Source organism: Saccostrea cucullata, unplaced genomic scaffold (genome assembly GCF_032062105.1).
Source record: "Saccostrea cucullata isolate Sc308-1 unplaced genomic scaffold, CSIRO_AGI_Scuc_v1 ctg4063, whole genome shotgun sequence".
NCBI lineage: Eukaryota > Metazoa > Mollusca > Bivalvia > Ostreida > Ostreidae > Saccostrea > Saccostrea cuccullata.
The window spans coordinates 1-137,880 of record NW_026917978.1 but is presented as its reverse complement, the minus strand read 5'-3'; the positions used below and the strand labels follow the sequence as shown (position 1 = coordinate 137,880).

Genomic DNA, 137,880 nt, shown 5'->3' with positions numbered 1-137,880 from the left:
ATATTTGATCGTAAAAAAAAAAACATGAACATAAATAGTTTATACATGTATATTACTTACTCGAATTCCTCCCTCCATACGCAGTCAATCAAGATCGTCGTATCCACGTCGTCCATGGATGTGTCAGCCTCCATCGTCTCTGAGGAACAGCTGAAAGGGGAGTAAGACATGTTGAATGAACAGCTGAAAGGGGAGTAATGAATATTGATTAAACTGCTGAAAATCAGTTACAGTACGTGTTGAACTTCCATAATCCTAACCCCAATATATCTTACAGCAACATCATATCTCAAACACCAATATTTTTTTGTGGATATATATATCTTTATTGCCCAAGACATACATCTTATAGCATTATAATAGAATGTAACAAACATCAAATAATAGGTTACGTGACATGGTTTATATAAACAAATGTAGTATATTAAGGTAAATAGTAACAACCTTCAACAAGAGGCCCAGGGGCCACAGCGCTCACCTGAGCACATCAGGCTTGAATTTACTCCCCCCTCCCTCCAGGCATCATCATTTGAACAAACTAGAATCTACACTACCTGAGGATGATTCCATATAAATATCACTAATCATAGCTTTTAAGTACTTGTAAAGAAGATTTTCAAAGGTTTCCCCATATATCCCTATTTAAAACTTGGGTCGGCCATTTTGGCCCCACCCTAGCCCCGGGGGTCATGATTTGAACAAACTTAAATCTGCTCTACCGGACGATGATTCCACATGAGTTTCATCTTTCCTGGCCCAGTGGTTCTAGAGAAGAAGATTTTTAAAGATTTTTCCTATATATTCCTATGTAAAACTTGGGTCGGCCATTTTGGCCCCACCCTTGCCCCGGGGGTCATGATTTGAACAAACTTGAATCCACACTACCTGAGGATGATTCCACATGAGTTTCATCTTTCCTGGCCCAGTGGTCTGGAGAAGAAGATTTTTAAAGATTTTTCCTATATATTCCTATGTAAAACTTGGGTTGGCCATTTTGGCCCCACCCTTGCCCCGGGGGTAATGATTTGAACAAACTAGAATCTACACTACCTGAGGTTGCTTCCACATGAGTTTCATCTTTCCTGGCCCAGTGTTTCTGGAGAAGAAGATTTTTAAAGATTTTTCCTATATATTCCTATGTAAAACTTGGGTCGGCCATTTTGGCCCCACCATAGCCCCGGCGGTCATGATTATAACAAACTTAAATCTACACTACCTGAGGATGATTCCACATGAGTTTCTTCTTTCCTGTCCTAGTGGTTCTGGAGAAGAAGATTTTTAAAGATTTTTCCTATATATTCCTATGTAAAACTTGGGTCGGCCATTTTGGCCCCATCCTTGCCCCGGGGGTCATGATTTGAACAAAATTGAATCTACACTACCTGAGGATGATTCCACATGAGTTTCATCTTTCCTGGCCCAGTGGTTCTGGAGAAGAAGATTTTTAAAGATTTTTCCTATATATTCCTATGTAAAACTTGGGTCGGCCATTTTGGCCCCACCCTTGCCCCAGGGGTCATGATTTGAACAAACTTGAATCCACACTACCTGAGGATGATTCCACATGAGTTTCATCTTTCCTGGCCCAGTGGTACTGGAGAAGAAGATTTTTAAAGATTTTTCCTATATATTCCTATGTAAAACTTGGGTCGGCCATTTTGGCCCCACCCTTGCCCCAGGGGTCATGATTTGATCAAACTAGAATTTACACTACCTGAGGTTGCTTCCACATGAGTTTCATCTTTCCTGGCCCAGCGGTTCTGGAGAAGAAGATTTTTTAAAAATGCCATTAATTTTTAACAAATTCATGATTATCTCCCCTTGGAAAAGGGCGTGGCCCTTCATTTGAACAAACTTGAATCCCCTTCACCCAAGGATACTTTGTGCCAAGTTTGGTTGAAATTGGCCCAGTGGTTCTTGAGAAGAAGATGAAAATGTGAAAAGTTTACGACGACAACGACAACGCCAACAACAACGACAACGACAACGACGACAGACAACGGACAAATTTTGATCAGAAAAGCTCACTTGAGCCTTCGGCTCAGGTGAGCTAACAATATAGAGTTTATGCATATACTTTAGACAGAAAATGTTTTTGTAACAATATTATCTCATACAGAAACCAGAAGTCTCTGTTGAGACTGTAGCTCTACTGGTTTGTACTTATATCAAAGGATGAGAAAAGAAGCCATTGCCATCAGACCAAAACTGTAGGATGACTAGCGTTTTTAAGGAATTTCAAAGAAAATTCAATTTTGAGTAACCATGGCAACATCGTTCATCGAAATTAAAATCCAATGCACTATTTTATGTATTTTAGTGTAGTCGACTTGTGTGCCAAGTAATATTGAAATCAAATCAAAACTGTAAGAGGAGTAGCTTTTTCAAGAAATTTCAAAGAAAATTCTATATTTAGTAACCATGGCAACACCGTTCATCAAAATACACAAATGCACTATTTTATGTATCTTAGTGTAGTTTACTTGTGTGCCAAGTAAATATTAAAATCAAATCAAAACTGTAGGAGGAGTAGCGTTTTAAAGGAATTTCAAGGAAAATTCTATTTTTAAAAACCATGGCAACACCGTTCACCGAAATCAAAAACCGATGCACTTTTTTATGTATCTTAGTGTAGTCTACTTGTGTGCCAAGTAATATTGAAATCAGACCAAAACTGTAGGAGGAGTAGCGTTTTAAAGGAATTTCAAAGAAAATTCTATTTTTAGTAACCATGGCAACACCGTTCACCGAAATCAAAAACCGATGCACTATTTTATGTACCTTAGTGTAGTCTACTTATGTGCCAAGTAATATTGAAAATAGACCAAAACTGTAGGAGGAGTAGCGTTTTAAAGGAATTTCAAAGAAAATTCTATTTTTAGTAACCATGGCAACACCGTTCACCGAAATCAAAAATGATGTATCTTAGTGTAGTCTCCTTGTGTGCCAAGTAATATTGAAATCAAATCAAAACTGTAGGAGGAGTAGCGTTTTAAAGGAATTTCAAAGAATATTCTATTTTTAGTAACCATGGCAACACCGTTCATCGAAATCAAAAACCGATGCACTATTTTATGTATCTTAGTGTAGTCGACTTGCGTGCCAAGTAATATTGAAATCAGACCAAAACTGTAGGAGGAGTAGCGTTTTAAAGGAATTTCAAAGAAAATTCTATTTTTAGTAACCATGGCAACACCGTTCACCGAAATCAAAAACCGATGCACTATTTTATGTATCTTAGTGTAGTCTACTTGTGTGCCAAGTAATATTGAAATCAGACCAAAACTGTAGGAGGAGTAGCGTTTTGAAAAATTGTTTACAGACAGACGGACAGCTAGACAGACAGACGGACGGACGACGGACACCTTACTATCGCATAAGCTCTTCTGGTCTCTGACCAGTAGAGCTAAAAACTAATTGCACATCGAACATGGGGCTATTTATTATAAATATGTTTATATTCACCAACATCGACAACAGCATAGCACTGTTATTAGCTTTAAACTTTGAAGAAATCAACAACAAAAATAGACAAGCACAAATAGATACCTTTTTTAAATGCTTAAAATTTATTATGTAAAGCTTTTTTATTACCAGATGACTTTGATATTTATAGAAAGCTACAACATTGTACTGTAGTTCTAACTTTTATTCATGTGCAAGAAATTTCCGCGAGGTTTGCTAAAGCTCCGTCAATGCGAATATTTCTCGCCACGAACCGGTCCTTAAAGTCTATGTGCCTATTTATTAACAACAAATCCAAAATAGAATTAATTGCAAAATTAATCGTCGCGAACTAGTTTCTCCCTTATAAATCGCGAAATAAAGTCGTCGTGAATAAAAGTTGGTATACAGTATATCCCACTCTAGAATCTTAAATTAAGATAGGTTGCCTCATTAATAAAGTCATGTGGTAACTAAATCTTTATTACATGTAGAACTTTGAGTACTGAGTGTCCTTTGTTTATTATAAAAGAGGTAGTTCAGAATTGAATGCTATCACTGCATCAACTTTTTGTAAAATGAATAAACATTAAAAAAAAAGCATAATAGAATACACATGTAGCTAGATCAATCAATTCTGACTAGCTTATAAAGATAAATATTTCAATTTCCAATTTTTTTCTCTGTGATAACTCTGAAAGTTGTCGGAGTTTATTTCTTGATAATTCTGCCAAAATGTAAATTAGGCAGGTCGATAGGTCAGGGACTAAGGAGGCCTAATATGCATACAAATCTCGTTCGGTCTTTCTATGTGACTGACACTAAGGAGGCCAAATATGCAGGCAAATCTCATGGGGCTGTCTATGTGTTTGACATCAGTGGGCGAGGACTATTGAAATTGGCATGGAAGTCCTCGTGTAATTTAAGTCTTAGTCTACATTTTTAATAGGGCTGAAACGATACGCCCCCTCCACGATACGATACGTATTGCAATACTTGTGTCACAATTCAATTTTTTCAATACGATACAATTTAAGAACGAAACTATTCATAAGGTTAAAAAAAACATATTCAGATTTTTTAAAAAAAGAGTAAAAGGTGGTGATACAATAGAAATATACTACCAGGGGTATGCAATTTAAAAATTCAAGCACTAGCCCATGCAGCAATAAAGTTACTAGCCCAAATAAAGTGACAAAAATTAAAATAAACTAATGTTGAAAAAAAAAATTAATTATTGAAAAAGTCAGGGTACTAAGGTCATTCTTTTAAAAATTTAAAATTTTATTCTCACTATTGAAATTAAATCATATAAAACTAATGATTATGACAGAAAATAAAAATGAATTTAAAAAAATTATCTGAAGATCTTTCCTTTTCTGATTAATTTGCACTAGCTCATTTAGAATGAAAATATATATTCATTTTGTTTTCATATTAAATCCTTAAATACACTAGAAATATATTTCATGTGAATCACACTGATCTTTCAGTTGATTGAGTGATCGTAAATAATTTAATGAGATATCTGCATGTATTTACAATAAACGGAGGAAATTCGGATTAGGAAGAAAAAAAACGATCGTTTTTGGAAGTAAATAAATCAGAAAGTACTGCAAAGTGGAGAAAATTATGGAGATTTATTGACAGTAGGAGCATGCTGCCTGGAAAATATTCACTGGTTGGGAATTTAATAGCAAAAACTGAGTAAAATACCGGTTGTGCTTTTCATGTATTACATGCGTAGTTATAATTTTTACTAGCCCGAATTTACTAATTTGTTAATTGCACATCTCTGATACTTGTGGTTTTGTAGATTAAGAACACTTTATTCTTATAAATAATAGCAGAGGCAGCCTACTCTGAAACTTTACCGTCTCAATTTTCTCCCTCGTGTGTGTCAAACTGTTAAAATAAGGTCGAACCCGATCTATTTCAAAGAGTTAACCAAACCCGATTATAAAAAACGTATCGAACCGAAAATCGAGATGGTGAATCGAACATTGAACCGAGCACTTATATCGAACAATATCGATATTTCGGTGAATCGTTTCAGCCCTAATTTTTAATGTCTAAATCTACAATTTTATTTCTCAATGAAATGGAAATATAAGAAATCACTGTCTAGTTAGTATAGTATGCCAGGGACATCAACGATAGTGGGAAACATGGGATAATTTATGCATATGCCAGTTGATGCCCTTAAATGATTGCTTAAATGATCAGCTAAAGATAAGTAATCAGCTTATTTTGTCGCCAGCGTGGTGCAGTGGTTAGAGCGTCTGCTCTAGAGTCGCTAGGTAAAGAGGTCATCGCAAGTTCAAATCCCACTGTGGGACGTGGAGACCAGTTCTTCGGATGAGACTGTACAAATTAACTGAGGTCCCGTGTTGCAGTAGGTGTTGGCACAAAAAAAGATCCCTCCCTGCTCGTAGACCTAAGTGCCGAATAAAGGACAAAATTTGCTGTGGTGGCATCTCCATATGAGTGAAAAATTCTCGAGAGGGGCGTTAAACAATATACAATCAATCAATCTACATTTTTAAGTGGGTCCGAACTTTTTGAGGTTTGATGAAAAATACTGGTTTGTTGGGACTTGATTTTGTGGTTGGAAAATGTTTAGTAGTAATGCATATAAAATTTTACATTTCCTTGTGGTCATAAATGTGTGTATCTCTCCATACCTCGGAAACAACTAAAATTGAAAACCAACAAAAAGAAGTGCTTTCACGGTATCACATCCACTGAATACCAGTGTTTTTTCCATATTTCTTATTTATGAAGACCATTGCCAATAATCAATGCATTCAGGACTTTAAGCAAGCCACTAGGGCTGTCACAGGTACCCAGAATGACCTGGAGCCTGTTTCATCAAAAGTCGTAGATTTAAGCCTTAACTTAGGCGTACTTCCGGGGCTTACGCCAAAATTTAGTCGGGCGTAATTTGTGTTTCACCAAGTGGCGTAAGTCTAGTCGTAAAAGATACGCTTAGTCGCAGGACTAAGTCCTTGACAACGCAGCATTGCGCAGGCGCTAAAACATAAACATTGTCCACTGTGTTAAAACATAATGTACACACGAATACTGTAGCATATAGAAATAAATTTTACACATCTACTACTAATGTACACGTAAGACAATCCTTTCTAAGTCTATTAATTTTTAGTCAATTCAAATGATTCATTATAATCAGGTCCAGCACAATACCCCGATAAAGGTATATAGCTTGATAAAACTATATAGCTTTATCAAGGTATTTAAAATACCTTTAACTTTCACCATTATTTTTTAACCCAATGAGAGATAAAGATTTCATATTTGGTATGTCTACTCCACTAATTAAGTTCTTTCATATGACATCAAGGTCAATGACCTTGTGACCTTGACTGTGACCTATATGCTAAAAATAGTTTTTTCGAATATTCATCATAACTTAAAACTAGATATAATTGAGATGGTGGCCATCTCAAGGGCCCTGCATTCAACAATGAACACGAAAATGTAAAGTCGTTTAAAAGGGATTTTTTTGAAGAGGAACATTTGTGTTATACAGTAAAAGTCATTTAGTACGACTTCACGGATACTGCAAATTTACTAATATTTATCAAAGTTATCTTGTATCCCAAGTTATATAAATTTACTGGAATTAAAGGCAAAGAATTATGCACCAAACAAAGAATTTAAACAGAAAGGGTAATTCTGACCATGACCTAGAAACTTCAACCAAGGTCACTGCACATCCATTGACCAGTGGATCTCTATGAGTGAAGTAATAGCCAGATTGGGCAAACAAAAGAGAAGATATACTCCGGACTAGGATTTTTCATGTCATTCTGCTATGACCTTGACCTTTGACCTAGAAACCTGGTTCAAGGTCACTGCACTCCGGTTACCAAAAGACACTCTCTGGGTGAAGTATGAGGCAGTTTGGGCCAAGGAGAGAGAAGATATGCTCCAGACAAGGATTTTTCAAATAATTCTGCTATGACCTTGATCTTTAACCTAGATACCTGGTTCAAGGTCACTGCACACCAGTTACCCAAAGGCACTCTGTGGGTGAAGTATGAGCCAGATTGGGCCAAGGAGAGAGAAGATATGTTCCAGACAAGGATTTTTCATATAATTCAGCTATGACCTTGACATTCAACCTAGAAACCTGGTTTAAGGTCACTGCACACCGGTTACCCAAAGGCACTCTGTGGGTGAAGTATGAGCCAGATTGGGCCAAGGAGAGAGAAGATATGCTCCGGACAAGGATTTTTCATATAATTTAGCTTTGACCTTGACCTTTGACCTAGAAACCTGGTTCAAGGTCACTGCACACCGGTTACCCAAAGGCACTCTGGGGGTGAAGTATGAGCCAGATTGGGCCAAGGAGAGAGAAGATATGCTTTGGAGAAGGATTTTTCATATAATTCATTTATGACCTTGACCTTTGACATAGAAACCTGGTTCAAGGTCACTGCACACTGGTTACCCAAAGGCACTCTGGGGGTGAAATATGAGCCAGATTGGGCCAAGGAGAGAGAAGATATGCTCCGGACAAGAGATCTCGGACGGACAGACCAACATATAAACATTAGGAGTTAAAGGATTTAAGAGTTTAAAAGCTCGTAAGTATAGTCTTCAATTCAAAATTGTTCTTACATTCAAACTTTATGAGCTTCATTTTTAAATTAGCTCTTAATTAACAGATGGACCAGCATGCAATTTTAAAAGTTTCAGCTTGTTAACAGACTAGGTTCAAGTTATTATACTCACTCAGGACCATGTATTTTAACATTATTATAAAATAGGAAGATATATGACAATATATTAGGAAACAAAAATAAATCTGCTACAATTTGTTGAACGCCTGATTTTTTTGTCAATTAATTAACATCCAGACTGTTTATGGACCAGCAAATAAATAATAAGGGCTTTAAGACTTCTACAAACAAGAAATTGGATGCCTTGTATGTTATCAAGCCCTTTATTTTTCTACAAAAGTATACTGAAAAGTATTAGTCTTAACTCGTAACATGTTTTGCAAATATTAATCTTTGAACGCGTTATTAGCGTTGATTTGATTTAGCACATTTCTCAATGTTCTCATCAATATATATATGTGCAAGACATTTAGCGTTGTACTTGAGTTGTAGTGTAATTTCCTCTCCGCCAAGAGCACTAAAAAGAATACACAGCTAAATGTAATACGTTTACAGTTTTCACTAATTAATATAAACAAGATATATGTGAAACACATATTCTCCCCCCCCCCCCCCAAACTCGATATATACCCAAAGCAGAACTTGACCTAAATATTCTTATGATAAATTTGTATACCAAATTTCATTCGAGTATGTGCAGCTTCTGCAAAGAAAATGAATGGAACTGCAAATCATAAGAATTTTTTAAAGCCCAATGGCAATAACTTTGTCAAAAGTAGTCTATACATACTCAAACAGAATTTGACCCACCATATTTAATTTCAGTATGTGTAACCTAGCAGTTTCACTATATTTCACTTTTCACATATCTAGTTTTTTTTTTTTAAATATAAAAATCTAACTCCCAAAAATCTTATTTTAGGGAGTAAATATGGTAATAGTGTGTTTTATGAAACACTGACATTCCAAGATAGATGATCATCATTTCAGAAAATATTATGCATCAGCTTGAATATATATATATATATTTCAAAAATAAACATGTTAAGACGTTCTCACTTTGGTGATGGGGTGATTATCTAATGAAAATTAAATGTATCCTTTCTATTACAAGAATAATTAAAACCTGTTCTCCTTCCTCCCATGGTAATGTGATGAAATCAAATGTTTCAACAAATTATATACTTTATTTGACAGTACATGTTGCAACAAAGTAAAATTACAAATTTTCTTTTTAAAACAAACATACCAAGACTAAAATAACATAATCTTTCTTAAAACAAAATAAAATACATAATCTTTGTTATCTTAAAAACTTAAATCCAGGCCCTAAGACCATAGCTTAGAGGACTTAAGGACAGACAACATGTTCCTCAAATACATGTATATGGTATAAAATCAATAATTATTCATAATTGTCATTCTTCAGTGATTTCTAAATTGTTTTCAAAGTTTAAAAAATTTTAAGATAAGCAATTCAAGGGATTACCCATGGGGATTATATAAGGATTATTTAAGAAATACCACCCTCTGGTGTCTTGCCCATACTCCTGGTAAGGTATCCCAATTTTAGGTGATAAAATTTGTTCAAGTAACAATACTTCAATTACAAATTCTAGCGATTTTTTTTTTCTAGGAACATGTTGTTTGACCTATATATTGAAAATGATTAACTCTTCAATGTTCAACATACAAATCCAACCAAATCAGTATTTCATTTACTACAAAATGAGAGTAAATGTATTTCAAGTAGATGTACATATATTTAAAATTCGGATTTCCCAATGTTTTTTCTCTTTTTCTGATCATACCTGTATAGTGTCATACATGTCTGTTTGAAAGTTTTGGCTATATTAACAAAAGAGCAAATTGGCCATGGCACTAACCAGACAAAAATGGTCATTCTAGGTTATTTCCCAACATAAATCTTATATCAACTTCTCCCCACTCCAGGGGGTCAAAATTTGGACAAACTTTTATGCACACTTCAAAGAATAATTCAATATATATTGCTTATTATGAATTTGTTGTTGTTGAGAAAGACTTTTTAAAGATTTTTTCAAAATAAAACTTCACTAAATACAGATGCTTTGAATTATGTTTTGCTATTCCTTGAAAAGATTTTTTTTTTTTAAATTAATACGGCTAACAATAGCTTTGCTATTCTTGAGAAGAGTTTTAAGATATTTATTACTGCATTAAACTTGGCCCCTTGTTTTGCCCTAACTCAGGGGGTCATAATATGAAAAAACCTGAATCTACAATATCTGAAATTAAGAAAAAAAGTGACAGACAGATGCTGGATACTTTGTGATTAGAAAAACTTACATTAGCCTTTGGTTCATGTGACTAAAAAAATCCCAAGTTGCACTAAATTTCACTACATCATATCAAATGTTCAACAGTGTAACAAAATTTTCTCCAAACAAGTTCCATTACTAAGTCACAAAAATCAGTACATCAAATTTTCTTTTAGGCTTAAAAAATATGTTTGTTTCCTGTAACAGTCCCCAAAAAACATTCTATGACTGATTCATCCAGGTGTTATATTTATAGTGTACAACCAACATGGCTGCAAAGCGACAGAAAACAAACTTCAAAAAGATGTGGGGGAAATTTATTTTAAAGTAATGATTACTCTTTTCTTTAGGGTTAATGTTAAGTATTTTGATATATTTTATGTCTCAAGTAAAGCTACAACTAATTTCTTTTGAATAAATGGAAACAGCTGATTTGATCAGACACAGTTTTGCCATTTAGCAGGAGAAAAATCAACAAGAGGCTAATTTGAATGGGTCGGCCGGGGTACAGGAAACAAACATTTTTTTTCTTGGCCTTATGGAAAACAAAAATGAAAAAAACAAGTTGATCCTCTCTGATCTCAGTTTTTGTGTCATACAATAAAAAAAAAACACGAGGCCAATGGGCCACATCATTCACCTGAGCAACTGGCTAAACGAAAAATCAGTTCAGTTCTTATCTTGAAATATACTAGTAAAGGTGCATTCAAAGAAAAAAGGGGAGGGGGTATTTGAACTAACTTAAATCAGCCACTTCATACTTTAATCTTCACTAACATATTGGAAACTTTTTTTTTCAAGGTTTCCCATTTTCTGTTACATATTGTTCCCCCATTTTCTTTGCTTTTTTTAATAGCGTCAAGACAATGCTCCCTTGAGGGGCATTTCTTTTGAAAATGCCCCTCAAAATAACGAGAGAAGTATTTCTTTATCTCTTCTTCTTCAGCAGGAGACCATCGGACTCTTTCAGCTAAAAAGAAAGAAACATCAGAATATTTGTTTCACAACAGAATAGACATGGAGTTGCATTGTAAAATCTCACAGCTTTTATGTGTATTTCAAACTTCTGACCAAAATTATGCTTAGAAAATTTCGTTCTCCATTGTCTGAGTATTTAACCATTATAAGCATCCATCACTCCATTTTCAATGCAAAAATATATTTTTAAAAATATATGAAAAAATGAGCAAGCTCATTTACCCCACACTCCCTTAAAAGTTGACAATGCGACAATGACACTGTGCACTTTAAATATATACTATGTATGTTAAATTCAACAAGAGGCCCACGGGCCTTATAGGTCACCTGAGCATTATTTATCAACTTTCCAGTTATTGAATTTGATTCATGTTTTAATTTAAGCCAGATGAGATATGGCATTCACAATTTTGAAAGAGGCACCATTGATCATCATAACAGTACACTTAGCAGTTGCTTAGCTTGGTTACTGAATATCCATACGCAGGGTAGGGGAACAAACAAAATGCCGACATTACCGATTATTTCCCAATTTCTGGTCTTGTTGTTTTTGTTATATTGAATTTTTTACGTACGACTTGTTCCAACTAATCAGTTCCAACTAATCAGTAATATTCAGCAATAATCAGTAGTGCGCCTAACACTGTGAAATAAACCCCTTACCCTAGGTCCACACATTGCACAAATTTAATAAGACACTCTTAAAATTGCCTATCAAAAAATAAATGAATGTTTTATAAATACAAAGGAGCAGATTTCAAACAATTTATTTTCAGTAAATAAGTAGAGCCCCCCCCCCCCTGATACCACGAAAATGACCCAGGGTCCTTGAGAAAAATTGCAAATTTTGTTTACAAGTCTGCAAGATAAGGGCCCTTGCTCGTCATGACTATATAGGTAGTTAATCTTATGGCCCCAGGGTCAAGGGCATTATTTGCAAGAATTGATCGCATTAAAACTCCATGTCCAACAAATGACAATTTACACATTTAAATAATTATTTAAAAAAAATTTATGATGTAGCCACATAAAATTGTTAATATTAGCAAAGCACTTATTTCACGTTTCACGTGAGGAGGGGGGGGGGGGGGGCAATGGTTTAAAAGGAGTTGTGCTGACAAAAATACAGGACTGACTGATTGATATACAGGTCAAAAACATTATACTTCACACATCTTGTTGTATGAGGTATAATCAGGCAGAAAACGCATTTTCAAATACAAGTACTTACATTTCTTAGCCTTTTTTCTACACACTGTAAAGTCCTCTTCAATGTCAATGTCTTGAAAAAGAAAGTATATGATATAAGGAACATTAATATAAGATGCAGACTTGAAAGATGCTGTCATATAAATCAGCCTATTTTTATTGTGCAATGGTAATTTTGAAGTTTTACACACACACACATAAAACCCCAATTGTTTTGTCCATTTCGCTTGGGGCACATATATCAATAATCTAGATCCCAAAAATGCTTTAAAATAGACTTTACATTCCATGTTGTATACATGAAAATAAAGTAATGGATTCATGATGAATCACACATCAAGAAGTGTTGATTTTAATGAGGTACCAAAAACAAATCACAAATACAGTGATATGTTTACTGCAAATAATGTAAACCGTCATAGATGCTGTTCATGACAATACAATGAAAAAGTTTCTATCTAATTCCTGTCTTATTGACATTCGAGATAACCTAAGAATTAACATGTACATACCATCATCCACATTTTTCCCTTGATCAGCAGCATTTTCAGTGTCTGCAAAAAAAAAAAAAACATGAATAACTAAATAATTGAATAAACAAATTAAATTTAATGAACACTGTAAACTGAGTATTATATGCATCAATAAGATATCACTGAATTATAAACAACATATGTGCACCAATATTTATTGTCACAGACCACATGGATCAGTGCAACTTTTTTCATAACACTACTGAAAGCAATGCGTATCTTTAACTGTATAAATACTGGTATGGGGTCTAGAGGTCATAGATGTGCGTATGTTTGGATAAACGTTTGATGTAAAAAAAATTTCTGTGACATCATAAAGATTCGATGATACATTTCGGTGTATTACATACATGCCGTTGGGTTTGAATAATAATGTATTTCAAACATTAAATGTCATAATCAAAAACCATGGAGTTGGCTTATCTGTTAAATACAGGAGAGAGATAACTATCTATGCAGTCCACTTCTATTACATGAATAAAACCCAAAGTACTAACACCAAATCCCTCATCCCAAATTCAAATTTAGGGGAGAAAAAATTATCATTGCTCATCAACATTAGTGGTATGAGTTGCCAAAAAAGATGGGTACCCCAAGAACTTGCAGTTGCTATAACTGATACAATGAGGAACATACAATTGATTGTTGCTATCTAAAAATCTAGTATCTCAAATACTATGATAGATATATGAAAATGATGTTATATCCAAATTGAAGTCTCAATAAGTCTACATGATTTACCCTAATCATTAAAAAAATCTTATATATTGCGACTTTTATCATGAGGTATAATCAGGCAGAAAACGCATTCCGTTTGAGTTTGAGATACCAATGTTTGACTGGATATGATTACCTTGCTGTTCTTGATCTTGGTCTTGAATTTTTCTCTCAAGTGTTCCAAGTTCTACAACGAATGAACATTTTACAGCATATAGTATACTTTAAATGTATTTGCAAACTAACTAATCAATGCTTATCTTAATGTATTTGATAACTATGTGATTTCCTTTCAAAATTTTAACAAGAGGCCCACGGGCCTTATAGGTCACCTGTGCATCATGCAACAACTTTCAAATGATTGAATTTGTTTCATGTTTTCAGCTAGATGCTAAGGCATTCACAATTTTGGAAGAGGCACTCTTGCTCAACATAACTATATACTTAGTTAGTTTATTTAAAACCTAGGAGCAGAGAAGAAGATTTTTAAAGACTTACTGCATTTCACTATATAATCAATAGAGCCCCACCCTAACACCAGAACCCTGACCCTGGGGCCATGAATTTCACAATATTGGTAGAGGCACTCTTGCTCATCATAATTATTTATTGAATTAGTGTTTTTTCTACCTAAGAGCAGAGAAGAAGATTTTCAAAGATTTAATGCATTTTCGTTATATAATCAATATAGACCCCCGCCTAACAATAGAACCCCTGACCCTGGGGCCATAAAATTCACAATTTATGACAAGAGGCCCACGGGCCTTATAGGTCACCTAAGCATTATGCAACAACTTTCCAGTTACAGTGTATTGAATTTGATTCAATAACATGTTTTAAGCCAGATGCTATATGGCATTCACAATTTTGAAAGAGCACCATTGATCATCATAACAATAAACTTAGCAGTCGCTTAGCTTGGTTACTGAATACCCATATGCAGGGTAGGGGAACAAAAATGCACTCCAACTAATCAGTAATATTCATCAATAATCAGTAGTGCCCCTAACACTCTGACATAAACCCCTGACCCTAGGTTGCACAAATTTTTAAAAGGCACCCTTAAAATTGCCTATCAAAAAGTAAATAAATGTTTTATAAATACAAAGGACCAGATTTCAAACAATTGATTCATTTCCAGTATATAAGTAGAGCCCCCCCCCCACCCCTGACCCTGGGGCCTTGAAATTCACAATTCTGCAAGATTAGGGCCCTTTCTCATCATAACTACAGTGTGTATATAGTAGTTCATCTGCTTCATACCCAGAGACAGAGAAGAAAATTTTCAAAGATTCAATGTATTTTCACTATATAATCAATAGAGCCCCACCCTAACACCAGAACTCCTGACCCTGGGGCCATAAAATTCACAATTTTTGTAGAGGCACTCTTGCTCATCAGAACTATGCACTTAGTTAGTTTATTTAATACCTAGGAGCAGAGAAGAAGATTTTCAAAGAATTCATGTAATTTCACTATATTATCAATAGAGCCCCCCCCCCCCCCCAACCACAGAACCCTTGACCCTGGGGCCATAAAATTGACAATTTTGATAGAGGCACTCTTTCTCATCATAAATATGCACTTAGTTAGTTTATTTAATACTTAGGAGCAGAGAAGAAGATTTTCAAAGAATTCATGTAATTTCACTATATAATCAATGAGCCCCCCCCCCCCAACACCAGAACCCTTGACCCTGGGGCCATAAAATTCACAATTTTGGTAGAGGCACTCTTGCTTATCATAACTATTTACTTACTTGGTTTATTTAATACCCAGGGGCAGAGAAGAAGATTTTCAAAGAAATCATGTATTTTTACTATATAATCAATAGAGCCCCACCCTAACACCAGAACCCCCGACCCTGGGGCCATAAAATTCACAAATTTGGTAGAGGCACTCTTGCTCATCATAACTATGTACTTAGTTGGTTTATTTAATACCCAGGAGCAGAGAAGAAGATTTTCAAAGAAATAATTCATTTTCACTATATACTTATTTAGCCCCGCCCTAGCACTAAAACCCCTGACCCCAGGGCCATGAATTTCACAATTTTGGTAGAGGACTCAATGCTGATTACAATCATGCAAATAGTTTGACTGCTTGATGTCCAGGAAAAAAGAAGAAGATTTTTAAAGATTGCATTAATTTTAGTGGTTTTGGCCCCACCCCTCAGGCCCCAGGGGGGTAGGGATCATGAAATTCACAATTTTTGTTCCCCTTCACCCATAGATGCTTTGTGCCAAATTTGGTTGAAATTGGTTCAGTGGTTGCAGAGAAGAAGCTGAAAATGTTCAAATGTTAACACACGACACACGACGGACGACGACGGACGAAAACGGATAGCAATAGGTCACCTGAGTTTACTCAGGTGACCTAAAAAGCCACTCTTGCTCATCATAACTATGTGCTTAAGTAGTTTATTTAATACTCAGGAACAGAGTAGAAGATTTTCAAAGAAATAATGCATTTTCACTATATAATCAATAGAGCCCCACCCTAACACCAGAACCCCTGACCCTGGGGCCATAAAATTCACAATTTATGAAAAGCCACTCTTGCTCATCATAACTTTGAACTTAATTTGTTTATTTAATACCCAGGAGCAGAGAAGAAGATTTTTAAAGACTTACTGCATTTCACTGTATAATCAATAGAGCCCCGCCCTAACACCAGAACCCCTGACCCTGGGGCCATGAATTTCACAATTTTGGTAGAGGACTCAATGCTGATTACAATCATACCAACAGTTTGACTGCTTGATGTCCGGGAGTAAAGAAGAAGATTTTTAAAGATTGCACTATTTTTAGTGGTTTTTGCCCCACCCCCCCAGGCCCCAGGGGGTTGGGGACCACGAAATTCACAGTTTTTGTTCCCCTTTACCCATAGATGCTATATGCCAAATTTGGTTGAAATTGGTTCAGTGGTTTCAGAGAAGAAGCTGAAAATGTTTAAATGTTAACGCACGACACACAACTCACGACGGACGAAAACGGATAGCAATAGGTCACCTGAGTTTACTCAGGTGACCTAAAAATGTTTTTAAATTTTTTTTTTACCGTCAAACTGAATCTCCGACAGCTTCTTGTTTTGGTATTTGCCAACAACGTTGAATTCCTGAATTAACATAAGCTTTGCAATGTCTAATCTCTCGATCATTCCAGATGTTTGTCTGTATACAAGGTCATGGACCTTCTGTGTATGGCCAAGGTGATTGCAGATATATTTCATCTCGGTGTCATTCAGATTAAGGGCCTAAACAGAAATTCAGAATTTTTATTTGAACTAATCGAACTTTAAAATCCATCTTTTGCCAGGAAGAAAAAAGTAAACTACATAAACTCAATTTTCTGGTTCTGGGGCATCTTCTTCTAAAACAGATGTGAGTAGGGGGCATTTTCTAAAATCAATTATCGGCTCTAAATTATATGGAAGGTATTTTTTAATACCCAAATTTTCTATATACAAAAATGAGACCAATTCTTTGTTCAAGATATTCTTTCCATGTCAAAATCCCATTATCCATTAATTGCTTCAATATCATTATGTAAAACTTGTAGGCATGATCTTCAAATGTATTTTTTTTCATGAATTAACCAAGTCCCTTTGCAAGTGGCTACCAGAAGCAATGTTTGACTACTAAACTAAGAAAGAGTGAGGGTGGAATTTTTTTTTTCAAGATTGGTTTCCACATTACCAAGTTTTCATTTTATCAAAAATACAATAAAATTTGGATTGAGGCTACCTCAACAGATGTGCAAAGGCTTGAGAACTATAATGCCAATTTTTTTCAGCTTTAATACTGTAATTTTAAATTAAGAAAAATTAAGCAAACCTGGGCAATTGTTGCAGTGTGTTTTCTCAAGTTGTTGGCATAGATTCTCTCTGGGAATCTCAATTCAACTTCACTTCTGAATTTCACTTGATCAAGTGATTCCCCTGCTCGAACAACAGTGCGACCTGTATAACCACAACAAACATGATCACAAACAAGTCTTACAATAAATAAACTTAATTTGGGTAAATACAAATAAAACATACAATGAAGCGCATTGAAGTGGTAAAATTTTTCGTTTGCATTGAACATTTTCAGCTATCTTTAGACACGCCCATTTCTTTAGAAAGGAAAAATCGGTCAAATGATTCCATAGAATACCCGAGAACAAGTATTCAATAAATATAATAGCCAATCAAATTGACGGTCTACATAAACGTGTTCAACTGATACATGTGTTATGCTTACTCCGGTAAACAAGATAAAATCATAATTATATGTACATATTTGTTGCAATGCTTTTATTTCAGAAGCGGAGACTTTATATATATAGCTTTTTCGTATTTAAAAATATTTATGTCAGTGTAACTCATGTTGCTTGTTGCGGAAAATGGTGTGTCCTAAAACATTATGGCAGCTATTTTATTTTCTCGTTTCTAAAGAAATGGGCGTGGTGTAATGTTATAATTGATGTTCAAAACATGACTCAGAATATTTCATCCAAATGGGAAATTTTACCACTTCAATGCCCTTCATTGTAGTTCCCACTCACCGGTATTGGCAAACATGTAGTTATTCTCTGGTCGAATGCTTGCCCTTTGTCTGGCAACTGGGTCGCTCAAATATTCCAGCACTTTGTTTGTTTCATTTGGGATTAAGACAGGTACACCCCTACCAGTCTGCATGAAATATATTGACAAGTTAGAAAACTCATGGTTCATTTGCTTATTAGAGATAATCTAAGGTAATGACAGTACATACATGTACTAGTTTTCATCAAAAAAGTTTTTACATGTATTGAGCTCAAGTAATAAAATTACATGTATTGTACAAGTAATAATAATCAGTAAACTCAGAACAAACATAGCTGAACTAACTACATTTTTAAGCATGAGACATATGATATAATTATTAATTAATTAATTATTAATTAGAAATGCTTATAAAGCAGATATTAGGATAGAAAAATGATTTTGCTACACATTTGAATTACATTCTCTGATAAACAAATCTAATACATACTTTGCCTCGTATTTCCACAAGATCTTGAGTTTTGAGAAGCATTTTCTCAAAATCTGTTAAGTGACTCCGCAGGGCCATGTTTGCTTCATCCACTGACATCGATCTGTTTTTGTAAACTTCAATACTACAAAGGAAATATTATGAATAGTATTTTAAATTATTCAATATTTACTAAGCATTGGATTTCTAAAATCCAAGTTTAAAATAATCTTCACATAAGGCGTTAAACAATATGCATGATTCTAAATTCAAAAATAGATTTACCGATGACCTAAATTAAACAATTTAGTCAAGATTCATTTTTAATTATCATACTATTGCTTAAAAGGTTTTACCTAAGGCTTTCTAACTCTCCTGGTCTCCTTCTGTTGTACAAAAGTAGCCTTGCCTCAGCAAGTACAACTGCTTCTCGAAATACTATTTCATTGCTGTTGTTTGGTGTGAGGTCTAAGTTCTTTATTTCCCTTACAAGATAAGCTGCTATTTTCGCTATATCAGATGGATCCGGGAGCTCTTTTCTCTTGTTGAAATGCCTCACATCCAATGTAATTCTTGCCAGCTTTGTCACTTTCACGCTCCATTCCATTCTTAGCAATTGTAAAAATTCACTGGCCTCTGTTTTTGCTTTGTCATTACCCTCCTTGATTCCGATTCCTAATTTTGCATTTGCTAATCTACTTAAATCATAGCCTAGCTTAATTGCAGTGCTGGGATTTTTCAAGTCAGCATTTTCATCTTCTTCACAAGCTTTTACTGCACAAGACACAACCCTATCAAACTGTTCTGGGGCTATAAAATAGTGCATGGAAGCAGAGGGGATTTGCGAATCTTCTCTAAGAAGGGAAAGCAGCTTTGCCGCCAATCTCATTCTAAAACTTGTAAAGTTTTTTCTTCTAAGTTTGTTTCCAGCATTTTTCATAAGCCATATGTTACCTAAAACTGTGATAAGATGGTCTCCTTGAGCTATTTCAGTTGTCTTGTCTCTTATCATAGATGGGAAAACTTCTGTTTTTAATTTGGTTGACGCTGAGGAAGAAATTTTACCTGCCATAATTTTGGACTGAATAATAGCCGCACCCTTTGAATCAATATTCTCTTGGATAGGACATGCGACCATGTGTTTTGTGATGTTTTCCAGGACAATCCATTCTTGACAATTTGGACATGGTCCGTAATCTTTGACATTGAATTGATTCGACTTTCTGCGTCTGGTCAGCAATATTTCCCCTTCTTCTGCTGCAAGAACTCTTTGATTATGATTGTTGTTTCCTTTGTTTCTAATCAGAGTTTGTAAGTTCTTTAAACGCTTCTTTAAATTTGACCTATATTCATCATTTTCTTTTACTTTGTCTATCTGTTCTTTTAAGTCCAAGATCTCCTTCACCTCCTCTTCATTCCTATGCTTATGTTGAAGGTGAGTTTGAATATTTGTCATCAATTTATAACAAAACAGGCATGCATGCACCGTATCATAGAGTCTACCATGTTTTGAATTGTGCGAATTAAGTTCGTATTTCTTAGAATAAATTTTTGTATTTGTCACATCCGAAATACATTTGTTTGGCAATATATTGCGTTTGAATGGAACACTTGATGTTAACAAATCTGGATTTTCACAATTGTCTGGAGCATTTTTGTCTGGAGCATGTTTGTCTGGAGCATGTTCTTCAGGAGCATATTTGTCTGGAGCATGTTTGTCTGGAGCATGTTCTTCAGGAGCATATTTGTCTGGAGCATGTTTGTCTGGAGCATGTTCTTCAGGAGCAGGAGTATCTTTTGGAAATTCCCATTCATCCGACACATCACTGTCGTCATCAACGCTTTCACAGTCAAAGTCTGGAATATACACTGATTCTCTATCACTGTCTGTTTCTCCAAATTCCTCCTCCTCATCAGAAAAATTCATGTCAGCCAGCAGCAGTTTTTGATCCTTGGGTTTCAAAGATGTACACTGTCTGTACAAGGTTTCCCTGATAGGATTTACAGATTGATCATCAGATGCTGGCAAATCTGCTTCGAATGTAGCACTGAAAATCTGTGGTTGACAGTTAATACTTTGACAATGTTTTTTTTCTGTACTTAAGATGCTGTCATCTGACCGAGCCTGATTGTCATGATTTTCAGTGGGTGAATAAAGCCCTGTATTAATAGTGTTTCTGTAAATCTGTGTGTGGGTATCAAAACATTGATCAAATGCAGGCAGTTTGACTTTAAGGGCCTTGCAAGGTTTAGGTAACAGAGACTTCTGTGGCATTTCACCAATGACCAGTTGTGTATAAAGAGTGTCAGAATTAATTTGATTGTTTTCACTGACCACAGGGGTTAAATAAGCTGACAACTCAGACATTGTGGAAGTTGTACAAGCTCCTGAGGGAATGAAAGTGTCAGATGATCGCTCCGCTGAGCTTCCAATGGTGATTTCACACAACGTACTTTCAACAGGAATAGCTGGACTGCTTGTTCTTTCAGTTGAATCAATTTCTGGAGTCGCCCAAATGGTTGGAGACATCTCCTCTGACAATGTGGCACCAAGAATGCTAGAGGAAGTTTCTGTTGACACAGTTGCTGAGCACACCATTCCAGAAGTTTCTTCTGCAGTACTTGTACAGGGCACAGTTGCATCCATGCTTGCAACAGAGAACTGGACTGTCATACTTTCTTCACTGACTAAAGAGGTTGAATCTCCTGAGGGGATGAAAGTGTCAGATGATCGCTCCTCTGAGCTTCCAAAGGTGATTTCACGCAACGTACTTTCAACAGGAATAGCTGGACTGCCTGTTCTTTCAGTTGAATCAATTTCTGGAGTCGCCCAAATGGTTGGCGACATCTCCTCTGACAATGTGGCACCAAGAATGCTAGAGGAAGTTTCTGTTGACACAGTTGTTGAGCTTATCATTCCAGGAGTCTTTTGTACAGTACTTGAATGCGGCACAGTTGCATCCTCAGTTGCAACAGAGGACTGGACTGTCATACTTTCTTCACTGACTAAAGAGGTTGAATCTCCTGAGGGGATGAAAGTGTCAGATGATCGCTCCTCTGAGCTTCCAAAGGTGATTTCACACAACGTACTTTCAACTGGAATAGCTGGACTGCTTGTTCTTTCAGTTGAATCAATTTCTGGAGTCGCCCAAATGGTTGGAGACATCTTCTCTGACAATGTGGCACCAAGAATGCTAGAGGAAGTTTCTGTTGACACAGTTGCTGAGCACACCATTCCAGAAGTTTCTTCTGCAGTACTTGTACAGGGCACAGTTGCATCCATGCTTGCAACAGAGAACTGGACTGTCATACTTTCTTCACTGACTAAAGAGGTTGAATCTCCTGAGGGGATGAAAGTGTCAGATGATCGCTCCTCTGAGCTTCCAAAGGTGATTTCACGCAACGTACTTTCAACAGGAATAGCTGGACTGCCTGTTCTTTCAGTTGAATCAATTTCTGGAGTCGCCCAAATGGTTGGCGACATCTCCTCTGACAATGTGGCACCAAGAATGCTAGAGGAAGTTTCTGTTGACACAGTTGTTGAGCTTATCATTCCAGGAGTCTTTTGTACAGTACTTGAATGCGGCACAGTTGCATCCTCAGTTGCAACAGAGGACTGGACTGTCATACTTTCTTCACTGACTAAAGAGGTTGAATCTCCTGAGGGGATGAAAGTGTCAGATGATCGCTCCTCTGAGCTTCCAAAGGTGATTTCACACAACGTACTTTCAACCGGAATAGCTGGACTGCTTGTTCTTTCAGTTGAATCAATTTCTGGAGTCGCCCAAATGGTTGGAGACATCTCCTCTGACAATGTGGCACCAAGAATGCTAGAGGAAGTTTCTGTTGACACAGTTGTTGAGCTTATCATTCCAGGAGTCTTTTGTACAGTACTTGAATGCGGCACAGTTGCATCCATGCTTGCAACAGAGGACTGGACTGTCATACTTTCTTCACTGACTAAAGAGGTTGAATCTCCTGAGGGGATGAAAGTGTCAGATGATCTATCCGCTGAGCTTGCAAAGCATAGGTCATCTTTGTATTTTTTAATCAGGCTGTGGCGTTTCTTTTTTTCTAATTTTTCTGAAATTAAAGATTATTCCATTGTTAAGGAACACATTCACTGCATTAATGTTGAATTTATGCAAGTTATGAACATTCTGTGTATATTAAAGTTAATAAAAAGAAAATGCCATTATAATTTTCACTGAAAATATTGCAATAAATATTGCAATACAGTTAAAAATATTCAAATATATTGCAATATAAAATCTCTGGCCAATACCCAGCCCTACTAATTTGATTGAAAATACATTCAAAGACATTGCCTACAATGTTCACACACAGTGGATAAAGCAATCCTTTTGATCAGATATGAAAAGTATATCCGTAAATAAATTATCTTTATTCTAAAGAAAATTCGAAAAATTACAATTAAAAAATACCTCCCTCAATATTTTATTGTGAATAAAACGCCTCCTTCCTGCATCAGTTTTGTAGAAAATTGGCCTTATCAGAATCAGAAATTAAATTTAGATTTAGTCTTAAATACAAGTGGCATTTCTACTGTTTCTTAATTCTATTCCTCTCAGACCTTTCCCTCCTTTATCCCTTAATGATGACTTTTGATGCCTAGACCCCAACCCTTAATGATGACTTTTGATGCATATGATTTCATTGTTGATTTGACTTGAAATTACTGCTTGTTTACAAATTATCAGAACACAGGTGGCCATCTGCAGATTAACAATAGATGATAACATCAAACTCCAGTAAGAAATCATGCAATTAACCTGTGTAAACAAACAAAAGAATTTTGGTAAGTCCGACCAAAATTCAAAATGGCAGACTGTTACATACAATGTTTTTTGAGAAGATAACTCAGTCAATATGCAATATTTTCTAATTCAGAAAAGCATTACATGAAATTCAAGCTATAAACTACCTATGTCTTGAAAGGTTTTGCAGTGGCAGGTTTGAAAATTATCATGATCTTTATGTGTAATTAGGGTTATATACTCCAATATAAAGTACAAAAAATTTTTTTAAGTTCAGTACAGTGCAGTGCAGATTTCATTACCTCTTTCTGAGAAATTCAGAAGATATTTGATCTTATCCTTTGGCTTTGCTAATTTTTAGAGTAAACATTATTTTCAGTAGAAATGCCACATCTATTAGTACCAACAAAGCAACATTTAGAATAAAAGAAATACACAGTAAAACATACTTATATAACAAAATGCTAGGAATGCACGAGTTTACTTCACTTTAAGGTCATACACAACATTATAGTTTGAACTTTATTGGGCTCTTCACTATAGTTGAAGAGTTCCACTAGTTGAAGAGTTCCACTAAACCAAGGACCTGTGTGCAATACTTTTAATGTCTATATATGGATTTGTACACCTCTTCTAGAACAAATTTTGATGGAAACAAGAGGCCCATGGGCCTTATAGGTCACCTGAGCATTATGCAACAGCTTTCCAGCGATTTAATTTGATTAATGTTTTAAGCAAGATGCTATGGCATTCACAATTTTGAAAGAGACACCATTTGATCATCATAACAATATACTTAGCAGTTGCTTAGTTTGTTTACTTAAAACCCATAGGCAGGGTAGGGGAACAAAAAATGCATTTCAAGTAATCAGTAATATTCAGCAATAATCAGTAATGCCCCTATCACACATGAACCCCTGACCCTTAGGCCTAGATCCGATCCACACATTGCACAATTTTTGAAAAGGCACCCTTGCTTTTCAAAAATATTTGATTAATACCAAGGAGCAGATCTCAAACAATTCATCCAGTTTCAGTATATAAGTACACCCCCACCCTATGGTACCCTTGACCCTGGGGCCTTCAAATTCACAATTCTGGAAGATTAGGGTCCTTGCTCATCATAACTACATAGGTAGTTCATCTGCTTAATACCCAAGAGCAGAGAAGAAGATTTTCAAAGATTTAATGTATTTTCACTATATAATCAATAGAGCCCCACCCTATCACTAGAACCCCTGACCCTAGGGCCATAAAATCAAAATTTTGGAAGAGGTATTCTTGCTCATCATAACTATGTACTTAGTTTATTTAATTTCTAGGAGCAGAAAAGAATTTTTTTCAAAGAATTCATGTATTTCCATTATATGATCAATAAAACCCCACCCTAACACTAGAACCCCTGACCCCGGGGCCATAAATTTCACATTTTTGGTAGAGGAACTCTTGCACATCATAACTATGCACTTACTTAGTTTATTTAACACTCAGGAGCAAAAAAGATTTTCAAAGAATTCATGAATTTTCACTATATAATCTATAGAGCCCCGCCCTAACACTAGAACCCCTGACCCTAGGGCCATAAAATTCACAATTTTGGTAGAGGCACTCTTGCTCATCATAACTATGCACTTAGTTAGTTTATTTAATACCCAGGAGCAGAGAGGAAGATTTTCAAAGAAATAATGCATTTTCACTATATACTTATTTAGCCCCGCCCTAACACCAGAACCCCTGACCCCAGGGCCATAAATTTCACAATTTTGGTAGAGGCACTCTTGCTCATCATAACTATGCACTTAGTTAGTTTATTTAATACTCAGGAGCAGAGAAGAAGATTTTCAAAGAATTCATGAATTTTCACTATATAATCTATAGAGCCCCACCCTAACACTAGAACCCCTGACCCTGGAGCCATAAAATTCACAATTTTGGTAGAGGCACTCTTGCTCATCATAACTATGCACTTAGTTAGTTTATTTAATACCTAGGAGCAGAAAATAATTTTTTCAAAGAAATAATGCATTTTAACTATATACTTATTTAGCCCCACCCTAGCACTAGAACCCCTAATCCCGGGGCCATAAAATTCACAATTTTGGTAGAGGCACTCTTGCTCATCATAACTATGCACTTAGTTAGTTTATTTAATACTCAGTAGCAGAGAAGAAGATTTTCAAAGAATTCATGAATTTTCACTATATAATCTATAGAGCCCCGCCCTAACACTAGAACCCCTGATCCTGGGGCCATAAAATTCACAATTTTGATAGAGGCACTCTTGCTCATCATAACTATGCACTTAGTTAGTTTATTTAATACCCAGGAGGAGAGAAAAAGATTTTAAAAGAAATAATGCATTTTTACTATATACTTATTTGGCCCAACCCTAGCACTAGAACCCCTGACCCTGGGGCCATAAATTTCACAATTTTGGTAGAGGACTCAATGCTGATTACAATCATGCAAACAATTTAACTGCTTGATGTTCAGGAGTAAAGAAGAAGATTTTTAAAGATTGCAATAATTTTAGTGGTTTTTGCCCCACCCCTCAGGCCCCAGGGGGACAGGGACCATGAAATTCACAATTTTTGTTCCCCTTCACCCATAGATGCTTTGTGCCAAATTTGGTTAAAATTGGTTCAGTGGTTGCAGAGAAGAAGCTGAAAATGTTCAAATGTTAACGGACGACGCACGACGGCGGAAGAAAACGGATAGCAATAGGTCACCTGAGTTTACTCAGGTGATCTAAAAATATTGAATTTTTCTTTCAAAATTTTTGTATATTTTTCTTTGAACATGTTGAATAATGCAAAAAAATTCATGATTTGATATCTTCCCAAAAAAACCTAGTAATGCATGTCAATTTTTTATGTATGAGCATCTGATCTTGAAAAATTACCAGTAGGTAAGGTAACTTGCATATGTCCTTAAGCATAATTCAATTGTTATAACTGAAAAATTTGTAATACATGTATATTTTTGAAATTATGGGGAATGAAACTTTTAAATTGCAAGTGTCAATTCATTAAAAGCATCAAGCATGTTGGCTATAAGTTTGTTTTACTGTAACTTGATAAACATTAACAATATATAATCTTCTAAATATATTACCTATACTTGATATTATCAAGCTTGAATTCTTGTCAAATTTTACAAGTTTTGACAATGATCTTTTCACTCTGTAAAAAATCCAAATAGTAAATCTTGACTGTGAAATATATTCAACTCAGACGAGTTAATTAATCTGAAAAATTATCGATGTTCTAACATTTTTGTTGTTTTATGTTCCTTATAAATTTTGTATGCAGACTTCATAGGATTAATAATTTAATTCTATTGCTTCTGTCTACAAACTTTTTGATAACCCTATATATATATATAAAATAATACATTCGTTTTTTGATTTAATAATCTCTAAACATCTGTCAAACTATCATTTTGAAAATATTTCCTGAAATAGAGTAGGGAGGGCTAATAACCATAATTTTATGACAATTTAAGTAGTACAGTGTACTAGATAGGCAGTGTCTACAGGAAGTTAGTAATGAAGGTGCCACAGTATATTACAGACAAAGATTCTAGACTATGTTTTTACATACATTCTCGTTATATGCATCTACATTATAAAGGATGGTAGCATTCTCCAAATCTGTTATAAAATAAATAAACTTACATAGAATTTTCATTCCAAAATGCCACAGAGACAACACCATTTGCACAAACATCCAACACAAATCCAGGCCACCATACTCCCATATCCATTAGGCAAAATATAGGGTCTCCTGTTAAAAAAAATGATACACATATATACTAGTAGTCAAAAATGACCACTTTCTATTACCAAGTATGCAATAAACAAAATAATACAAGTATACCCTTTTCCACATCACATCTTGTATCCATACATGTTAACCTATGGTTATGTCTTTATATGACAATTTTTTTTTTTAAAATGTAAGTATATATATTTTTCTGAAATATCTTTCTTATCATTAAAATTGATTTGCTATAAATGATTTGATATTTAAATTTACCTTCCATAAACAATTTTGGTGATCCTAAAATGAAAAAGAAAGTCACTTTAGAAAATCATGTCCTAACTGACAAGCTAACAATGTCTCTAAATTTATTTAAAATTTTGAAATTTCATGCAAATGTTTGCTACAATATAATAGATATTTTTGCAATAATCTAACTTTGCTTTCATTTTACACTTTAACAATTTATGGAAAAGAGTCATACAATATTTTCACACTCTATATGTCAATCTGCATGATTTGTGTTATTTTATTCATATTTTATTCATATCTTAAGGTCAATTACTTTAAATTCTAGCTGATTGAAATCATTGAATCCAAAGACTTTGTTAACATTTGAATCTTGAGGAAAGCCATGCAAGCAGCAACAACTAAATTTTTTAGGAATTATTTACCTTTTGATTCACTTTGACCAGTATTACTTCTACTCAACTTTTTTCTTTTACGACCTGGCATCTTGATTCTTCTATTAAAAAAAGGAAATTTTTAATAATACTAATGCAAAAATATACAAAAGTTATGCTTATTGTATAATGTAAGAAAGCACTGTTGAGTGTATAGCCAACAACAAAACTTCAAGACTTACGTCACCCAAATATGGATGTACAGAAAAAGATACAGTAAATATTGCACATATTTCTCAGAGACCATGAATTTATTTTCTCTAACCAAGCTTTTTAAGCTCATTCTGTGAAGCATTTGCTTGTTGGTAGATACACTTGGTTGCCGAAATGTAGAGGGTTTTATTTAATCTAAAGCAGAACTTCAAGAAAAACTATAACAGAAAAAAAAAAACAAATTCACAAAAACTTTCAGCACTTCTAAAATTATTCTGAATCTTCATTACTTATCACAGCTAGAATACCTTTTTTAAACTCTCATGAATTCTCTATTCCATCTACTAAAATAGTTGCCCCATTTATAAATTGCAACAAAAATGGCAATTGAAACTGCTATGAAAACAATAAGCAACAAACTGAGCAATGTTTCTACAGCAATCATGTGCTTCCAAATAACCTCCATTTTCCAATCCCAGAATTCCTTTTTTTACAGACTAAAGCTCTTAAATTTTGGACATATTAAACATCCTCTCAATTAATGGACACTTTAAGCTCCTTAAAAATGGACTATATGAAACGTCCTCTTAATTTATGGCCAATTTTAGCTCCTTAAGAATGGACTATATAAAACGTCCTCTTAAATAATGGACAATTTTAGCTCCTTAAGAATGGACTTTATAAAATGTCCTCTTAATTAATGGACAATTTTAGCTCCTTAAGAATGGACTATATAAAACATCCTCTTAATTTATGGACAATTTAAGCTCCTTAAGAATGGACTATATAAAATTTCCTCTTAATTAATGGACAATTTTAGCTCCTTAAGAAAGGACTATATAAAAAATCCTCTTAATTTATGGACAATTTTAGCTCCTTAAGAATGGACTATATAAAACATCCTCTTAATTTATGGACAATTTAAGCTCCTTAAGAATGGACTATATAAAATTTCCTCTTAATTAATGGACAATTTTAGCTCCTTAAGAATGGACTATATAAAACATCCTCTTAATTTATGGACAATTTAAGCTCCTTAAGAATGGACTATATAAAATTTCCTCTTAATTTATGGACAATTTAAGCTCCTTAAGAATGGACTATATAAAATTTCCTCTTAATTAATGGACAATTTTAGCTCCTTGAGAATGGACTATATAAAAAGTCTTCTTAATTGATGGGCAATTTTAGCTCCTTAAGAATGGACTATACAAAACATCCTCTTAATTTATGGACAATTTAAGCTCTTGAAGTATGGATTCTATCCAACTTCTTCTTAAATGATGGATGGAAATTATAACTCCTTAAGTATAGGTGTGTTATTTAAGGAATCACTGTCTAGTTTTGAGAGTATGCCAGGGCATCAACAATAGAGGGAAACATGGGATAATTTGCAGAACGGGCGTTGATGTCCCTGGCATACTCTCAAAACTAGACATGATTCCTTATATTTCCATTTCATTGTGATCAAAATAAAATTGTAGATTTAAACTTAAAAAATGTAGACATAGACTATAATCACACGAGGACTTCCATGCCAATTTCAATAGTCCTCGCCCACTGACGTCAAACACATAGGCAGCCACACGGGATTTACATGCATATTTGGCCTTAGCATCAGACACAGAGACAGATGCGCACGGGATTTGCATGCGTATTAGGTCTCCTTAGCTCCTGACCTATTGACCTGCCTAATTTACATTCAGGCAGAATTATCAAGAAATAAATTCTGACAACTTTCTCAGAGTTATCACAGAGAAAAAAAAATTAGAAATGGAAATATTATACATTTATTGCATGATAGAGAGGGAAATATGAAGACTTATTCAGCAAAGAAAAATCATCGCCCGAGGGGAATATTATATTTCTTGCCTGAATAAGTCTTCATGTTTCCCGAACATTCATGCAATAAATTATTTAATATACCAAAACAAGGAAAACCTTTGGAAAAAAGGTAAACTTTAAAATTCTGCACATTATCATTAATTTTGTGACGTAAACAAAGCTATTAACTACTCTCAGGAGTTTTCGTTCAACAAACGAGAACTATATTTCAGGAAAATACACGTACTATGTAATAAGATGAAAACCATGCCGACGGCCTGGAAATATGAAGTTTTACGGCCCGATCACGTGACAACTTAGAACCAATCAGAAAACACATTGTTTAGAATATTTATAATGAGGTATAATAAAAACATTTTCTGATGCCTGGGCTACCATTTTCTAAGGTAACGCTCATTTCTACACCCAATTAAGGTTTAAATGCCCTTCGTCTCAAAAATCAGTATTAAAGATGCATGATCCAGTCCTTTATTCTTGTATTTATTACAATCAATCTACCATCATTCAATTACAGTGTAAATTAACATTCCTAAATTGTTACAAATATTACAACTCTAGTTTTAATAATGTTTGTCTATACTGGACGTCCGGTACATCAAATTTTTTACCATCTTGAACAAAGTTTATTTATAATGCCTTTAATAATGTGATGCATATCATGATAAGGCCAAGAATAAAACAAGTATCAAGACACAGCTGTCTGTAATTAAATAAAGTGAGATGTTTACATATTTTCTTGCTTAATTTTTCAGATTTGTTTAATTTGGGGAAATTCTGTTACTAGACATTCATTTCAAAGGGAAAAGGTACATTTTACAGGTGCAGTAGTAATTTTAAAATCCTTGTACATGCATGTTTTTATTGTGTATGGAATTTACTAGCAAATAAAGGGGGGGGGGGGAATCTGAAGAACTATATAAACAATATATTACATAGGGAATTTTAAATTATACTGGCTGAAAGGGCAACCTTCATGCAGTATATAGATTCAGTCAGTCACACCTGCTCTTGAATGTTTTAACAACATCATTTGGCAATATTATGGAGTTTTATGGGTTTGTAACTGTAACTTCATATAGAAGATACACACCTCAAAAATAATTTTGAAAATGTCAAAAAAATATGTACCCCAAAAGAGGCTATTTTGCATAAATAGCTAAATGCTCACCAGCTTCTCTTATATATAAATCTCTAAGCCCTCATTAACATGATTAAGGTCACATCCAAACCCATAAGGGAGGTTGTAATGATTTAATAAAAGGTGCATACTGTATACTAGGGCTGGGCAATAATATCGATATTTCAATATATTGCAATACAATGACAAAAAATATTGTATCGCAATACAATTTTGTAATATTGATATATTGGCAATATGCTTACATAAAAGAATTTTGTCATTAAATATAAAAATGAACTTATGAAAGTTTATTATTAAGCCAAACAGTAAGTCAGAAGTTGTTTTGTTGGAACATTTCAGAGCATAACTTAAAGGAAATTAACAAGATTTTTTTTCTGTGTTGGTTACTTATCATGTTATGTATAATGTACATTCTGCATGTAAATTTAAGTAAATTTAGTAAGAAAATGCCATTTTTATATTAAACATAAAAAATATTGCAATACATATCGCAATACATTTAAAAATATCGCATTATATCGCAATACGAAATCTCGGGCCAATACCCAGCCCTACTGTATACAGTGAAATTCTCACCCCCGTTTTCCCCAACTCATAGGTGGAAGAAATTAAAATGACAAATTAAAAAAAAATTGGTACAGTTTCTTAGCCAGAACTGTGATCATGGTGACAGGGTATATTTAAAATAGGGCTATGTATTGAGCAAAAAATCGTACAGCAATGCCAAACAAAGTGAATTTTATATATTTGGCCCAACCGTACCTAACCAAGAACTATTACTTTAAACTGGGAGACAATCTTAAGTATAGACAATTAGCCTCATAATTGAGGGACAATCCTAGCTAACAAAGTACTATTACTTTAAACTGGGGGACAATCTTAGCTCACAAAGTATGGACTATTAGCCTCATAATTTACAGACATTCCTAGTAAGCAAAATACTATTTATTTAAACTTTGAGACAATCTTAGCTCCCAAGGTATGGACAATTAGCCTCATAATTTAAGGACAATCTTGGCTAACAAATGACTATTACTATAAACTTGGCGACAATCTTAGCTCCCAAAGTATAGACTATTAGCCTCATAATTTACGGACAATCCTAGCTCTGAAAGTACTACACGACTTTTGTATTTCTTTTATCTGGGGGACAATCTTAGCTCCCAAAGTATGGACTATTAGCCTCATAATTTACGGACAATCCTAGCTAGCAAAGTACTATTTCTTTAAACTTGGAGACAATCTTAGCTCACAAAGTATGGACAATTAGCCTCATAATTTAAGGACAATCTTGGCTAGCAAAGTACTATTTCTTTAAACTGGGGGACAACCTTAGCTCACAAAGTATGGACTATTAGCCTCATAATTTACGGACAATCCTAGCTAGCAAAGTACTATTTCTTTAAACTGGGGGACAACCTTAGCTCACAAAGTATGGACAATTAGCCTCATAATTTACGGACAATCCTAGCTAGCTAAGTACTATTTCTTTAAACTGGGAGACAATCTTAGCTCACAAAGTATGGACAATTAGCCTCATAATTTACGGACAATCCTAGCTAGCAAAGTACTATTTCATATTTCTTTAAACTTGGAGACAATCTTAGCTCACAAAGTATGGACAATTAGCCTCATAATTTACGGACAATACTAGCTTGCAAAGTACTATTTCAGTATTTCTTTAAACTGGGAGACAATATTAGCTCACAAAGTATGGACAATTAGCCTAATAATTTATGGACAATCTTAGCTAACCAAGTACTATTGCCTAATTGGCAGATAATGTATTGACTTTATCTATTCATTTACCTAAATATATCATGGCTATCAGTAAAAATACACAACTTACAGTAAAAATACACAAATTACAGCATTTTAATCAAATACCATAATGAAAAGGTAGTGAAAAAATAAGACAGAGCTCTCAGCAACAGATTCATAAAAACCTAAAACATTTCCTTTTTCTTCACCTCAAAAGCTTCAGTCCATTAATAGTTGTTTCTAGAATCCTTTATACATTTCCTCAAACCTGTCACATGTCTATCACTCAATTCTTGGATAAAAAACTTCAAATCTCATTGTTTTAAATGCATTGGCTCTTTCCCTGGTACTTTTATCTGTAGAAACACTTCGTATAGGGACATTTAACAAAAAGATTGCTCTTTACAACTGTTCACTCACCTTTAGATAAGAATAAACTTTTCAACATGGAAATCAGATAAGATACAAAATGCACGACAAGCATAGAATTCCGGGAACGAAAAAAAAGTTAAACAACAAAATCCATGTATATATATTTCCAAAACATCCATGTCAAAATCTGAGCAAAAAGAGCAAGTTTCCGAGTAGTCATAAGGAGAATGAAATAATATAAATCCAATTGGAATATCCTCCATCTTGAGTTGAAGTTTCTGTAGCTCTTTATTTTGTCCAGCATTATTACTTCCTGTGATGTCATACAAATATTCTGATTTCAACCCTTGGTTCATGGACCTTTAAATACTTAACATTTATCTTTTTTGTACTCTTCATGAAGTGAAGTAAAATCTGCTTCTGACATGATAATATTTTGCTTTGTTATTCTATCATTCAAACCATGAAATGCCATTTTCATATAAATTATATACACATACCAACAAGTTGAAATTTATAATTTGGAGAATTTTGAGCTAAAGTGACGTCATCATAATCACAAAAATAAATGAAAACATTAAAATTTAACCATGAGAAAAATTCACTGCATTATCTGCCTCTAAATATGTCAAATGTACATGTAAATACAGAAAACATTATTTTGTACTATAAATTGTAGCTTTGTGCGATTTGTAAACTATGTAGCTAGGGTAAAAACTAAAAAGCTATCCGGGTAAACTCCCGCGTTAACGTGACAAAATATTCAATACAAAATTTCACATCATATTATTGAAGAAGGATGAATGAAATAATTCAATTCTGATTCGGGACAAATGAATTCCTAAATGATAAGAAACCATAGACATATATAAGAGAAACATAGTCAATAACCTACCTCACTCACTGTCCTATATTCAGCAGCTGGCAAGATGGCTTCCCTTCTCTGCTTTGTCATCAACTTTCGGAACCCCTCGGTAATGTTTATAATAGACATTCAAAAAAGAGCGGGAAAACTGAGGATTGGGTAAAGAGAGATAACTCTTTCACTCTTGTCCATATAATGGACCAGTGCTGTGTCCAAGATTTACGAGTTTTTTTCCCATCATGAATATTACCTCACAAAGTGTAACTAGGCAAATTTTGGAGTCAGAATTAGGAGTTAAGCTCGTAATTCCACATTAACACCTTAGTTTGGACAGGGCAAATTTTTTAACTCGTAAAGTCTAAACACTAGCACGGACGGACAGCCGGACGGACAGACTGATCACTATAGGGCGCCCGCCAAGCGGGGCCCTAATTAATGAAAGATAAGAGACTTTATATTTAGCTTGCGTAATTTACTAATTAAGCTTTCTCAAGACACCTGAAGGTCAATGACCTTGAGACCTTGGCTGTGACCCATATCCTTAAAATAGATTTTTTGAACATTGGACATAAATCTTGAGCCATAAAAGATCGAGAACGTGTATTAAGTATGCACCCTTCCTTAATTAAGCTCTTTCAAATAACACCAAGGTCAATGACCTTGGGACCTTGACTGTGACCATATACGTAAAATAGAATTTTTGAAACTTCGACATAACTTTTGAGTCATAAAAGAAGGAGAATTCATATTTGGTATGCACCCTTCACTAATTAAACTCTTTCAAGTAACACCAAGGTCAATGACAATTTGACCTTTACTGTGACTCATATGCTAAAAATAGCCATTTTGATCCTCTGCCATAAATTTTGAACTATAAGAGATAGAGACGTCATACTTAGTATGCATACTCAACTAATTAAGTCCTTTCAAATGACAAGATCAGTGACTTTGTGACCTTGACTGTGACCCATATGCTATTAATAGCTTTTTCAAATTTTATAGCCACCTGGCGCATAGTGTTTCACAAACATATCTTGATTTTCATTCTGATGATCAACATTATTTTCTATCTGTTCAAAGAATAGCAGAAGTAGCTATTTCTTATTGACCCTGTGGCTTGCTATTGTTTGTTATATTCCTCAGCACAGTTTGTTAATTGTTAGATTGATAGATCATTATTTCTATTAAATACCAATTTATATCTAACTTACATATGAAAAACAATATTGCCGCAATATTGCGTAAATGATGCCGGAAGATGTTACCAGAAGATCAATATTTTGGTCATGATTTGCAGCAATATTGCCGCAACCCCTTTCTGGCAATATTGCTGCAACACTAATTTACATACGAAAAACGATATAGCCGCAATATTGCAGCAATGTATTGCCAGAATATTGCTGCAATATTGCGGCAATAAAGCCAGAAGATGTTGCCAGAAGGTCAATATTTTGGTAAGGGTTTATCAAGCTATATACCTTTATCGGGGTATTGTGCTGGACCAGATAATATTATTATTATTTATTAAAATGGTACAAAGGTTCAAAAAACAATTTCGAATACTAGTTCTTGACTGCAGGTTCATACAATTATAGACAAAAATTCCTTACTATCTAGAGCTTAAAATTGATGTACCGTTTTTCAAGTACGCAGAGAGAGAGAGAGAGAGAGAGAGAGAGAGAGAGAAGGAGAGAGAGAGATTAAAAATATTACACAGGTGTCAGAATTGCAAAAAATACGACAAGAAAAACGGAGTGATACTTAAATTTTGCTCCTTTATAATACGAACAGATGTTCGTAAGTGGTAGCATATCAGAACAGCTGATTTTAATCAGATTGAGTTAGGCCAACATTTTTTAATAAAATGGTTTACGGGAGCGCCGACTGCAATTTTAGCTAAAACCAAATAAAAATAAAAGTCCCTGCTGTTGATTTTATTTTTAAATTTCCCGCCGATCGTCAATGCAAGTGCACCAAAAAAATAAAATTATGTGCAAATAAGTCGGCAATTCTGATTGGCTGTTGTATTGAAAGCCTTTCTTATCATCCAATCAATTTACGTTTCTTATCAACTGTTTCGGAAGTGCATAAAACATGCCAACATGGACGCAGAAATGTCAAATTTTACAGAAGTTGAGAATACGTCCTTATACATGATGGTTCACGATCGTTTTTGCAAGTCAACCATAGCGAACGAGAAAATCAATAAGATTACATCCAATGATGAAGTTAAGTTGGAGTTATAACGAAATTAAGGATATGACTAGAGGATATGTTGACATGGGATTGACATGACTGTCACCAGGTCCAGTACAATCAGTACATTTAGCTACGTAGGTAGAATTACCTACGTAGCTTTATTTACCTACCTCAGGTAGCTTGATTTAGCTACCAAATGAATTTCTTTCTATAAAAAAGCATTTTTCTCAGGATGTGCAAAAACTATCATTTTGATGCAGTGATCATTTTCAACTTTGAACTGATCTGAAAACAATTCATGAAAATTTCCCTACTTTTTTCCAGCCATTTAATTATTTCCAAGTGCTTAATAACAACTGAAACATTGTTTTTACTAATACATATGATAAATTTTATATGCAATGAAAATTTCCCTCTTGAAGTAATGTCTTTTTCTGCGCAATTGCAATCAAACTTCTGAAAGTTTTGGGGCTATGTATGACAGTTAGAACAGTTACTCCTTGAATGAAATGACAAAGAAGTCCAGTTCTGGTTAACATGATAATAGGTCGGTAATTATTCAGCACAATGTGAAGTAATCATACTCAGTCATGCCTCACCGAACGGACAGATAACCAAACAATGGAATTACATGTTTTGCTCTAAACTGACCAAACACAGCGATGTTTAAACTATCTCTGCTTTGGAATGTTTTTTAAAGTCTCCCTAGTATAAATATCAATAGTCATTTAACTGCGATTTTTTGTCTCCTTTCCATAAAAAGAAAAGTTACATTGAAATAGCTAAATAAAGCTACCTGAGGTAGGTAAATAAAGCTACGTAGGTAATTCTACCTACGTAGCTAAATGTACTGATTGTACTGGACCTGGTCACTTTCGATGTGGGGTACCGTATACAGTACAGTAGTTCTCTTTCACAATTTTGATACCTTTGAAGAACGTGATACGTGAATGGAAATCGAAAATAGACGTTCGAATTTTGTGAAGAACAAAATGGGACGTATCTGCATGTATATCCAAAAAACGTTTTCAAATGTGTGTAACATTTTTTAAAAAATTCATACATGTGTATACAGACTGGAAATTCGTATTAAGTATTTTGGTGTGTGTTAAACAGTTATAGAATAGATATATGAAAGCTGCAAACGATACGTTTTTCAAATTTGCCTATACTTTCAACTTTATCAAGCTTTCAAAATTTTATTAATTGCATAAAATTTAAACATATGCTGTATTGTAAAATACAGATTAAAATTATGATGCTGGGTTTTATTCAGATTCTCTTTATAACAATATTTCCCATTTTTCATTTATTGGTTAATTTGAACATAGTGAAGTTCTCATTTTAAGCAAACTTTTTTCTTTGGTCATCTTGTTGTCATAATGAGTATTTTTGTAAGGAAATCCTTAGATTCCCCCATTTCTCCCAAGGGTAACTGGGTTTAGTAGTGTACTTTAATATTTGTGTTGTTGTTATCATATTTCAAGCTCCGCACCATATATATGGCAATTTTTATCGAATTATTAAAAATAAAAAAATCACACACTTTTTCCAATTTTATTTTTATTTTTTTAGTCGACTGCGTAGATTATGGAATTTTATTTTTATTTTTATTTATCCCCCCCGACCCAATTCTTTCAAAAAAATTCCCGTAAACCATTTAATAAAAAAATGTTGGCCTTATGGTAAAGAATGAAAGAAATCAGCATACTTACCGTATATACTAGTATAATTATAAGTCGGTCCGCCTATAAGTCGGTTGTATTTTTTGAAGTTATTTTACTAGTGGGATTTGCTATTGACCCGCTTATAAGTCGGTTCAATTTTTTGAAGTTATTTTATAGGATTTGCTATTGACCCGCTTATAAGTCGGTTCAAATTTTTGCCAAAATCTTGTGACAATTTCAAGTAAATCCATGTTTTAACCTAGTTTCAAATAATATTTTTCGAAATTACACTGATATTTAATTTTTGATTAATTTTTAAACAAAAAGTGACTCACTAAAAATAAAAATAAAACATTTAAAATATGTTAAAATCTTGTTTATATCTTTATATCATTTATAAATTAAGAATTTATAAATTATCATATATTATATCCAGACATTTTCTTTCATAATAGTCAGATATGCGAATAAAATATTACATTTCTGCCTCCAGAAAAATATATCTCGCCTATAAGTCGGACACAGAGTTTTAGACTCGCCTATAACTCCCACACAATACCGACTTATTAGACTAAATTTAATTTGCTATCCCAAAATACCGACTTATAGGCGAGTATATACGGTATGTTAAATGAATGTCTTTGAGATAATTGGTATGAACACTAAAGCTAATTGAAGAAATGTTTAATGCTACTAAAGCTGTGAAATGCCTTTAATTCTTTCGAAACGAATGATCGAGAAAAACGATACCAAACAAATGAGGGTGGAATTCTTAAGCTTAATCTGAGACAAACGGCAAAAGACCCTTTCAGATTTTACAGCATTGACAGGTTGTGATACGTCTTTATATGTTCAGAAATTCAGATGAAAACGAGCGCAAATGAAATCCAAAAATGTACCTAGAACTGTTAGGTTATTATGTTCCCCAAACGAAGTTTGGGAACATATTGTTTTTACTCTGTTTCTTATTATTATTATTATTTTTCTTCCTGGGAAAATTTTGTACTTGAGTGATCTTGTAAACTACACATCTGACTAAGGTAAAATGTTTTTAGGGGTAGTAGACATGTTATGTAGATTTGCCGAACAAAGGCTATTTTGCGCGCACGTGCTTGCAAGAGCGCACACGTGCAACACTTGAAATGACCGATTTAATTGATAAAGGCATAACTTTTCACATTTTTGATGAAATGCTTTGAAACTCATATTATAAGGATATATGTGTGGCATAGACAATATGACATGGTCAAAATAGCAAGATCTCACGCGCATGCACGTGCGCTTCGCTGTGATTGGCTGAAACTAAAGTCTCTATATCTTTCTTGTTTTTTGACGAAATCCTTTGAAATTTTGAACATAGCCATGAATTAAGATTTCCTACAACAGGATATATAGCAATTATCATGAAAACACGTGCATGCACGTGCGCTGCAATCTGATTGGCTGAAACTTTAAATAGCTATAACTCCCTTGGTTTTCAAACAAACAGGATGGGATTTGGCACATAGATAGATGTAATGAACTTCTACTAGAAGGTATGGTCACCATGCATATGCATACATGTGCGTGTACGTGCACTGCAATGTGATTGGCTGAAATTTTAAACAGGTATAACTCCCTTGGTTTTCAACCAAACGGGATGGGATTTGGAACATAGATATATAAAATGGACTTCTACAAGAAGGTATCGTCACCATGCTCATATATGCACGTGCGTGCACGTGAAATGGGTAAAATCATAAATACACTTGAATGAGCTTTTTTTATATATATACTTTTGGATTTAATATTTAAAATTTAGCATATTAAAATATATAGATTGTGTAGACAATATGATATGTCATTACGCAAATGCATTCACATGCGCAAGTGTGCAATGATAAAATTTGAATGAACATGGTACGCTTCTGGGTAAACGTTGTTAAAGTCTCAAATGCACAGAGTTTGTCTTATTTAATTACGCTTACAGGGAATATGACTATAAAAGGGAGTTGGGGAACGTTCTACAAGAAGGTATGGTCACAATTAGCACTAGTTTAAGTAGCTTGCCTTTACATTTATGAACTTACCAAAAATACACCCATTGGGATATAGCAAATACATGTATAATAACAAAACATGTACATGTATTAGTTTTTTGTGTTCAAGAACTATTAATTATTGATGTACGGAAGACCGTTGGTGCCATGTATGAAAAATATTTTATCTGTGCACACCACTTACTATATGGTGGTCGCCACATATATATTTCTGGGTAAACATATTTTATAATTTCCAAATTGATGACATTTGTGTCTTCAATCAAAGGAAAAAATATAATCATTACATACATTTCTCAAAGAAATAATAAAATGTTCTTCACTAGTTAGTATTGGAATTAACCGTCAAAAGTTATGGCCAAGCTTAAAGTTTATTTTACTAAGTGGGTCAAACTCTTAGGTCGAGGTTGAAAATATTTATACCAACTGAAAGATCTTGTCACAATGAATATATATATATACACATGTGAAGTATGAAAGCCCTAGCACCAACTGTTCTAAAGCCAAGGTTAATTTTTTTTTTGGTTTAAGTGGCCGAGTAAAATTCCAAGGTCAAGAGGTCAAATTTGGTGGTACCCAAAGAAAGAATATACTTGTCACAACAGTGGCGGATCCAGAAGTTCATGTGGGGGGGTTTTGAGTCCCAAAGGGCCGAAGGGGGAGGGCATGGGAGGGGGTGTCCCCCTCCCATAGGCGGGGGTTCGTTTTGTTTTAAATGTTCTAATTGGTGCATTTTCCAGCACTTTGGGGGTACTTTTTGTAGCTTTTTTTAAAGACGGATCATCACAAATTTTTAATAAATGTTTTAAATTTGATTAAACTTTAACACAAGACTTTAGATTTTGCTTTCAAAAATTGTTTAATCTGACAATTTTAGAAATACAAGAAGTTGACTTCAAGTTGTCTACTTTTAATGCATCTACAATATTAATTAAGTCGTATGTCAAGCTGACTTCCAAGGTACAACTAATGTGCATATTTTAAAAGACTAAAAAACTTAATAATTGACTTCTTTTCAGAATCCTTGACTTGTGCTTTTCAACTTACTAGAATATATACTGTCAATATGATTTGGAATATAAACACACGTATACAATAAATGAAATTTCAAACTGAAGAAAAAAATTACAAACAAGAGGCCCATGGGCCACATCGCTCACCTGAGCACTAAGGGAAGAAAAAGTAGAAAATGGCTTTTTATTGTAAATTTAAATCCAAAAGAAGTCCCATAACCAATCATGGATTTGCTATTTTTTTGAAAATAATTTTTAAAGAATTTTCCTATATATATCGTTAAAAATTTTCGTCGGCCATTTTGGCCCCACCCTACCCATGGGGGTCATGATTTGAACAAATTTGAATCTAAACAACTTGAGCATGCTTCCATATAAATATGATGAATTTTGGCTTTGCCATTCTTGAGATGAAGATTTTTAAAGAATTTTCCTATATATTTCTATGTAAAACTTTGGTCGGCCATTTTGGCCCCGTCCTACCCCCGGGGGTCATGATTTGAACAAACTTGAATCTACACTACCTGAGGATGCTTCCATATAAATATGATGAACTATGGCTTTGTCATTCTTGAGAAGAAGATTTTTAAAGAATTTTCCTATATATTTCTATGTAAAACTTTGGTTGGCCATTATGGCCCCGTCCTACCTCCGGGGGTCATGATTTGAACAAACTTGAATCTACACTACCTGAGCATGCTTCTATATAAATATGATGAACTATGGCTTTGTCATTCTTGAGAAGAATATTTTTAAAGAATTTTCCTATATATTTCTATGTAAAACTTTGGTCGGCCATTTTGGCCTCGCCCTACCCCTGGGGGCTATGATTTGAACAAACTTGAATCTACACTACCTGAGCATGCTTCCATATAAATATGATGAATTATGGCTTTGTCATTCTTGAGAAGAAGATTTTTAAAGAATTTTCCTATATATTTCTATGTAAAACTTTGGTTGGCCATTTTGGTCCCGCCCTACCCCCGGGGGTCATGATTTGAACAAACTTGAATCTAAACAACTTGACCATGCTTCCATATAAATATGATGAATTATGGCTTTGCCATTCTTGAGATGAAGATTTTTTAAGAATTTTCCTATATATTTCTATGTAAAACTTTGGTCGGCCATTTTGGCCCTGCCCTACCCCCGGGGGTCATGAATTGAACAAAGTTGTATCTACACTACCTGAGCATGCTTCCATGAAAATATGATGAATTATGGCTTTGCCATTCTTGAGAAGAAGATTTTTAAAGAATTTTCCTATATATTTCTATGTTAAACTTTGGTCGGCCATTTTGGCCCTGCCCTACCCCCGGGGGTCATGATTTGAACAAACTTGAATCTACACTACCTGAGCATGCTTCTATATAAATATGATGAATTATGGCTTTGTCATTCTTGAGAAGAAGATTTTTAAAGAATTTTCCTATATATTTCTATGTAAAACTTTGGTCGGCCATTTTGGCCTCGCCCTACCCCTGGGGGCTATGATTTGAACAAACTTGAATCTACACTACCTGAGCATGCTTCCATATAAATATGATGAATTATGGCTTTGTCATTCTTGAGAAGAAGATTTTTAAAGAATTTTCCTATATATTTCTATGTAAAACTTTGGTTGGCCATTTTGGTCCCGCCCTACCCCCGGGGGTCATGATTTGAACAAACTTGAATCTACACTACCTGAGCATGCTTCTAAATAAATATGATGAACTATAGCTATGTCATTCTTGAGAAGAAGATTTTTAAAGAATTTTCCTATATATTTCTATGTAAAACTTTGGTCGGCCATTTTGGCCCCCCCCCTACCCCCGGGGGTCATTATTTGAACAAACTTGAATCTACACTACCTGAGGATGTTTCCCCATAAGTTTCATCTTTCCTGGCACAGTGGTTCTTCAACAGAGAAGAAGATTTTTAAAATATGCCATCAAATTTTCATTAATTCCCAATTATCTCCCCTTGAATGAGGGCTTGGCCCTTCATTTGAACAAACTTGAATCCCTTTCACCCAAGGATACTTTGTGGCAAGTTTGGTTGAAATTGGCCCAGTGGTTCTTGAGAAGAAGTCGAAAATGTGAAAAGTTTACAGACAGACAGACAGACAGACGGACAGATGGACGCCGGACAAAATGTGATCAGAAAAGCTCACTTGAGCTTTCAGCTCAGGTGAGCTAAAAACTAGAGAATCTGTCAAAACTAGAGGGGTTTGCTAAGCCAACCTGGTTTTGTTAAAAAAAATTTATTAATTTAATTTTTTTAACAGTTAAAAAAACTCCTCTGAATGATAGTGTATTCATAGTTTAAAAACATGCATTTTATCAGCAAAAGAATATTACATTGTATTGTGATCTTTTGACTTCACTAGGTGCATGGACTACCCAATCTCTGAGGCACTCTCTCTGTTGATTACCTGTGTATTGTTAATCCCTGTTGAGATTCTGCTAGGCTAGATTTTTGGCCAAATATCTAGCCTAGCAGAATCTCAACAGGGATTAGTGTATTGTGTGCATTCATGCGGAAAGTGATTTCCTGTTACGCAGTTGATGTATATTTCACAGTTGTACAAACAAAGGGTTCATGTTTATTAGAGTCTTACCAATGCAAAAAAATAATAAAATAACACTTGTAAAAAAAAAAAATCAGTGAGTCGGGGGTTTTCCCGAACCCCCCCCCCCCGAATCCCCCTGGATCCGCCATTGTCACAAGGAATACAAAACATGTGAAATATGAAAACTATAGCCCACCCAGTCAATAGTTGTGGACAAGGCAAACAAGACAAAAGATAAACAGACATGTAAACGGACAGACAGACATACAGGGCAAAATCATATATTCCCGTATCTTCGATTATGGGGAAATAAAAACAATAAACTGTCCAAACTAATCTTTTTTTGACTCCCTCCTCCCGGGTAGGGGAAGCTTTTCTTCACACATCCATCTCCTGGCCACCAACCCCCTCCCCCCGTGGATATGCATAATAATCATTACATTTAAATCTGAAATATGTTTACTAATTTAATATTTAAACTAAACATTGATAAATGTAGGGTAAAGGCATGCATTGGATCATTGTGACATGACCATGCTAGCCTCATTGTAACAGCGAAACAGGAATATATTCGAGCATTTCTATTTTCTTACCCAAATCTCCTCGTCCGGTGCTGTGCAAATATGTCGTCGCAAACCATCCTCAAAGAAATCAAGGAATACGTAGGGAAATGAAAAAGAAATCTCTGTCAACTCTGAATATCGTGCTTCTATATCGCCAAGTGTAATCTGGAATGGATGAGTACCAGTTCACGTGGTCAAAATCTCGAGCTGGCTGTGGTCACTGGGGCGTGAAAGTGTGAATAGCAAGGGAGACTGGAGAAAGGGTGGTGGAAGCTTGAATTTCTCATTTTAGGGGAGTGGGGAAAACACATTTAAATAAAGCTCTGATTTTTTCCCGTAGATCTAAGCACATTTAATTTGACAACATTCTGTATATATTGGTACATGTATGTAGACCATGCGCGGATCTTAAGGGTAGGCCGGTGGGTTGATAAGAGCGGGACCTATATAAAAAAGTATATAGGTCCCTGATACGAGGGGAGGGTGTTTTACCCGCCCCTGAATTTTTTAGTTATTTTAATAATTATGCTAAAGTATTTTTAGGTAAGGCAACATTAGACCCCTAGAAAACACGAACCGCTCCTCCAAAAGATAGATACGATAATTATGTGAAATGAAAATTCACTGCATGGTATAGCATGACACGTATAGAGCTCATAGTCGTAGTCACTGGTTGGGCAGCGGTGGCGCCAGCCCCCCCCCCAACTTTCAATCGGGGGGGGGGGGGGGGCAAGGGTATGTCTGCCCCCCCCCCATTTTTTAACGAAGAACAAAATCTCAGTTATTTTGAAATATTAATATTTAACCTCATTTTATGGCATTTTTTTTATGTTCAACAAATGAGTAAGCATGAATCTCTTGAGGAGTTGTATAATATATTTATTATTAATGTAATATAGTAATTAAATCGCCAAGACCTGCCCCCCCCCCACTTTTTCCCCCAACATTACCTTTACTATAGGAAATGTTCATTAAAGGGATAGTTGCACCTCCCCCCCCCCACTTTTTGACCATAGTATAGTGATATTGAAGAATTGTGGGAAAAAATTGGAATTGAAAATAACGTGCCTTTGAAAAAGTTGTCCCCCCCCCCCCCCGAAATAGGATTTTCGAGTTTGGGGAACTTTCAATCTTGCTTTTTTTGTTTTTTTGGTTTTTTTTTGTTTGTCAAAGATTTTCTGAAGTTGAGCCCCCCCTCCCCACTTTTAAGTTTGTGACTACGCCTCTGGAGCTTTAATTTCAAAGTCAAAGCCTACATATTGTACAAAATGTACATGTATTATTACCATCGGGAGCCATACCCCCACACCACTCCTGCCCCTCCCACCCCCGGAAATATGTTTTTTCATGTTTGGAAAATGACTTTACCTTTTTTTTTTGCTTGTCAAGAAATTTCTGGGTTGGATTTTTTTTAACTGCATAGGGTGGACCCCCACTACCACCCCCCCCCCCCCCCACCCACTTGGAAAAAAAAATTCTGGATCCGCGCTTGGTAGACAAGCATGAATTACAAGTAAAATTTGGTCCTTTACCATATGAAATGAAAAGTTTTATAGACTGAAGTCAATTTCATTTTATTTGGAATATCAAAAGTTCGATCAGGGCTTGCCTGGGGTCCAGTCTTGACCAGCTGTTGATCTTTTGTAAAATTTTGTAAAGAACTATATGCGGTATATTGCATATGTTTGCCCCCAAAAAAGTCAAATTTTGAAAACTTCCTGAAATGTGCTGAATTCAATAAATTGTACGAGAAATATAAGTTAACAGAAAATATTATAGTTCCAGAGCAGTGTATTCACAATTTCTGTTTTTATGACGTCACAAACTAGTCCGATTTTATATCCTTTTTCAGAAAGAGGACAAAATGGACAAAATTTCAACAATTTAAGCTTTAAAATTTATAGAGCGCATGTGTGTTCAGGAACAATATTGACATATTTCATTGATATTATCATTCTACACATTATATCAAAATATTTATCCTGAACACACATGCGCTCGGTGACTTTTATTTAAAATATCGACGAAATATGTACATTTTTCTGCAAAATTCATAAAAAACTGAAATTTACGTCATATTTGTGACGTCATTACGTACATATGATGCCATTACTTATGAAATTATTCAGTGCTTTGAAGTCAGCATATACTCCCCTGTTTAAGGACTTAATTAAATATTACTCCATCAAAGTTTGATTTGGGGGCAAATGTTGGTTAATACCGCATATAGTTCTTTATCCATAAAATTATTTAGTTTGTACGAAAGCCCATTGAGCTCATTTTCGTAGGATAAAAAAATTAAATTTTTGCGTTATAACGCGAAACTTTCGCGAATAAACGCGTAACTTTCGCGTTATAACGCGAAAATTTCGCGAATAAACGCGTAACTTTCGCGTTATTACGCGAAACTTTCGCGTTTATTCGCGAAAATTTTATTTTTTTATCCTACGAAAATGAGCTCAATGGGCTTTCGTATTACTAAAAGTAGTTGACACTGAGAAAAAATTGATCTACACCCCCCACCCCCCCCCCCCCCCCCGAAATAGGATTTCCGACTTTTGGCAACTTTTTCCTTTTTTTTGTCAACTTTTTCAGGGTAAGTAAAAAACATTTTTCTCTGGCTGCCCCCACTTTCAAAAACGATGATACGCCACTGTAACAAAACGAATACCAGTTCTTGGCATGAGAAGTTCTTTTAATGACGATTTCTAATCCAGAAAATCCAACTGAAGTTAAAATAATTACTTGTACATGAATCTACGATTTCCTGAATGGGTTTTGGGGTAGGAAATCCGTATAAACACATTAAAATCCTGTACACTGAAAGTTTTTCAGAATTTAAAAAGCACACGCACATACACACTAAAAAGTCGTCTTCATCTGTTCATTTGAAAATTCTAATGTGTCGGCAATGTGGGGACGCTTACTAAATTAATATCCATCTTGTCACTAAGCATTATGCAAGTAAAATGAAAAAAATTATTGTCAGTTTGGGTGGAATTAAAACTAAGGGTCATGTGACCGATGATTGACATGATACAAAATTAAGATAAAACATCTTTTGTAAATGATAATTTTAAATTTGTTCTTGTACTATACGTGTATCTGAACACCTGCAGGCATGCTAACGAAGCTATCTTAGGACTAAGACATATCTTAAGACGGTCTTACGACATACCTTAGTCTTAAGTGAGGCCATTGAAGCTATCCTATCTTAGGAGACCTCCCAATCTTAGTCCTAACTTTAAGATGACTGCGGACATGTCTTAAGTCATATCTTAGGTGATTTTAAGAAGCGCTGGTGTCACGAAAAAAAACTAAGAATGATTTTTTTTTTTGAGTACGTTAATCGAATATTTGTTGTAAATTAATGATTTCCTTAATGAACTCAATCAATTTATGAGCATTGTACCGTGTGAATGTATGCATAAGCCTGTGAAAATGGAGAGAACAGTTAATAAACAAGAGGCCCATGGGCCTTATAGGTCACCTGAGCATTATTCAACAACTTTCCAGTGATTGAATTTGATCCATGTTTTAAGCCAGATGCTATAGAATTTACCATTTGGTCATCAAATTCCCAATTTTGGTAAAAGCACTCTTGTTCATCATAGCTATGTACTTAGTTAGTTTATTTAATACGCAGGAGCAAAGAAGAAGATTTTCAAAGAAATAATGCATTTTCACTATAGACCTATTTAGCCCCTCCCTAGCACAAGTACCCCTGACCCCAGGGCCATGAATTTCCCAATTTTGGTAGAGGACTCAATGCTGATTACAATCATGCAAACAGTTTGACTGCTTGATGTCCAGGAGTAAAGAAGAAGATTTTTAAAGATTGCATTAATTTTAGTGGTTTTGGCCCAACCCCCAGGGCCCCAGGGGGGGGGGGGGCAGGGATCATGAAATTCACAATTTTTGTTCATCTTCACCCATAGATGCTTTTTGCAAAATTTGGTTGAAATTGGTTCAGTCGTTGCAGAGAAGAAGCTGAAAATGTTCAAATGTTAACACACGACGCACGACGAACGACGCACACCGCACGACGACGGACGAAAACAGATGGCAATAGGTCACCTGAGTTTACTCAGGTGACCTCAAAATGCACTCATTACAGGCACGTAGCAACAGTGGGGGTGGGGGAGGGGCCCACTTTTTTTCCCATTACTTTTTTTGTTTGAAATGTTCATTGAAAGGCTGGTTGCCCACCCCCTATATACTATATGCAATTGATATCAGGTAAATGTAGTATTGAATTCTAAGAAATTAGTACTAAAAGAAGTTGACAATGAAAATAGTTGGCCTCTCCCCCTTTCCACGAAATAGGATTCTCGATGTTGGGCAATTCCCCCCTCCCCCCTTTTTTATTACTTGTCAATTTTTTCAGGTAAGTCAAAAAATTTATTGCCCCCCCTCTTTCAAAAACGATGCTACGTGCCTGCACTAATTGACATGTATGCATTTAAACATTGATTCATTATCACCTGAGAGAGAGAGAGGGGGGGGGGTGTCATGAAGATAAACTATTCTTATGATCATACTTCATCTCTTATCTTGCATAAAAACAGGCAAAGTCCGCGAAATTGTTATTAATATCTTTAATACAAGTAACATTTCATGTTAGAATATTTAAGAAATATCTTAAAAGTCTCCTAAGTCTACCCTAACTAGGACATTCCTAAGAGAGCTTCTATGTCTATCTTAAGAAGTGTCTTAGGACCATCCTAAACTTTGTTAACCCTTTAACTACCAGAGATTTTGTGTATTTTGCTGCATATTGATTAAAAATTTTCGAATAGAAATTTCGGCATTTTCTAGTCACTTTTACATAAAGCAACCCATATATTTTCTGAAAGGTAAAATCCTAAAGTATTTGATTTCGTAGAGTAAAATGACATTGCTGTTGCCATGGCAACGAATAAGACCCATAATTGCCAAATATGTGTTTTTCTTCTTTTTACTTCCCAGAAATACACACAAATTTACAAATAACACTTCCATAACAGAGATTTAGTGATACTATAGAAACAAAGCATATTTTGAACTTTTTTAAGTTATACTTGTTAATTTTATTTTAAAGCGGGGGGTGGGGGTGGGGGGGGCAAAATGTCCGTCATCCGTAAGCATCTTTTAACCCCCAGAGATTGTTCAAACTGAGAGAAAAAAATTCAGATGAAAATTAGGAAGCTTTTTACTCACTGTTATATATACTCTAAAAGGTAAAATGCTGAAGAATTTTATTTGGTATAATAAAATGGCGTAACGGTTGCCATGGCAACTGAATGCATCCCAAAACTGCAAAAATGTGACTTTTCAAGTTTTCTTTGGAGATTCACAAATATAAATTGAATAACATTCCTTTTTTTGCAGAGTAAAGTCTGATAATATTCATACAAAGCATTCAAATAGTCAGTTTTCAATTGAATTTTAGATTTTGTGGTCAAAAACCAGATGAGGTAACACGGTAACAAAGTGACCGCCCCCTGCTCTTCACTCTAACTAGCTATCCTTTTTCTGTGATAGTAAAAGCTATCTTAAAAACTGCAACTCCTCAGAGGGTTTTTGTTAGATTTCAATAAAAGTTCGTACACTGGTAGACGTCACTAGGCCCTAGTAGGGAACATAATTGTGTCTATTGCAATTGGTTCTAATGGAGGGTGTTGCCATGGTTACCTAACGTTTTCCTTACATTTTTTATTGAGCTAGTTATGCCAATATCTGACTTCAAAAAATCTCAAAAAGGTTAACTTTGAGAATACTGTTTCAAAGTGTCACTTTAAAAAAAAGAATTTTAAAAATATGTAAATCTAGAATGTTAAAATTAAATTTGATATCAACCGTACATTGTTTATTTATTATTACTGTTGAAAATATACAAACAACAATCATGACTGATAGAATGCAAAGTTAGGCTTTTTTTGCAAGCAAATTGTGATTAGCATGGAAGGCCTGAAAACAAGCTCCTCTACAAAGATGTACATTACAAATGCTACAACCAAAAAATGTGTCGCATCTTCGACCGTTCTGTGTGCACTGTTTACATTTTCCACATGGTCTCGTCAGCTTTGTGCTTATATGTCTGTCGACACTGGCAACACTAATACAAGGAAACCCCCGTCTAGTCGAAGGCGCTCGCTTCCTGCTAGAAAAGTTCTGGCAATGGCCAGATTGCTGACGATCATCGAGAAATGCTTCGTTGGCTTTTTGGTATCTGGGGTCTCTAACCAAAGCAGGAAGGTATTAATTAGCGAAATTTCAAAAATAAAATTCACCAGATACTTCCAAATTTCTTGGACGGACGGCCTACAAGGCACTTTGACCTTTACTGCTTGGTTCTATCTACCCCATAGTCGTTTGCCTGATAGAGTTCCACAGCAGGAGGCCGCTGAATAACAATTACACCTCCGCCCCGAACCTTTCTCTGAGCTGGGCCATCTCCAAGAGGATCAGAAGTTGTAGATACTATGTGAACCTAATAAAGAAATCAAAGTACTCAGAAGTACTGAAAGCCGGGCTCATTTACAGGGTAATGAACAAAGACCGCAATGACAGTTTAAAAACAAGCTGATTCAGACATTGAAAAGATGATTATATATCTATATATTTCATATATAGCATTCAAAAGCTTTAAAATTAATTAAAATGTGTCTAGAATTTAACAGCGTAAAATGTTTGTCACATGTATCATTTCGGGGTTTTACATACCAACAGAAGTAAATAAACGCTGATGCAGCAAGATTATTTAAGGTCAAACAATTATGCACAGATGGGTCCTCAGAGGGGAGTTTTGCATCAAAGCGTACATCAAGTCATTAATGGTGTTCCCCGCATTTGTATAAGCCTGATAGTACACCCTTTATTAATAGAATATGACGCAGACAGGGATACCTGCATGATGAAGACCTTTCGCATGTTTTAACCAAATGATTAATCATCGAAAACGATATAAAGTATTTTATAATAATAATCATTTTTGACAATTTCAGATAACTATGAAAATAATTCAGTGTTTGTATTGCCTCAAAGGTGATTGCGCAGACGTACTATAGTCTAACTCGTAAATTTAATTTGGCGGTGAAGAAGCAGCATTTTCTGTTGCTCACCGTCGCAATAGCCGGGCCTTTCTCTACGAGAAATGAGCCCGGCTAAAAATACCATAACATAAACAAGTTTAAATCCTTACATTATTTGTCTATCTTTCAAAAAAAGTCACCAAAATAGAATTGCATTGAACAATCATAGTGTTAGCATATATATTTTGTACAATTTAAAAATATTACCGGTAATCATATACATACAGGTTTAGCATCATTCCAGACTGTGGCAACAAGATTATTGTGCTGCATCTGCTCAGCATCGCCCCTCTGAGTCTCAGGAAGGTGTGGATTCCTGAGCTGTAATGGAAAGCCTTTCCTGTTTGACATAATTGTGCCACATGCATCCATATATCACATAATTTAGATTCCAAAGTTTGGAGTAGTGGAATGGAAGTAAAGTATCTACAATTGAAAAAAGACAATAATTAGACTATATTCATGATAGTTATTTCAGATTGCTTAGTCTAAATTAATTAACAAGAGGCACGGGGGCCACATCGCTCACCTGATCATAATATTACTAGTATGACAAGACCAACGACGACGACACACAGTAGACAAATTTTAATCCTAAAAGCGCTCACTTGTGCCTTTCGCTAAATGCGCTAATAATATTAATATAAGCGTATATCTTGCCATATCTGATGCTCGAAAAGCTTCTTCCCTTAGGATTCAAGCTGAGAATGACTATGTCTTAGCCTTTTCAAGTTCATCTTTGATTCATTCTAATTATTTTACTGGTAAGAACATTCAGATCTCTCTCTCTCTCTCTCTCTCTCTCTCTACCTGAATACCTGTCAAAAAAAACATGATGACCTTTCCACTTCAGAGGCTTGCATAAATGTTTAACAACCCGTTCCCCTAGTGATGGACCACACATAGAATCGTGTTTACCAAGGTACACTCGGTTGTCATTCGTGTACCCGCTTGGTTCACATCTCGTCCATATCTAAAAAAAACATTTCAATGTCATTACGTGTAAAGTGCTGTTCTTGTTATATATTTATGTGCAGTACATGTTCTTGTAAAATACAGTTGAGAAGAAAATAAGTAAATAATCATGCATGGACTTCTTACATACATGTACATAGTCTAATGTTTCATATACATTTATGTGCAGTACAAGTTGTTACAGAATTTCGATGGCAAACGTTTACATAAAATTGTTACTTTATGACTTTCTAATCTAATAGTCGCCCGTGTGGCGCAATGCATGCATGTGGTAAAAGCGTCTTCAAGTGTATTTAATATTCATTTTATGTTCCGTGGAATTGTCAAATTAATTTAGATCATAATTTTATGCATAAAATTTATTACAAAGTGAAAAATAAAAAAAAATGATATGGATAGCTAAATATTACCCCATATATATTCACTGAAAAGCATCAATGGGAATCATCTTTAATATTATTTTGGAAAACATGAGTTTTGAAAAATGCTGTATAAGTATACCTTAAGACCACGTTTTATCTGTTTTCCTGGGGTGTACTGCTGGGCATAATGGTGTCCTTTCTACCTTAAAAACATGTGAAATGAGTAATTTAAAATGAAGATGATTTCAAGGTAGCTTATAAGCTAAGTAAAGAGTGCATGAAGAATAAGAGAAGGATTATAAAATGTAATGGCCTATAAATACCTTATCATGCCCTCATCGATGCTTTTGCACTTCCCTGGTTTGTAAACCTTCTTGAAATTTTCTCTCGTCATGTTGATAAGTGGCCTGATTTTATGAAGTCTAAAATATTAGAAACATGCTACGAGTTATTAAAAATTTATTCATAGAATTAGAGAAAAATATGAATGTCTTTTTCTTGAAAATTAAAACTGGGGGGGGGGGGATATGTAAAATTAATTTCATATTTTTTTCAAAGTGTCTGAAACTTTTTTATGTGGAAGAGAGGGGAAAATTTCATACCTCTTAAGTTATATCTTAAGACTATTCCTAAGAACCTTTCCATAGCATGTCCGCTGCATTACAGTGGGCTTGTGTCACGTACCCAACTTAAGTACTAGTTTTACCATAATCGTTTTTAGATTGCGCTGCAGTCTGCACGTGCAGTGTGGTGAACACAGCATGTATATATCTGAAGGAATTAGGCCTATTTCATTTTTGTGTTAATTAATTAATTATATTTCATGAAGTTTATATAGAACGTTCTATCGTTAAAATGATATTGTCCTACGGACCCGGGTGAGGGCTTGTACCGAGACACAGTTAGATCATTCTAGATAACTAATGAAGTTGAAAGGACGTACGACAGTCCGGTAAGCACAAGTTTTGGCATAGATTTGGGTAAAATAGTCTATGATAAAGGTTAAAGTTTAAAGGATCAAATGTCATTGGATGCTACAATACGATTTTCAGGGAGGGGGATTTCCAGACCAGAAAGAAAAAAATAAGATTTATGGTGGGGTCTGTTTTATAGGGTGGAGGGCATCCAAAGTCATTTTATTTTTATTTGCTTCAGTATATATTATTGTCCTGCAAATACCTGTGAGGGGGGCTCCCTATCCAACCCCTGTCCCTGTAATGACAAATGATCATGTGACTCCTAAGTTGTAGGAAACTTTTTCCATTTGACTGTACATAATTTTGTTTCTTGTGTTATTATGTTATGTAAATTTAATGGTGTAAAGGTTATGAACCCCTGGAGGTCATCCCCACTCCCCTAATGGACTGGAAATGTTCACAATATTATTATCACCACCTTATCATTTTGTGGTGGTGTCTCCATATGTCAGAGTGAAAAATTCAGGGAGAGGGAACTAATGATATAAAAAACACAATATTGATTTACGTTAAGAAATATGCATGGGATTTTTTCCATCATAAATTCTGCTCAAGAACAGCAGAGGCATTATTTTCCCTCATTTTTGGGAAAGGGAGGGGACATTAAATCTCATTTTTTGTCAGTCTGTCCATCTTATTGACAGTATGTGCATTTGTCACAATGCATTTAACCTTAATAATGAAATAAGTAATTGGTCATAGATTTTGAAAAATAAGAGATGGGGCTTTCATATTTGACACATGCATATTATCACCAAACTTTCTAAATATACTATGAATTTTAACCCAAGTGAGATCTTGACCTTAAAGTTTTACCTACTTTCCAAAAAATAACATTTATCATGTTTATTTAAATTGATTATTTTGAAAGAGAAAATATAGGGCATTCAAATTATACATTGTATATTACACGTGAAAAGATTTGCTAAATATATCATGACTTTTGACTCTGCGACCTTGACCTAGAAGTTTAACCTACTTGTCATAAATATTATATTTCCTTATAACTTTTGATTGAAAGGAAATAGGACTTTAATATTTGACATGTACATTACCGGCAACAAAATATTTCTGAGTATGCTATGAATTTTCCCCTTTGACCTAATTTTCAAAAGTTGGCATATGATAGGGGTGCATATTTGACACACAATCTGCCATAAATTATGGCATCCCATTCACTAAAACACAGAAAGCAGAGGACCACAATTCTTTGAATGTGGTTATATAATCTTGATAGATGGAAACATTCTCATATAATGTAGATTCAAGTTTTTTTATGCCACGCATGGTTAGGAATACATGTATACATAGTTTTTATCATGTCCGTCCTCCAACCTTCCATCTGTCTTTTCATCGGGCTCAAAGAAACTATTCTAGAAATTTTTATGAAACTTCATATGCTGATTAATATTGAGGAGAACTCTGCAACTGCGTCAACATTTCTTGACCTTGACCATGTTGACCTTCTTTTGACCTTAACCTCACTTTTAGCTCAGTTTAAAAGATTCTATTCAAGATGGACTGATCAAACTTCATATGTTGATGCATACTGATGTAAACTATCCAACTGCATTAACATTTTTTTTTACCTTGACTTTTCCTTTGACCTTCAATTGACTTTCTATTAACATGTTTAAATTAGATTGTTTAGTTTGATTTAAAGAAACCATTCAAATTGTATATTGAAACTTCACATGATGATATACTGATGTAAGCTTTACAATGTTTCACTCTTTTTGTCCTTGACCTTTCCTGTGACCTTGACTTCACTTTTCAAAATAAATGTCTAGATCAATTTTGAATAAAAAATTCAAGATATATTTATCAAACTTCATATGCTGATACATACTGCTAGGAGCTATTAATGCATCAACTTGTTTTGACCTTGACATTTCCTTTGACCTTGACCTCACTTTTTTAAATTAGTGTTTATCTATGTTTTAAATAAATCATTAATTATATTTTTATCAAAATTCATTTGTTCAAAGTAAATTCATTGTGATGTCAGTTTTTCAACCGCAATAACATTTTGACCCCAACCTTTCCTTTCATCTCTCTTTTTTCTTAAAAAAAGTGTTAAGCTAAGTTTCATTAAATAATTCAAGGTATTTTTATCAAATCTAATATGCTGATAGGTATTAGTGAGCGCTATTCAACTGCATCAAAAACTTTCTCAGGTAGTGTAGATTCAAATTTATTCAAATCATGACCCTCTGGGTTTAAGGACGGCGCCACAATGGTTGACCAAAGTTTTACATAGAAGTAAATTATAGGAAAATTCTTTAGAAATCTTCTTCTCAAGAATAGCAAAGCCCTAATTGATCATATTTATATGGAAGCATCCTCATGTAGCCTAGATTCAAGTTTTTTCAAATAATGACCCCCGGGGGTAGGGTGGGGTCACAATGGCCGACCAAAGTTTTACATGGAAATATATTGGAAAATTCTTTAAAAAACTTCTTCTCAAGAATAGCAAAGCCAAAATTGATCATATTTATATGGAAGCATCCTCAAGTACATTTCTTGTGTAGATTCAAGTTTTTAAGCTCACCTGAGCCAAAGCCTCAAGTGAGCTTTTCTGATCACATTTTGTCCGGCGTCCGTCTGTCTGTCCGTCTAGCTGTCCGTCTGTCCGTCCAGCTGTCCGTCTGTCTGTAAACTTTTCACATTTTCGACTTCTTCTCCAGAACCACTGGGCCAATTTCAACCAAACTTGCCACAAAGCATTCTGGGTGAAGGGGATTCAAGTTTGTTCAAATGAAGGGCCACGCCCTCATTCAAGGGGAGATAATTGGCAATTAATGAAAATTTGGTGGCATGTTTTAAAAATCTTCTTCTCAAGAACCACTGTGCCAGGAAAGATGAAACTTATGGGGACATCATCTTCAGGTAGTGTAGATTCAAGTTTGTACATCATCTTCAGGTAGTGTAGATTCAAGTTTGTTCAAATCATGAGCCCCAGGGGTAGGGCGGGGCTAAAATGGCCGACCAAAGTTTTACATAAAAACATATAAGAAAATTCTTTAAAAATCTTCTCAAGAATGACCAAGCCATAATTCATCATATTTATATGGAAGCATCCTCAGGAAGTGTAGATTCAAGTTTGTTCAAATCATTACCCCCGGGGGTAGGGCGGGGCCAAAATGGCTGACCAAAGTTTTACAAGTTTGTTCAAATCATGACCCCCGGGGGGGGGGGGGGGGGGGGTTGGGCAGGGCCAAAATGGCCGACTAAAGTTTTACATAGAAATATATAGGAAAAATTCTTAAAAATTCTCTTCTCAAAGATAGAAAATCCATGATTGTTCATGGGACTACTTTTGGATTTTGCCTTTTTAATAATAAACCAATTTATACTTTTACTAGCCACAGTGCTCAGGTGAGCGATGTGGCCCATGGGCCTATTGTTTTCCAAGTAATTTTTCTTAATGTGTTTTAACCTTGGTATCATGAATCTTCAGATATCTCTTAGTTTTTTCTCTGTCTAAGTGAAGATATTAACAAGATTTGACTCTACTTGCATATCTTCCAAAGTACAGGAATTACATAGTTATTAGCAAGCTCAAGTTTGTCTGTGATTTATCATTTTTCATCACTACGTACTAAACCTTGTAGATTCTGAGCCCTTCTGGAGTTCCTCTGTATTTCACTGTACATGTGGCCAATGAAGCGGGTGTGAGTGTACCTGCCACCTGTCAGTTGGAGACCTTTGACATGACTATTCCTGGAAGGAGAATGTCAGAAGCCTTCAGATCGACCAGTAACCCCCGGGTGATGAAGGGACTGGTCACTGTGTATGAGGACTCCCCCATAACCCAGGTTTTGGTGGCTGTGGGGTACGGCAGGGACATCTGGGGAGAGCAGATTGTCAGGTGGAATCAAACCAGCATTGCAGCAAATACAGTCAATTATGATGTGGGTCAGTATTAGTATGGAAACATTACGGGCCCTGCAAGAATTTTGGGTGTACTATGTGTACTTGTAATTGAAGATTTTATGAGGGCATATTGCCCGAAATGAAATATTGATTATATGAAGAAAACTCATAAGATATAACATTGCAATGCCTTCAAATTTAGCTCAAAAATCAGCTGTTTAAAGTGACCACCCCTATGAAAGTTTTTTAGACTCGTCCATTTACAGGTGAATGACACACCTGAGTGACCACTAAACAATGCTTTCAATTTTGCAATTGTGATTTATAACAACACAATATTATTATTTCAATCCTTTAATAATTTCAATACTGGTATAACATTTTTTTTTCCAGGACATTTCTGTGCAGCTCTCTGACTAACAGGGTCTCTTCACTCTGAAATATATTAGAATTATAATTATATATCAATGTAACTCAGTAAAAGAAAAATGCATGAATTAAAGTCAAAATCTGATTATGGGTGGGTTGTGGAGGGATTGCAATGTTATATCTTATGAGTTTTCTTCATATAATCAATATTTCATTTCGGGCAATATGCCCTCATAAAATCTTCAATTATATTTCAGAAAACATCATAAGATATAACATTGCAGGTTCAAAGCTCCAACTAACCTAAAGTCAAAACTGCTTTGGAAAATCCATCTGATTTATCTAAGCATGTAGACCTACAATAAAATTTATAAAAGGTTCCTGCATGTGACCAGTCTGCCATTTCTAATACCTCATTTACAGATGTACCTTTTTTAAAGGCCTTATTGGTTGATGCACTACGAGCTGAATGAGGCTTAAATTTAGCAGTATCAATACCTGCCATGGCCATAACATCCCTTATCCAATTTGAAACTGTATTAGCTGTTAAACCTTTATGTGGCTTAATAACCAACCGTAATATTGGATCACCTGAATGCTCATTATGAGTCCTAAATGTTTTTGTTCTGTGTAAATACTCAAGTAAACATTCAACTACACACAGATTTTTGTGATCTGGAAAACGTGCATAAAACACTTCTTTTGAACGGCAATCTCTTTGCGTCTTTGACAACCCTGGCAAAAGAAATTCAACACCCGATGGTATAACTTGCATGAACCCCTTATCTAATCTTGCTATTTCTGAAACTCTTTTGGGGGCAGCAATAGCTAAAAGCATAGCCAACTTTTTTGACAAGAGTTTTAGAGAGAGTTCTTCATTACTTGGGAGAGAAATAAAATAATTTAAAACCTTATCTACATCCCATGTCTCTTTATATCTTGGTAAGGGGGGATTTCCTCTTAAAATACCTCTCATTAGAAGTTTTACCATGGAATGCTGACCAATGGGCAAATTATTGACATGAGGCATCACAGAGGAAAGAGCAGATCTGTGAACATTAATTGTTCTATATTGAAACCCCTCATAATACAAATAGCTTAAAAAATCTAATACAAAGCTTATAGGGGCTGAAAATGGATCAACCTCCCTTCTGACACACCAGCTAACCCACTTTTTCCAGGCTGAATTGTAAGAAGATGTTGTGCCCTTTCCCCATGAGTTACAGATGAGATCTTCAGTCTCTTGCGATAAGTGCATTGTTTGCATGGATCTCCTGAGACAACCCATCCGACTAACTGGAGTGAGTTGTTTCTCACTAGTGGGTGAGGTTCTCCCTTGTCTGACATTAGGAGATTGGGAATTATTGGGAGGAGAATGGGATCCTGAATGCACATCTTCAGAATCGTTGCATACCATGGTTGGGCTGACCATGCTGGGGTTACTAGGAGAATCGTTGCTTTTTCCCTCTGAATCTTGCTCAGACATTGAGAAATGAGACAAAACGGGGGAAAAGCATACCCCCTTATTCCCACCCAGGGATGCAACAGTGCATTGTGTGCCATTGCTTCTGGATCTGGCATCCAACTGATGAACTTGTCTAGTTTGGCATTGGTTCTGTCTGCAAACAGATCTACTTTGCAATCTATTGTTTTGTTCATTAGAATTTGAAATATGTATGGATCTAACCCCCAACTGCTTGAGTCCTTGTGATGTCTGGACTCCCAGTCTGCTATGACATTTTCCTTTCCCGGAATGAATTCTGCTCTCATTGAGATACTCTTTTTCAGACACCATCCCCAGAGATCTAATGCTAACTGATTGCACACCTTGGATACTGTTCCACCCATTTTGTTGATGTAAGTCATCGCTGTTTTGTTGTCTGTTTGAATAAGAACAACCATGTTTGTTTCTTGTTTCAGAAATGCCTTTACTGCATGCGTTATTGCTAAAATCTCTAGAACATTTATGTGATAATGAATCTCGCTTTGTAACCATGCACCCCCTATTCTGACATTTTTGCAAGTTGCCCCCCAACCTAGATTGCTTGCATCTGTCTGTATAACTACTGATGGCTGATTCATTACAATACTCTTCCCATTTGTGTCGTTTAAATGGTGAATCCACCAGAGTAGATCTCTCTGGGTTTCTAGAGTTAAGAAGACTTGAGCATTGTAATCTTGATATTGACTGAAAATTTGGTTCTTTGCCATTTGTAGATGGCGATAATGTAATGGGGCTGGGTATACTGCTTGAATGCTTGCTGTGAGATTTCCTATCACTTCTGACAATTTCCTTACTGAAACAGGATTTGAACTGAAAACCTCTTGACAAATTGTTCTTATCTTCTTTGTCTTCTCTAATGGTAAGGAGAGTGTCATTATACTGGAGTCTATCTTGAATCCCAGATATTCTAGAACTTGGGAAGGGACTAAATTTGATTTCCTGGAATTTATCAGAAACCCTAAACTTTCTAGCAAATTGACTGCTCTCTTGCCATCTATCAATGCCCCCTCCTTGGTCTGATTCATGATCAGAATATCGTCCAGGAAAATCACTTATCTCAACCCTAACCTTCGAAGGTAACTCATGGGAACTTTCATTAATTTGGTGAAAACCCAAGGGGCTACTGTTATCCCAAATGGAAGACAAAGGAATTGATACACTTTCCCTTCCCAAATAAATCTGAGATATTTTTGATCTTCTTTTACAATGGGAATTGTGAAATAAGCATCTTTCAGGTCTATTTTTATTAGCCAGTCCCCTTTTTGAATCATATCTCGTACTAGATTGAGTCCCTCCATTTTGAAATGTCTGTATATCATGTAACCATTTAATTCTTTCAGGTTTATTACAGGTCTTTGCCCCCCTCCCTTTTTCTCTACAAGAAATATGGGGCTTATGAACCCGTCCAATGTGTCTTCCACTTGTAAAATTGCTCTCTTTCCTAACATGTTGAGAATTTCTTGGTTTACCAATGCATTCTTTTCCTTGGAAAATCCCTCGAAATGAGGAAGATTCACTTGAACGGGGGGATTTTGAAAGAATTCTAGTTTTAAGCCTAGCACTGTTTCTAGAACCCAGCAATCTTTTGACAGATTTTCCCAGTTTTGATGGAAATATTTCAACCTCCCCCCCACAGGGATATTCTTGAGATTTTCTGTCAAAACAGAAAATTTTAATTCTGAAGTGATTGGCCTTACCTTCATTTCTACTGATTTTCTGTCTTTCTGGAAAGAGGAAACTTTGCTGAACCTCTGCCTCTCTGGCTCTGTTGTCCTCTGTAATTGTGGCCCCCAAACTGGTATCTGTTGTTTGAGGGCCCTGTCCGAAAAAACTGCTGGGGTCGACCTGCACCATTTCTGAAAGAGTTCCTTCTCTCGTTATTGTTATCATAGAAATAAGAGTTCTTATTGTCAGACTTGAATCGTTTTCTTTGTGGAAGAAGATCTGAAATCTCTCTATTATCTTTACTGTCTTTAGCTAAACAGCTTCCTAAATGTGTTTCCAAACAGTTTATCTTTTGATTTCCTTAATGCTTTCTTTCCAGAACTGTCCTCAATTAGGTCAACACACTCTGGTACAAGTTTGCCTAATAAAGTCTTGCGTCTGTCTGTGAGATACACATAATGAGCATTTCCAATCAACACTAATGCTCTCTGTACAATATTTATAACATCATTGGGGTCTATGCCTTTATTAGCTTTTCTGACCTTTTCAGCTTCATGCCAAAGTATGGCTAATGGACCAGTAGCATCAAGAATGCGATTTTGTGTATTTATTATAATTTTCTCTTTTTTGTTGGACATGGCCTGATTGAATCTTTTCCTAAAAAGTTTTTTAATGAATCTGTCAGTTTCTTTTGATCTTAATCTTTTTGTGTTTGGTGTTTTACAGTTCTTTGTTATTTCTTGTCGAGTAGCTTTGGTAATGCCATTGTTAGCATACTTCTCAATGTATTTCGTTATTTTCTTTGGTAATTTCTCACCCCTTCATCTTCAAAACCTGTGAAGGACTGAACATATCTGAATCTGAATCTGACTCGGAATCATTTGAACTACTGCTGTCATCTGAACTTGATTCTTCTGAATCGCTATCGCTCTCCTTCTCACGCTTTCTCTTTCTACTTTCACTTTTGGATGCATTAACTCGTTCGTTTCTCCATTCTCTTCCCGAACCCTCATCAGAGTGAGGTTCTTCATTAGTGCCCTGAATCGGCGTACCAGCATTATTAGTGCCCCGTATTGGCGTATTTCTTGTGCCCCGTATTGGCGTATCTTTTGTGCCCCACATTGGCGTGTTTTTTCTTTATTGCCCTGAATTGGCGTTTGCTCATAATCACTTTCTGCATCGTCGGAAATTTGCTCGTTTTCCAAAACACAAACCTGCAGTCTATCAGAAGACGGTGTTCTTCTCCCTAAGGCATCTGGGGAGAAAAGCTGACTTTGCGCCATTCTAAACGTCTGCAATGCCTATAAAAACATGCGAAACGTGGAGCGATAAACTTACGTCCACTCACTTATAGAGCTAAAATTGAAAGCATTGTTTAGTGGTCACTCAGGTGTGTCATTCACCTGTAAATGGACGAGTCTAAAAAACTTTCATAGGGGTGGTCACTTTAAACAGCTGATTTTTGAGCTAAATTTGAAGGCATTGCAATGTTATATCTTATGATGTTTTCTGAAATATAATTGTCTATTAGTATTCACTCATCTGTCCTTCAATCTTTTTATCCACAGTTTATTTTTCTATGTTATTTTTTTTACATGATAATTGTATGCTAGTCCAATTTTGAAGTTATGTTTAAGCAGGACTAGTAAGACACATTTGATAAACATTTCTAATTTTGCAATATTTTATGTATGCTCATTTAGTATAAACTTCTTTTAAAATGATACTTAACAGGTGATGACCCATTGAACGAGAAGGTAATGAGTGTTTTCTCCACTGGTAAATCTGGTCGTCTGACAGGTAGAGGGGTTTTATATAAACAGTATGATAAGATATCTACCCCAGGACAGTGTGCAGCATACTGCAATCACCTGCATGCAACAAAGTGTCTCAGCTTCAATTACGACTTTGGCAGTGGTCACTGTGAGCTGCTGGAAGCTATAGAAGGGCATGATTTCAAGTTATCAAAGGTAAAACAAAAAGATTAGCTCTAATTTTTTTGTTAATGTAAATCTAGTTTCATTTTTTATCATGTGTAAGTTAAAGAATTCATTGTAAAAGTTTATTAGATGCAATTAAGATTTTTTGTCTCATATAGGATGGACTTTACACACATTATGAAAAACTTGGAGTTGGATTAAACAGGCAGTTTGAATTCAACAACTTAAAGCTGCCACATAATAAGATTTTCTACTTCAATGTCAAAGTAAAAAATGCACTAGGATTTCAGAATATTTTGTCATCAAGATCAATCATCACTGATTTTACACCCCCAGATCCTACAATATGTAAGTACAAATATCTTCTTAAATATCCAGTGATACACTCTATTATAAGTTCTTTCTGAATGGGAGATAAGTTTTACAGGGTGTACAGATCGTTTTATCCATTCCTTTTTGTAACAGACCAGATAAACATGACGAGTGATGTACTAGAGGTGTCCCCTTGTCTGGACCTCATTCCTAATGACAGACAGGACTAAGGAGAGACACTGTGTCGGGGTAGATCTCTCCAGAAGGAACCACCGCATCGTCATAGATGGGGAGGGATCAGACACTGTATACAATGGACACGAGTTCAAGACCGACCTGAAGTACACCAGGGCCAACCGATACATCTCAGGTAAATCTGTCACAAAACTTAAAAACTTGGTAAATTGCATTTTAAGAACAGATTTATGCACGTCAAACAGTTTGCAAAGTAGTAGATCAGTATTGGTGAACAGTTTATTACGCATGGTGTAGAAGCTATCTTGAATGGTTACGCAGCATGAGGGACAGAAATTTAATTATGATTAAGACATAATCTTTAGGCTGCTTTTAATGGTTTGAAGTACTCAAAAAATTTATAATTTACATTTCTTTAAACTTTTTTTTTTACAGCTAACTGGGATGGTATCTATGACAATGAGACTGGATTGCTTGGTTACTCTGTGACAGCTGGAGAGAAAATTTGTGAAGAGAAAATCAAGGCCCAACACGATCCTCATGCTCATCTGTTTGATGAATCCCAGTGGACAAACAGTGTGATGATGACTCCATTGGAAGCTCCCTACACCATTCTACCAGGTCACTTTTTAGCTCACCTGAGCTGAAAGCTCAAGTGAGCTTTTCTGATCACCCGTTGTCCGTCGTCCGTCCGTCCGTCCGTCTGTCTGTCTAGCTGTCTGTCTGTCTGTCTGTCCGTCCGTCCGTCTGTAAACTTTTCACATTTTCAACTTCTTCTCAAGAACCACTGGGCCAATTTTAACCAAACTTGGTACAAAGCATCCTTGGGTGAAGGGGAATTTAAATTGTTAAAATCAAGGGCCAAGACCCCTTCCAAGGGGAGATAATCAAGAAAATACAAAAATAGGGTGGGGTCATTGAAAAATCTTCTTCTCAAGAACCACTGGGCCAGAAAAGCTGAAACTTATATGAAAGCATCCTGGGGTAGTGGAGATATTAAATTGTTAAAATCATGACCCCCGGGTTTAGGGCGGGGCCACAATAGGGAATCCAAGTTTTACATAGAAATATATAGAACAAATCTTTAAAAATCTTCTTCTCAAGAACCACTGGGCAATGAAAGCTGAAACCTATGTGGAAGCATCTTTGGGTAGGGTAGATATTAAATTGTCAAAATCATGACCCCCGGGGCTAGGGCGGGGCCACAATAGGGAATCCAAGTTTTACATAGAAATATATAGAACAAATCTTTTAAAATCTTCTCAAGAACCACTGGGCCAGGAAAGCTGAAACTTACATGGAAGCATCTTTGGGTAGGGTAGATATTAAATTGTTAAAATCATGACCCCCGGGGGTAGGGCGGGGCCACAATAGGGAATCCAAGTTTTACATAGAAATATATAGAACAAATCTTTGAAAATCTTCTTCTCAAGAAACACTGGGCAAGGAAAGCTGAACATTATGTGGGAGCATCCTTGGGTAGTGTAGATATTAAATTGTGAAATCATGACCCCCGGGGGTAGGGCGGGGCCACAATAGGGAATCCAAGTTTTACATAGAAATATATATAGAGCAAATCTTTAAAAAAGGTCTGCATCGCCCAAGTTACTCAGGTGAGCGATGTGGCCCATGGGCCTCTTGTATTTATTTATTTTTAATTTTGCAAAATAATTACACTCTGTCTATGACAATTTGATATTTGAATAAAAAGAGAAAAGGTGGAAAAAGAATTGCTGTAAATTGATCTTTAACCTAATAATCATAAAAAGTAGGCACAAGTACATATTAGTTTTATTTTTTATCTGATTATCCATGTTCTTATTCATGTCAACATTCATTTGATGATCTGAATTTTAGATGGACCATATTTCATCACTGTAAGAGCTATCAACAAAGTGGAATATGGAGGTCCTCTGGCTACCAGTTTTTGTCACTCCACTCCATACATAGTGGATAACACTCCTCCATTTGTGTATGAAATCTATAACATAAAATATGAGGAGGACCAGTTCAATCTGAGCATGTCACACAATTCATCGTAAGTGACGTACATCTGTATACCGTATAAGTAGAATTTTTAGCGAGGATTTGATTTTGGCATTATTAGCGAGGGTGTTGGCATCGCTAAAATTGAATATCACTAAAAATTGATTGCATTTTATTTGTAAAAGCTTCTTAAGATAGCATTTTAAAATCGCTAAAATTACTTCTTGCTGAAAATAAAATACCAGATTTTAGGTCGAATTCGCTATATTTGTGTCTTGCTAAAATTTCCACTTGTACATTAAATATATATTATATTCACTACAGTGGACTTACATTAAAAGCAGTACCTGAAGATCAGGTTTTTCTTTATTTCAGGGATCCAGACTCTGGTCTGATTAGAAATGACCTGTGCCTGGGAAGAACTAGAAGAGATTGTGATGAAATGATGTGGACCACCATAGATTTCAATCCCAACATCACCATGTTGAAGAAGCTGACAGGGAGTTCCTGTATGGATTAAAATCAAATGGTACATCAGTGTTTTGTTTGGCTTAAGCAAATGATTATACGATACCATAAGTGCAAATTGCTTCAGATTTTGTAAATTTCAGCATAACTGTTGCACATCCCTTTTTGAAACCCTTGTTTATTTGATATATTCTTTATAACTACAGTTGACCTGAGGACAATAGGTGTGTCTGATTCTGCCATCATAGTGGACCGATCTCCTCCTATTGCTGGTACAGTGAATGATGGAGAGGTTTATAAAGTAGATCTACAGTATACCATGTACCCAGATAAGGTCAGTAAAGTCTATAAAACAAGATCACTAATAATGGGTATATAAAAAGTTTGGTTTTACTTTTAACTTTCAATGACTTCATAAGAAGTGAAATACAGTTGAACATTGTTATCTCAAACACTTATATCTCAAATTCCATGGATATTTGGAAGTGATTTGAAAGTTCCATCCACATAATTATGTTTTAAGTATACCTTTAATATCAAGTATACCCATAATATCTGGAATTCTAAGATGTATCAACATTTTTTTGGGCCCTATAGATTCGAAAACAACAAGGTTTGCCTGTAATTCTTATACCACCTTTTTTCTTAGATTTGCAGTAACTGGCTGGGCTTCTATGACCCTCAGTCTGGTATAGCTATGTATATGATCAGTGTGGGATCTTCCCCAAACACAACAGATGTAGCTAACCTGACTCAGTTCTCCAGTAAAACTCAGGCAAATACTTGGAGCATAATCGACAATACTTCTCTAAAGTGTATGCATTCAATGGTGGTCACAGACAGCTCAATGTTTCCATGGTGTCGGATGGAGGTAGGTTCTCCTAGGGGTACAGTTGACCCCATATAATGATTAAATGGTTAAAGTGGCTTTTAGAACATAAATATTGGAGTACAAAACAATTTAATTCTTTAGAAGTATATTCTGACAGTTTTCATTACCAGACATTCCCATTAGTTTTTGTGTTATTATACAGTGTTGGTAGACTTGACTGAGCCGGTAGCTGGAGAAGTGGTGGACGGGTCAGCTGAGGATTTTACTGACCTACAGTTTACATCAAGCCAGGCTAAAGTGGAACTTCAGTGGAGAAATTACTTGGATCCAGAGTCCAACATCAGTCACTATGATGTCAAAGTTTACAGGGCTAAGTAAGTTTGCATTATGTTGTCATTTTGACTCATCATTATAATTATCAGTCAATCAGAACTTAATTTGTTTCAGTAAGTAAGCATTTTATGAAATAAAACTTTACCTATATTTTATTTGAAATAAATTTGATTTTTTATTTTTCAGAAATATGACGTACGATTATGAACCTATCCATGACTGGGCCCCATTCCCCAGCACAGCTAACAGTGTGAAGTGGTTAAAGTTCCACCATAGTCATGGAGATAGAATTCAGACCTCTCTTCGCACCACCAACAAAGCTCTCAACTCCATTATCAACAACACTAACAGTTTTGTGGTTGACATAACACCCCCATATCTGCATTATCTTTGGGATGGCCTCCAATCTAAAGATCAGGAATTCCAAGTAGGTTTATATATCAAAATTTATGGTTAGGTTTTTTCATTCCCAAATTTTGCCTTCTGGAAAAAAACACCCATGCAAATTCTAAGACTCAACTAAAAGTTAAGTGTTAGACCAAATCTTGTTACTAAAAAATCTTAGTTTTACGTGAATATATATGATACTTATTTTAATGTTTGCAGTCAGCGACAGACCAGCTTTCAGTCATGCAGCTTCAAGTATTCTGACAAAGAATCTGGTGTAGATCACATCAAAGTACAGATCTTTGAAGTTTCTGGTGGTACAAGATCACAAAAATACCCAGGTTTGTTTTTGAGTGTTTTGAAAGCAAGAAACTGTAGACTGATAAAGACACTCAAAATTATTTTCTTCTTCAGTTTTCCTTTCATGTCCATAGCATTTGAATTTCAATTAGATGCTAAATTTTTAGAAAGAATTAACCCGATTTACAAAATTAATTGTAACTAGTGCTAATTGTAACGGGGACCGTTACAGATGTTCCCCAAATGCTCCCCATGTCCCTTATCGTGCCTTATTCCTCTAAGACCTTAAATAAATACAGTATGCTAAATATCCCAGGATTTCATTTAAGAATATAAAAGTTACGATGACATCAATTATCAACGATATATTGTTTAACGTTTTGCATACGCGCACACGTACGAGGGTTGTCCGGAAAGTTCGTGGACAACATTGATAATTTCTGACAAACATTGATAGAATATATGAAACTATTATTTTCATTAAATTCATGTTTCAGTTTATAAACATGCAAGTTTTCAAGAAAAACAGAGCACAAATAGTTATATTTTTATCAAATTAAAAATGACACACACTCACACCCGGAGCACTAAAATGAAAATTCTTGACGTCACCCGACGTCAAAAGCATAACACGAGTACGTGTAACTTTTCTTAATAAAGTCACCGTTTATCTCAATAAATTTCTTATGTCGCTTTAACCAGTCAAAAATATGTGCACAAAATGTTCAGGTTTATACGTAAAATAATATATAACTATCCCTGTCTCATATCCCGCAATCCTCCAACCTCCATCCGCGTAAAAAACGATTTTATTTACGGAAATACGGTAAAGTAACGTTACGAAGTTCATTTTTTACAGCCCTGCAATCTCTGATTGATGGTTTTTCTTCACGCATGTCATCCTGTAAACTGTTCCTTCCGTCCGAAAATATTATATGCCACTTAAATAATAATGTACGGCTTCTTTTACTATGTTTTCCCGATTGTTTATAAAATGTATTGGTCTTTGTGGTTGTTTTATCCGATGTCTATGCAGAATTTTATCACTGCTCACTGCTCCACCTTTTCCAAAAACATCCCTTTTTTGAACAATTCCGATCCGTCTTAATATGTTCTAACTTTGATTGCTCAGCCATTTTACAACTTTGAATTTTCAAATTTTGCAGGGTTGAAGTGATTACTTCTGTCAACCTCATAATGTAAAAGTTATCCAGATTTATGCAGAATTTTATAAAATACAAATGAAGTTTATAACGTGATAAATAATTTTTTTATCGAAATTTCGCGGTGCTCCGGGTCTCCATACCAAGTCTGATTACGAAGTCATAATTGTAATTAAACATTTGAAATGGAATCCGATTTTACATTACTCAGTTCACATTTAGTAAAGAATCAGAAATATGCTAATGATGAATATCAATGACGCAACATTTATTTAATTCTTAGTCTGTCCATGAACTTTACGGACAACCCTCGTACATATACATGCATATGCAAAATGATTATAGCATGTTGATTAAGCATACATATTTTTCTATCCCGTAAATAAAAGAAAAAAAATACATATATAAATTTACCATTTTTCAAGCATATATATGTCATATTTTTAATATATCGATTCACATTTTATTTCTTTACTTATTTCAACCTCGGGCTCAAAGTTGGTTTTATTTCGACGACAAGGCAGGGTTAAAGTCGACTAAGGGTATCACGCCAATACCTAACGAATCAAAATGAACTTATTCAATAGTAGTTCCATACATGAAAAGGGATTTTCTTTTCTGTTCAGAATTTTTTTTTAATATTTTCTCTCAGGCCATTTTGACAACTCTGATACATGTGCCTGGTAAATTTTATATACTTTGTAAATAAATATATGAAGCTTTTTGACCGGAACTATTCATTTTTTCCAATGCATAGGGGGCTACTCTCTGGGTTTTACAAGAGATGTTTAAAAAGACATTCATGTCAGCTAATGTGACCAATATTGTTTAACACCTTCTTATTAATATTTTTTCATGAATGCAAATATCTGATTATTTTACGAAGGAGCGTACGTGTATATTGATTTTTAATATACCGAAAATCGCTATTTCTGGGGATTGCGTAATTCTAAAAAGAATTCAAATAAATTTCAAAGGTAAATTAAACAAAGGATGCTTGGTATTAAAATATTATTTCAAATCAGTAGAATTGAATGCTATTAACAAAATCTGAATAAATAGGCTATAAAAGGCTTATATGCCAACTTTGGTCATCTGTACTTTAATTTTAAACACGACAGGATTTGTAATTTTTTAGCTCTACTGGTCAGAGACCAGAAGAGCTTATGCGATGGTAATGCGTCCGTCGTCCGTCCGTCTGTCTGTCTGTCTGTAAACAATTTTTCAAAATGCTACTTCTCCTACAGTTTTATTCTGATTTCAATATAACTTGGCACACAAGTAGACTACACTAAGATACATAATTCTGGTGTTGCCGTGGTTACTAAAAATAGAAATTTCTGTAAAATTCTTTCAAAATGCTACTCCTCCTACAGTTTTGATCTGATTTCGATATAACTTGGCACACAAGTAGACTACACTAAAGTACATAATTCTGTGTATCGGTTTTTGATTTCGATGATCGGTGTTGCCGTGGTTACTAAAAATAGAAATTTCTGTAAAATTCTTTCAAAATGCTACTCCTCCTACAGTTTTGGTCTGATTTCAATATAACTTGGCACACAAGTAGACTACACTAAAGTACATAATTCTGTGTATCGGTTTTTGATTTCGATGATCGTGTTGCCGTGGTTACTAAAAATAGAAATTTCTGTAAAATTCTTTCAAAATGCTACTCCTCCTACAGTTTTGGTTTGATTTCAATATAACTTGGCACACAAGTAGACTTCACTATGATACATAATTCTGTTTATCGGTTTTTGATTTCGATGAACGGTGTTGCCGTGGTTACTAAAAATAGAAATTTCTGTAAAATTCTTTCAAAATGCTACTCCTCCTACAGTTTTGGTCTGATTTCAATATAACTTGGCACACAAGTAGACTACATTAAGATACATAATTCTGTGTATCGGTTTTTGATTTCGATGATCGGTGTTGCCGTGGTTACTAAAAATAGAAATTTCTGTAAAATTCTTTCAAAATGCTACTCCTCCTACAGTTTTGGTGTGATTTCAATATAACTTGGCACACAAGTAGACTTCACTAAGATACATAATTCTGTGTATCGGTTTTTGATTTCGATGATCGGTGTTGCCGTGGTTACTAAAAATAGAAATTTCTGTAAAATTCTTTCAAAATGCTACTCCTCTTACAGTTTTGGTCTGATTTCAATATAACTTGGCACACAAGTAGACTACATTAAGATACATAATTCTGTTTATCGGTTTTTGATTTCGATGAATGGTGTTGCCGTGGTTACTAAAAATAGAATTATTTGTGAAATTTTTCAAAATGCTACTTCTCCTACAGTGTTGGTCTGGTTTCAATATAACTTGGCACAAAAGTAGACTCCACTAAGATACATAATTCTATGTTTCGGTTTTTGATTTCGATGAAAGGTGTTGCTGTGGTTACTAAAAATAGAAATTTCTGTGAAATTCTTTTAAAATGCTACTCCTCCTACAGTTTTGGTGTGATTTCAATATAACTTGGCACACAAGTAGACTACAATTAATAAGGTACATAATTCTGTCTATTGGTTTTTTACTTCAATGAACGGTGTTGCCACAGTTACTAAATCACAGTTACTACGTTACTAAACTAGTTATAGAAATTTCTGTTATATACTCTCAAAATGCTACTCCAAATACAGTTTTAGTCTGATTATAATAAAATGTGGCATGCAAGTAGACTACACTAAGAACATAATGAGACTTTATCAAGGATCATATTATCCTATTTATTGCTGTTGTAAAGTTTCAATTCCCAACTGCTTAAGTACTTTTCTCTTCTTTTGCTATATAATAAGTACAAACCAGTAGAGCTTCAGTCTCGACAGAGACTTCTGGTTTCTGTATAAATTAATAATTTCTATATACTTTGGTAACTCAAATGAAATATTTTAATACACTTTCCTCGAGCTCTTTTCTGCAGTTTTCCTGAAATTTTATGTGGATCCCAGGTGTTATTTGAGTTTAACAGTGATTCTCTACGTTGCCATTAATTTGATTTGTTTGTGTGTGTGGGAGGGGGGGGGGGGGTTATTCTTAACTTATTGTCATCTCTCACGAGAGATGACACATTAAGTTTGATTTCCGGATGTGAAGTCTCAGTGTAAGCTACCATTTATCAATCGGCAATCCTCGGACGACTTCACTACACTCCGCACAAAAAGTGCGAGGCCAATCGAGGATCACCGATAGCACTGGTTCTCTGCCCTTGATTCCAGTCGCTACCGCTAGGAATTACAAGGACAGGTAACCTCCGCCGCCATGACAGTGGAAAAACTCACTGCGTGCTTCGCGCATAGTACTGCGCATTCCAAAAATAAATAGCATCAATGCTTGCAGAGAAAATTGTTAGGTGGATCCAGCCATTTAAATAACAGAGAAAACAAAACGTAGCATAACTTTCTTGATGAATAGAGCAATATTGAATACGGTGAAATTGTTCAAACAACATAGTAAGGACTTTATTAACTGAGTATATCATTGACTTACAATACATTGTCACAATGAACTATCAAATGTTCCGTAGTGTTAAACATTGTAATCCTCCCTGGTGCATACCATAACACATGGAGTTAGACAGACGAGTTATAGCATTCCCCGTAAACTTTAGAACATAAATAATAATAAAGAGCAAGTGTTATAACTAAATCGATGATTTAATTATCATATCAGTGGTAAATATGTAGGTAAATTATTAATCATGCAATAGATCTTGATTTGAATTATTTTGGTAGGATATGCATATGGGGCCTGTGATATCGCTTTACATTTAATGGTTTTTGAGGCAGCACTTCTTTAAGGTTTTATAGATGCTTAAAATCCGTCTGCTTTCTATGTTAACAGCTGTGTAGACATGGTAGAATGCAGAGAGAAGGGTTTATTTACTTCTACGCTAGTCTAAATATAGATTTTTTTCATCAGTGCTGTTTCCTGTGACGCGATAAAATGGCAGTGGTTACCTGTCGTTGGTTTTTTAGGGCGCTTGCGCCCGTTAACCAATGTCAGGGTACCAGTCTAGGATCACCGACTGGTCTGTTTGCTGATGATGCGATTTTCTAAATATAGATAGAGATGTAAACAATGAGCGATCTGTCATATAAACCACAATTAATCTGCACAGAAATCAAAGAGAGTTACAAATATCGCATGGGTGGTGGGGGTTCTAAATAAACATGTGCACTGTATGTTCTCATGTTTAGTCTTCTTGGCTATTACACGTACGTAAATGATGGTCAGAACTCGATAGAATCTTCTAACTAGGTCAGCGCTTGTGTTAAGATCTTCTGCCGCCAACGCGTGGATCCAAGAATTCATAGAAAAACAACATCAAATTTAAATTAATTCATAAGTAATCGCATTAACTGATATGGATTGATGGTGAAAACTTTAATTTTTTGGTTCATTAGTCATTCTATAAACTGGTATCATTTGTTTAAATAATACAAGTCTGATTAAGCGATCGAATGTATTAAGAGTAATTTAAGAAACTTCAGAAATTAAAAGCACATATGCATAAGCGGATACATTACTGTCCATAAACTGTCGTTTATTGTGATAAACATAAATATATCATAAACATTGGAAGATTAAAGATCACAAAGAATCATTAGGAATATAATCTATTCTTTTTAAGGCGTTTTCATGTTTATAATTAAAGAACTTGCAATCATTTTCTTTATGCAGTTTTAATAGCATTAATGGCAAAACGACATCAAATCACTTCTCCTACATTATTGAAACGAATCAATATAATAATAATACAGAATTGTTAAAGTTTAGTATGCAGAAAAAGTTTACTAATGACACAATACTGTATATTCCGAAAACAATCATAAGTTTGGGGTTTCCAAATGAGGACTTTTTCCAAATAATTTGTAAATACTTAATTTTAGAAGATAGCCAATTTAAATTTATGACTTACCTAATTTTAAAAGCATGTGTGCTTTATTTTTGGATAAGCTACATGTAAGTGTGTAAAAGTAGGTTTCATATTTTAAGACGTAATTAAGAGTTAATTACGTTGATCATGTTGATGACAGTTTTCACTCTCTTATGCTTTATTTTGACAGTACCCTGTTCATGTGCTTATATTTTATAAAGCCTTTATTAACAAAGGTGGATCAAGAAATCTTGAAAAGGAAAAATGGAAATTTGAAGTAAAATTCAAACAATCATAGCATGGCTTGTGGGGCAAAATTAGGCATAAAAGACTTCAACTTGACAAACGTATAAAGGGATAATAGACACTTTTGTCATTCTCTTTAATCCGAGTATCGATGTACCTTAAGTATTATGAATTAAGGTTACTTTGTAAAAGTGCGAGGTATGTCAATGAAACGTCTATAAAACTTTGTAGTTTTGAAAATTTCTAGATAAAAGAGGATTTTTAATAACATTATTTTAGCATTTTTCAGCGTGAAATGCTAAATGGCAACATATGCATGAATCATGATATTATTAAGATAATTTATGAAATCTGTGCCCTAGCTTTTTTAACCTTTTACTGTTGTAATTGTTCACTGCAAGCCCGCTCCCTTATCCACGCTGTTTGTGGAAGTATAGCCAAGTACTCCCTAAATAAAATATTTCTTCCTATTCACAACATATAGGATTTTGGAGTTTGATCATTACTTTTTTTTCCTAATCTAAAATCATTCAGGTAAACTACCACTCCCTTCCCTTCAGGAATAGAAAAATCTGTAATAGCTGAGAAAAAAGTTATACATCACTGTTTATTCTGTGAGTTATACATCACTGTTTATTCTGTGACACTAATGAAACCAAAGAGATGACATTTTAGGCTTTCTGGAAAGCCAAACTTGTTTAACATTGGAGTTGAATCTTGCATCTTATTCCAAGAACTTAAGATTGATTGTGACATTTGGATGAAAGGTCAAGGTCATTAAAAACCACCACCTCTTTAACTTCTAACCTGTCAACCGAAATAAACTCTGAAAGGTATTTCTAAATACATGTACATGTACATGTACTTCATGTTTCTTTTTTACCCTTGGGTCAGGGACAAAGGTTAAGGTCAATTTCAAGTTCATAGGTCAAGGTGATTTTGGTAAATAGCTAATACCAACATTTTATTCAGGTTAACAGTGACCTTGACCTAAGTTTCAAAGTCAATGGTAAAAAGATCTGCATGCTTCAGTATGTTACATGTCTTGACATTTAGAAGTTCTTAATTCTGCATGAACATCAAACACTCAAGTAAACTGCCTTTAATACAGTGGACCCTCAGATATTCGGACGCCAGATATCCGGATGCTTCAGTATCCGGACGATTTTTCATTGGAACAAAAAATTTTAAATGTTATTTTGTCTTGTTTAACTGGTGATTCAGATATCCGGATGCTTCACATATCCGGACAATTTGACTGGGAACCAAAGCGTCCGGATAAATGAGGGTCCACTGTACATTGTTTGCAGTCGCATGTGCATGCACGTCCATGCATTTACTTGTGATAGTAGTATAATGTAGGCAATCATTATATCTATTCATATTTGAAATTTCACCCTGTATTATTGAGAACCAAGAAAGTTGTAGGCATTTAAAGTTTTAGCCAATAAGATTGCAGCACACGTGCATGTGCGTGCGTTCATGATTATTCTTATATATCATGCTGTAGATCTTCATAATTTAAGACTATGTTCAAAATTTCAAAGGATTTTGTCAGAAAACAAAATAGATATTTAGACTTTTAGTTTCAGCCAATTGCAGCAAAGGGCACCTGCATGCTAGTGTTGTATAATCGGAAAAAATCTGAAACCGATTATCGGTTAATAATTAATAATTTCTATATACTTTGGTAACTCATTTTAGTGATTAATCGAATTAATCGGTTTCCATATTTATTTTGAAACATAAGTGAAATAAAGGATATATGACTCTATAAAATGTTTATTTTTTTACTATTCCATGTAATCATTACCTAGGATATTGACAGTAGTGTTTGGAAATCAATTTTTAACCTCTCAAATGTCATCTTTTTTCTTGTAAAAACCAGGTGTCCGATAATTACGGGTCCGCTCTTCAAAATTTGAATGAATTTCGGTATTATTTTTTCTAGTGATCTTTAAAAGCCCGAGATAATAAGCACCGCCTTCAGATTTACCTGGTCTGTATTCCCCCGTCAATCAAATGAATAAAGGTCCATGATTGGGTACTTGAAAATGATTGACATTTAGCTGCTAGTCCCTATGTATATCTCTTTCACTTTGTTTGACACCCGTGGGCACCATCAACTTAACTTTCGGTTTTCTGATGTTTACCGCTAAATCACAAACGCAACGAGGCAGCCATTTTGATGCAAACAATTTTAGCCTGATTATAATTTATTATAATTATCTGTATTACAAACATTGAAAAAATGAAAATGTTCTCATAGTGTTACAATAATATCAAGATTGTGAATTTTTTTTCTAATGAAAAGTGCATATGTGACTGAAATCATGTTTTCACTCGTTAAAAAATTCTTGTTTTGAGACGCGGCGAAAAAATTATGATGAAAATAAAGGAGAAAATAAATCAAGCAAAAATCAGAAAATATTTTAATATATTTGTTTTGCTCTTGAGTTAACCTCTGGCGAAATGTAAATTTTTTAATTTAATTGTACAACACTGCTTGAGATTCTGAAAAACGCATTTCTGTCCGATAATTACTGGAGGACCAGTAGCGTGTATAGCGTTTTCCCAAACTTCTTACCAAGGACGACAGAGCGTAAAGTCGATATAGTACCTTTATTGGCGTACGTTCGCCTGCAGAGTTTGCAAACGGCTCTTGACATGTCTAAGTTTTGTTTCGTCGGCCAACCGGCTGCCTTTCTGTAAAATCCAAAGTATTTCCATACCTCGGACTTCGATTTAGTGCCGGGGTAGGGAAGTATTTCTCGCTGGTCGTCCTCGTAAGGCTCGTTGTCTGCGACACAGGGCGCCGCCATCTTTGCCAATGTAGTGTATTCGACTATTCGTGTCAACAACAGTTTGTTCTTTGTAAACTCGTACGTTTAAGGGTTTTACAAAATTTCAAATTTTGTCCGATTAATCGAAATCGGTTGGGTTTCAGCGATAGATTCGGCGATGTCGGCGATAATCGAAACACCACTACTGCATGCGCTTGAGATCTTGCTATTTTGACCATGTCATCATGTCTATACTACTATTATATCCTTATATTATGAGTTTCAAAGCATTTGATCCAATATTTTAAAAGTTACAGCTAAATCTATTATAGTGGTCATTTCACGTGTTGCACGTGCGTGCACATGCACGCACGTGCGCGCAAAATGACCTTCGTTCCGCACATCTACATAACATACCTAGTGACCCTAAAAAGGTTTCACCTAGATCGGATGAGTAGTTTACGAGAACACTCGCGGACAAAAAAGTACCGGAGAACAAAGAAAAATTCAGAAAAAGTAAAAACAATATGTTCCCAAACTTTGTTTGGGGAACATAATAAGGTGTAAATCTTTCAAGTTTTGTGACATTCAGTTCTGCTGAAACATTTATAAAACACTGATTTGATAGTGTAATTACCATGTTATAATCCTTTTTTCAGCTATGAAAAATGACTGGAAAAATATAAGTGATGCTTCACTAACTAGCCACACATGGTCAGGACTGTCCCTGAAGGAGGGTGCTAGATACAGTCTGAGGGTGGGGGCTGTCAATCATGCTGGCTTCCTCGCTGCTTTTGAAACCAATGGAGTCATCATTGACACATCTCCTATGGTAATGTTATTCTTACAGAAACTTTTAACACTAAAATTTTATGAAATCTGATCTGAGATGGACTTCAATGAAATCTTTTTAGGTGATGTGGTTAAGAGTTGGAGTGACAGGGAACTCCAAAGAACACAGAGTAGATGGATATGTTTGGGTGTCAGATAAAAAAGGTATCCAGGCCTCTTGGCTCTGTCAGGATCATGAATCAGGTGTAACAGAGTATTTGGTGGCTGTAGGCACATCTCAAGGTATTACTTTGAAATACTTCAGAAGTTTAACAAAATTTGTATGTTAGGATTTTGATGTAGTTTCATTAAATCTGGATGCTTCACTATCAAGAGAAGAATTTGGGTGAAAAAAAGTTGAATGTACCAGTGAGAAAAGAAAAATATGCATTAGGAATTGGATTAAATGGGCAATCATACTAAGTACTGTTTCTCAAGAACAAAAAAGCTGGGATTATTGAGAGTCAACTGTACTTGTGCATTTGGTGTTCACAACATACATTTTAGTGCTGCTGGTACATTTTATACATGTATCAGGAAAAAATTGAGATTAAAATTTTAGATATGAAAGAAATACAGAATATGTGATTGTCTTCAGGAGGTGATGATGTTTTGGCTTGGAAGTCTGTTGGAACCGAGAGCAGTCAGTACATAACAGGATTTACTTTGGAAGTCACAAATCAGACAACTAAATCTCCCACTTATTATTTGTCTCTGAAAGCTAAGAATGGAGCAGGCCTGGTCAGTCCCCTGGCCACTGTGTCCACTCCTATCATGGTCATGGAGGAGGACAAAGCTGGTAAATGTCTGCTCGATTGAATTCCTAGAGAATTTTATTTTGTTTTTGCCAAATTAGCGATATTTTTGAAATTTTACAGTTTACTATATATAAAATCACTGAAGGATTCCATTAAGATATTATACACATATTTTTATGTCAATATTCTAATGAACTCAAGGTTTGGTTGTTGATGGTGCTGACAACATTGATAAGATTGTTGGTGAGGATGCCGTCGTTGACTTCACATCAGACATGGATTATCAACTGGACACCACCACTGTTACCGTCCAGTTTACTGGGTTTGAGAGCACCATGCACGGAGTGATGCAGTTTGAGATGGCTGTGGGTACTGAACCAAATGGAGAGAACATTCTGGCCTTCACAGAGGCAAATATCATCCATCTGGAGGAGCTGGATCCTGTTGGAAAAGGTTAGCATGCTTTAAAATATTAGTAAAATAGGAGATTCATAATTTATACAATTTGGATGAAGTAGGATGATATGTTCCACCAGGAACCAAAAGGAATCATGAATGAAGGATGATATACTGTATTTCAATAATGAGAAATATTTTTTTAGGATTGACAAGTTCTGGATATGCCCAGATTAACATACCTCTAAAACCTGAAAGAACATACTACACCACAGTGCGAGGAATAACAAATAATGGAAATGTACTACAAACAAGTTCTGATGGATTTACTGTAGACCAGGGGCCCGTTTCATCAAAGGTCGTACGCTCAGTCGTAGCGCTACGCCGGCGTAAAGTCGGGACTAGCAAGAAGATTTGCGTTTCATTAAAGAGTGTATCATTACGCCTGACTTAATTTAGGCCAAACTTTTACGTCTACTCAAGGGTAGGCGTAAGTTCGGGCGAAAAGTTAAAATTAAGCAATTTTATTGATTTTAAAACAATTCAGCGAGTTATAAAGAAAAAGTACGGTTCTTAGAAGTCTTTAAAATACAAACATTGCATTATTTAATTATACATACTATGAAGTGGGTGGGGGGGTGGGGGGGGGGGTAGGGGGGCTGTTACAACCATTTGGGTTGATTGAGGTAAACTAATAACGTAGTTCATATTTTAATAGAATTCTTCTTAGAAGAAAAGATTGTCTTATTAGAGATTTCGACCACCATTTCTTACGTTTTTAACAAAGTATTCACACACACACATTTGATTGTTGTATTGTATGTATAAGGCATTGTAAATCGAGTATAGTGACTACACATATAACTATATTAATACCCCCGCTTTATGTCTGCTGTTGCCCTTTTGGGTGCCCATCTCTTATCCACAACTCCTTTCTTACCACTGAATAAATTTCAAAGAATCTTTATTAAATATTGCCATTGTGAATTAACTTACTTTTTGATTGGACCCTTTTTTTGAGTTTTTCATAGCAAAACATGGACACTGCCATTATATTTCTAAAGGAGGCGGTTCAAGATTCATTAAAATTGTATATTTTGATTTTTAAAAAAAATCCCCAAAATATTTTTTGTGGAAAAACAACATCGGTTTCAAAAGCACAATCATCCTCTTTCTGGTAATTGCCTATATTTAAATTACTGAAAAAAAAATAGTACATCATAAATCCAAATATACAACTGTAGAATTTTTTATCATGTTCGAAGAGTCTTGCTTATTTACTCCTCGTCCACATGTGTGGATCTCGAGGGGATCGGAGAGAGGGTTCATAACCTCCCGATCCCCGCCAATTTGCAGAATATTCAACATTTAATGTACAGAAATGGAGGCGAAGGTAATTATTTTTCTAGGCATCTGGGACAAGTCCCCAGTGAATCTAAAATGAAACCCGGAGGGAGTCTAATAGACAATAAGAGATTTTCTAAATGGGGAATTGAAAATATTACGTTTATTATATCGATGTAAAACGATGATAATTACACAGTTAAGTTCAAGAAATGAATTATTCCTTAAAATGTTTTTTTCTCAGACAAATATTGATGCAGAAGACATCTATCTTTATTTTTCCATGATTTCGTCTGAAAAAGTAAATCTTACATCCTCTGAGATAATCTGAGCGCAAACAAAGCACATATAGGATAACGACATACTTTTTTTTTAATTTCCTGCATAACTTACATTTTAATGAAAAACAAAATAAAGACTAACTGTAAATTATTTTTAAAGACAGAGATCATACGAGCATGCAGAAAATTTATGTAAGAATACCTTTGTAGTATTTTTTGGGAATCTCTTTCTTTCTCCTTCTCTCTCTCTCTCTCTCTCTCTCTGCGTACTTGAAATCGGTACATCAATTTTAAGCTCTAGATAGTAAAGAATTGTTGTCTATAATTGTATGAACCTGCAGTCTTATACTAGTATTCAAAGTTGTTTTGTGAACATTTGTGCCATTTTAATAAACAATAATAATAATATAATGAATTATTTGAGTTGACAAAATTTGATAAACTTGGAAAGGATTGTCTTACGTGTACCTTAGTAGTAGATGTGTAAAATTTATTTCTTGACTCAATATGGGTACATGGGTAAACTTTGTATACAGTATTTTTGCTTGCAAGTATACATTTCTTACAAAAATAATTTTTCTTAAAAATCTTATACTGTCTCAAACTTAATCATTAGTATTTTTCAGTATAGTCGGTATGTATCAAATTTTGAAATTTATTTTCAAAGGCCGTTAAATTTGGGACAACATAAACGCACTTTGAAAAGCTAAAATTTCTTTTCAAAGTGCGTTGATATTGACCATATTAATGCACTTTGGAAAAAAAAAAATATGTATATATTATCTTGGTCAATATTCTTGAAAATCTTGGGTGTGATAAATGATTGAACCTGTTGGATAAGTTTTCGGTAATAAGGTCACTTTCGGATGTGAAAGTGAGCGATTTTGATTTTTACATACACATGCACTTTGAAAATTTTTTTCTCTTAAATGTGTTACTGTACTTTATTTTTTCCAGTTTGCATGACATGCATTTAATGTAAACTAAAACTTATTGAAAGTTTTCTTCGTCATACCACTTATGCAAATACATTTATCTGGGTGTAGCATAGGAATCGGTAGCAAGGGGGGGGATCTACACACAAATATTTTGCAAAGATATACATAATGGCATTAAAAATTGGGGCTTACCTTGGGGGCTGGGGAAACTTTCAATTTGCTACCGATGGCTATGTATAAGAGAAAAGAGTTTGACAAAAATACATTCCATATGCTCATCTTCTTGTACTCAATGATAGTAAATCAAAACATGTGAATTAAAACGTTTTTCGAAAAATATAATTACAAATTAATTCTCTCAATTACTAAAATCTATGTTTATAATTTTTTGTTTTACACTTTTTTTTCAAAGTGCGTTAAATCTCCGCATGTTAAAAAAAGTTAATGTACACTCTTATCACACTTTGAAAAAAAAATTGAAATACTTTCAATTTATGACTTTTATTACTGATTTTTTTTTAAAAACGAAAATCGATTTCTTATAAGATGCATACTTTTAATCCATGCATGTTTCAATCAGTACAGGTTTTCAATAATCTATAATTTGTGTTATTATATGACTGAATAATTTCCATCTCTCTGATTGGCTGAGATCCAACTATGTTAGAAAAATATTACGTTGTATTGACCTGCACGTGACGTTCCAGGTCAATACAAGGATTTATTTCCTCTACATTGATCTAAAAATAGATTGGGGAATTCCAAATTGATACAAATTGTTTTAAAAAGCTATTTAAACGACAATGCTTTGTACTTTTTTCATGTGAACAAAACATAAGCGAATATATATTTTAGGTAAGGGTGGTAATTAAGAGGGTATGCAGGGACACCCCCCCCCTCCAACACTTACTGAACATTAATTTTTTTTTTACTTTTTGGCGGTCAGTTTTCCCTGATAATACTTCTTCCTTTCAAAATCTATCCTATAAAAAAGACTGACATTATATATTTATTTTATGTCTTCTAAAATTGATTTAAAAAAAATTCAAATTGATACGCCTGGTAAGGTTTATTAACGTAAATATTCTGCTACTCTCTTGTATTTGGCTAGGACTTAATAAAATGCAAACAAGTAATGAGCTGTATCATTTTATCAATTATCAGTGAATCATATAATAAAACAATTATTGCTGTTTTTTTCGGTCAATACAATGATTTAGCCATCTTCGAAGTACAATATTCACCTCGCCCTTCGAGCTCGGTGAATATTGTACTCCTCAGATGGCTAAATCATTGTATTGACCTCAAAAACCAGCAATAATTGTATATTATTCTGTACTTTGACGTGCTACAGTATTACATATTCTATGTTTTAACACAGTTTATGTTTTAGCGCCTGCGCAATGCTGCGTTGTCAAGGACTTAGTCCTGCGACTATAGCGTATCTTTTACGACTAGACTTACGCCACTTGGTGAAACGCAAATTACGCCCGACTAAATTTTGGCGTAAACCCCGGAAGTACGCCTAAGTTAAGGCAATAAATCTACGACTTTTGATGAAACGGGCCCCAGAGCTCTCCCACTATTGACATAGATAGGTAAACCAATGGATATTTTTTTTTTTCAGTTCAGTACATGCTATGCTGTTCCTGAAGTAATGAAACATGTCAGTATTGAGACCTTCTTTGTAGGCTGTCTGGGAAGTCGGCTCAGGAAATGGACATTTCAGATGACAGTCAGGTTTATGAATCAACTGATGATGCCCTGTCAGCCATGTGGCATTACAATAACTCGGAGTCTGAAGTAGTGAGAGCTTGGTATGCTGTGGGAACTTACCCATTCTCTGATGATCTCAGTGAGAGAAAGGAGGTGGAGATATCAACCACACTGTCCAGTTATCTAGGAAACAATGAAGTGGAGCCAGATGTTTTAGGTATGGTGATTTAAATGAAAGTATTATAACATTGTTCAATGTGTCATTATGTAAGAAAGCAACAGACTGATGATTTTAATATACCTATTTGCTTTTCAGGTAAACCTAATATCATAAGTGTATGGGCAGAGAACTCTGTTGGACTGGTGACCTAGAAAGCCACAGGAACAATAGTGATAGATAAGACACCACCAAAGGCTGGCAATGTATCCTGTCCAGCTTACATTCAGGTAAGTATTACACTGGTTAAATTGCTCATGTTGATTACTTTGTTTTGGTTTTAAATATTCAGAAGTTCTTAAAGAACATTATTATATATAATGGCAGCAATCAGTTCCCATTGTATGTTCTTGGACTGGGTTTGTGGACACGGAATCTCCCATAAAGGAATTCCACATCATTATGGGCACATCTAAGGGAGATGACTCAGTATTTTCTGGAGGAGTTGTCCCAGGCAATATCCAAACATTTATACTACAAGGTACCTTTATCTGAACATAATTAGTTGACTGTCTCTCAAAGGTGTTGACATACATTTACTTAGTTTGAATTTTGATGACATGTGGTAAATTGTTTCATAGATGCTGGGAAGAAAATGCACCATGGAGAGGAGTATTATGTGACAGTGACAGCCATTAACAGTGTGGATATGACTATTAATGCATTCTCCAATGCTGTGGGTTTGGACCTCACTCCACCAAAAGCAGGCATGGTGGCCGACCTAAACTCAGTCTACCGCATAGATTCTTCCAGTACTGAAAACACAGTGGCCCGCGATGAATGCAAAGATATGTCTAACCCAAGAAGGTCTGTATATAGCTGTCAACAATAGTTATATCTCACCTGGCCCAGAGGTTCAAAGATTATACACTCAGTCTGTTTAATATATGTTTGTATGTTCATATGTAAAATTGAAAAAAAAAATATTTTAAAAATTATTTTGGCCATAGTCAAACTAATGTTAAAGTGAGGAATTATACAATTAGTAAAGTTGACTTTAAACCTATAAATTTACTTTTGAATTGACTAAATTTTAAATGGAGAACACTTAGTGATTTTATTTTCTACCTGTGCATATTAATTTATAATTTATCAGTATGAGAATGTAGACTTAGATGAGCAATGTAGCATTGTAGATGAGCAATGTTTTTATTTTTTCAGAGTGCCGAGCCTTGGATGCTGTGTGTACTGAGTCTCTGACTTCTCTCTCTGTAACATGGATACCATTTACTGACCCAGAGTCAAGTATTGTGAAGTATGTCAATTTACTGTAACCCTTTAACCATATATAATGCATTGTGTTTTATTAACTTTATCATTGTCAGTTCCTAGTTAATTGTTAAATGTTGATTGACATGTACCAGGTAGCTGTAGGTACCTTCCTCCTGGTTAATTGTTAAATGTTGATTGACAGGTACCAGGTAGCTGTAGGTACCTTCCTCCTGGTTAATTGTTAAATGTTGATTGACAGGTACCAGGTAGCTGTAGGTACCTTCCTCCTGGTTAATTGTTAAATGTTGATTGACAGGTACCAGGTAGCTGTAGGTACCTTCCTCCTGGTTAATTGTTAAATGTTGATTGACAGGTACCAGGTAGCTGTAGGTACCTTCCTCCTGGTTAATTGTTAAATGTTGATTGACAGGTACCAGGTAGCTGTAGGTACCTTCCTCCTGGTTAATTGTTAAATGTTGATTGACAGGTACCAGGTAGCTGTAGGTACCTTTCCTGGAGGAGGGCAGATCAGAGCTTTCTACAGCATTCCAGCTGACAGCAAACACCACACAGTCACAGAACTCAACCTGGACGGATACAGACAGGTCTGTACTGAAGTCTTCTATGGAGTAGGTGTTATTATATTTAGTGTGTTTTATATATGCTTATTTTACACTATCATTTACAGGTATTTGTGTCTGTCAAAGGAATCAATGGTGCTGGTTTATCAAGTGTTGCTACTTCAAATGGTGTCTACATGTCCTACCTCAGTCAAGGGAGACCACCTCTGTCACATATTGGAGTCATTGACATGGTCAATGGAGAGCATATTGATGTGTAAATATTTAGCATACTAACATATCTACTTTGATTTTTATCAGAGGGTTGGAATTGTGACCATTTACTTGTCCCCTGCTTTGAACCTCTAACTTATATGGCAGGAAGGGGGAGGATCAGAGTTCTCTAAATTCTCTTGTTATCACGATTCATTTTCTGTATACAGAGACTATCAGACAGACCCCTCTACAATACAGGCCAGCTGGGACGTATCAGGGGACCCGTGTCCTGTTGTGAAGTATGAGTGGGCAATCCGACGACTGGATGGACTGGAAATCTCCAGATATTTAGACATGGGAGGTAAGTCTCATAAAGAGAAATAGGAGGGACAATTACACTTTACCGGTATGCCCAAATAACATGGAAATAGCACGTGTTCCTTCTCTATAAGAGAGTCACACGTCAGCGTGACGATTTCGCTAAAAAGGCAATTAAATGCAAATATAACCTTTTTTTTGAATTCCTCGTCATTTTTCATGTTAATAAACTTTGTTTAATTAACGAAGTTATTAATTAAAACTAAAAGCACTTTCAAAACAAACCTTTGGCTTTCATTTTGTTGGCCACATTCCAAAGTCGTGACGTTGTTAAGCACGTGATTTATATTAGTGCTGTGATTGGTCAGGGTAGGTGACGTGAAATAGAAAGTTTGACTTCCACTCTATATGATTGTAAACAGTGATGCAACATGCACCTTATGTACAATGATTTGTATTGTGTTTTCTATGAATGGATATTTTTAATTGACTGATTGCAGCATTCTATAATTTTTGGAAATTTTAGCGATAAATGTGATCCTTAGTTTATGGAAATGTTGAATAAGTGGAGGGGCAAAACTTGTAAACATGCAGTGAGGACGGTCTTGTTTCGAGAAACAGCAATCGGCAGTATAAGAAAAATGAAACGTAAGAGAGTAAAGACTTAACCTGTTTTCCAATTTGTGGATTCTTGAAAACAAAATTTTATCATAGAAAATTAGAGCACCAAGTGTCTACTTTATTTTGATATATGAAATGAGAAAGAGGGTGATATTTAATTAATTGATATAAGTACAGGGCCATTTTATGTATATCATGGCTCTTGCTCTTTGTCCGTTGTCTGTCGTCGTTGTCGTTGTCGTCGTTAACTTTTCACATTTTCTTCTTCTTCTCAGGAACCACCGAGCCAATTTCAAACAAACTTGGCACAAAGTATCCTTGAATGAAGGGGATTAAAATTTCTTCAAACTTGTTAAAGGGGAGATAATTCAGAAATAGTGAAAATTTGATGGTATGATTTAAAAATCTTCTTCTCAAGAACCACTGCGCCATGAAGCTGAAACTTATAAGGAAGCATGCCAAGGTAGTGAAGATTCAAGTTTGTTCAAATCATGACCCCCGGGGGTAGGGCGGGGCCACAATGGTCAATCAAAATTTACATAGAAATATAAAGGAAAATTCTTAAAATTCTTCTTATCAAAAGCCACTGTGCCTGGAAAGCTGAAACTTATAGGGAAGCATCCTCAGGTAGTGTAGATTCAAGTTTGTTCAAATTATGTCCCCATGGATAGGGAGGGGCCACAATGGCCAATCAAAGTTTTACATAGAAATATATAGGGAAATTCTTTAAAAATCTTCTCAAGAATAGCAAAGGCATGAATGATAATATTTATATGAAAGCATCCTCAGGTAGTTGACATTCAATTTTGTTCAAATCATGACCCTTTGGGGTAGGGCGGGGCCATAACATGGAACATCTTTAAAAATCTTCTTTTCAATGATTAGTCCTATTCATATGGAAGCATTCTCAGGTAGTGTAGATTCAATTTTGTTCAAGTCATGACCCCTGGAGGTAGGGCAGGACTTCATTGTAAGTTCAAATTTAAAGGGCAATAAAGCCACAGGTAGTCAAAGAAATATGCAAACATACTTAGTTAGTGTAGATTCAAGTTGTACATATCATACCCTCTCCCTTTTAAGGATTGGTTTGGACCACTATGAGGTTTAAACTTTTCAATAATAAATTGATTTCTGCTTTTTTCCAAGCCACATTGCTCAGGTGAGCGATGTGGCCCTTGGGCCTCTTGTTTAATTGCCTTTCTGATTGACTTGGACAAGTGTTGATCGAGTGTCAATGTAGTAAACTTGTTTATTTTGTAGCAGACCGTCCTTGTAGAGCTGGAGGGAATCTTCAGCTCGATTAGCCGAGCTGTCCAGGTCAGTGGTTACCTCCCTTACTTCAAGGCCATCTTTGCAAGGGATTTTGGCCATCCCCTCTCTAGCCCAAATGAACTCATCCCCAATGGTTTGGGACATTGGTAGATTTGTCAACACACCCCAGGACTACACTGATGGTTAGCAGTGCCTCTTCAAGTAAGTGGCCATGTTTTGAGCAAATTTTATTTTTACTAACCATTTTAATTATTTGTTGTAACATTTTCAGCAAATGAGTACACCGTCTGTGTCGCCGGCTGGAGGGGTGTCTCACCCACCCCCGAGTACAGGGCATTATTGTACATGCCATCTCACTGTACGGGGATGGCATGTAAGGAGTCACTTCCCCTTAAGGTGTTGACCTCCACCAGCTGGCGACACCTGTTACTCATGTCAGCCTCATTTATATTTTCAATCGTGGGCATAATGTATTTGACATTTTTGTAATCTGAGTAATGTGTTAGGCATAAAACAATTTTTGACATCATTATATCTATAGGATTTTGACTGAGGCTAATTTGTAGACCGTAATCCAGAGTGGCAGCTTTCCTACCCAGGGAATTCGTCTCAACCTCCTCGTATAACTTGTACCCCTGGGAAACAAACAGACATTTTGTGCAGTGGAGGCCCATTCTACTTGTGAGACCACGCCTTTCCTCAGATGCTAAGTCCCACGTGAGGGGTCCATCACAGCCAGGTGTCTGTAGCTGGTGTAGTGAGACAACTTCATTCCACATCTCCGCTGCTTTCCCCAAGTGTAGAAGTCTGTGGGAATTTTGGTTAGCCAGCCTAGGTAAGGTCACAATGGTTTATTTGCATGAAACGGTCAACAGGTAGAAGAGCATGAGAGTAGTCATTAGAGTTATTTTGACCTACCGATAGACATACAGAACTTAAATTCCATCATTTTAATTGTTTCAACTTAACATTATGATTTGTTTGTAAATGTTAAAGTGTAGTTCATGTACATTTTACTCATGTATTTCATACATGATTTTGATGAAAAAGAGGCTAATTTGCGCGCGTAACGCTTGGACCCGTATCTTTCATGTAATATACATTTATATTTTAAGCCTTAAATAATCAGGTATTTGACATTTTTTAGGGAATTCAACAGCAAAGAAGGAGGGGGAGTGTTAAGTTTGACATAAATTTTATAATCCCATCATTACCTATAGGATTTTGACTGAGGCTGCTTTGTAGCCTTTTCAGAGTGGCATCTTTGCTGAAATAGCCTAGGGAATTTCTCAACCTCCTTCGTTAACTTGTACCCAAAACAAACAGGCATTTTGTGCAGTGGAGGCCCATTCTACTTGTGAGACCACGCCTTTCCTCAGATGCTAAGTCCCACGTGAGGGGTCCATCACAGCCAGGTGTCTGTAGCTGGTGTAGTGAGACAACTTCATTCCACATCTCCGCTGCTTTCCCCAAGTGTAGAAGTCTGTGGGAATTTTGGTTAGCCAGCCTAGGTAAGGTCACAATGGTTTATTTGCATGAAACGGTCAACAGGTAGAAGAGCATGAGAGTAGTCATTAGAGTTATTTCCCTTAGACCTACCGACTAGACATACAGAACTTAAATTCAGCATAATGTAATTTTAATTGTTTCAACTTAACACTTATGATTTGTTTGTAAATGTTAAAGTGTAGTTCAGCTGCATGTATCACATTTTACTTTGCATGTATTTACATGTAGCTACATGTAATTGTGTATAACATGTAGTCCCCCATTAGAAACTTAATTTTTTTTTACATTTTTAACTTGATATCTGATATATAAATGCTTAATCTGTAAGAATATTTGAAAAATATTGCATTGTTATCATTATTTTATACAAAATTTATTGACTGAATCCTTTTCATTTAAGCACTGTGGTGGAGTTTCATCTCTCAGCTTGGTGGCACATTCCCTGCACAAGCATTTTCTCTTTTTCCGCCGCTGACGGACTGTCTGAAACCATCTTATTCATCTCCTTGGACAGTCTGCTATATGGTGCGGGTAATTTTTCCTCCTCTTTACTTTTCACCCCCTTATTATGTGGCACATTTTGGGGCTAATGTAACCATGATTATGACCCTTTCTGAATTTTGGCATTGCTTTAAATTCTCTTTGTTTAGTCTTATAATTCCAAAAACTTGACAAATAGTAATTAATGCTGTTTAAGGCTACAGTGACTGAAGTCTACTGTGTTATCAAAATGGGGAGGGGGGTGTCTTTTGTCTAAATTAATTGTAAACAAAGATGATATAGGGGGCACCTGCTATTTCTCTTAATATTAAAGCTTCATTAGATGGGGAGAAGAATCTTTTTGTATATCAGAGTCAATAATGATTAACTTTTAATAATCAACAAAGAGTTTGTGAATTTGTGACCTTTTGAAATCTTTGTGTATTGCCTATTTTGCTAGGCTTTCATGCAATTTTCAAATTCTGGGTAGAATCCAGAAAAAAATGACTCAATTTGACTTAATATCACTTTATTAATATCATAAAACACAAACATTTCATTAAACAAATATTTTTTTTATTACAGTCATAAATATATCCAAATATCATCACCGGTCAGAAAGTCATTCACTCTGTTGAACTGTGGTGGAAGCAGTGAGGTGTCACCTTTTGAGATGGACACAGTATCCAATACACTGAAGTCACAGGACTCAAATTTCATATATGTTCAAAGGTAGGTGTATAGTCTTTGAAATTACCCCAATTGACTAATTCTGGGACAGGTAAGTATGTAAGTATAGGAATGAGAGCACCAAATCCCCGGATGCACACATGGTTTTGTTTGTTTTGGAACATTAAACAGAATACTGAATGGGTAGGTATCAGGTATTTAATTGTTTTCATTTTAAAGTAAAATAAATGACGTTTGAAATAAATGATGGGATGAGGGAATATTACAGAAAGTATAGAATTACCAGGGAAGATTTTAGGAGTGGAGGTTGTTTTTTTATAATGTAGCGTGTTATTTACTGCGGATCTCTATAAGTTGAAAATAACTGCAATTTTTACCTATAGGTGTCATAACAGTATTAGGCCTTAGTTCATGTCAAATCATGGCCGACGGATAATAATTCCTGAGTTTTTCCCTTGATTTCAGGACTTTAGCAGAGAGGTAGGTGCCCATATTTTTTCTGAGATGTAAAACAGTATATTCTTTTCCAGAAAAAATAGTAGAAAAAAATTAATGAGACCAGTAAATATTTTTTCTAAATTTTATTTCAGGATTGAGTGATGAGGCCAAACACATGGCTTTCAAGCACCTAATTGACTTCGATGTAAACAAACTTGAACGCCTTGCTGGATGGGTATGTATTTTTTTGTACCGAAATGTTAAGTAACAGTAGTACTACAAGATGTGAAAGTGAAACATCTGAGAAGTTTGTTTTGAATGAGTGAGGCCAAACTAAAGGTGAGTAATTTTGGTAAGAATATATAGCAGAAATTAATACTGTTGTGCAACCTGCAGCGAGGGCATTCGGAAGGTAAGTGTTTATATTTACATGAAACTTACATGTTATTTATAATTATATGGGGAGTCTGGGTCCTATAAGGGATTTTTTATCTTCATCATGGATGCTGACTGCAGGCGGGAGAAATTAGAGATTTTGCTTGAGAAAGTTGATAGGGGGAGGGTGAATGGGTTGGGGTGTAATTTTTTTGATAGGAATTTACATACGGGAGGGTAAAAATCACATTTCCAGACAACACGAAAAAAGTTCTACTAGCACACAGATTCATGTACATGCTTCATACAAACACATTACATATTCCACATGATGAACACCTCTCACACATATGTCAGAATAGTTTATGCATCAATCCACTACACCTAAGTTTAGAGGATGCGGCAGTCAATAACAAAAGACAGTTATGTAAGAAATTAGTCCCCAAGGTCTGTTTGAGGCACGCGGGCCATCCCGATTGTCTGTTTGAGAACTGAAGGTAAGTCATTTTTAGCTCACCTGAGCCGAAGGTTCAAGTGAGCTTTTTGATCACATTTTGTCCGGCGTCCGTCTGTCTGTCCGTCTGTCTGTCTTTCTGTCTGTCTGTATACTTTTCACATTTTCGACTTCTTCTCAAGAACCACTGGGCCAATTTCAACAAAACTTGCCACAAAGTATCCTTGGATGAAGGGGATTCAAGTTTGTTCAAATGAAGGGCCACGCCCTTATTCAAGGGGAGATAATTGGGAATTAATGAAAATTTAGTTATATTTTAAAAATTTCTTCTCAAGAACCTCTGTGCCAGGAAACATGAAACTTTTATTCTCAGGTAGTGTAGATTCAAGTTTGTTCAAATCATGACCCCCGGGGGTAGGGCGGGGCCAAAATGGCCGACAAAAGTTTTACATAGAAATATATAGGAAAAATCTTTAAAAATCTTCTTCTCAAAAATGACAAAGCCATAATTCATCATATTTATATGGGAGCATGCTCATGTAATGTAGATTCAAGTTTGTTCAAATCATGACCCCCGGGGGTAGGGCGGGGCCAAAATGGCCGACAAAAGTTTTACATAGAAATATATAGGAAAATTCATTAAAAATCTTCTTCTCAAGAATGACAAAGCCATAATTCATCATATTTATAGGGAAACATGCTCAGGTAGTGTAGATTCAAGTTTGTTCAAATCACGACCCCCAGGGGTAGGGCGGGGCCAAAATGGCCGACCAAAGTTTTACATAGAAATATAGGAAAATTCTTTAAAAATTTTCTTCTCAATAATGACAAAGCCGTTATTCATCATATTTATATGGGAGCATGCTCATGTAGTGTAGATTCAAGTTTGTTCAAATCATGACCCCCAGGGGTAGGGTGTGGCCAAAATAACCGACCAACTTTTTACATAGAAATAAATAGGAAAATTCTTTAAAAATCTTCTCCTCAAGAATGACAAAGCCATAATTCATCATATTTAAATGGAAACATGCTCAGGTAGTGTAGATTCAAGTTTGTTCAAATCATGACCCCCGGGGGTAGGGCTGGGCCAAAATGGCCGACCAAAATTTACATAGAAATATATAGGAAAATTCTTTGAAAATCTTCTCCTCAAGAATTCAAGTTTGTTCAAATCATGTCCCCCAGGGGTAGGGCGGGGCCACAATGGCCGACCAAAGTTTTACATAGAAATATACAGGAAAATTCTTTAAAAATCTTCTTCTCAAGAATGACAAAGCCATAATTCATCATATTTAAATGGAAACCTGCTCATGTCTAGTGTAGATTCAAGTTTGTTCAAATCATGATCCCCGGGGGTAGGGCAGGGCCAAAATGGCCGACCAAAATTTACATAGAAATATATAGGAAAATTCTTTGAAAATCTTCTCCTCAAGAATTCAAGTTTGCTCAAATCATGTCCCCCAGGGGTAGGGCGGGGCCACAATGGCCGACCAAAGTTTTACATAGAAATATATAGGAAAAATCTTTAAAATTTTCTTCTCAAGAATGACAAAGCCATAATTCATCATATTTATATGGGAATCATGTAGTGTAGATTCAAGTTTGTTCAAATCATGATCCCCGGGGGTAGGGCGGGGCCAAAATGGCCAACCAAAGTTTAACATAGAAATATATAGGAAAATTCTTTAAAAATCTTCTTCTCAATCATTTTCTAAAAAATAGCAAATCCATGATTGGTCATGGGACTACTTTTGGATTTAAAGAATGACTGCACTTAAGCTATGAGAGTTGGAACCCGGTGTTTTGCGCAAAAGAAAATTCCAAAATTCATTCAATTTATGTTTTATAGGTATTAAACAATATCTTAAGAACAGGTTTTGGTATATTACATAACATGAAAGTATTAAACAATGACGAGCGACAACAGCTTTTGAGACGGGAATCTAGTAGTTTTGTCCCATTTCTATTGTTATTCATATGCATACCAGTTTTCAACGACTTTGTTTACATCGAGCCGCAACTTGGCCATTTTTCTTATTTGCACAGAATGTGTATTTTAACTTAAACTTATACATATCCAAAGGACAATGTTGGTCAAGTTGCGGCTCATATCTAATTTTTAAAAAAATATCCCCAAACTAGGATCGAGATAACTGCTAAATTAACCTGTCACCGTGCATCAACGATTGATATGATAATCACCTGAATCACGTGACATTCTGCTGTTCGATACGCTTATGCTTTCATTGAACATTTCATTGTGTGTAAGTCTCTGTTGTGATAGTATCTATTGTACTTCAAACTATGGGATATTTTTGTGCAAATTTTAATAGGGTTTGAAGATAATATGTCTCTTATTTAACTTTATGCTTTACATTAGGGGTGTTTGGAAAGAAATCTGGTATTGACAGTGTCAATAGTAAGTACGTGTATCTATAGGCTTATGTCGCCTCTGTGTTATGGTCTGTAGAGCGAGACATCTACCCCATCCCTTATCATCAGAATCATTTCATACATGTGCACCATAAAATCAACAAGATCTCTTTTTTCTCCATTTAAATTCGTATTGCGAAAAAAATCATATGTGCTAATGTTTACATTCCACAACTATGTGGTTTAAATGACTCCGCCTATTTGCGGATACCTTAGATTCGAAAGTGGTGTGTGGGCTTTTACATGTTCTTTTCAATTACATTTTCTGTAATTATAGAAATATGTATGACAAAAAATTCTAGAGATAAATATCACAAGCATGTGCTTGCACATTTATCATCGATAAATTTATTGATATATTGTAATGTTAAGCTTACAATGGGTAGACAAAAAGGTTTCAACTCTCATAGCTTAAGTGCAGTCATTCTTTTACAATAAAAAGCCATTTTATTCTAGTCCTACCCTTGGTGCTCAGGTGATCGATGTGGCCCATGGGCCTCTTGTTTACTTTTGCTGTAAGAATGTTCAGGGGGGATCACTCAGCCTCTTCACATATCCGACATTTGTATCAGTCCCTCTTTGAAAGTACATGTTAAAATTTTCTCTCACATGCTCTAGTCTCTTTTTACGGTATGTCAATGACTTTTTTCGTAATTTGTCAGATTGATATTTCTTTTGTTTTTTGCAGTTGACGGGTCACACGGGTGTTGACGGGAGTGGAGTTCCAAGGGCAGCACACTTCATGGTAGTGGAATTTCCAGGTCCATGATTCATCCTGTGTATAGCGGAGTAGATCTGGGGTTCAAAGTTCACGGAACATGTAACATTCTTTGGATTGGACTTCAAATAACCTCTGTGGAGTGCCTCGGATTTCTGGGTGTTGGTCCCATACCTGGTAGAGGAAAGTGTATTCCTGTTAAAGCGGAAGTTCACTAGCTGACGTAGGGTGGCCTGGTCTTCTTCTGTGGGTTGCAGTTTCCTTGCATGGGATGGGAGAAACTCTTTTGGCCAACATTTTTCAGGTAGGCCTCTACATACTAGTGAGTGGCTGGCACAGATCCTTCCACATTTGCCGGAGTAGCAATTGACGATAGCATCTGTTGCATGGCTCAGTACATTGACCAGCTTCTCTGTGTCACCTGGGTATTTTTTCAGTGCCTGTTGGTACTCTGCCGTACATCTCTTCATTAGGTCGACGGAGAACTTTCTCTTGGTGGCTTGTTTGTCTGCAGCGGTTCTACCCGGAAACATTATTGGACTAAACTTTGCAGCATCAATTGCTTTTTTCTGTGACTGGGCAAGGTGACGAGTATCTCGTAAGGCCTCCACGGTCTGTCCATGCTCTTTCATTGCCTTCTGCACTCCACGGTAGGCCGCACTGTCTCCATCAGTGGTGATCTGGCCAATGTAAGTAGGCTCTGGGTCACTTAGGAACTCACGGCAGATTTCCTCTGTGGCCAAGTCCTCCCTACCAATGGGCTGGTCCATCATTAAGGTGGCTGTACACTTCCGGGATGATCCGGACACTTGGTTCCTTGGCTTCGCTTATGACAGAGTTTGTTTTTTGTGACCACTCCAATAGTTTTTTTGCTCGGTGTAACATTTTCTGAAATGGTATATGTACTCTGTGTTGCAGGTTGAAATGGATTCCTGTCTCTGGACCAGTAGAGGGGATTGTTATAGCGTCCGTCACCTTCCACAGGAATAGGAGTTTGACCTGGAAATCCGTAGCTCTCCAGTACATCTTTGAGGTGAGTCCTTTGCCTTTGTAGATCTTCTCTGACCATGTTTACAATCTTGAGTCCTACCTTGTTAGCCTTGTACTGCAAACCACTGTAGGATGGTGCTGGGCAGTTGAGGGCCAGGAACACTTCCTGTAGTGTATTTCCCATAATAGGGTTGTCCATCAGGGCTGTCCATAGGGTAATGTTTGGTTTAGCTGCATTAGGTCCTCTCAGGTTAGTTTCTATCTCCTCATAGAGTTTCGTGCTCTCGGTGCGGAATTTACAGTACACGCACCTCAAGGTCTCCTCCCAGCATACCCCTTTCTGTTTTTCGGCCTGGTAGTCAAACTGTAGGTTGGTAGGGCAGTTTGGGCTAACTTCATTATGAAGATGGAATGCTTTGTTAAACATGTCGCATGTCTTCCCTGCATGTAAAGTCTGTAGGTGTTGTAATCTGGGCTAGGAGTAGAATTTGCATGAAGCATGTTGCATGTGGCCTTCGGTCGGAGTAGCATGATAGGCTGTTCATGGTTTAGTTGGTCAGCATTGTCTCTCAGAATGCACTCTCCAGTCTTGCTGATTTTAGCAGATACATGCCTCCTCACATACTTAGGCTTTGGGCTTCGTTTCTTCCAATTACTGAGGGGGGATCCCGTTTTACGGCCATCTTGGACTTTGAAAAGACCTCTTTTACTCTGACTTTTTCCTTTCATTTTTCAGTCTGACTGCTCTAATATTGTTTTGCTTGCTCTCTGTCTTTACTCAATAAACTAATGATGAAGTTTTAAGGCAAGTGAGTGCCAACTTCTTAGGAAGTAGCCAAGACTAATTCTTATTGCTTCAGCCTCTAATGGCAGGCAGAGCTGGCAGCACCATAGCCAATTGGGCTGTCATGGCTGATTAATGTAGCAGATCCTAAAGTGCTTGCAGTGTAATGACAGACAAGGTAATTCTCCATGGAAACAACATTGTTTCGATTGTAAGTAATAACACTTGTTTTTGTTTTAATGAGTTTATTTAATAAAAATCAACATATTAAAGCAATTTTTTTCACACAAATTGTCCAAAAATGAAAAACACAAATCACAAAATTATATAATACTCACTCATACACAAGTTCAACATTTCAACATTTCAGTGTAAAAATTTCATTTTCATTGATTAAGGAAAAATAATTAAAAATCTTAATTTACAAGTACATACAGTATGAAATCTTTCAGTTACACACATTTATCAGGTAAACATGCATAGACATTTTTCATTTGGCTTACACTGCTTTATTAGCATGAAATAAAAAAATTAGTTACACCATCACATACACAAATCTATAAACTTATTATTCATGTAATATATATTTTTAAAAAAAAAAATTAATTTTTATTGCAGGTGTCATAACAGTATTAGGCCTTAGGTTCATGTCAAATCATGGCCGACGATTAATGTTAATAATTTTTGGATTTGTTGTTAATAGATTTTAACACTTGATTTCAGGACTTTTCAGAGAGGTAGGTGCCCAAATTTTTTCTGAGATGTAAAACAGTATATTCTTTTCCAGAAAAAATAGTAGAAAAAAATTAATGAGACCAGTAAATATTTTTTCTAAATTTTATTTCAGGATTGAGTGATGAGGCCAAACACATGGCTTTCAAGCACCTAATTGACTTCGATGTAAACAAACTTGAACGCCTTGCTGGATGGGTATGTATTTTTTTGTACCGAAATGTTAAGGACGAATGCTACAACGTCATAATGGCGGCTTTTCCGTGTCTTGTTGTTCTGACAAACTTGTCAATTAAACTTGACATTTTTCATAGAACGGGAAAGAAATGGGAATGGACAGTTTAAAGGAGAAACGAGAAAGCCCTCCCCACATGAAGATGTAGGACACGACCACTCATATTCCAGTTTACCGACATCATCATCTACTTCAGGTATTGTAAAGTATATTTAAATTCGCTATTTAAGCCATATGAACATCACACTGTGACATTCACATATATATTTCACGTGGGGATTATGTAATGAAATTAATATTAAAATTTTAAGATGATTGTGAGATGTGCATAGATGAAAACATAGATGAAAACCCAGATGAAAACATAGATGAGAATGATTCGGAGTCAGATAAATGTGACGAAGAAGACCCCTGTACATACAGTACACACCATTCAGTACAAGGGAGACATATTGTTGAACTTGATGTTTTGGCAGAAGGACTGGAGAAAGGGTTTGTACATTTATCATTTACTCTTCTTTTTCTTCTTCCATAAACGTGCCCGGTTCTAAAGTTGGGCATTATTGCACATAGGGCTGTGTATTGAGCCAAAGTAATACATGTAAAGCAAATATAAAAAGTCAACACATAATTATTATTATTAAAGGTGTTCAAGCTGTTGACAACCATTACAATTGACATCATACATTGGAGAAAGTAGATATGGCCTAGGTAAGGATAATTTTTTCATTGAATTTTAATATCATGTCTGCATGTTATTTATAGTATGTAACTGTTGACTTATACTGGTTTTTTTTGTGTGTGTACACTTTTGCTCTGATTAAGTATTTTGTAATTCTTTTTCTTTATACTTGAATTTCAGGTAGTCTTCTTCACTTAAGATGTAGTTGTAAGAAAATTAACTATGTTCCCACAGGAAAACGACATTCAAAAAACATTTGGGATGTAAACTCAAAATTAGGTGCAGGTCAGTTGATTTATATTAATTTTATTTATTTTTTTATTATTTGAAATTAGAGTGATTGAAGCTTCTTTTAAGTTTTTGAAACACAACATTTCACTACAATCTGATTAATAATGCATGTATATATAGTACATTTGTATAACATTTAAATATATTGATAAATTTCAGCAATGATATTCTGTGGTATTGGTGAAAGTGTAGTCAATAATTTATTGGCTGCATTGAACCTCCCGAACATATCCCCCACCACCCTAAAAAGGAGGGAACGAGAGGCAGGTTCTGCATTTGAAGCAGTTGCTACTGAGACGTGTAGTGATGCAATTGCAGCTGAAAGTAGAAGGTAAGAAAAATTTATATCAATGTTTTGGTACAAAAGTAAGAATATATATTTAATAGCATCATTTATGTTTATAACATGGAATGTATACTTTGTAATGCATTAAATTATATATAGATACATGTTTCATTTGAGAGAAAGTTATGTTTGTTCATTTGCAGTTGTCAAAGTGAAGAAGACCAGGCGGTTTCCTTTGATGCTGGCTGGCAGACCAGAGGAAGTGGAAGGAACTATGCTAGTTTATCTGGTGTGTATTTAAAATAATTTTTTTGTAGCAACTTTTACCACTATTTTTATATCATGCATGTTTAACTGAATAACTGCATGTAAATGTAGTTATACATAGTGTTCTTTTATTTCAGGTCATGGTAGTATGATAGGAGTGAATACCGGAAAAGTCTTAAGTTATGCCCTACGTTGTAAAAAATGTCGTTTTTGTGACAGGGCGGTGGATAAGGAAAATCCTAAAGAGCATGACTGTAGAAAAAATTGGGAGAAATCCTCCAAGGCAATGGAGTCTGACATGGCAGTAGAAATGCTTCATGAATTGAAATCAAAGGGATTTCATGTTAAAAAACTTATCATGGATAATGATACTACTACGATTTCAAGGTTATAATTTTATGCTCTAAAAATTGTACATTTCATACTTAAATTAGAATTACTGTAATAATGGGTCATTACTTGCTAATTAATTGAAATAATTTTGCTATGTATTTGTAGGGCTCGAGCATCTTTTGATGAGTCTTTAGAAAAATTCTCAGATTTTAACCATACCAAGAAAAATGTAACAAACAAGCTATATTCACTTAGAAAGGAAAAAAAGATATAATAACCTTGGACCAAAAGCAATAAACCATCTGACTAAGTGCTTTGCATATGCTGTCAAGGGGAGTGAAGATGCAGCTAGCATGAAGAAAATCTTGGAGGCCATTCCTTGCCATGTTTTTGGTGATCATTCAAAATGTTCTGAGTTGTGTGGGTAAGTATTCTAGGTTAATTTCTAAACAATGATGCAATAGTAATAAGAATAATAATAATGTTAATTAAGTAAATTATTTCAGTAAAGTGATTTTCATCTTGCAGATATTTGAAAAATCCATCCTCATATAAACCAACAAGTTTGCCATATGGTAAATATATGACAGGAGAAGATCTGCTATCTGACTTAAAGACCATATTTGAAGAATATGCTGCAAATTCTGAAAAGCTTGTTAAAGTGGGTAGCACTCAGACCAATGAAAGCTTTAACCATACCGTAGCCTCAAAGAACCCAAAGTCCAACTTTTACAGTGCTTCTGAGTCTACATCATTCAGAGTGGCAGCGGCGGTGGCTCAAAAAAACATAGGTCTTCAAACACTAACAAAGGTTTGTATCATATATATTAAAACTTTACATGTCCAACTGATTTTGATGTCTAAATTATATGATTATCTTACAAATATATAATATCAAAAGCATTTTTAGGTCACCTGAGTAACTCAGGTGACCTATTGCTATCCGTTTTTGTCTGTCGTCGTGCGTCGTGCGTCGTGTGTCGTGTGTTAACATTTGAACATTTTCAGCTTCTTCTCTGAAACCACTGAACCAATTTCAACCAAATTTGGTATACAGCATCTATGGATGGAGGGGAACAAAAATTGTGAATTTCATGGTCCCCGCCCCCCTGGGGCCTGAGGGGTGGGGCCAAAACCACTAAAATTATTGCTATCTTTAAAAATCTTCTTCTTTACTCCTGGACATCAAGCAGGCAAACTGTTGGCATGAATGTAATGAGCATTGAGTCCTCTACCAAATTTGTGAAATTCATGGCCCCAGGGTCAGGGGTTCTAGTGCTAGGGCGGGGCTCAATAGATTATATAGTGAAAATGCATTATTTCTTTGAAAATCTTCTTCTCTGCTCCTAGGTATTAAATAAACTAACTAAGCACATAGTTATGATGAGCAAGAGTGCCTCTTCCAGATTTGTGAATTTTATGGCCCCAGGGTTAGGGTTTCTGGTGTTAGGGCGGGGCTCTATAGATTATATAGTAAAAATTAGTGTTGTTACGATAGTCGCCGACTATCGAAAAATCGTCGTTTAAAGGCCCAGATCGGCGACAATCGATTGTAAATATTATCATCGATAGATCGCTATATTTTTCAAGCCGTATTTTTAAGCCGATCAGGTTTAACTTTTATATTCACCAAAGGGACGTCACTCTAATTGGCGGTAAACAAAATGGCAAATGTGCATGGTGAAGAGGTTGACGCCGAATTATATCCATATCCTGTTGCAACACGATCTAAAGTTTGGAGTTTTTTGGCTTTCGGAAAAAGGGCGATGGGCCTCCATGCAAAAAAAATTATCAATGGACTCAGTTATTTGTAAATTGTGTAAAAAGTCGTATGCCAATAAAGATAAGTTGAAGTTCGCGGTCACATGTCATGGAATTCTATTCGTGCTGAATGAATAAATGTAACCTTCTTTAATAGTTCAAATTATCGATTATATTATCGATTGTGTTCTTCCGATTCAATTTGATAATCGATAGTAAAATTTGTCCGATTTTACAACACTAGTAAAAATGCATTATTTCTTTGAAAATCTTCTTCTCTGCTCCTGGGTATTAAATAAACTAACTAAGCACATAGTTATGATGAGCAAGAGTGCCTCTTCCAGATTTGTGAATTTTATGGCCCCAGGGTTAGGGTTTCTGGTGTTAGGGTGGGGCTCTATAGATTATATAGTAAAAATGCATTATTTCTTTGAAAATCTTCTTCTCTGCTTCTTGGTATTAAATAAACTAACTAAGCACATAGTTATGGTGAGCAAGAGTATCTCTTCCAGATTTGTGAATTTTATGGCCCCAGGGTCAGGGGTTCTGGTGTTAGGGTGGGACTCTATAGATTATATAGTAAAAATGCATTATTTCTTTGAAAATCTTCTTCTCTGCTCCTGGATATTACCGGTAAATAAACTAACTAAGCAAAAAGTTATGATGAGCAAGAGTGCCTCTTCCAGATTTGTGAATTTTATGGCCCCAGGGTTAGGGTTTCTGGTGTTAGGGCGGGGCTCTATAGATTATATAGTAAAAATGCATTATTTCTTTGAAAATCTTCTTCTCTGCTTCTTGGTATTAAATAAACTAACTAAGCACATAGTTATGGTGAGCAAGAGTATCTCTTCCAGATTTGTGAATTTGCTAGATTCTAATTTTAATAAGTGATCCTTGTTTGAAATTGCAGTCAACTCGAGATAATGGTTTAATCAGGTTTTATTTTAGAGCATTATTATGATGTCATATGACTGTGTTGATCATGTGACGTAGATTTATGATATTCCTACTTGTTGCACAAAAATCGCTTCGGCACAAGTGCAAAACAAATATTATGCAAAGTTTGTTACATAGATCAATTCATATTGATCTCTGGGGACATAGAAAGTGCTGGAGGCAGGTTTAATTTTTACTTGTTAAGAAAATATTTTACAAGAAATTCAACTTACCAGCGTAAGAAGGGGTATTTTCACTCTTTATCGCAATTTATACAAAAGCGGAAAAATTACACACAATCCTCCAGCAAAATTCAGTTAGAGGACATACTTCTCTTGAAGATTTACACAGAAAATCTTCATTTTGTCCTTGTTTATCACTTGTGCCAGTCCAATATAAACACGATTCATAAATTCTAAGTCTGTCTACGGACGTATAAGGGGAGCGTTTCACACATGATTTTTCGCTATTGTTTGAATATGTGCATATCAGACAAACGATTGGAATAGAGGTATTAAATTTGAAATGTTCAACATCATATCAGCACACTCGGGCTTAAAAAACAATCCTAACACTTGAATTAATACAAGCTAGTCCACAAAATAAATCTAAATGTTATGAAAAAATTATGACACTTTCCCCGTCATGTCAGCTCAAGTATGCAGTGACTTGACGTCATATTCTATTATGACGTCATATCTAGGTAGTTTAGAGAAGTTACTACAATTTGAACAGTTTGATATTTTATGGACAGCCTTATCCTAGCTGTGAATTTCACTAGAAGCAACACTCGCAAAATAAAATTCCTCGCTTTTATTTTTAATGACTTTGAAATCCATGAAAATTCTCTTGATCAACCATCTACTGCAAATTATTTAAGGAATGAAGCTAATTTTAACTTATGTTATCCGATATAACAAAACTTGGGGCAGTTTACGCTTTATAAACCGCGAAGCGGTTTATAAAAAAGCGTAAACTGCCCCAAGTTTTGTTATATCGGATAACATAAGTTGAAATTAGCTTCATTCCTTGTAATTTAATTCTTGTGTAGGTAATGAGTCAATATTTCCTCCGGAAAAAGACTTCAAGTTGAGCATTATTTTAAAAGTAACGTCAAGCGGAGTAATACGTTTTTGACGTAACTCATTGTGACGTAGGCAAGTTATGTTATCCAAAATATTATATATTCCTCTGAATGATTCAGCCAATGAAACTGCTTGATAAAAGTGAAATTAAATTATTAGATTTATAATGTAAAAGAGCCATCTCGCAATAATAAGAACTGTCTCAGAAAAAATATAAGGAATCTACAGTACCAACAAATATCTGGTTGGGACTTCTATAACACTTAAGAAATAAGGTATCATCTTTAAACATCTATCAGGATATAAATACGGGTTTAAACATCTATCGGGATATAAATACAGGTTGGTCACGAGATTAATGATCAATTTAATCTTGTACCAACCTGTATTTATAGCCCGATAGATGTTTTAAAATGATACCTTATTAGGGTAAACTGGGGTAATTTCGACCACTTATGCTGACATATGGCTTTCAATCCACAAAACTTTTCCGTTTTCAGATGTACAAATTCAAAAAATAACCGGAGTAAAGAAGATTGATTTTTTCTTCAAATTTAATCCTTTACGAACTAAAAATATGTTAAAAAATAATAAATTGGTTCAAAAATTAGTAACCATGATGCCTGGGTTAATTTCGACCAGCCTCAGGGTAATTTCGACCACAACAAACATCAACAGGAAAGATAACTCTTACAATGAAATTAACTCTACCTATCGCAATGTATTCAAAATTTATGTTCTTGGAAAATAAACTGTATGCTATAGGAAATATAAGTGTCTGTCAAAAAAGATTTTAAAAAATCAATTACATGTATTAACAGTATTATACTTACATGTATGTTTTTTTAATTTAGTAAAGAAATGAGTTGGGTTACCATAAGTTTTTCATTGTACATGTACGCAGCCTTTGACATTTTCATTCTTATTCATTATTCTGGATCTTAATTCGCCAAATCTAATTTCCAAACGATGCTATATTGTAATTTGGTAGTTATGCAAACAAATTTTCTCTTATACCATAGATAATTTCCTTGTTAAGATTTTAAACTGTCCAATCCGAACTGTACTTCATTTCAATTCATCTTTTCCGGGGCTCAACAGAATCAAAGTATATTTTAGGTTTGAACGCTTTTAAGCATATATACGAACTTATTTGAAATGTTGTATTTCGAATTGCTTATAAAATAAATAAAAATATGTTTGTTAATTGTTTAAAATCCTGAGAAATCCTATGTATGAAAGAAGTGTGCAAAATCAAATTCCTCTGAGCCCCCCCCCCCCCCCCACCCCCCACCCCCTTCCCCCGCGATGAAAAAAAATAACAAACTCAAACAGATTATTTATCTTTATACATGTGTGTTACTCAAACAGCTTGCTTGATACATGAACATATATTCATGTACTTGTCGGATTTGTGTACATGGATCGTACGTTCTTAAAACGACTGGTTCTTGGTTTTAGATATCGATCCTCATAATCTTGTCTGTCAAACAAATAAATTCGCAATGATAATAAAAAATACAAAAACTTCATTCTATAATCATATTCAATTCTCCCTGCATATTTTCATTTATTAATTTGGGTTTTTAAATCGTTTTGATTGCTATCGCCATGTGTAAATTAAGTTCTCTTCTTCGATCAGAGAATGCGCCGTCACCGCACTGCTCCATGTGCTCAGACAATTTAGAGTTACATTGTATATCACATATTGCATTTCATATATTTTTAATCGTACACTATTTTCTTTCAAAATATACAGAATTTTATGCATTATGTACAGTATGATATTTAATTTTATTTTAAAGATCTAAATCAGCATTGAATAACAGCTGTTAAACATAACCCACACATATTTCCCCTTATTACGTCACTGGTCGAAATTACCCCGCGTCCTTAAAAACAGTAGGGGTAATTTCGACCAAATTCAAACGGACGTTTCTTGTGCTTTTTGAGAAAAATCCACGATAAAATAGTGAAATTCAGCTACTTATATCACTCCAAGAAAATAATGAAATAATTTCAATTTAATTCGAACTGTTACAAGGTTGAATATTGTCTAACTCAAAAAGAGGTCGTACGAGTTATCTCTCTTGTTTTTCGTTGATCACATCAAGCGCACTGAAGACGGACTTCCGAGTGTCAAACTGGAGGGATAAAAAATAGCAAAACATGTAGTTATACCTCTGACCAAATCATTTTTGCAATGAGAAATTATAATAGGAAATCCAATTTAAGGAATTTTTTACTTTAAAATCGAATTAAAGAAACTTGTCTCATCAATAACGTAAATCATGATGCATTGTTGTGTTTGTGTGGTCGAAATTGAACCGTGGTCGAAATTACCCCGGCTTACCCTACTTATATTTATACATTTGTGACTTATTCATATTTTATATTTGCCTGATTGTGACTTTTAGCGTGTTTTTCAAACTTAAAGGCAAGTATGTAATCCACTGAACGCGCGTCAACCTGTTATGAGGTCACTGATAAATTATGTCAAAAGATTATCCATAGGCACATTTATGACCTCTTGACCCCGTACTGTATTTATACAGTTTTAGATACGCATTCCTTTCTGTAGTGTTATATAAAGGAAAACATTTGCAAATGTAAATATTTTGACATATCCATGGTATTCACAATACATGTATTAGTGTTCAAGATTGTTAAGTACAACTGTTTGTATGTTCAATATTGGTAGAATGTAACATTTATATCACCTGTTATATTTTGTTTTGTAGGAACTGTGTGCCGTCGAGATGACCTGGTTTACAGATTTATGTTCTCTGGCGGACAGGAAGTGACCAGCGGAAGTCCCGCCGTGTCCAGAGTGTTTGACCAATCAGGAGTGTTTACTGTCAACGTTACCATTAACAACCTAGGTATCAGTCCTTTAAAATTCATAAGGACAAGTTTTTAAATTTTCTTAACAATATTAGGCTAATAATTATTCCATTCTTAAGGCATCACCAGACAGCAATGGTCAGTGTTAAGGCAACATTAGATAGCAATAGTATACAGTTATGGAATAGGTACGAGGGAAATAGCAAATTTATGGTTCCCCGAGGGAGGAAACCATTTCATGAGGTGGTGAAGCCGCCGAGGAGGGAAATAGTTTCCTGCCGAGGGGAACAATAAATTTGCTATTTCCCGAGTTCCCATTCTGTAATTGTTTTATTATACCGAAACAATCGTAGGCGATTCAATTTTTTTTTTACCAGATATTCCGACATTTAAAAAAAAAAAAACACTGTAGAGGCATATTACAAATGGATTCGGTTTAACACATTGTATGATAAGTAATGCATCATGTAGTAAATCAATTAAATTATTTTTAAAAAGTATTTTCGATGACATTTTCAAGAATTATAGTTGTCTTCATTTTGTTTGAATTCAAGTATGATTTTGACACTGCATGTCGGAATGTTTTGACGTCATAGTTACATTGCTGAAAACATGATGTCACAGACTCGAGATTCCTTGAACGCTCCACCCACTGAACACTTTGATTGGTTAGAATTATTAATAAATATTCATGAGGGAGTAGTCCCAGGGAGTAGTTCTGATTTTACAGGGAGAGTAGTCTTCAAACGAGAGCAGTAGTCTCTTCTCTGGGAAATAGACAGTTTTATGGTATTAATTTTATATCTAGAGTAATTACAGTAGAGGTAGAATAATCAGTGTTAAGGCAACATTAGGCAACATTAGATAGCAATAGTCAGTGTTAAGGCAACATTAGAAAGTTACAGTCAGTGTTAAAGCAACATTAGATGGCAATAGTCAGTGTTATGGCAACATTAGATGGCAATAGTATACAGTTATGGAATGGGTACGAGAGAAATAGCAAATTTATGGTTCCCCGAGGGAGAAAACTATTTCCCGAGGCGGCGAAGCCGATGAGGGAAATAGTTTCCTGCCGAGGGGAACCATAAATTTGCTATTTCTCGAGTTCACATTACATAACTGTTTTATTATACCGAAACAATCAAAGGCAATTTAATTTTTTTTTTACCAGATATTCCGACATTTTAAAGATAAATTGCAGAAGCATAATTACAAACGCATGTTAAACAGACTGTATGATAAGTGATGCATCGTGTCCTAAAACAATTCAATAATTTTCCAATTACAAAAGTTTTTTCACTGACATTTCGAAGAATTAACGTTGTCTTTATTTTGCTAGAATTCAAGTATGATTTTGACATCGCATGTCGAAATGTTTTGATGTCATAGTTACATTGCTAATAACATGACGTCACAGACTCGAGATTCCTTGAACGCTCCGTCCACTGAACACTCTGATTGGTCAAAATTACTAATAAATATTCATTAGGGAGTAGTCCCAGGGAGTAGCTCTGAGTTTTCAGGGAGTAGTCTCCAGATGAGGGAAATTGTCTCTTCTCGGGGAAATAGATGGTTTTATGGTATTACTTTTATATAGAGTAATTACAGTAAAGGTATAATAATCAGTGTTATGGCAACATTAGATGGCAATAGTCAGTGTTAAGGCAACATTAGATAGCAATAGTCAGTGTTAAGGCAACATTAGCTAGCAAATGTCAGTGTTATGGCAACATTAGATGATAATAGTCAGTGTTAAGGCAACATTAGATAGCAATAGTCAGTGTTAAGGCAACATTAGATAGCAATTATAGTCAGTGTTAAGGCAACATTAGATGGCAATAGTCAGTGTTAAGGCAACATTAGCTTGCAATAGTCAGTGTTATGGCAACATTAGATGGCAATAGTCAGTGTTAAGGCACATTAGCTAGCAATAGTCAGTGTTAAGGCAACATTAGCTGGCAATAGTCAGTGTTAAGGCACCAATAGAAGGCAATAGTCAGTGTAAAGGCAACATTAGATAATAGATATCAATAGTCAGTGTTAAGGCAACATTAGATAATAGATAGCAATAGTATACAGTTATGGAATGGGTACGAGAGAAATAGCAAATTTATGGTTCCCCGAGGGAGAAAACTATTTCCCGAGGCGGCGAAGCCGACGAGGGAAATAGTTTCCTGCAGAGGGGAACCAGAAATTTGCTATTTCTCGAGTTCACATTACATAACTGTTTTATTATACCGAAACAATTATAGGCAATTTAATTTTTTTTTTCCCAGATATTCCGACATTTTAAAGATAAATTGCAAAAGCATAATTACAAACGCATGTTAAACAGACTGTATGATAAGTGATGCATCGTGTCCTAAAACAATTCAATAATTTTCCAATAACAAAAGTTTTTTCACTGACATTTCGAAGAATTAACGTTGTCTTCATTTTGCTAGAATTCAAGTATGATTTTGACATCGCATGTCGAAATGTTTTGACGTCATAGTTACATTGCTAATAACATGACGTCACAGACTCGACATTCCTTGAACGCTCCGCCCACTGAACACTCTGATTGGTCAAAATTACTAATAAATATTCATTAGGGAGTAGTCCCAGGGAGTAGCTCTGATTTTCCAGGGAGCAGCTATGAGTTTTCAGGGAGTAGTCTCCAGATGAGGGAAATTGTCTCTTCTCGGGGAAATAGTTGGTTTTATGGTATTACTTTTATATAGAGTAATTACAGTAAAGGTATAATAATCAGTGTTAAGGCAACATTAGATAGCAATAGTCAATTTTGTCCTGTCCTAAAGGTGGGCTACAATAAAGGATGTCAACATAGTTAGGGAAACAGAATGTGGCAAAATAAACACATGCAAAGATAGAAGTTCATCAAATACAACCTATTGGATTGAGTGGTCATAATAGTGAAGGGTTTTACATAGGAAGGCTTACTGGCCTATACGCTTCTTTATAAAATGTTCTTTCTGTAAATAAGATTCAATATGAAATAATTAAAAAAAAATTTAATAGAGTCAATAAATTTACATGTTTTAAAAAATTATTTATTACAGTTTTTGGGAGGTTTATGAGAAGTGATAAATGACTAATTTGGAGAGAAACTCTAGATATATTGAGGTTGAAATTGATTCAGACAGGAAAATTAAAATGAAACTGAGTGTAATTAAATTTCCTATTTTGGATTTTGATAATAAGTCGGGGTTTATCTTTAGAATTAAGGTTTAAGTCTCGGTTTTACTCATTAAATCTGCAGTCGTAGAAGCCAGACGGATAATATATTATTTAACTTCCTCCTTTGAGTTAATAACTCGGAGAACAGTTTCTACGAGACAGTCAGGTTTTTATGATGTCAGTATTTCTATAGGAACTTGTACTTGATCAATATTACAGCATAATGTCATTAAAGAGATACAAGAATATAGAAACTATAAACTCAGGATAGCAAAGTCACATACATTGATCTTTTTGCAGAAGAACATGAAGAAAAGCATTAATGAAAGAACAGACCTTTAAAAAATCTTGAAGATTCAACAACAAATAAAATATTTTATTAAATTTGTTTTGTTTCTCTTTGATAGTAAAAACAAAATTATGTCATTTTTTCAGTTGACAGTGTGGCTCTCTTTAGGTCCTTCACAGTCAGGAATGATGGGAGTTCCCCAGTAGTATTGTCCAATCCAATCTTCAGTGCAGTAAATCAACCAATCAAATTCAAAGTTCAGGTGAGTGTCAGTTAGGCATTATGGGTATAACCCAGAAATCCAATCAAATCTTTAGTTCTTTAATCAACCAATCAAATTCAAAATTCAGGTGAGTGTCAGTTAGGCATTATGGGTATAACCCAGAAATCCAATCAAATCTTGAGTTCTTTAATCAACCAATCAAATTCAAAATTCAGGTGAGTGTCAGTTAGGCAAGATGGGAATTGCCTATTAAAAAATTATGATAATGTTTAAGATAAACCACCATCAGAGTTATACAGTTATGTTATATGATGGGAATATACCCATTTGAAAATTTTAACATCTGCATAAACCGACTCCTTGTGTTTTATACAGGGTGAGGCTGTGGGGGCTTTTACTATTGAGGTCAGGTTTGGAGATCAAGACGAAGCAGTGGTTGTCTCCTCTACTCAGTAAGTGTATATTGACAAATATCAGAGAAATCCGTAAAGATGAGTGTTTCTGATGGCTATTTCAAATGACGTCATTTATTTTGGGACACCCTGTAACACCGATATGATTGTATCGTAGGATGTACTGTAATAATGTTATGTAAAACAATAAAGTTGAATTGTAACTCTGACTGACTCTGTCATGTTGTAGATGGGATCACTCCTATGACAGGCCGGGTATTTATGAAGTGTCAGCCGTACTACACACCGTTAGTCGGGGTAACCTATAGAGGTCACCAGTGTCGTCATTGTCCAGGAGAAGTTGAAAGAACTGACCATCAGAGCTCCGGGGGTCATCAAAATAGACAGGTAAATTGTGATCGATCATTATAGTTCGAATTCCATATTGAGACCGTTAAAATCGAGGTCCCGTGTTGCAGTAGGTGCTGGCACAAAAAAGGTCCCTTCCTGCTCAATGGCCCTGAGTGCAGAGCATTGGACAAAATTTGAAGTGTGTTGAATTCTCCATATGAGTGAAAAATTCTTGAGAGGGACATTAAACAACATACAATCAATCATTACACACATGGAAATTCTTATTTACTGTTATTGATGGGTAAATAATGATCATTCATTAAAACTAAAAGGTATATTTTCATCAATCTAGCTAGAAAGTTTTGTAAGAGGGGTATAACTTGATTTAAAAGTTCTTTTGATTGGTTATAGAGGTCATGTTTATATGGAAAGGTGCCATTACATAAATGGTGCCTGTTTTGGAGGGTAACATTTCAAATTGACACCCCTAGGAAAAGCATTGTCAACCGACGCGTCAGCCGAGGGGTGTCAATTTCAAATGTTACCCTCCAAAACAGGCACCATGTATTTTATTATACTGAATGTCTTATTGATTTAGGACGTCAGCAAAAGAAAAACCATCGATCATCTTTACGTTCCTGTATAGAAAGCTTTCACACTCACCGGTTAACTAATCTCCTTATTGTTGTTTGATACTCGAATTAGAGTCATTTATCATGTTAAGTTTCGTTATTTCTGGCTCGCAAGCATATTTCCTACACTTGCAAGCATGCATCCTCTGTCGTTTGTTGTTTTCAAGTAAGCTATATCGGACGCAAGCTTTTATTGAAGTCAAGTTAATTCCGGTTCTTTCAAACGCCCAGCTGACGTGTTGAGAATTCTACGGTGAACTGTACGTGTATAATTTCCACGCATGTGGCATTACTGTTGTGTCACGTTTGTTAACTGCGTCTAAACCAATCAGATTTTAGTATTTAACATGAAAGTATAATAAAACCAATTAGAACATTAATGTGGAAAATTTGTCATTTGTTTATTCCCCCTAATTTCATTAAGGCATTTAACTGAACATGAGAGACATTTTTCAAATCCAAGTAAGAGAAAGCAATGAAACCTGTTCCAATCTCTTCACTTTAAAGGTGTACCCTAAAAATTGAACATGAAGGTTACAAAATTACCTCAATCATCTAACATTAGGGAGATTCTGGTATAAATTTAGCAGGTTTGTGTAGGTTCAGACATTCCTGAGCTTCTGATTACAGGATGATGAGCATGCAGACAATTATAAACAGGAAGTGGTCGTCTACAGACTTCACCTCGAGTTATCCTCCTCTCACATTTGTACCGAGTCACTCTCACTCAGTCATTCTGAGCTGTTGTGTAGGGAGGGAGAAATCTGATTAGATTAACATTAAAACGAGGAACAAATTACGTAATCTTCAAAAGACTTCTCTTTAAAGAGAGGTGAAATATGAATCAATCTTACTGGATTTCAGGGATAAAAAATAACATTGTTCTGAACAATTGAGTCGATGAAGGAAATGTTTTTCCCTCTGGCAGCTGTAGAGAAAATCTCCCTGGTAGGATGGGTTTGTTTATAGGGAGACTGGAATGGATGAAATTAAGAATAACAATCAAAGCTTTTACTGCAGTGGTTAGGCATTGGAGCTTGCATTTGTTTATCCACTTTTCAGTTTTCCAATGAGTCTGACTCTTCTCTACACAATGTTAGATAATTGGTCTCATCTTGTAGCTCTGCTGCTGGGACAAGTGAATCATTTCAGAAGGAGGGGGGCTATTTCTTTCTGAGTATTTATTATTTTAAAAAAGTTTTTTAAAAATCCCTATTTTATGAGAAATTTATTTCAAGACGTAATGAAAAAAGATTATAATGAAATTTTCAGACTTGATTTTTATCATACCTTAATTCCTATGTAAAAAAAAAAAATCTGAGATGGGAGACCCCCCCCCCCCCAAAAAAAAGCAAAATTCCCACAGTAATAATCTCCCCCCCCCCCCCCTTCCCGGAAGGTCATAAATTAAAATTTGGAGACTAAGCTCCAAAAAAAAGTGTGGATTGAAGTTAAATTGTGCTAGGAATAAAAATTTAAAAAGTACGTGAAAATATCAACTGCAATTAAGACCCCTGCGGGTGTTGGGTGGAGCTCACCTACATTGAAAAACAATTATTGAACAAGAAACATTTGAACAAAGTATATTAACCCAGCACTCTTCAGAATACACACACTAGAACCAGCTAACCAGCCGTTCTAGGGAAATGTTTAGGTAATCAGACTTTAATTCCTGAAGCACAAAGCCACGTGCCACAATTCCAATTTTAAACAGATATTTCTCTCTAAAGAAAAACATGTGGTGATGATCAGGGAAAAAAAATTATTGAAAAAAAACAGAAAGCCCCAATATATGAGATGAAATGAAAAACCACAGGGTGATTAAGGTGAACTCTATTTTTTTTTCGTAGAATTGCAGATTTTATTGCTATTTTGTGTTTTCGGTTAAGTGTAATATTTTCAAAACAAAAATGTTCTGTTGTCAGCAAACCTAAGAACTCTCTCTCACCATTGTATCTATAATTTTTTCGATAACAAGGTGTGTGCACTTTTTAAACTTAATTTATGTCTGGAAATCTGTATGTGTGGAGAGGATTTTCACATGTGTAATTATCCTCAAGATTTTTGAAAGAACCATATTGACATATTTAGCTCACCAGAACCAGAGCTCAAATACTGTTCTGTTTAATCTTCACATTAGTCAATTTTTGTTTTTTATTTGACAAAGTATATTAATTGCCAGTCGGGCATTGAATTTAAAGCAGATTTATTTCATCAGAAATTCCATAAATAACCACTTCTTCTACAATTTTGGTCTGATTAAACTTTTTCACATGGCTGTGCCAGAGTTGCCAACCCTTATGATTTTGGCGTAAGGCGTACGAAATCAACATCTGAATTATGCCTTACAAACCTTGATCTCTTTATTCTTCCGACTTCAGTTTTTCTCGTTCAAAGTTTATAATACCGGTATTTTCATAGCTGGCAGTCTATAGTTTCTACTATTATAATATATTCATGATTCTTACAATGCTTGCTTGTATCATCATTTCGGTTTAAGAAGGCCGATCACATTCCTGTTAACATTTAAAGTAAACAAACTGGAAACGTGCCTCAGATTTCATGTCCATTTACAAAACATCTTCAGCGGCGGGGGGCCTAGGTGATCTCTAGACCCCACCTTACTATTTGTCATTTAATAATGTAAGCAGCTCTGCTGTACTTATATAATCCATCTTTCTTTGTAACAATTTTAGAGCTACAGTCTCATCAGAGACTTCCATTTTGTGATAACAAATTAGATGATATTACCTGTCAACTTGTTCTCATGTTCTTATTGACATAAATTGCTAATTATATAATATTATGGTATTCATTTTTTCAACAAAAAAAGTAAGCAAGAAAAATATTACTTGGAAGTTCAAAATTCGAGAAATAATGTATCATTTCAGAATTTCCAGAGAGCACCTGTTTGAAGCTGAGATTACCGTGGGTGGATCCAAGGAATTGACTGGGGGTGAATCCCAGGATTTTACAGGGAGTGGATCTGGGGTTTTGTACTTCTGGTCCTTAGACAATCGTCAGTCTCCTGCTAGCACTGTTAACTGGGTAATGTGTTAATTAACAGTTATATGACTAAAGACATTCATTGATTCTGTTATTTAAAGCAATATTATAAGAAGTGGTACAAGGGAGCTAACTTGTACAACTTGTGGATAAGTGAATATGGCATGCTGCAATGACAGTGTAAAAATGATTCAAACTTTAAAAATTAGTTCATAGATTTTATCCAATCAGTGTTATATGTACAGGAAGAGCACTTTATGATCTGTATTTTAAGATTTTGTCGTAAATACTGACTTGACAGGTTATTGAGGAAATTGACTGGCCTGGTACAAGTGTACTAACAGTGGGTGCTCAGAATGACCTTGGAGATAAGTTACTTGCTGTACAGGAGGTGAAGATCCAATACCCTCTCCTTGATGTGACCTTGACCTTCAACCCTACAGTGGAGGGGCGTGTCTGTGACATCACGGTCCGGGTCACAGGAAGTCGGGACGTCGTATTTGATGTGGATTTTGGTGACGGAGTTCAGGCTTTGTTATCCTCTGATGATGTCGTTGTTACCATAGATACCACCTCTAGCTCATATCTACCTAAATACACCGCCGTCCTACAACACCAGTACAATCTGAAAGGTCAGTACCAGGTCAAGGTCAATGTGTCTAATGCCGTCTCCTGGGTGACGGGGGATGTCACGGTGATGGTAGGGGAGGCTGTCGGGGACGTTACCCTGGAGATCCTGTCACCCCACAGGGAGCTGCCCGGGGTCTATATCGTGTCCCTCAGTGACCCCCTGACTGTCCGAGTGACCGCCGGCAGGGGGGATAATCTGACCTTCACCTGGGACTTCTCCGAGTATTCTGACGGAGGCACCAAGGACCAGCTAGGGTAATATGAGTAGTATTATAAGTATCAAGAAAATTAAAAAAAAATAGTAAATGTTTTACAATTGCCAATTGAGAGTTAATTTAAAAATTTTGAGTCCAGTTCAACATGCTGTTGATCATTTTTTACTTCGTAGGTACTGAAAGAAAATTTAATTTTTATAACTAACAAAGTCAAGTTCAATGTACTGTAGATATAAAGATCCTTTTTCACTTCATAGATTCTGTAATAAAAATTTAATTTCTCTAACTAATTGGATTGACTTTTTTCATGATTTTTGTCTGCCGCACACTATATGTATTCCTTTATAAATTTTCTTGATCACAGAACACCTTTGCTATAAACAAGGTAGACTGAAAGTAGGTTTTTTATTCATACAAATGTAGAATTTCTGTGTATGTATCACCATTCTTGTTGTAACACAGGAATGGTAATTCCAGCACGGCGACCTACGCCTTCAGTATGACGGACATTTTCCAGGTATCTGTCAGTATCAGCAGTCCCTACTACCAGGTGCCCCAGGTGTTCCCATTCAGACACAAGTTCAAGGTCGTCCAGGAAATCCAGGGAGTTTATCTGGAGGTCAAGGGGTCTGGGAAGACGGGAGCCGCCCTCAAACGTGTGAACGGAGAGTTACAGACGGAGGAGATACAATTCCTAGCCAGGTAAATAAAGTGTGTGGAGATTACACAGGAAAGGGGGGATACATTTCCTAGCCAGGTAAACTAATGGTGTAGAGATTACACGGGAAAGGGGGGATACATTTCCTAGCAAGGTAAACTAATGTGTGTGGAGATTACACGGGAAAGGGGGGATACATTTCCTAGCCAGGTAAACTAATGTGTGTGGAGATTACACGGGAAAGGGGGGGATACATTTCCTAGCCAGGTAAACTAATGTGTGTGGAGATTAAACGGGAAAGGGGGGATACATTTCCTAGCCAGGTAAACTAATGTGTGTGGAGATTACACGGGAAAGGGGGGGATACATTTCCTAGCCAGGTAAACTAATGTGTGTTGAGATTACACGGGAAAGGGGGGATACATTTCCTAGCCAGGTAAACTAATGGTGTAGAGATTACACGGGAAAGGGGGGATACATTTCCTAGCCAGGTAAACTAATGTGTGTGGAGATTACACGGGAAAGGGGGGGGGGGATACATTTCCTAGCCAGGTAAACTAATGTGTGTGGAGATTACAGGGGAAAGGGGGGATACATTTCCTAGCCAGGTAAATTAATGTGTGTGGAGATTACAGGGGAAAGGGGGGATACATTTCCTAGCCAGGTAAACTAATGTGTGTGGAGATTACAGGGGAAAGGGGGGATACATTTCCTAGCCAGGTAAACTAATGTGTGTGGAGATTACAGGGGAAAGGGGGGGTACATTTCCTAGCCAGGTAAACTAATGTGTGTGGAGATTACAGGGGAAAGGGGGGATACATTTCCTAGCCAGGTAAACTAATGTGTGTGGAGATTACACGGGAAAGGGGGGATACATTTCCTAGCAAGGTAAACTAATGTGTGTGGAGATTACAGGGGAAAGGGGGGATACATTTCCTAGCCAGGTAAACTAATGTGTGTGGAGATAACACGGGAAAGGGGGGATACATTTCATAGCAAGGTAAACTAATGTGTGAGGAGATTACACGGGAAAGGGGGGATACATGTCCTAGCCAGGTAAACTAATGTGTGTGGAGATTACAGGGGAAAGGGGGGATACATTTCCTAGCCAGGTAAACTAATGGTGTAGAGATTACACGGGAAAGGGGGGATACATTTCCTAGCCAGGTAAACTAATGTGTGTGGAGTTCAGAGGAAAGGGGGGGGTTATATCCTAGCCAGGTAAACTTTAGTGTGTAAAGATGACAGGGGAATGGAGGGGGGGGGATATTACCAGGTGAGCATTTAGCAAGGTAAACTAGAGTTAAAAGTTATTATATAGGAGAGTACATTCAACAAAAATACATTTCCTTCACAGTAAGTGAAGTACATTACAATGAGACTTGAAGTGTGTCTTCACAACTTGCCCCAAATTAGAAATTGTTACCAGCAAGTGCATTAAAGTCAAATGTTATTCTTGAGGAAGTCATTCAAATACAACAATTTTTACATTTTCTCATTGACGTAAGTCATATAGTATCCTAATTATAATAAAATTATGTCAATTCTGTAAATAAGAATTGTGAAAATTACATGTAAATAAGCAGGCCTAAATGATGACGATTTAATCATCCTAAAAAAAAACAAACAAAGATAAATGAATTTAAACTGTTTTATTAATCGAATGAAATATAATCATGAAATGAAGAATCTATAAAGGTCACTTTTAATGCATCCTGTAGCTGACTGCTTAATACAGGTTTGACTGTAATTATGATAAGCTATGGTGCCTCTTTCATTTTATTATAGAATAGTTATTAGCTTTATAATACATGTAATAAAACAGACAGAAAAGAGAATATGAAATCAGAAGAGGATATGTAAATGAGAAATCTCTCTCAGGTGAACTCCTATAAATACCATCTGACATTTAATTAATAAAGGGAATCCATTGGTAAACTCTGTATTCTCATTTCTGTAACTGATTGTATTTTGTCGCATCGTTCTTGTCTGAGAGATTGTTGGTATGAGTATAGAGCAGCCTGGTGGTTCCCTGTCACCTGTTGACAGATCCCAAGAATCTGCCACGATATGTCTCTGAGGAGTAAAGGTATAAACTGTTCTTGATCATAGTGAACTAGGGTCTGTAGATCATCTAGAGCTGTTTGTGCTCGCATTGTGTCAACATGTCTGTAGCACAAGATCTCTAGCATGTATAACAGGATAAAGGGTGGTACAGGTAATAAAAACCAGCCCTTCTGTAGAGCGGACTGTTGTTCAGGTATCAGTTCACTGATGAAATGAATTCTATTGTCAAGAATTACAATCGCTGCTACAACCTGTCTAATCTTTGAAGACCAGGACTGTCCCCCTACAGCCTCAGTGTACTTCTCTGTATCTATATTATCTATATTCATCACATAAGGCTGTGCTAACTTGACCTTGACCATCTCTATAATAGATAAAGCTTCCATGTATCTAAGTGTCTTGTAATAATACATGGCTATGTACAGCATGTCTGTAATACAACCAAACCTGGCTGCTAATTTCAGCATTTGACTGGAGATTTTGTCAGCTTTATAACTTAGTTTGTTATCAGATGTGTAAGTTTCCATGTGTAATATAAAAGCAGTGTATTGAAGGACCTTAGTGGTCATGTTCTGGAGCATAATGACTTGATACTGTGTCAGGAGGGGTGAACCTATCATCTGTTCTATTGTATGTAGACATCTAATGCAGATTTGTATGTCCAATTTCTCTTGTATTACGGAATGATGTTGTATTTCAGCAAATAGATTTATATCAAACTCAGCCTCAGAAATCAGAGTATGATCATCTGTACAGATGGAGTTTCTGGGGTTATAGAGGACATCTATAATATAAGATCTAATGAAGGGACTGTGTAGCAGGAATGCTATACCCTTCTCATACAACTCTAACAGTCTTATAAATAACTGATATTGTTTGACACCATGAATTTTACTCAGAAACATGTTGTTGCCTGGAATGAAAAAGTTAGGACAGACCCCCTCATACACCCATTTGAGGATGAGTTTAAAACAGACCCAGAAACCCCCCAGGAGATTTTGTGGACACCAATGAGGCATTGTATTTTGTTGAATCACCCAGAAAACTGCTGTCTTCATGTGATAGGAACACAGTAATTTATCATCATCACCTACTCCATTGTTAATTATTTTTGTTAAGATCAATTTAAGTAAGCCATAAGTTAAGAATTGACAGTGATTCATTACATACACAAGTTTTTTTTCTGCTCGGGAGAAAGAAATTCTCCATTCATGATCTTCATGATTTCCTAGCTTATGTCCAATTGCTATAAAGTGACATCCATTTTTCACTATATCATCAACAACATGAGGCGGGGGCCATGAGTGACATCTGTCTATCCATGGGGAGGCAGAGGGAGGCCAAAAGTCACTAACAAAACAGAGGGCATGATCATATTCTAGTGTTCCAATTGTTCCACTGGCACACGGTCCATGTGGAGTGGTGTTATAAGGTTGTTGCTTAGATAAAGAGATCTGTCTGAATAAAGAACTAGATATATAATATCTGTTATTCACTCTAACACACGCTTTCAGGATTTCACTATTCACTCTGGGTGTCACTAAATATAACAAAGTGAATCCTGGTGGACTATCAGAACTGTCACAGAGGATCAGTGTATGTCTGCGTGTGTTGTAATACTGAGATTGAGATAAGTCCCAGATCACACGGTGATCATCTGGCCACCACATAGTGTCTCTATCTGATCCTTTCAGTCTGAATCCTTCTCCGTAACTTCCACTCACCATCTGACTCATATTATCTCTTGTTGTCACTTGATTTATCACCATCTCCAAGATATCCAGCACATCTCTCCTCATGGCCACCATTTGTGAGGTCCCCACTATATCACACAGTCCCACAAACACCGACTCTGATATGCGTTGTATGGCTATCTCACTGAGAATGATTAAAGGGGAATTTATATTTGTGTATAATAAGTGTTTAACTTTTGTAAATCTATAATATAATTATCATAATTGATAAGCTTAATAAACAAACTATTATGTTTTATTAAAAAGAAATGTTGACAGTGTATATTTTCTCTTAATTAAAAAAAAAAAATTTTTTACATTCATATATTTGTAAATTATGAAATAAAAAAATTTCCTCAACTGAATCAGTTATTTTTCAACTGAGTGAACTAAATCATTCATTTTTTTCAAATAGTGAAATTTATAACTGTAAGTGTCTCGGGTATGTTTTAAATTCAGTGGTGAAGTTACAACCAATTATACTGTCAACAAATTACACTGATTCAGATGATTTTGAAATTGTTATTAGTGTTATAAATTCTTGTCATGAAAACTTACGTTTGTGATCTTCTAATGGAGTCCATTTTCAGTGGTGTATATTCCTTTCTGCTGTTGTGTAGGCTAGTGTCAAGTTACAGATTGTATATTGTAAACGTATCTCATTTATATCATGGTGTGTAAATCTGCTTAGGAAGTATGGAAACTTCCTTTCTGAATCAAATTCATTAAAAATGTTGAATTTCCCCAATATTACTTACCAAATATAACTTATATAGTCATCAAATTCGTTTCCTGCATGTATTATGGACTCCTGATGCTTTCGATGAAATTGTCTGATACAGACTTATTATCAGTAACACTTGAATGTTGGCTTAAAATATTTCCAGCTATGAATATGGGATTAGCTTTATCCTTAGATATAAAGCAAAACTGTAATAATAGGATAGGTATAAAATGGGGATTGCTAAGATAGGATTTTATGTCCCACCATGAATATGGCCAGGGCAGATAGTATACACTTATCCACTGGGTGTTTCAAAGAAACTAAGATATTTTCTTCAAACTTCATATGCTGTTAGATATTGATGATAATCACTCATGGGAGTACCTATTGCTATCCGTTTATGTCCATTGTCGTATGTCACAACTTTATGTACTGGCCTCAGGGTCAGGGGTTCTGGTGTTAGGGCAGGGGTTTATTGATTACTGTGGTTTCATCAATTTTCGTTTCAATTCAACGGATGCTTTCGAGGATACGTATATTCATGGACAAAAGCATTGCATGTCTATGCAAATGAATAACACATTTCTCAATTCAATGAACATTTAATTTCGTGGATCAGTTCAGCAACAAAATCCTCGAAAATTGGTGTTCAACTAATATTGATGAAACCACAGAGTATAGTGAAAATACATTAATTCTTTGAAAATCTTCTCTGCTTCTGGGTATTAAATAAAATAACTAAGTACATAGTTATGATAAAGAGACAGGGTCAGGGGTACCATAGGGGGGGGGGCTCTACTTATTTACTGAAAATGAATTTATTGTTTGAAATCTGCTCCTAAATTGTTATTAATAAAACATTTTTGATAAGCAAGGGTGCCTTTTCAAAAACTGTGCAATGCCTTGACCTAGGGCTTGGGGTTCAAGTGTGGTAGGGGCACTACTGATTATTGCTGAATAATACTGATAAGTTGAAATGCAGTTGTTGTTCCATTACCCTGCCTATGGGTATTAAGTAACCAAACTAAGCAATTACTAAGTGTATAGTTATGATCAGATCAGCAATGGTGCCTCTTTCAAAGTTGTGAATGTCATTATGTCTAGTGTAAAACATGAAGCAAATTCAATCATTTGAAAGTTGTTGCATGTTCGATGCTCAGGTGGCCTGTAAGGCCCATGGGCCTCTTGTTATTATGTATTATCTAATCTCATTAACAATTTCAGGTGTATGAAAATTTGCTCCTTTCTCCTGGAAAGCACACCAATTCCTACATCAGTAAGGCTTCCAGGAAAAGAGATTATCAGAAGATTGTTAAAAGCAGCGTGGAGTGTAAGAAACGTAGAATGGAACTCAAATCTGCAGCAAATAAACAGGTATTTCAATTTAATTGTACATGTACATATTTTGTGAATTTAAACTATCCTAAAAATTGATTATTTTGAAAGTTTTGTACAATTCTGTAAATGTTTACTATTCAACAGGTATCAACTTCTGAAGTTAAGGAGGGGACAACATACCAGTCAGCAATAGATCTAGCTGGCAATTTAGAACCTGATCATCTGCAGGAAATACCAGACAGGACATTGCCACCTGCTTCCTCCTCTGTATCAAATAATGAGAACACCTTCTTATTTTTTGATCTAGAAACTACAGGTTTAGGTAAGAATTTTATAAAAACAGTGCCCACACACTGTTATTCTGCAATGTGTTCTCATTACATTAATTGTATCACTTTCACTTCATAATATTTTTATATAATTTATTCCATTTCATTACAATAAATGTTAATATCATGTTTATATAAGGTACCTCATCAGAGATTGTTCAGCTAGCCTGTGTGTCTGGTGATGACATCTTTAACAGATATGTCCTACCTAGCTGTGCCATCACACCATCTGCAACAGCAGTCACAGGCCTTCATGTTGTAGGAGGAGAACTTTTTTGCCACAAAGAAAAGGTAGTGAGTGTAGGAATTGACACTTGTCTCAAAGATTTTAAAATGTGGTTGAGCAAATTTCACAGACCTGTCCTTGTGTGTCACAATGGAAAGGTATTTGATTCTGTGATATTGATGAAAACATTATCAAATCACCCAGCATGTGGTTCATTACCTATTGAAGGTTTTGTAGATACTCTACATGTATTTAGAGAAGTTCTACCAAAGAGGGACACGTACAGATTAGAAAAACTGGTGTTAGATACAATGTCTGTGGCATACAATGCCCATTCAGCTGTTGAAGATGTAAAGATTTTACAATCATTGGTGAAACATCATGGGTTATCATGTGAAATATTGTTGAAACATAGCTTCAGTGTTGACTTTATTTTATCATCAATTGAATACAAATCAAAGACCACTGAATGTTTGAACTCTTTGCAGCCTTTAGTTACATGTCTCTCTAGTTATATGATTAAAAAGATTGCACAGTCTGGTTTGGCATACTGTCATCTGAAACTTGCTTTTGACAGGGGAGGAGCAGAGGGCCTTGAAAATATTCTTTCAGAGAAGCAGTCAGATGGAAGTATTAGAGTTACAAGAAATAAATCAATTCTTTCCAAAGTTATCACCCATTTCAGTACATAAAGTATCTCAATGCCATGAAGTATGATTCTTATAATTGATCTGCAATTGACCATACGATTGAACTTTGATTTTGACATGAAAGTAATCATAATTCTGTGTCCTTTTTTTCTTGCATGATATTAGGAAGGGCAAAATCTGTAAGTATGGATACTTTATTAATTAAAGATACAAGAGTCATCTTTTGTGTGATTTTAAATACCAGTGAAGTATGTAAGTATACATATACTTGTTATTTTATCATTTTATTTTTCATTAACTTTATTGATGCTATCTGCATTTTGGAGTGTGTATTTCCTATATGCTTTTCCATATCATTTTAGTGCAATATTTGTTGTGTTTTCTTCTTTTTTGTTTTGTTTTTTTTTTTTGTTTTCTTTCATTTTCATTGTTATATTTTTATTTTGTTGCTGTGTATACATGTTTGTCTACCTGTTGTTTGTGTGTCTTCCTTTTCCTTGCTACTGCTGTTGTGTGTTTAACGTGATGTTCACTGTGCATTTTTTTGTCCTATCTTTCTGCTTCATCGCGCATGCATTCAAATATATATAGTTGCTTTTTGCACTAACACCTGTAAGCATATTTTCCTATCCATATGTAACACTGCATACTATTTTATCTATATACATATGCTGTAAATACCACTAATTCCATTTCCTTGAGCAAAAAAAAAAATATTTTTAGTTTTAATATATGTAAATTTTCATGTAAAAGTACCAGTTTATTTGGGCCCTACCATATTAAGAAAGATAACTCTTCAAACCAGATCTTCTGAACCAGCATTTTTGAGAAAATTTTTTGTAGATTTCTTAATCAAATTTCATTTCAATTTTTCATTTGCACATCATCAATAATCATGTGTATTTTCTATTTATAGATTTTGGTACAGTTTTAACCACCTGTTTTCAGGAAATTGAAAATGAATGTTAAAAAAACACTTTTTTTCACAAATAATAAAAAAATGTATGATGAAAAAAAATTTCTTTTGTTGTATTTTAATTCTTACATAGTCAACGGGAATGTTTTAAGTGAATTGAAAATGAAATTAAAGATAATAAATTAAAAATTAAATAAATTCAAATTAATTTTAAAAAATAAAAAAAAATTGTAAAAAATAAAGGATAAATATCTGCATTCTGGGAATGTTGTCAATGATTCTATACATGAATTTAAGAGGCATGCATATTACAAATATCACTAGGTGTGTTATTCTACCTTAAGTAACAGCAAGATGTGAAAATGAAACATCTGAGAAGTTTGTTTTGAATGAGTGAGGCCAAACTAAAGGTGAGTAATTTTTGTAAGAATATATAACAGAAATTAATACTGTTGTGCAACTTGCAAATGCCATGGGACTCCATATATTTTTTTCAGCATTTTTGGTAGGCTTAGAACAAAGTTTGAAATGATGCTAAGGAATTTCTGAAATTGTCATAGTAAAGAACTGAGGGGGCCTAAGGTTTGTATTGAGTTTTATGGGAAAATAATTAGTGGTCTTTTCCCTATAGATAATAGAGAGAGCTGGCTGTCGTTATTGCTAGAGCTGCATATCAAGGAGAGGATTATTTGATTGAATTGACAACCCAGATCTGCATAATTATGCTTCCAGGTATTTTATTAAACACCTCTAATGTATTTCATTAAGAAAATCTAAATTGTAAGCATATTTCATAGTCTAAAAGAAATTCATGAATTCATATTTTTTTCACAGAGCCTTTTATTTTGTGCAAACTATAGGTCAATGACAAAACTTCAGGACAGGCCACGATCAAATATGGAGGTGGAAGAGCACATAATGCTGATACTTTTTCAAAGTATAATTTGTTACATATTCTCGTTTGTTTTTATTTCAGACTGCCCCTGAGATGTTTCCCTATGAAGAATTTCCTGTAAGAGAGGTCAAGGTCAACACAGACCTCCACTTTCCAGGGGCCGGGTGTCTGGTGGTGACCTGTAAAACAGACTCCAAGGTTACAAAGACAGAGTAGGCACATTTTCTCTGTTGCTACATCTTATGTTCAACAATGTGTTTTGACATTGAATGACTTTTTAGCTCACCTGAGCCAAACGCTTAAGTGAGCTTTTCTGATCAAAATTTGTCCATCATCTGTTGTCTGAGATTGTTGTTGTCATCGTCGATGTTGGCGTCCTTGTAAACTTTTCACATTTTCATCTTCTTCTCAAGAACCACTGGGCCAATTTCAACCAAACTTGCTACAAAGCATCCTTGGGTAAAGGGGAATCCAATTTTTTTCAAATGAAGGGCCACGCCCTTTTCCAAGGGGAGAAAATTATGAATTAGAGAAAAATTAATGGCATTTATGAAAAATCTTCTTCTCAAGAGCCACTGGGCCAGGAAAGATGAAACTCAGGTGGAATCATCATCAGGTAGTGTAGATTTAAATTTGTTCAAATCATGTCAGTCAGGCGACCCAGATGGCCAGTCAGTGGACACCAGAGATGGACTCGGCCCTGGTCCTACACATCAATGGACTCGGCCCTGGTCCTACACATCAATGGACTCGGCCCTGGTCCTACACATCAATGGACTCAGCCCTGGTCCTACACATCAACTTCTTGTACCGCAAACTAGCTGTAGCCACTGCTTTGTTACATCCTCATGAAATCCATATCTCTGAGGCAGTCCTCAGCAATGAAAAGATCAACTGCTAACAAGGTACAGTACGTAGAAATTTACATAACTCTTCTGATAATTCAACTGAAAATTTATTTCAATTCAAATTTCATCAATTAAGATTACAGAAAAGCTCGGTTACAACGAAGTCACTGGGACCCATGGAATTACTTCGCTATATCCGTAATTCGTTATAACCGTATAAGAAATTCATTAAATTTATATAGCTGGGGATCCAAGATGACTTCGCTATATCCGTAAATTCGCAATATCCGTGACCAAGCTTTGCTGTACTTAGTATTACGGTACAATTTTGTAACATATTGGAAGTAAATAATGAATAATTGTAAACATTCAGATTACTAGCAACAATGGTAATAATGTAGCTGTAATTTAAATTCCACTTGATATATTGGGATGGTACCCTCTGTTGTAGAAGATATGAAGAAATTCTCGGCTCATAAGAGCGACAGTTTTATTGAAAAAGGATTATTGTTTTTAAAAAATGGAAATTTTGACTTAAGAAATGAAGCTTATTTCAACTTATGTTATCCAATATAACATAACTTGAGGCAGTTTAGCTCTATAAACCATGAAGCGGTTTATAAATTAGTGTAAACTGCCACAAGTTTTGTTATATCGGATGACATAAGTTGAAATTAGCTTCATTTCTTAAAATTTAATTTCAATGTAGACAATGAGACAATATTTCCTCCAGGAGGTTACAGACTACTAATTTTACCCCTATTTCAATAACCACTCAAGTAGTTCTAGTTTAAAGATAGAGGTTTTTTCTTAAAAATTCTTTGGGGTGTTTATGGATTTGAAAGCGGTTATTTTGGGGCATAAATGGAAAGGAGAGGGTCTGAAAAAAATTATAATAATGGGAAATTTCGCTTTTAAGTGCGTAATAGGAAGGGTGTAAAGAGGCCCATATTTACCCTTTCCTCAAAGAGAAAGTGAAAAAAGCAGGGTAGGGGTTATTTGCAAGGCCATAAAAGACTTGCAGACTATGAATGTTCCTGAGAACTTGGTAATTTTTGGACTTGAAATGGTCTTACTCTGTGCCAAGTTTCAGGTAAGTTGAGCTGGTGTAATTTTTTAAAATATTTTTTATGTTATAAAGGAATGTATAGCAAAATAATTGGTAGTCTGTGTCCTATCAGGTCAAAGGTCAAAACTCGTATTAATCACTTTATTGGCACTTTTCGGATAATTTGGAACTAATTAATATGCAAATTGTTGACAAATTTTATGGAAAAAAATTGTATTTTGGAGAAGTTAAATGGATTTAAATAATTGAAAAGGGGGAGGGGCACCTGCTCAGGTTGTCAAAGGGATGACGTAATGTGTGCAATTGATGTGTGTCAAGAATTTATGCAAATATGAATTTTGATTCTTTATATAATGTTGTAGGTAACATAGAACCCATTCCCCACCTATCTTGTTATCTTCAATGTCAAATGGTGTTCAAAACCAAGGTATGTTTTTAACATTTGATTGTTTAGATTACACTATTGTTAGTAGGAAAGAAATGCCTAATTTCTCAAAACTTAAGCTACTATGTGTTTGTAATAATATTTGTCCCAATTACTTATTTATTTGACACAATAACTTATTAATTATGAATGTGAACTGAATTTAAAATGCTTTTAAATTCATTTTTTTAGTGGCTCATATTTTGCAGATTGTGGGGATGCATGCAGTTGTAGCCTGGATGGGTGACTTAAAAATTTCAGGCCAGTTGCCAGTCAGAAGTGAACAATTTTTGTACCAGAAGCAGAGAAAGTGAGCATTCAGAAAACAAGATACAGCTGTCAATATCACAGTCAAAAGCAGCCAAGTCAGAGGTATACAATCAACTGAGTCATAGTTTGTATTATTTTGTTTGTTTTGTTTGTTTTCTTTTTTATATACTGTTTTCATCTGTTCATCATCATGTGTTGCCTTTGAATGTAATACTATACTCTCTTCAGGAAGCGATTGCACGGCGTCACGTGATCACGTCATTAAGTGAATAAAAAGAAAATGTTTACTGTAACTATTTCCGGAATAAGGAGCGTCATATGTTTGCGCTCATGACAAAAGGAGTTTATTTTTCTAAAGTAAAGAAAGAATAAGATATTAAAGATTGTTACGATGCACTGAGCGTGTTGGTGAGAGTTGATCTTATTTTTTATCTACGTGCATGTTTTACGATTTGACACGTCTATCTATTGTATATCTCTGAACATTGAAACCTATTTCATTAAAAATAATTTTGATTTATATCTTGAGGTTTATATCTTCATTTTAAAATTAGAATTTTATTTAAGATTGTTGTTTATCATAGGATCTACATCTATACATGTATAGATAATTTCCAATAAAAGAATTAGACGGCGTGGTTTACTAGATACATGTATAAATATTGATGAACGAAGGCGATTTTGATAAACGTGTTACGCCGGCGAAGACCACTTATGCCTAGGAGCTTTAAAAAAAATATCGCAGAGGATTTTGTTTTCTATTATAAGATCTTTAGCATTTTCCGCAGTGACATTGACCGTGTAAACATGCATGCAATCATCGTCGCACATATTTTCTAAACGATTGTTATAAAATGTTAAAATATGCGTCGTATTGAAAAGCTTCTGAAAGAAAACCAGGGAAGATTTGTACATAAATAAATAAAAGAAATGTGAACTCGTCATGCTTATGGGAATACATTTGAAAAATGCTTTTTTTGAATCACATGAACATAGATGTTTTACTCCAGCATATATCATAAAGCGACGGAAAGTTATTTCAATCAATGATTGTTTTTGAATCAAAATAGTAGATCTATAGTTTTGACGTCAATTGTGGCATTATGACGTCACAATGGAGATAGCGATCATCCATGTACAGGAGAAAATGAAGTAGTACTTACTTGAAAAGAATCGGAAGGAAAACTATTTGTAAATAAATGTGAATATTTAGAATTACTGTAATTTGGCCAATTAATACCGGTATTTATGGTTGAATACATTTATTTTAAAAAAAATTAATGCAGTTACAAGTTTTACAAAATAACTTCTTATCATTCAATGTGTTCAAATGTCTGACCCCCCCCCCCCCACCCATTACAGGCCATTAAGAATAAACATCGCTGAGTGTTCTAAAGCATGAAGTATAAGGCCTTTGAGGACTGTGCACTTTTTTATAATGTATTATTTATTTATACTGATATAGTAACAAAATGAATGGCTCGGAGATGAAAAACTGAGTTTAAAAAAAGTTTATTTTCGTGACCACTGTCGGTGATAAGTAAGTCATTGTGCTTCACATATAAAATGGGCATCAGCTGCCAGATTTTTAGAGAAGAAAATACAAATAATATTTATTTATCTATACATATGACCTTTTTTGTCTTTAAACGGATTATGCATATTTAAGGTCCAACAACAAACCATCATATGAAAATCTGTGAAATCTCTTAATATTCTAAAAAGGGGGGGGGTACTAAAATGCGTGTAGCTTCAAAATTAATCTGATTACCTTACTTCATATTTTAACCATAAGTCACTTATAATGACTAGTACAGCATATATTAGTTTTGGGAAAATTCATTGGATAATTTTTTGTCTAGACGTTAAAAACTGCTATTGAGGTGAAAATATTGCTGCAAATTTACAATGAATACTTCCCAAAAAAACAACGTCATTACCACATTTATCAATAGTTTCCAAAACAATTTTTATTATCAATAAATATAAAGCATATTATTGAATTTCTGCTGGAAAATATTTAATTTGCTTCACTTTTGTTGCCTGTATGGCATTATAAAACATTCACCTCATAAATATCAAAAGATTGAAAAATGGCGGTTTCCATGGCAACCATAACTTCCTTATAAGCCTGATGACCATGCTTGATACTTTGATATAATGGTATCATTGACATTAGGAACATTATATGTAAAAATGAGAAAAATTCATTGGGCAGATTTTTTTCACGGACCCTTGCAATCCTTTCCTTAAACTTTCTTTTTTTCCTTCAGCCTTTGGAAATGAACATCTGCTGTCTGATTGCTGGCACTGATCTGTGATTGTCCAAGACAGGGGAGGTCAGTAAGGTGCTCAACATTTCATATGGGATGTTTGGTCCTACTGCCTTTTTCTACTCTTGTGGAATCTTGGACATCATTGTCGGTGGTCGCATATCAGACAAAATCATCATTTTTTTACCAAGACAGGTGTTTAAGAGAATTTAGATATTAGAGAAACTTTGTGCAGTAATAGTGCTCCACAAGACAGACAGACCTTATGTACTCCAGTTTAATAGAACCTTCTCTACCCCCCCCCCCTTTCCTGTTCTTAATAGTGAACTTCCAAGCAACTCCAGGACTAATTATATGTGACACAGGCATTGTATGTATTTTCTGTGTAAAACAATTCAATGTATGTATAAATGTGTTTTAATTGTTTTGTTCTTTGGTACCTTTACAGTGCAGAGTTGCCTCCCCTTTTTTACAGCAGCCCGAAGAATGTATGTAGGTAAAATGTATATTAAAATTCCTTTTTTCGTAAATTCAGAATTATAAAATCCAAATTTTCATAGAATTTATGGTATTTGTTGTCTAATCATGCATATTGTTACAAGAAATATCTATCAAAGAAGTCTAAATATGACAAGGGATAATCCAATTAGAGTTGTAAGTACCACTTCCTGACAGAGGCTGAATTGACCAGGTTGGATAATCTGCTTATAACAGGAAAAGGCTTCAAAGTGAGCATTATTTTAAAAGTAACGTCGAGCGGAGTGGTACGTTTTTGAAGTAACTCATTGTGTTGTAGGCAAGTTATGTTATACAAAATGGATAAAACCGTTTAACCGCGCAATCAAATGACACGTTACAACTGGAATTAAATTATCTATGGATAAAAGTGCTTGCATCCTTATTTTCATTGCTCTTTTACACTAGGTACTGACAAAATATGTTTTGTTTTGAGATTGGATTTATGATCACCATAGTTTTCTAACATTGGTCATTTAGGTGCAGTTGTTAGGTATCACAATGCGGGCAGACATCCCCCTGGGGATGGACATACTGTCCTGTTTCTGGAAGCTTCTTGTCAGGACAGAACTGGACCCGGTCCAAGACCTGAAGGAAGCTGACCAACTGACCTACAACTACACAATGTACATCAAGAAGATTGAAATGGTTAGTTATTCCTGTGAAGTTAGATCAGTAATTAAATAAATGTTGTTTCCTAAAATGAGAAATTTTCTCTGACAGCTGTAATTTAAAAAAATTTTAAAAAGTCAGAAGATCTGTTTTTAGAGACTGCTTTTAAAGCCCGAGATAATAAGCACCACCCTCAGATTTACCTGGTCTGTATCCTCCTGTCAATCAAATAAATTAAGGGCCATCATTGGGTACTTGAAATTGATTGACATTTGGTTACTAGTCCCTGTGTATTTCTCTTTCAACTTGTTTGACTCGATTGGCCAGACCATCAAATAAACGTTCGGTCGTCTGATGTTTACCGCTAAATCACTATCGTAATGAGGAAGCCATTTCGATACAGACAATTTTAACTTGATAATTGAGTATGATTATCTTTATTACAAACATTTCATTATAAAATGAAAATGATCTCATAATAGTGTTTCAATACAGCAGATCTGATTGTGTATATTTTTTCTAATGAAAAGTGTATAGGCGACTGTTTTCAGTCGTTAAAAAGATTATTGTTTTGAGACGCGATGAAAGCATTATGGTTTATGAAGGAGAAAATAAGCTGGTAACATATTTTGCCTATATTGGACAGTAATGTTGAAAACAAAATGTCTGATTAGTAACAACTCCGCCTGGACAAGTATTAAATATATGAAGAATTTTTTCTTTTCTCTTCCTTTTTTAATGACCGAGCATTTCTTGCTACATGGGTTGTTACCTCCAATCAAAGTCACAGGTGTTAAAATAGTTTCGAAAGAAATACGCAAGTTAGCAATAAATTATTATGTTGTTTTCTTGAAATGGCAGTGAAGTTTTTCTTGGAAAATTTATTGATGCTGTAAGTGTACACTGTATTGTAACCTTACAAACAAACTTTAATTATTATTAAAGGCCCACACCATGTACCAGGTTGGTCTGATGGAGACTGATCAACACATCCAGTATTTCTGGAACACGTACTCTGAGTGGACTTAGTCAGGAGAACCTGGGAAAATTTATCAAATTCGCCTTTAACTAGGAGAGGATACCCCATACCTGTCCCTGCAGAGATGGGGGTGCCGACTTCACGCATGTCCCTCCCTATCCCATGAAGATAGCCCCTCCTGATGGACCAGGTAGGAAGTGGTTGCAAGAATATGAGGAGTGGATAAGAAACAATTTTGTATGTGTACATGAATTATGTGCTCCGTTCGAATTCAGTTTAATGATGTGCTGAGTAATGGCCAAGCTTGCATGAATGATTCATCTTAGGATGCATACTACCAGATGTACTTGCTTCAGATGCCAAATCTGATGTATATTTTCCAGTTGAGTGACAGTTAAAGTTTTTGGTGTAGGATTCATTTCTAAGTAACTTTGAGCCTCATAATGACCAAACTTGCATGGATGGTACATGGATGGTCCCTGTCAATTTGTCCGGATATGTGAAGCATCCAGATACCTGAATCACCAGTTAAACAATACAAAATTACATTTACAAATTTTGTTCTGATGAAAAGTCGTCCGGATACAGAAGCATCGGGATATCTGGGGTCCGGATATCTTAAAGTCCACTGTATTCTCTTTTATGTATGACAGTATATTAAGAGAATTTTTTATGAAAATGAGGAGGATGCTAATAATTGAACATCGCTAAAAATTAATCACGTGTGAGACCTTAATACTTGCATTTTAAATAAATAATATAGTAAAAAAATAAAGAAATTGAAGTTCTTTAGTCTTAAAACATTCTTGTGGGCAAAATGAGAATGTTTCTATCAATATCATTATAAATAAGGTACCGGAAATGCTTTGTTCTTTAAATATATCATGGTAAATAATGTATTCATTGTATTTCTGTAGGTTGGACAACTGGAGTATTGCCTTGTATTTCTCCAACTGGAGCTGTTGGGATGGAGTCCTGAGACATTTTCCCTAAAGGTGTATTTCCAAGAATTCTGATGGAGCCTGGAGCAGAGTTTGGAGATATTTTAGCTTTCCATGTTCTTCCAAGGATTGTCTACAGCAAAACTTGGTTATAACGAAGTCACAAGGACATTTGAAATTACTTCGCTGTATCCGTAATTTCAAGTAATCAGCTAGTTTGAGAGACAAGGCAAACAAAAAATAAGTAAATTTGACTCGTCTTCTAACCGTATAAGAAAATCATTAAATTAATATAGCTGGGGATCCAAGATGACTTCGCTATATATAATTTGCTATATATAATTTGCAATATCCGTGTTCGATCTAAGCAAGTTTTGCTGTATTGGTCTTGAGATAGACTCGGGAGATATTTTCACTTTACATGTGAGATAGACTTTTTAATGTAGGATCAATCACATCACATGTAACTAACTGGAATTGTAGCTTCACACATGTTGATATATGGGATTGTAACAACATACTTGACATATGGGCCATAGCAATTTATTGAAGCAATAATTTTACAGACTTATTTATTTTTGTATTGTGCACATGACATTTTCCATAATTGATCTGGGATTATTTGACTATTATATAGCTTTGGAAATTCTTAGCAGTATTATATACACACATATTATTTTTTATTCGCTAATATCTCTTATTAGGAGATTACAGTTGTTGTTTTAAATACTTTTCTGGATGCATTTTAGGTTTCTGATGTTATGTGCTTATTTTGAAGGAGGTGGCTGTGAAAGAGGAGGGGGGGTAGTGGGTGGCAAGTGAACCATAGAAATATGTTGTTTTGATATTATTTAAATACAAGTATTAAAGATTTTGCTTTGTTTATTTCTTTTCATGTTGTTGACTTACATGTATCTATAGATAGTAACAGTAATGAATTTTGCAGGCAAACCTGAAATTGTCTTTAATGTTTTTGATCTCTTTACATGTACCCCAAGTACTTCATAAAGTAGGATAAAAGAAAAAAAATTATTGACCAACTTTTTTTAGGTGTGCATTTGCTGCGGAGAATTAAATTCTTCTCAGGGCTTAGAACTGTTTTTAAATTAATTATGTAAATATTTGTAGAGACTTGAAGAATATATGTTGCATTTTATGATTCATGAATTAAACTTGGTCAAAGATGATGTTTCAAGACATGCAAAGCATTTTACAATGCATATTTGGATGCTTGCATTTGACACTCTTAATATCTATAAGTGTGATCTTCACAAAGACTATAGTACAGTGCAGGCTGCTTTAATGTACTTGATATTCTAGAAATCATACTTGCATATGTTCACCTACACATATTGATGCTGGTAATCTTATGCTTTGTATACTAGAAGCCTTATGCTTTGATTACTGGTAATCTTAATGCTTTGTATACTGGTAGCCTCATGCTTTGTATCTAGTAATCTTAATCCTTTGTATACAAGTAGTCTTATGCTTTGTATTCTGGTAGCCTTATGCTTTGTATGCTGGTAATCTTAATGCTTTGTAAACTAGTAGTCTTATGCTTTGTATGCTGGTAAACTTAATGCTTTGTATACTGGTAGCCTCATGCTTTGTATCTAGTAATCTTAATCCTTTGTATACAAGTAGTCTTATGCTTTGTTTTCTGGTAGCCTTATGCTTTGTATACTGGTAGCCTTATGCTTTGTATACTGGTAATCTTATGCTTTGTATACGAGTATCTTTATGCATTGTTTGCTCGTAATCTTAATGTTTTGTATGCTGGTAATCTTAGGTTTTGTATACTGGTAAACTTAATGCTTTGTATACTGGTAGCTTCATGCTTTGTATACTGGTAGCCTTATGCTTTGTATACTTGTAGCCTCATGCTTTGTATTCTGGTAGCCTTATGCTTTGTATACTGGTAGCCTTATGCTTTGAATTCTGGTAGCCTTATGCTTTGTATACTTGTAGCCTTATGCTTTGTATTCTGGTAGCCTTATGCTTTGTAAACTGTTACTTATGCTTTGTATACGAGTATCTTTATGCATTGTATGCTGGTAGTCTTATGCTTTGTATACTGATACTGGTAGCCTTATGCTTTGAATACTGGTAATATTATGCTTTCTATACTTGTGCCTTATGCTTTGTATGCTGGTAATCTTGTGCTTTGTATGTTGGTAGTCTTATGCTTTGTATACTGCATCTGACCTGTATCTGCACTATTTCATCGTAACTTGCTTTTGTTGTAAGTCAATAATCATCCTTGCTCATGGGGTACATCCACCTTAGGCTTTGTTTTCAGGTGCTCTGGTATTCCAGGGTTTTGTGTATGTTCAATTTATTTCCATCATTTATATGTCAGAGCTGTAATTATCTGTTGCAATTTTTTTTATGTAAATAGATATGTTGATGAATTTTGTTTTCTGTTCTATAAATTTTTATGGACAGTTCTTGTCTATCATGAAATGCCTTAGAAACTAATAGGCCTTTATACATAGGAGCAGCATGGCACAGTGGTTGGATCATTTGTTGTAGAGTTATGTCTGAGTACTAGGACTTGTTCCTAAAAATGTCTCAGGTTTAAATCTGGGGTATCCCCCAAGTGACATACCGGTAAATTAAAGAACAGTCCTTCAGGCCAGGCACTGGGTGCCCAGTAAAATGAAGTTCAAATTTGCAGTCCTCCAACGTCAAGTAGTGATATACCAGTATCTCAATATCGTGGACCTATTTGTATCAGAGCTGAATTGGATCAAGATGTACAATGTTCTAATTGTAATTCAAAGTCTAATGGCTATTAAAGAGAAGACTTTAAATGAATTTCATATTATAAATTCTTTTAATTTGACATGCATCTAATTTATGAAATACATGTAAAAAAAAGTTTCTAATTTAAGGAGGAATGCCACAACTTTTTTTTATAGGTCTCTGAGTCAACCTTTTTCGCTCAAGTGAGCTTTTCAGATCGAAATTTGTCCGTCGTCTGTCGTTGTCGTCGTCGTAAACTTTTTACATTTTCATCTTGTTCTCAAGCTCCACTGGGCCAATTTCAACCAAACTTGGCACAAAGTATCCTTGGGTGAAGGGGATTCAAGTTTGTTCAAATAAAGGGCCACGTCCTTTTCCAAGGGGAGATAATCCTGAATGTGTTAAAAATTAATGGCATTTTTAAAAATTCTTCTTCTCCAGAACCACTGGGCCAGGAAATATGAAACTCATGTGGAAGCATCCTTAGGTAATGTAGATTCAAGTTTGTTCAAATCATGACCACTGGGCAAGGGTGCGGCCAAAATGGCCAACCCAAGTTTAGCATAGGAATGTATAGGAAAAATCTTTTAAAATCTTCTTCTCCAGAACAACTGGACCAGGAAAGATGAAACTCATGTGGAATCATCCTCAGGTAGTGTAGATTCAAGTTTGTTCAAATCATGACCCCCAAGGGAAGGGTGGGTCCAAAATGGAATGGCTGACCCAAATTTTACATAGGAATATATAGGAAAAATCTTTAAAAATCTTCTTCTCCAGAACCACTGGGCCAGGAAAGATGAAACTAATGTAGAAGCATCCTCAGGTAGACTAAGTGTAGATTCAAGTTTGTTCAAATCATGACCCCTGGGGCAAGGGTGGGGACATAATGGCCGACCCAAGTTTAACATGGAATATATAGGAAAAAATCTTTAAAAATCTTCTTCTCCAGAGCCACTGGGCCAGGAAAGATGAAACCCATGTGGAATCATCCTCAGGTAGTGAGATTCAAGTTTGTTCAAATCATGACACCCAGGGCTAGGGTAGGGCCAAAATGGCCGACCCAAGTTTTACATAGGGACATATAGGGAAACCTTTAAAATCTTCTTTTCAAGTACTTCAAAGCTATGATTAGTGATATTTATATGGAATCATCCTCAGGTAGTGTAGATTCTAGTTTGTTCAAATGATGATTGCCTGGAGGGGGGGGGGGAGTAAATTCAAGCCCGATGTGCACAGGTGAGCGCTGTGGCCCCTGGCCCTCTTGTTGAACATTGGTTTCAGCATTGAAAGGTCAACATTAGCTCTTAATTATTTTATGATTTTTATCTTGTATTTTTGAAGAAAAAGAAACAAATTATTAATATCCAAATAACTTGTTTAGAGTTTAAAGTTTGCTGTGTATTGTCAGACTCAGAAACAGAGAAACAGATGCGCACGAGATTTGCAAGCATAGTAGGCCTTTTAGCTCATGACATACTGACCTGCCTAATTTATATTCTGGTAGAATTATTAAGAAGTTAACTCCGGTAACTTTTAAAGTTTATCACAGAGAGAAAATTTAGAAATGGAAATATTTATCATTAAACATCAGACAAATGTACAACTTTTTGATTCATATTGTTATGATTTTGGGTTATAAGGGTTTCTAAATGACAAATTATTAATTATGAATATATTTTTATATAATTGATTATTATTTTTCGGTCTTGTTTGACATTCTGAAGTTGAAAGTTAATTGTTTTCATTTGATGTTAAGTGAATGCAATTTGCACATGTTACCAATATCTAATTCTTGACATTTCTTTCCTGTCTCACGATATCAATGTCATTTACTCATACTTGTTATCAACTTTATGGTTAGATCTTAGGATCGTGTTCTTTGAATTTGTTATGCTTAGCTCTACCTAATTTCAGTGTTGTAAATTAATGTCATACGAATTCCCCCTGTTCTTGCAATTTTCTATCCTTAATTTGATTGGTTGGTCAGTACGAAAGTGGGCGGAGTTGTCAAAGATTAGATGTGAGTGAGTTTGTAAGTGAGTCAGTTTTGGACCTTTCTTTGTTAAATTCAGTTTGTTTAGTTTTGGACCTTTCTTTGTTAAATTCAGTTTGTTTACTTTTTAGGAAACTTCTTTGTTAAACTCAGTTTGTGAAATTTAGGAGTGACCTTTGTAAAATTCAGTTTGTTCTATCTACAAAATTTGTTCTAAAATTATGTTTGTGAATTTCATATTTTTGGACTTACAATAAATTCTAAACTTTAAACCTGACTTATCAATTTGGCAATTTATTACAATATGGTTGGAAAAAAAAAATCAAGTCATTCATAAACATAGTAATTCTGATCTCCGTTTATAGTCTTCAAGGCGTTATAAAATACTAATAGAATAATTTAAATGAAAATGTAAAAAAGAAAAAAATTCTCGAATTTAAAAAAAATAGAAAGTTGGAACCTTGTTGAAATTCTTAAATTAGCATTCAGGCACGTAGCATCGTTTTTGAAGTGGGGGGCCAACCTGAGAAATTTTATTTTTTCACTTACCTGGAAAAATTGGCAAGCAAAAAAAAACAAACAAACAAACAAAAAACAAACATAAAAGTTGCCCAAACTCGAAAATCCTATTTCGTGGGGGTGGGGTGGGGGGGGGGCAACTTTTTCAAAACCAACTTACTATCACCTCAAATCTTTTCCTTACAATCCTTGCTTTCACTATACTATGGTTATGAAGTGGGGGGGGGCAACCATACCATCTATGAATATTTACTATAGTAAAGGTTATGTTGGGGAAAAAAGTGGGGGGCCAGCCCCCCCCCCCCCCCCCGCCCTCTGGATGCTACGTCCCTGGCATTCCAGATTGGAGATTGAAGGAAGAAATCTGTAAGTAAA

The 137,880-nt window shown here is 35.3% G+C and overlaps 2 protein-coding genes, 2 long non-coding RNA genes and 3 pseudogenes across 6 annotated transcripts; 4 read left to right on the top strand and 3 right to left on the bottom strand.

Moving 5' to 3' along the window:
* Positions 1-9,015: 9,015 nt before the first annotated feature.
* Positions 9,016-34,546, bottom strand: LOC134272385 (uncharacterized). 3 transcript variants are annotated; one of them, XM_062754713.1, is made up of 14 exons: positions 33,369-34,546; positions 28,040-28,110; positions 27,642-27,665; positions 27,281-27,389; positions 26,719-26,786; positions 19,183-22,909; positions 18,848-18,971; positions 18,378-18,504; positions 17,666-17,790; positions 16,890-17,085; positions 13,967-14,017; positions 13,093-13,134; positions 12,603-12,653; positions 9,016-11,363 (listed from the first exon to the last, which is right to left on the bottom strand). In XM_062754713.1, exons 2-14 carry the CDS (start codon positions 28,098-28,100, stop codon positions 11,149-11,151), a joined length of 4,920 nt encoding a protein of 1,639 aa, XP_062610697.1. In that variant the 5' UTR covers positions 28,101-28,110; positions 33,369-34,546; the 3' UTR covers positions 9,016-11,148. The 3 variants fall into 3 exon arrangements, with proteins under 3 accessions (XP_062610697.1, XP_062610640.1, XP_062610759.1); XM_062754656.1 differs by having other exon boundaries at positions 34,216-34,546; XM_062754775.1 differs by lacking the exons at positions 26,719-26,786; positions 28,040-28,110; positions 33,369-34,546 and having other exon boundaries at positions 9,018-11,363; positions 27,642-27,667.
* A 15,581-nt stretch (positions 34,547-50,127) lies between these two features.
* On the bottom strand, positions 50,128-53,024 carry LOC134272185 (piggyBac transposable element-derived protein 4-like; annotated as a pseudogene).
* A 9,294-nt stretch (positions 53,025-62,318) lies between these two features.
* On the top strand, positions 62,319-86,285 carry LOC134272089 (uncharacterized; annotated as a pseudogene).
* Positions 86,286-90,628: 4,343 nt separating this feature from the next.
* LOC134272025 (uncharacterized) lies at positions 90,629-91,008 on the top strand. Its single transcript, XR_009993128.1, has 2 exons — positions 90,629-90,695; positions 90,806-91,008. It is a non-coding gene; the product is annotated as an uncharacterized LOC134272025 (long non-coding RNA).
* Positions 91,009-98,032: 7,024 nt separating this feature from the next.
* LOC134271965 (uncharacterized) lies at positions 98,033-98,884 on the top strand. The gene is made up of 4 exons (XR_009993119.1): positions 98,033-98,085; positions 98,237-98,341; positions 98,507-98,678; positions 98,837-98,884. It is a non-coding gene; the product is annotated as an uncharacterized LOC134271965 (long non-coding RNA).
* A 5,551-nt stretch (positions 98,885-104,435) lies between these two features.
* LOC134271880 (uncharacterized) lies at positions 104,436-121,615 on the top strand (annotated as a pseudogene).
* Positions 117,159-119,377, bottom strand: LOC134272286 (uncharacterized). Its single transcript, XM_062754565.1, has one exon. The coding sequence runs from the start codon at positions 119,311-119,313 to the stop codon at positions 117,352-117,354; it is 1,962 nt and encodes a 653-aa protein (XP_062610549.1). The 5' UTR covers positions 119,314-119,377; the 3' UTR covers positions 117,159-117,351.
* Positions 121,616-137,880: the final 16,265 nt, after the last annotated feature.

Bases quoted from the DNA above. Each gene is read 5' to 3' on its own strand.
- LOC134272385 (XM_062754713.1), bottom strand. From the start codon at position 28,100: ATGCCAGGTCGTAAAAGAAAAAAGTTGAGTAGAAGTAATACTGGTCAA. The intron at 17,086-17,665 runs GTTTGCTTAATT...ATTTCTGTTTAG, and splicing joins ACACTGCAACAATTGCCCAG to GCCCTTAATCTGAATGACAC. The intron at 14,018-16,889 runs GTAAAAAAAAAA...CATTCGTTGTAG, and splicing joins GTCGGAGATTCAGTTTGACG to AACTTGGAACACTTGAGAGA.
- LOC134272286 (XM_062754565.1), bottom strand. From the start codon at position 119,313: ATGGTGGCCATGAGGAGAGATGTGCTGGATATCTTGGAGATGGTGATA.